Raw genomic sequence first — 135,129 nt, 5'->3', positions numbered from 1 at the left:
CATTTATCTAATACATTATCTGAAGTCCAATCTATAGGAACTGTTCTTCCAAAGTTAGGAACAAGCTGACAAGTCTGCCTAATGGATGATAGTGGAATAATTCTACCTGGCAATGAACTGTCTAAGGAAAGTGAGGGTTTCTTAACTGTATATAACTCATAATAGTCTTCTGCTACAGGTTTTAATAGAGCATACCACTCAACATATGCCAAAGGGTCTTTGGTCAAAGCAGGTTGAACTAAACCATATACTTGTTGTGGTAGGCAAAACATAACTTTCAGCCTTCCAATGCATGTACCTATAGTATTGAAATTTTCATACACTGGATGACCATATATATATGAAAGCTACTCACCTTTTAAACCAGTGCATTCACAGTCAGGATCATCCATCACTACAACTGTAGCAAAGCATCCAGCTTTATGAGAAATAGGTGGTTGTGCTTTGACAATATCTGTCTCCTCCATTTGATCAAAGTTGACATCATTGCCTAATGAGTCTAGGCAGAATTTGAAACTGTGATAAATATCAATATGGCTGAAGGGAAGATTCATATATCTGAGCTGTCCACATGAATGAGGTTGAGACATAGGCATACAAGACCATCTTCACCCACAACCTCTATTCCTCTTTCTCCTGCATCTTTGAGAGGCTTCAAAGAAAATGATTCAAAGGGAGTTGTGGAAGAGTTGTTGTACCCGGAAGATACTTCTCTAGCAAATAGTTCCTCCTTTATGATCTTATCTACCAATAAATACCTTATTAGAATACAGGCATGCTGACTGGATTTGTGATGGATGGTTCTGGGCATATTGCTAAGTGTAAGATAGACTGGATATGCTGATTTGGATGCAGAAAATCTTGTAAGTGGGGTTTTGTCCATAGCAAAAATCACAGGAGCTACAGATGCTCCCTGAGGAAGTCTGTCCTACAAAAACATAAGTTAGTTATTGTCATATCCCACAATCCAGACCCACATTCCATAATATTCACACACCTTCTGAGCCTACATCCAGACCCCATATCTGACTCATTCCCAGATTCCCTTCTGCTATGTGCTTCACACCTCAGCAGGATTGACTCCATTCTAGATCTTCACTACTAGCCTGATCTGTGCACCCCTATCCTGTCCACCATATGCACATTCCATCTAGCAAGACATCAGGACCTCATCTCATCTTGAATTCAGGACTATATCCACCTCATCATATCCCAGTCCTGTATCCACCTCATCTTCCAGATCCCCAGATCTCTGGACCTCTGGATATTGTCATATCTGCATATCTGGATCTCAGATCTGATCCACATCTTATCTCCAATCCTATCCACATCTTATCTCCCTCCAACATCTCATCATCCAATCTGTCCACTCATCCAGTCCGGTCCACAATTCATCTGAATCCACAACCAGCGCTCATCTCTTTTCGGTAATCCCCTAACTCCGGTATTTTGGCTATCTGTATATCCATCCTGCTCTCTGATCTGTTACCTATGTTTCATTTCTGTTTCATGATTTGTGATCTGTTTCTACTTACCAATAGACTACCCATATGCTTCATACATAGCCTCGGACTCTGCTGATTGATCATTCCATTAGATACCTATAGTATATAACCTCCTGTAACTTTCTGTAGTACCTCAGTTCGAATATCATCTGAGTTCTACTCATTCCTGTCCTCCGGACTTGAGTATCCCTACTCTTGTCACCCTCCAAGACTTAGGATTGATTCCTGTAGTCTATCCATATCTGCCTCTGTCTCCAACGGTCCATTACCGTTAGTTTCTAGTCTGGACTTGTCTGGATTAGCCCTATGCTACTTATCCCTCATCCAGAAGTCATCTGGATCCACTATGCTACTCGTCCAACCTTCCTGAAATAAGGGGCAATACTTGGGTAAGGGGCACAGTGCATGAGCTGAGGCCGAAGCCCTTCAGATCCAATTATCCCTTGAGTATGACCTTAACAGTATATTAAAACTCACACCTTACCGAGTATACTTACACTTCCTATGGCTCCAACCAAAACCACAAACACTCTCTGAGTGGCCAGATTAGTATCCACCCGCCGTGATTCCACTCCTATTGTCGAAACCTTCAATAGCTTCTTGCAGCATTGTGTTAGCCAGCACACCACTGCTGGAAGCATCTCAGAGCTTCTGAGTCATCAACATCCAGAGACCCCTACATGGACTCCAGCCCTAGCCCCTCTGGGCCAAAGAGATCCGGATGACAATGACGTTGATCATGATACCCCTGGCAGAAACCTGCCAGATGGTAACGGTAGAAATCCAGATGATGATCCAGATGATGAAGACAATGATGATGGAGACAATGGCCTGGGTCCACAGGATTGTGTTATGGTACTCCTATCCAGAGCTATCAACAACCTCACCCAAAACAATCATCACACCACCCTCCCTGAAGATCCTAAAGTCAAGGTCCAGGAGCTGGATGTCTTTGATGGCACTGAGCCCCAGAAACTTCGTGCATTCTTTGTCCAGTGTGAGCTCAACTTCCAGAGCAAACCCAACACTTTCCATACTGGAAGGTCTAAAGTCAACTTCACCCAATCCTATCTCAAAGGAATGGCCCTTGAATGGTTTGAACCCGACCTCCTTTCCAATGAACATACCGATCATCCAGACTGGATGGATGACTATTCCAAATTCATGCTTGAACTTCAGACCAATTTCGGACCTCATGACCCTTCCAGAGATGCAGAAATGCAGCTTGAGCAACTCAATATGCACGACGGACAGTGCATCAACAAGTACATTGTAGAATTCCAACAACTTGCCTCGCAGGTCCATGGATGGGGTGACAGAGCTCTACACCAACAATTCTATAATGGACTTCCTGCTCGTATCAAGGATGAAATCAGTCGCATGGGAAAACCTGGCACACTCTTGGAATACAAAACCCTTGCACAAACCATTGATGCCCACTATTGGGAATGCAAGGGAGAGATCTCCCGTGAAACCAAGTCCTCCGCACCCGACCCTCCTGCCAAGTCTTCCAAATGGGCCAATGCCAACATGTCCAGATCTGGAAGCACTTCCTCCAGAAACAACAAATCCGGAAAGACAACTTCGTCCACTACCTCCACTTCTAAAGCTCCAGACCTTAACAACAAGCTGGGTAAGAACAGAAAGCTTACATCTGAAGAGCATCAGAGAAGGCTGGACAGGAAGCTCTGTCTGTTCTGTGGTGGACCTGGGCATACTGCTTGGGACTGCACAAAGTTGACTTCACGTGCTACCAAAGGTTGCACAGCTACAGTTGATCTGGAAACCAAACCAGATGCCTCAGACGAGGCGAAAAAATAATCTGCGACCCTCCTGACTCCACACAGGATGAGGGTCGCGTTGACTCAACCTGTGCAACAGAGCTACAACTCAATGCTGTTTCCCTGTCCAATCTGAACTCTCTCTGTCCATATGTTTCCATCCCTATGTATTCCGATATTTCTGACTTTCCAGCTCTTGTAGATTGTGGTTCCTCCCATTGCTTCATAGAATCCGACTTCATCTGTAAATATAATCTACCTACCTATGCAATTCCTCTGATTCCGCTCTGTTTGTTTGATGGTACTTGTAATGCAACCATTTTTGAAGCTATAGATCTGCCCATCTGTTTCTCATCCAGTGTAGTCACCTCCGATACATTCTATATAACTCCTTTGGATTTATCCTGTCTTATCGTCCTTGGATATAGCTGGCTTACCTGACACAATCCATTGATTGACTGGGTTTCACACAGCATCGAGTTCCGGACTTCATCTCATGGAATGCCATTGACCCCTCCAATATCGCTGCTGATACCTCCAAGCCTAACATTTCTCTAATCAACACAGTTGCCTTTTGCCAGGCCTGCAAGTTAGAAGGCTCCAAGCAGTTCAGCATCTTCCTATGTCCTTCTGGTGCCAAGATCCATTCCATATCCACTTCATCTGATGCTCCAGATCTATCTGCGATCCCTCCAGAGTATCATGAATATGCAGATGTCTTTGACAAGGGAAAAGCCAGCCAACTTCCTCCTCATAGGCCTTACGACCTAAAGATCAACTTAGAGGAAGGTACTGCTCCACCCCTAGGCACCATATATTCCCTTTCCCCAGTTGAGCTTGAAGCTCTCCAGAAGTTCCTGGATGAAAATATCTTGTCTGGACTCCTCTGCTCCTCCTCCTCTCCACATGGAGCCCCTGTCCTGTTTGTCAAGAAGAAGGATGGCTCCCTGCATCTTTGTGTGGATTTCCATGGCCTGAACAAGATCACCAAGAAAGACTGCTATCCGTTGCCCCTCATTGCTGACCTCTTAGACTCTCTGAGCCATGCCAAAGTTTACACTAAGATCGACCTCCAGTCCGCTTACCATCTCGTCCAGATCTCTTCTGGAGACAAGTGGAAGACAGCTTTCTGGACATGCTATGGCTCCTATGAATGGTTAGTTATGCCCAAGGGTCTCACCAATGCTCCAGTGGCTTTCCAGCATCTTGTCAATAGCATCTTAGAATACCTTGGTTACTGTCATATCCCATATGCCAGACATAGATCCCATCATATTCCCACACTTTCCGGACCTGTTTCCGGACCCCATATCTGACTCATTCCTGGATCCCCTATCCTGTCCACCCTATGCACATTCCGTCCAGCAAGACATCCAGACTTTACCTCCTCTTGGATTCCGGACTACATCCACCACCTCACATATCTCAGTCCTGTTTCCGCCCTGCCTTCTGGATCCCCAGATCTCTGGACCTCCGGATATTAACTGTTACTATCTCCGGACCTATTCCTGCTCTCTATCCGAGATCCTGCACCTATCCCCATTTAGGCATCTCCGCCTTTCCAGTTCTCAGTTATCTCTGTTTCTGTCTTGCTGATTGATCCTTGTACTAGTTTCATCTCCGAGTTCATTTACTTATGTTCTGTCTTACTTACCAATGTGTTTCCACATGCTTGTACATAGCCTTACTCATTTGCTTACTGATCCTCTTGGATAGCCTCTAGTATATAACCCCTGTACAACTACAGTAGAGTCCTCAGTCTGAATATCATCTTAGATCCTGTTCTACTTGCCAATCATCTTCTGGACTTCAGTCCATCTGAGTCTCATCCTTTTCCATAAGGCCTAGGGAAGGATTCCCTAGGCTGGAATTCCGGACCTTCGGATTTGTCCCCTATGTCTCTGTCCCAAGTCTAGGGATTGCTTCCCTAGGCTGGAGTCTTGCCTTTCTGGCACTTACCCTCTTTCTGGACTTCGGTCCACTTCCTGTCCCTCTGACTCTACCTTATGGTAGTCTACCTCTGTTTGCTTCTACATCAGATGAAGTCCGATGTAGTCCCTATTCCTTCCGGACCTCCAGACGTCCTGTCCCTTGTACCTCCAGGCATCCTGTCCTTCAGATGTTCCGTCCTCCATACCTCTGGACCTCCTGTCCTCCATACTCCGGACCTCCAGACATCCTGTCCTCCAGACCTCCTATCCTTCCATCCTGTTTTCCTGTAGAAGTATTACCTTGCAGTGGGAACTCTCCCGAGCATTTCCTGCATTCCTCTGGAACTCTCCCACGCTCCTCTGGATGTTTCCCACACTCCTCCAGAAGTCCTCCCGCACTCTCCACCAGAGTAGCCAGCCTCCAGAAGTCCTCTGGACTTCCTTGGACCATCATCGGACTTCTTCTGAAATGAAGGGCACATACTTGGGTAAGGGGCACAGCGTATGAGCTGAGGCCAAGCCCCTCTGAGTCAGTCTCTCTCTCCTTTGAGCATGGTTCTTAACAGTTACCTCCTGTCTCCAGAAGGCCTTACTATGTCATCTGATAAAGTCAGGGCTATCATTGACTGGCCGGAGCCACGGAAGGTCAAGGATGTTCAATCCTTCCTCAGATTCACAAATTTCTATCATTGTTTCATCTTCAACTACTTGGACATTGTCACTCCACTCACCCGGCTTACATGCAAGAATGTTAACTGGGACTTTTCAGAGGATTGCCAGAAATCATTTGCTGCACTCTGTTAAGAACCATGCTCAAGGGAGAGAGAGACTGACTCAGAGGGGCTTGGCCTCAGCTCATACGCTGTGCCCCTTACCCGAGTATGTGCCCTTCATTTCAGAGGAAGTTCAATGATGGTCCAATGAAGTCTGGAGGACTTCCGGAGGAGCGCAGGAAACGTCTGGAGGAGTGCGGGAGAGTTCCGGAGGGATGCAGGAAATGCTCAGGAGAGTTCCTGCTGCAAGGTAATACTTCTACAGGAAAACAGGATGGAAGGATAGGAGGTCCGGAGGTATGGAGGATGGAATGTCTGAAGGTACAGAGGGCGGAACGTCTGAAGGACAGGATACCCGGAGGTATGAGGGACAGGAGGTCTGTGTCATATGCCATTCTGGACTCTCAACTCTAAATCCGCTTCTCCGGATATCTGGATCCGAGATCCAGATCTCAAATGATCTGATCTATCTTTATCTCCCTTCCAGAATCCAAACCCTATATCAGCGCCCAACTCCATTTAGACTGCCCCTGTCTCTGGACTCCGGTTAACTATGTTTCCCTTTTGATTATTGATCCATTACATACATTTCATTTCCGGTGTTCATTATTTGTGATCTGTCCTACTTACTAATAGACTTTGCATATGCTTCGTACATAGCCTTTATGTTTGCTGACTGTTTCCTATATGATACCTACAGTATATAAACCTCCTGTAACTCTCAGAAATACTCCAGTTTGAATATCATCTTAGTTCCTGCTCATTCCTGTGTCCTCCGGACTCGAGATAAGTCTCTTGTCATATTCCGAGTCTTAGGATTGCATCCTAGACTACATTTCTGACTCTACCTTAAAGGTAGTCTATCCTCTGTTAGTTTCTAGTCTGGACTCTGTCTGGATTAGTCTTATCCACTTGCCCAGGTAACATCTGGACATCCATCAGATTTATCTCACATTTCAGATCCGGACGTCTGTTGTCCGCCCTGGTCAAATCCCGGAAACTCCGGACGACTGTTCTAGCCCCTGGAAATTAAGGGCACATACTCGGGAAAGGGGCACAGCGTACGAGCTGAGGCAAAGCCCTTGTGATCCGACCCCCCTCGAGCACACGACCTTAACAGTCTGGAGGTACAGAGGACAGGAGGTCCAGAGGTCCAGAAGGAATAGGGGCTACATCAGACGAAGTCCAATGCAGAAGCAAGCAGAGGTAGGCTACCCTAAGGTAGAGTCGGAGGGACAGGAAGTGGCCCTAAGTCTGGAAAGAGGGTAAGTGCCGGAAAGGCAAGACTCTAGACTAGGGAAGCAATCCCTAGACTTGGGACAGAGACATAGGGGACAAATCCGAAGGTCCAGAATTCCGGCCTAGGGAATCCATCCCTAGGCCTTATGGAAAAGGACAAACTCAGATGGACTGAAGTCTAGAAGAAGATTGGGCAAGTAGAACAGGATCTAAGATGATATTCGGACTGAGGACTCTACAGGAGTTGTACAGGGGTTATATACTAGAGGCTATCCAAGAGGATCAGTAAGCAAAGGAGTAAGGCTATGTACAAGCATGTGGAAACACATTGGTAAGTAAGATGGAACATAACTAAATGAACTCGGAGATGAAACTAGTACAAGGATCAATCAGCAAGACGGAAACAGAGATAACCAAGAACCGGAAATGCGGAGATGCCTAAATGGGGATAGGCGCAGGATCCAGGATGGAGGGTGGAAATAGGTCTGGAGATCTGGGGATCTGGAAGGCAGGGCGGAAACAGGACTGAGATATGTGAGGTGGTGGTTGTAGTCCAGAATCCAAGAGGAGGTAAAGTCCAGATGTCTTGCTGGATGGAATGTGCATAGGGTGGGCAGGATAGGGGATCCAGGAATGAGTTGGATATGGGGTCCAGAAATAGGTCCAGAAACCATGGGAATATGATGGGATCTATATCTGGCATATGGGATATGACACACTCAAGAAAGCCTTCACATCCGCTCCGGTGCTTACGCACTGGATCCTGAATGTTCCTATTGTCATTGAGACCAATGCCTCTGATTATGCTATCACTGGAATACTGTCCATTGTATGTCCAGGCTCAGAGCTTCATCCAGTAGCGTTCTATTCTAGAACCCTGTCCACTCTGGAACTCAACTATGATACCCATGACAAGGAACTCCTAGCCATATATGAAGCTTTCCAGACCTGGTGACACCACCTAGAAGGCTCATCCAAGCCTATTGATGTTGTCACGGACCACAAGAACCTTGAGTACTTCGCAACCACCAAACTCCTCTCTCGCCATCAGGCATGTTGGTCGGAGTTCCTCCACCAATTCAATCTCATCATCTGTTTCCATCCCAGAAAACTTGGAGCAAAACTGGATTCCCTCACTAGACACTGGGATGTCTACCCCAAAGAGGGGGATAAGGACTATGCTCAAGTTAACCCTCATAACTTCTGTCCGGTGTTCACATCCAAACAGTTAGCTTTGTCCCTACAAGCTTCAACCTTAGCATATCTGGTGCTCCAAGCAGCTGTACTCATGGATGTTGACCAACTACAAAACGATATCCTATCCACTTTCCCTAATGACCTTATCATGTCTGCTTGAATGTCCAGTCCTCTGGATCCCAGATGGACCACAGACGATAGTGGTTTCCTCCATTGTGACAATCGTATATATGTCCCTGATTCCAATGACCTTTGACTTCGCATCCTCCGGAACACACATGACCATCCCCTGTCTGGATACTTTGGCCAGAACTGGACGTTAGAACTCATCCGATGTGAATATACCTGGCCTGGAATACACACCTATGTCAAAGACTATGTTAAATCATGCACCACCTGCGCCTGAGCCAAGGTTCTGAGACATAAGCCATATGGATTGCTCAAACAACTCCCTGTTCTGGACAAGCCTTGGAACTCCATCTCCATGGATTTCATTGAGCAATTTCCAGACTCCTCTGGCTTCACAGCCATCCTCATCATCATAGATTGTCTATCCAAGCAGGCAATATTCGTTCCAACCCATGATACTATCACCTCTCTGGACCTTGCTCACTTGTTCCTACTCCATGTGTTCTCCAAGCACAGTGTTCCATCCCATGTAACCTCAGACCAGGGAACAGAGTTCATATCCCACTTCTTCCAGTCCTTAGGAAAAGCATTAGATATGATCCTCCACTTCACGTCTGGATATCATCTGGAAGGGGACAGACAAACCGAGTGTGCCAATCAAACCCTAGAACAATACCTCCAGATCTACTGTAACTATCAGCAGGATAACTGGTCGGAACTACTCCCCTTGGCTGAATTTGCATACAACAACGCTCTGAGTGCTACCACTGGAGTCTCACCCTTCTTCGCCAACAAGGGATACCATCCGAACATATCCATCCACCTGGAATGTGACCTTTCCTCTGTCTGTGCACAGGAGTATGCCATAGACCTCAATGAGCTTCACCAATTCCTCTGAGAAGAAATGACCCATGCATAAGAACATTATCAAGGACCTGCAGACACAAGGCGGATACCAGCCCCAGACTTCAAGGTTGGAGACCAAGTCTTTGTCAAAGCAGAGTACTTCTGTTCCACTTGCCCTTCCAAGAAGCTCTCAGAAAAGAACTTAGGTCCTTTTGACATTATATCCTGTCCCAGATCGCATTCCTTCACCATCCAACTCCCAGAATCCATGTGCTCAGTACATCTGGTCTTCCATGTCTCCCAACTAGAACCTGCAGTTCCAAACACCATCCCTAATTGTATCCAACCACCCCCACCTCCAATAGAAGTCAACGGAGAACCAGAATATGAGATATCTGAAATCCTAGACTCTAAATTGGACCGCCAGAGACAACAATGTCAGCTTCTCTACCTTGTCTGGTGGTCCAGATATGAAGGGACAGATGAAGAGATGTCCTGGTTACTAGCCATGGAACTTGGAAATGCATCAGACCTAGTTTCAGTATTTCACTCTTCATATCCAGACAAACCCGGTCCAATTGCATTACAATAAGTACAAAATCAGATACAAGTACATTAGGGGCAGAAGTGGAAATCCGGGGCTCCTCATCCATCAGTCTCCATGTCCCCTCTGGATCCTCTAGCCTCCTCCTCAACATCCTTGTCAGCATCATCTGGAGTAGAGGCATCCACAATCCAGAATCCATTCCGGATCCCCTACAGGAGGATGGACTGGAAGTCCCTCTGCTGCTGGATGAAGTCCTCCATGTTGGTATTCATCCACTCCATCACCAACCTACTCCCTTCCACAGCTCCAATACTCTCCTGGAGAAGCCCATTGGTCTGGGCCAGTTCCACTACTATGCTGTTAGCAGCAGCAACCCAGGCCTGGTCATCATACTCCACACTCCCCTCATCCATCTCTATTCCGGTCTATGGATTGGAGGCTTCTTCCACTTCCGGTTCCTCAGGGGTAGGGCTCCTCTGATGTCTCTTACCCTTGGATTTCTGAGATGGAGTCACCACAGCACGCTGCCTCTTCTGCCTCGGTTCCCTGGGCTTGTCCACACTTCTGGGACAGGAGGCCCTATCTATCCTGCAGATGTCACAAGACTTGATCTATCTGGATATCAGTACACCCAGTTCTGGACGTCTGAGACAAGGAATATCTCACTAGTGCATTAGACTTAGCATCCTCCCAGGAGCACACCTTACTCTTATTGATACGACGAGTGCAGGGAGCATCCTGAGCTCTGGACATAGAAGCAGACTGGGACTAGCATACCCCTTAGTTCCGGATCTGATAGAGGTAGCATCACTCACCCTCCTGGCCACCTCAGCCCTCCGCCTCTTTTCTTCCTGTGCTACCCAGAGCTCAGACTGCTCTATCCACTTCCTCTCCTCCTTACGTTTCTGTTCCACTTCCTGATGTATCCACTCTGCTTCCTGATGCTTCCACTCCTCTTCCTCTTCCTCTCTCTGAGCTGCAGCCTCCGTGAGTGCCATCTGGTGCTGAAGCTCCACAAGAGTCTCCCTAGCGGATTTCTGACCACTGGATTTGTTGCCAGACATGATATTTCAAAAGCTAGTATATGTGGGTGAAGAAGGGAAAGGAAGGAAGACCTAGGATGCTTTGGCATCCATATATCTGTGGAAACCCAAACTCACAAACTCCATCCATCAGCTTCTCCATTGGTTCTTGCCCTCATATTGTCCAGTCCAGATCATCAGATCTTGTGCCTCTAGGGATCAGCCCTAAATGGGGGATACTGTCATATCCGCATATCTGGATCTCAGATCCAATCCTTATCTCATCTCAGATCCAATCCACATCTTATCTCCCTCCAACATCTCGTCATCCAATCTGTCCACTCATCCAGTCCAGTTGTTAAGAACCATGTTGCTCAAAGGAGAGAGAGACTGACTCAGAGGGGCTTGGCCTCAGCTCATACACTGTGCCCCTTATCCAAGTATGTGCCCTTCATTTCATATGAGGTCCGATGATGGTCTGACAAAGTCTGGAGGACTTCCGGATGCTGGCTACTCTGCTGGAGAGTGCTAGAGGACTTCCAGAGGAGCATGGGAAATGTCCGGAGGAGTGCAGGAGAGTTCCCACTGCAAGGTAATACTTCTACAGGAAACAGGATGGAAGGATAGGAGGTCCAAAGGTCCAGAGGACAGGAGGACAGGAGGACAGGAGGACAGGAGGACAGGAGGACAGGAGGACAGGATGATGGAGGACAGAAGGACAGGATGATGGAGGACAGAAGGACAGGATGTCTGGAGGTACAAAGGACAGGATGTCCAAAGGTACAGAGGGCAGGATGTCCAAAGGACAGGAGGATAGGATGTCCAAGGGTTAGGAGGACAGAACATCTGAAGGTATGGAGGGCGGAATGTCTGAAGGACAGGATGCCTGGAGGTATGAGGGACAGGAGGTCCAGAAGGAATAGGGGCTACATTGGACTCTGTCTGATGTAGAAACAAACAGAGGTAGACTACCCTAAGGTAGAGTTAGAGAGACAGGGATTGGACCTAAGTCTGGAAAGAGGGTAAGTGCCGGAAAGGTGGAGCTCCAGCCTAGGGAATCAATCCCTAGGCCTGATGGGTAGGGCAGACTTAGGTGGACCAAAGTCCAAGAGAGGATTGGGCAAGTCTAAGTTGATATTCAAACTAAGGAAACTACAGGAGTATCTACAGGGGTTATATACTGGAGACTATCTGAGGGGATCAGTAAGCAAATGAGCAAGGCTATGTATGAGCATGTGGAAACACATTAGTAAGTAAGATGGAACATAACTAAATGAACTCAGAGATGAAGACTCATACAAGGATCAATAAGCAAGATGGAAGAAAAGGTAACCAAAAGCCAGAAAGGCAGAGAATGCCTAAATGGGGATAGGCGCAGGATATTGGACAGAGGGTGGGAATAGGTCCAGAGTTAATATCCGGAGGTCCAGAGATCTGGGGATCCAGAAGACAAGATGGATACAGGACCAGGATATGAGAAGGTGGATAGAGTCCAGAATCCAAGATGAGGTGAAGTCCAGATGTCTTGCTGGATGGAGTGTACATAGGGTGGATGGGACAGGGGGTTATCAGGCTAGCAGTGGAGATCCGATGGTCTGGAGCTCAGGGGTAAATCTGGAGCATAGTCGATCCTGCTGAGGTGTGGAGCACACAGTGGAAAGGGGATCTGGGAATGAGTTGGATATGAAGTGTGGTCCGGATGTAGGCTTGGAAGGCGTGGGAATATGATGGAATGTGAGTCTGGATTGTGGGACATGACAGTAAGGGGCACAGCACATGAGCTGAGGCTGAAGCCCTTCAGATCCAGTTATCCCTTGAGTACGACCTTAACAGATATTAACCATAACTACCTCCAGGACATATTCCTGCCCTCTGTTCCATATCCTGTGCCTATCCCCATTTAGACATCTCCACCTTTCTGGCTTTCAGTTACCTCTTGTTCTGTCTTGCTTATTGATCCTTGTATAAGTCTTCATCTCTGAGTTCATTTAGTTATGTTCCATCTTACTTACTAATGTGTTTCCACATGCTTGTACATAGCCCTGCTCCTTTTCTTACTGATCCTTTCAGATATTCTCCAGTATATAATCCCTGTACATACTCCTGTAGTTCCTCAGTCTGAATATCAACTTAGACTTGCCCAATCCTCTCTTGAACTTTGATCCTCCTAAGTTCTATCCTATCCATCAGGCCTAGGGATTGATTTCCTAGGCCAGAACTTTGCCTTTCTGGCACTTACCCTCTTTCCAGACTTAGGTCCAATTCCTGTCTCTCTGACTCTACCTTAGGGTAGTCTATCTCTGTTTGTTTCTATATCAGACAGAGTCCAATGTAGCCCCTATTCCTTCTGGACCTCTGGATGTCCTGTCCTTTGGATGTCCTACCCTCTGTACCTCTTGTCCTTCATACTTCAGTCTTCCTGTCCTCCTGTCCTCCAGACCTTCAGACCTCCTATCCTTTCACCCTGTTTCCTGTAGAAGTATTACTTTGCAGTGGGAATTCTCCTGAGCACTTCCTGCATTCCTTTGGAACTCTCCCATGCTCCTTCAGACATTTCCCACACTCCTCCAGAAGTCCTCCAGACTTCATCAGACCATCATCGGACCTTATCTGAAATGAAGGGCACATACTTGGGTAAGGGGCACAGCATACAAGCTGAGGCCAAGCCCCTTGGAATCAGTCCCTCTATCCACTTTGAGCAAACTGGTTCTTAACAGTTATTATAGAAGCATAGTTGATATCCTGTGGCTCACCTGGACTGCATGCCACTAACAACCTATCCACATCTCATTACATATGTGATTTGAATGAGATGGGTTGGTAAATACTTTTGAAGGCTTGTATACAATATCTTCAGCATGAGCAGGGTTTCCCAGCAATGTTTGAATGGCTTCCAATGGATTACAGTAGTGTAGTTCATGCTTATAGTCCAGTGTATCATTGAAGGCCAAGTAAGTTAATTGTAATTTAGCATGTGAAGGGATGCTGTCTATGGTTTGATGGAGTCCTCTGATATTATGATATGCAAACCCTAAATGCTCTCTAACCTATTTGTAAAATATTAGCTAAGAGGTATTGCTTAGAAAAATATAAGTTGACCTATGCTTGGTATAGCTAACAACCTGTCAAATGCTTTGTATCCTGTACCCTCTTGCACAGCCCAACATGCTACCTGCCAGTCCAGGTGTGATGCAAATGGGTAGAATAAGGTATCATCTTCATTGTCAGAACTCTCTGATCCCACCTCTTCTCCTCCATCACCTAATCCAAATTGTGTCCACCATTTAGCATGCACTGTCTCCTCCATTCTTATGACCCTCCCAGCAGTAGGATGAGTCTCTGTGACCTGAGAATCTGTCAAAATGTTGCACCAAAAATACAAATTCATATTGTGTTACATATGGTATGAACCTTACACAAAGGCTAAACAACTCGTAAAATGTACAACTGTTAAGAACCATGCTCAAGGGAGGGAGAGACTAACTGAGAGGGGCTTGGCCTCAGCTCATACACTGTGCCCCTTACCCAAGTATGTGCCCTTCATTTCAGATGAAGTCCGAGGTCCAAAGGACTTCTGGAGGCTGGCTACTCTGGTGAAGTGCAGGAGGACTTCCAGAGAAGCATAGGAAACATACAGAGGAGTGTGGGAGAGTGCTGGAGGAGTATAGGAAATACTTGGAGGAGTTCTCACTGCACAGGAAGTGAAGAGACCCCAGGGTAATACCTCTAGAGGAAACAGGATGTGTTAAGGTCACATGCTCAAGGGAGTCAGATCACAAGGGCTTGGCCTCAGCTTGTATGCTGTGCCCCTTTCCTGAGTATGTGCCCTTAATTTCTGGGGGCTAGAATAGTCATCCAGAGTTTCTGGGATTTGACTGGGCAGATAATGGACATCTGGATCTGAGACATGAGATAAATCTGACAGATGTCCACATGTTACTTGAACACACAGATAAGGCTAATCTGGATGAATTCCAGACTAGAAACTAACAGGGGGTAGACTACCTTAAGGTAGAACCAGAGATGTAGTCTAGGATGTAGCCCCATCCATACCCCCCTGTCCCATCCACCCTATGCATACTCCATCCAGCAAGACATCCAGACTTCACCTTGTCTTAGATTCCAGACTATATCCACCTCCTCATATTCCAGTCCTGTAACCACCTTGTCTTCCAGATCCCCAGATCTCTGGACCTCCAGATATTAACTCTGGACCTATTCCCACCCTCTGTCTGACATCCTGCACCTATCCCCATTTAGGCATTCTCTGCCTTTCTGGCTTTTGGTTACCTCTTCTTCCATCTTGCTTATTGATCCTTGTATGAGTCTTCATTTCCAAGTTCATTAGTTATGTTTCATCTTACTTACTAATATGTTTCCACATGCTCGTACATAGCCTTGCTCCTTTGCTTACTGATCACCTCAGATATTGTCCAGTATATAACCCCTGTAGATACTCCTGTAGTTTCCTTAGTTTGAATATCAACTTAGACTTGCCCAATCCTCTCTTGGACTTTGGTCCACCTAAGTCTGTCCTTGTCATATCCCATATGCCAGACATAGATCCCATCATATTCCCACGCTTTCCGGACCTATTTCCAGACCCCATATCTGACTCATTCCTGGATCCCCAATCCTGTCCACCCTATGTACATTCTGTCTAGCAAGACATCTGGACTTTACCTCCTCTCAGATTCTGGACTACATCCACCACCTCACATATCTCAGTCCTGTTTCTGTCCTGCCTTCCAGATCCCCAGATCTCCGGACCTCTGGATATTAACTGTTACTATCCCCGGACCTATTCCTGCCCTCTATCCAAGATCCTGTGCCTATCCTCATTTAGGCATCTCCACATTTCCAGTTCTCGGTTATCTCTGTTTCTGTCTTGCTGATTGATCCTTGTACTAGTTTCATCTCCGAGTTCATTTAGTTATGTTCCATCTTACTTACCAATGTGTTTCTGCATGCTCGTACATAGCCTTACTCCTTTGCTTACTGATCCTCTTGGATAGCCTCTAGTATATAACCCCTGTACAACTACAGTAGAGTCCTCAGTCTGAATATCATCTTAGTTCCTGTTCTCTCATCTTAGATCCTGTTCTACTTGCCAATCATCTTCTGGACTTCAGTCCATCTGAGTTTGTCCTTTTCCATAAGGCCTAGGGATGGATTCCCTAGGCCAGAATTCCGGACCTTCGGATTTGTCCCCTATGTCTCTGTCCCAAGTCTAGGGATTGCTTCCCTAGTCTAGAGTCTTGCCTTTCCGGCACTTACCCTCTTTCCAGACTTAGGTCCAATCCCTGTCCCTCTGACTCTATCTTAGGGTAGACTACCTCTGTTTGTTTCTACATTGGACTTCATCCAATGTAGCCCCAATTCCTTCTGGACCTCCAGGTGTCCTGTCCTTTGGACGTCCCACCCTCCATACCTTTGGATATCCTGTCCTCCTAACCCTCAGATGTCCTGCCCTCTGTACCTTTGGACATCCTGTCCTTCTGTCCTCTGTCATCCTATCCTCCTGTCCTTTGGGGATCCTGCCCTCTGTACCTTCGGATGTCCCATCCTCCTGTCCTTCTATCCTTCTATCCTCTTGTCCTCCAGACCTCCTATCCTTCCATCTCATTTCCTGTAGAAGTATTACCTTGCAGTGGGAACTCTCCTGAGCACTTCCTACATTCCTCCAGAACTCTCCCACCCTCCTCTGGACTTTGTTGGACCATCATCGGACTTCCTCTGAAATGAAGGGCACATACTCAGGTAAGGGGCACAGCATACGAGCTGAGGCCAAGCACCTCTGAGTCAGTCTCTCTCTCCCTTGAGCATGGTTCTTAACAATGACAGTGAGTCATCAATTGTTCTCTTCACAAGGCTAGAGACATTGGCAGTGACAAGCTCCAATGAAAGTACTTGCTAAAGAGGAGAGCTTGCTTAGGGCTCAAAGAGCAGGCAGTATGAACCAAGTAGATTCAAGTTAGAGAATACAAGTACTACCCATAAGGTATATATACCATTGGAAGGGATAAGGGCAGGTCTGCCATATTAGTGGTAAGGGTAGAGGGTGAATGAGTCACGATGAGTCAAGATACCAAAGTAAGTAGAAAGTACCAGTTGAGTAGTAAGGGTAAAGGGGACATGAGTCATGGCAAGTCATGATGAGTCAGAATACTATAGTAAGTAAGAAGTACTGGTTGGGTGGTAAGGGCATAGGGTTGGTGAGTCATTGGATGAACCAAAGATACGGTACAACTGACAGAATGGTTGGTGAATGATCAAGAGAAAAGGGGCAATTGCCTGAAGAGGAAGGAGTCCAGTGAGGGTGTGAGGGAGGAAAATGAATAGGGGCTAAACAAGCAGATGTTATTGTAACACCTCTGCCTCCTCCTCCTCCTCCTCCTCCTCCTCCTTCCCATCTCCATCTCCATCTTCAAGGCACAGAGGATCATTACCAGTTGCAGCAGCATGCCACTGACATAACTGTAATCTTTGAGCACCATGGTTACATTTATCACCAGGGTGAGTAGTCTATGTGTGTTCTTTTCTGGTTTTTTCCTCCCAGCCCTAAAGGAGTCTTGATAATGATATTTTTTGGTGTGTCATCAGAAGTGGTATGTCGTTTGCTGCTGGCCTGACACATTATATCCACAGGATGAATGGTGGCCCTGGCTGCTCCTCCTTTGAAGGTTTGCTGCAAGAGAATGCAGTAAGCCTTGTTTTTGACAGTGAGACTCATTGAACAAAGTTTGAAGCTGCTCAGTGGGTCCTGGGATCAGGTCAAACCAACAGTGAATCAATAGAGCTAGACCAGCCTCTCCTTCATCCTTTCAGTGCAGCAACCTGTAGGCTTGGAACAGGATTTTCCCAAGGTGTCCCAAATACACAGAACGAGGATGATGTTGCTGCTTGACTCATCGGTTTCATGCAACAGATCCTTGAGCTCTTTTCAGAACAAGTCAAAGGCAAAATGCAACTGTATCTAAAGGGTGAAAATGCATATTGATTGTATTCAGTATGCTAGGACATATGTACCTTGTGAGCCAGAAGTTATTTTCTTTGAATATGACTTTTGAGAGACTGATGAAGATATCGCAAATGATATCTAGGAGAACCCCATTCAATTGGACCTCTCATTGCAAGGAATCTACTTAAACCAAATGGACTCATGTCACAAGGATGCTATACATGCACCCATTGACACCAAGTAGTCAGAATGCTCCAATATCAATGTCTTCCTCAATGGAGACAGCAGCTTGCCTCCTGCCTTCACTGTCACAACACTGAGTGTTATTGAGAAGAACTACTGGACTGTCACCAATGCACATGACACCCCCCTTGTCATATGCCATTCCAGACTCTCAACTCTAAATCCACTTCTCTGGATATCCGGATCCGAGATCTGGATCTCAAATGATCTGATCTATCTTTATCTCCCTTCTGGAATCCAAACCCTATATCAGCGCCCAACTCCATTTAGACTGCCCCTGTCTCTGGACTCCAGTTAACCATGTTTCCCTTTTGATTATTGATCTGTTACATACATTTCATTTCCGGTGTTCATTATTTGTGATCCGTCCCACTTACTAATAGACTCTGCATATGCTTCGTACATAGCCTTTATGTTTGCTGACTGTTTCCTATATGATACCTACAGTATATAAACCTCCTGTAACTCTCAGAAATACTCCAGTTCAAATATCATCTTAGTTCCTGCTCATTCCTGTGTCCTCTGGACTTGAGATAAGTCTCGTGTCATATTCCGAGTCTTAGGATTGCATCCTAGACTACATTTCCGACTCTACCTTAAAGGTAGTCCATCCTCTGTTAGTTTCTAGTCCGGACTTCATCCAGATTAGTCTTATCCACTTGCCCAGGTAATATCCAGACGTCTGTCAGATTTATCTCACATCTCAGATCCAGACGTCCATTATCTGCCCCAGTCAAATCCCGGAAACTCTGGACGACTGTTCTAGCCCCCGGAAATTAAGGGCACATACTTGGGAAAGGGGCACAGCGTACAAGCTGAGGCCAAGCCCTTGTGATCTGACCCCCTTGAGCATGCGACCTTAACACCCCTCCCCCTTGCGCATGCACACACCTTAGATAAATTGTGCTCTACGCATTTGTATCATTGCCATGGGGAGGAAGAATGGCAAAATCACCATCCCAAAATTACCTGCCCTATATGGTTGCAATAAACAAAGATATTTCATTAGCCCAATCCAGCTGATGCTACATACAGTACATACTTACTTTCTGCAAGTATCTCAATCATTTTTCAAGCCTCTTTTGTCCAAGCCATGCTGTCATGGTATTCAAAGCACCAAAGTTTAGTGGTTTTTTGTGATCAAGTCTGACTTTGGACTTGATTCGCCACTTCTACAGAGTCACTTAAAAGTCATGTGTGTTGAAAATGAGTGGTCAGTTTTTGCACTTTCAATGACTTGCTCTCTGAGTCATGCTAGCAGTCAGGCAGTAGCAAGTTCAACATCTGCTTGTCAGCACACTTGTGTGCAAACTGCTGCATTTCTACTTGGTAGAGTCTGTCCAAGCCTACCTGATGTCAACAACAAAGACTTAAACTGCACAAACACTGTTCAGCATTTTTATGAAGGACTTGGAATCACTGCACACCACATGGACCCACCCCATTGGCTTTTGACTGCACATGATATCAATAGCGCCTTCAAGGCCACAAGGGAGGAGCACAGCAGCTCTGGGAGGAGAAAGAAAAAAGTTGTGATTGAAATTCTCAATACTGTACGTGTCATTTTTGATACCTGCAAGTGGTTTGTGGGACATGACCATCATGACATTGCAGGCACCTGCACTGAAAGAAAAACTAACATAATGAAAGGCCACCACATTATCTTCTATAAGCGAGCAGAAGCAGTCATCACACTTACTGTATACAAAAGAGTTCAACAATGTCAAGAACAAGTTGCAGTGCTTGGAGCATCCAGGAGATAATATCTTCTGTTGGGTTGATGTCACACAGCTAAATGCTCCACACTATCCACTGTGTACACAGGACCTGCAAGAGTGGGCCAAATACTTGGTATGTGCATACTCTTTTGCCTGCTGCAAAGCATGTTAATGATGTTCATTGAATGATCATAGCACCAGACTCAAGATCCTGACAATGCATGTGTCACACTACCCAGCACTGTCTATTTTGATGAAATTTGGAAGTCACATAAGGAACGCTCTGCATCATCACTCCAGAGAGTGCCCACCGAGGTCATGTCTCCCATTCAAATCCACAATCATATTCATCTCTCATCCTCTGTCAATGACATGGCAATCTCTGATGGAACACTTTCAAGATGACAAGGACACCCTACTACTCTTCCTCCCCCACTCAAGTGGATGTATGCCCTTCACATGGAGAGTGACAATGAATTAAGTGATGATGAACCACTGCAAGATATTAAGGACATCCTCACCAGTGCCTACTCTCACTACCCTACCACGAACTTTCCCCAGTATATTGGTAAACTGAAGGATCATGGTGTGCTATATTTACTGACCACAGCTCATTTCACTACTGGATTCTATGAGAAACAAATTGGCATGTTGGAAGGAGCTGCATATACTTTTCAGAGTTGTGTTTCTAAAGCTTACATCAAGGCAGAATGTGCAAAGGGGAGAAGAAAGCATGAGCTGGTGCCCACCACATTGTTTATGACATAGCATTGGATGGAGATGTCTTGTATTGGAAGTAGCACTTGAGATATTTGACACTGGCAAGCATGGCAAAAGTGACCCCATAATTCAGGATGAGATGGATGGGTGTTAAGGTCGCATGCTCAGGGGGGGTCGGATCATAAGGGCTTGGCCTCAGCTTATATGCTGTACCCCTTTCCCAAGTATGTGCCCTTAATTTCCGGGGGCTAGAACAGTTGTCCAGAGTTTCTGGGATTTGACCAGGGCGGACAACAGACGTCCGGATCTGAAATGTGAGATAAATCTGATGGACATCCGGATGTTACCTGGGCAAGCAGATAAGACTAATCTGGATGAAGTCCGGACTAGAAACTAACAGAGGATGGACTACCTTTAAGGTAGAGTCGGAAATGTAGTCTAGGATGCAGTCCTAAGACTCGGAATATGACACGAGACTTATCTCAAGTCCAGAGGACACAGGAATGAGCAGGAACTAAGATGATATTCAAACTGGAGTATTTCTGAGAGTTACAGGAGGTTTATATACTGTAGGTATCATATAGGAAACAGTCAGCAAACATAAAGGCTATGTACGAAGCATATGCAGAGTCTATTAGTAAGTAGGACAGATCACAAATAATGAACACTGGAAATGAAATGTATGTAATGGATCAATAATCAAAAGGGAAACATGGTTAACTGGAGTCCAGAGACAGGGGCAGTCTAAATGGAGTTGGGCGCTGATATAGGGTTTGGATTCCAGAAGGGAGATAAAGATAGATCAGATCATTTGAGATCCAGATCTCGGATCCGGATATCCGGAGAAGCGGATTTAGAGTTGAGAGTGTGGAATGGCATATGACAATGGGTACAGATCAGGATCCCAATATGACCAGTCCCAATATCTGGCATTGTCCACTTCGTCTTCTATCTTGCATGCAGGAATGTGGAAAGCAATTGTCTCATATGGCTCAGCAGCCACCCTGTATCCAATAAGCAATGTGTAACTTGGAAAGTAATTGCACCTAACTCACATTAGATACTGGCATACCTTCAAGTTGTTCAGAGGCTCCCTCTTTTGCTCCCAAGTGCTCATAAACATCAGCTTTGATCTACTAGTAAGCCTGAGGAAGGTCATGGTGGACCTGGACCATCATACCTTCTTTGCCAGTATCTTTGTCTCGCACTTTTGTCACTTGGTAGCCTGAGCATCCTATTTTGAAGAATACTTTACATTGTACATTGCTTTGAGTCGGAGCAACCATCAGCTGTGTATCCTTAGTATTGTGAACTGCAAGATGAGTGAGATTGCTTCTTTCCCTGAGTGTGAGCCAGGTATGAACTGAGTTGTTGGTATGGAATGTCAAACAGGAGGTGACATTCAGGGCCACCTGGCAAGTGAATATAATGATCCTAAACAACCCATCAAATTGACATTGGCCTGGGCAAATAAGAGCATACTTTGACAAGATCAATCATCTCAAGCACAAGTTTCTGGCTGAATCTGACTCTCCCAATGTGCTTGAGTTGTGTCATATCCTGTATGTCAGATATAGATCCCATCATATTCCCACGCTTTCCGGACCTATTTCCAGATCCCATATCTGACTCATTCCTGGATCCCCTATCCTGTCCACCCTACGCACATTCTGTCCAGCAAGACATCTGGACTTTACCTCCTCTTAGATTCCAGACTACTGTTGTATCCCACAATCCAGACTCACATTCCATAGTATTCCCACGCCTTCCGAGCCTATGGCCTCAGATATTGTCCAGTATATAACCCCTGTAGATACTCCTGTAGTTTCCTTAGTTTGAATATCAACTTAGACTTGCCCAATCCTCTCTTGGACTTTGGTCCACCTAAGTCTGTCCTATTCATCAGGCCTAGGGATTGCTTCCCTAGGCTGGAGTCTTGCCTTTCCAGCACCTACCCTCTTTCCAGACTTAGGTCCAATCCCTGTCTCTCCAACTCTACCTTAGGGTAGTCTACCTCTGTTTGTTTCTACATCGGACTCCGTCTGATGTAGCCCCTATTCCTTCCAGACCTCCGGACCTCCTGTCCCTTGTACCTCTGGGCATCCTGTCCTTTGGACATTCCACCCTCCATACCTTTGGACGTTCCATCCTCCTAACCCTCGGACATCCTATCCTCCTGTCCTTCGTACCTCCGGACATCCTGCCCTCCTGTCCTCCTGTCCTCCTGTCCTCTGGACCTTTGGACCTCCTATCCTTCCATCCTGTTTCCTGTAGAAGTATTACCTTGCAGTGGGAACTCTCCTGAGCACTTCCTGTGTTCCTCCAGAACTCTCCCGCACTCCTCCAGACATTTCCCATGCTTCTCCGGAAGTCCTCTAGTGCTCTCCAGCAGAGTAGCCAGCCTCTGGAAGTCCTCCAGACATTGTCAGACTATCATTGGACCTCATACAAAATGAAGGGCACATACTTGGGTAAGGGGCACAGCATACAAGCTGAGGCCAAGCCCCTCTGAGTCAGTCTCTCTCTCCTTTGAGCATGGTTCTTAACAAGTTGCTGATCTCAATGGCCATGTCACATTTGCCTGAAGCTGTCATGATGCCAGAAATCAGTATAATTGGGCTGCTTGTCTTTACTGAGGAACTGGAGGTCAGTATTTCAACAAACAATGACACACATTTATTGATTTTGTTTGTCTGAGATTGTATCATACTATCATAATTCCAAATTTTGCCTCTGACAATCATTTCTGTCTGCTCCAAGTCTTCATTTGGTCTTCATCACATCTTACTTAGCCTGTCTTCACTCTCAGTTTCATATGGTACATTCCAAGAAAACAGCTCCAAATATGACTGGTGGGGTCACCCCCCATAGGACTCAAAAGTCAGGAATGGAACCTATGCTTCAAGTTGTGGTGGAAACCTTAGTTGTGGCAAAGGTGTTAGTACCACCACAGGCTGTCAAAGAATTGGACCACTTTCGCTTGCCTGTTCATTCAGCAAGCCTGAACCCTTCTAATGACATGAGTGACATTTACCCTGGCATGGGCCCAGTGATGATCTGATGATATTTTTCCATAGTTTTGCCTCCTCTGCCAGGACAGCAGCAAGGGCGGTTGCATGTATGAATGTGACAAGCCCAGCTGTCTGCATGTGAGCCAATGTATTAGTATTATTTTGTAAATGGGTGGGCCGATGGGGCGGTGAAATGCTTATTATATATACAGGTGGGCTGAGGTAGGAGTATATTAGATAGATGGGTGGGCCGATGGGGCAGTGAAATATGTATTATATAGATGGGTAGGCCAACATAGGGGTATATTACATAGACGGGTGGGCTGACATAGGGGGATGTCATATAGATGGGTGGGTCCAGATACATATCATTTAGACATATGGGCCAAGGTATTGGTATACTATATGGACATATGAGCAATGCTGTTGCACTAGTTTTGATCCAAGTCATGAATGACATTCAGACTCAGATCCTGTCAATGTTGATCAAAGTCAACACAGCCAAGCGCCCTGTCGACTTGGAATCCAGTGATACCTTGGAAGATGGTCCATAGATGTAAGGGCCAAGGTATTTGTATACTATATGGACGTATGGACATATAGGCTGAGGTAGTGATATATATTATATCGATGGGTGGGGCTAGGTAGTTGTTATCACACATAAACATACAGTGGCTCAAAAAACTGTCCGCATGTTTTGACATTTTTCACTATCTATGATATTGTGTTCAAACAAACAAATGCCTCAAGGACATGGTTATACCACATTGTAGTATGGCTTCAGGGCTTTCATTTGAGCCCTACGCCGTGGGAATCAGTGGAGATATGGTGGAGACATAAGGCTTATAAAATGATGACTCATGTGGACAGTTTTTTGAGTGTATATTAAAACTATATAAATTATGAAGTGGTGTCATTATGTTATTTTATGACTATATCTAACTATATAAACCAGAATATCTCATGTATCATAGTCATAATCACCATGAAAGCCATCTCCTCTGCTCAAAGAGATAATATCCTCTCTCTGTCTTATGCTGGCCTCTCTGCTGGCCAAATTTCCTCTAGAACTGGAGTATGCAAGTCCACTGTGGCCAAGTTTATCAAAGAAAGCCACCCAGACAAGGAAAACTCTTGTGGAGGATGTCCATCCAAGCTTACCTCTACTGACAAAAGGGCTATTATCCAACATATCACTACAGGAAAGGCTGATAATGCTGTCCAAGCCACCCATTATATCAATTCCACCATCACTACCCCTGTCTCTTCACAAACTGTGAGGAATGTTCTCAAGGCAGCTCATCTCAAGGCAGTAACAAAGAAGAAAAGCCTCTTCTCTCCATCAAACATAGGCAGAGAAGACTAGCCTTTGCCTTAGCTCATCAACACTGGACTGTAGAGGACTGGAAGCATGTTATATGGTCAGATGAGACCAAAATCAATAGGATTGGGTCAGATGGGAAGGTATATGTATGGAAAAAGAAGGGAGATGGCCTAACAGACAGAGAGGTTAATGGGACTGTCAAGTTTGGAGGAGGTTCTTTAATGGTATGGGGCTGTATGGGATGGAATGCTGTGGGAATGCTTGCTGAGGTTGAGGGGAAGATGAATGCTGAGCAGTATGTGGACATTTTAAATGACCACTTGCTGCCTAGCTTGGCAGAATCAGAATCAGGGATTGATGAAGAAGATATCATTTTCCAACAGGATAATGATCCCAAGCACACATCCAGAAGAGCTAAGGAATGGTTTGAAGAACATAACATCAATGTTCTTGACTGGCCAGCACAGTCTCCTGATGTCAATGTCATTGAACATCTCTGGGGAACACTCAAGAAAAAGCTTCAAGCCTATGAAAACCCCCCTAAAGGAGTATGAGAGCTTTGGGAGAGAGTAGCAGTGGAATGGGGGAAGATCACAGCTGAGGATTGCCAGAAATTAATTGAGAGTATGCCTAGAAGGATAAAGGCAGTAATTAAAGCCAAGGGAGGTCATACAAAATACTAGAATACCTGGTTATTATTGTAAAACACTTGAGTCAAAAAAACTGTCCGCATGAGTCACCATTTTGTGAGCCTTGTATCTCCACCATATCTCCACCGATTCCCACGGTGTATGGCTCAAATGAAAGCCCTGAAGCCATACTACAATGTGGTATAACCATGTCCTTGAGGCATTTGTTTGTTTGAACACAATATCATAGATAGTGAAAAATGTCAAAACATGTGGACAGTTTGTTGAGCCACTGTAAACCTGACACCCAAAACTCGAATCACCAAGTACTGAGTCCTGAAGCCCAAACATTGAACCCCAAACATTGAAACCCAAAACTTGAAAGTCATAAAAATGTATGAGTTTTGTAGGTAGTTGTATATCATCCAAATCAAAGGAGGTAATAATTCAAAGTCATCTAATGATGAAGGTCACAAGTGCCAGAAAATCGAGCACCCAGTAGAGACATGAACATGCAGCACCAACTACCGAGTAGCTAATGCACACAGCATGCATTGCCCTATGAGAAGCCAAGTTCCGACTACCAAACATCAAGTGAAGGGTACCAAGATCTGAGGCCCAGGTCTCGACAAACAAATATCTGATATCCAGCACACTTCCAATCATCTGGTATTTCATTGAGCAATGGACGATAACACATCTTTGGAAAATAACATCATGCGAGGCTCCCTTATCTGATCCTCACTATCTCCACCCCCTTTAACTCCAAAGTGTGGACGTGCAGGGTTCGGTGTCTGATTTCCCCAGATCAATTCCATCATGACTGTTTCTTCCACTTCCAATATTGAAATAACCCTCTGGTGCACTTGGGCCCTGACTGTCACTCACGAGGCATGTGAATATACCGAATGGAAATTCAATGCAGAGAAGACAGGAGGAGACCCAGTTATACCTTCTCCAAACCTAGACACTGATCTGTATATCCATCCTGCTCCCTGATCTGTTACCTATGTTTCATTTCCATTTCATGATTTGTGACATAGCCCTCAGACTCTGCTGATTGGTCATTCTGTTAGATACCTATAGTATATAACCTCCTGTAACTTTCTGTAGTACCTCAGTTCAAATATCATCTTAGTTCTACTCATTCCTGTCCTCCGGACTTGAGTATCCCTACTCTCATCACCCTCCAAGACTTGGGATTGATTCCTATAGTCTATCTGTATCCGCCTCTGTCTCCAACAGTCTATTACCGTTAGTTTCTAGTCTGGACTCATCTGGATTAGCCCTACAATACCTATCCCGCATCTGGAAGTCATCTGGACCTGTTATGATACTCGTCTGACCTTCCAGACGTGTTAGTCTTGCCTTCCTGAAATAAGGGGCACAGCGCATGAGCTGAGGCCGAAGCCCTTCAGATCCAGTTATCCCTTGAGTATGACCTTAACAGATCTCCCTGAAGGACACTGGGCATAATGAAGAGAGAGAGGAGAAGTTGCTTGAGAGGTGTCCTCCTGGCCATGAGGGCACAAAGTTGGTGGAGATACCCATGACAATTCTTGATGCATCCAGTGCCATCATTGCATGGTATGTCCCAGACACCCTGACCAATGCCACCCAGGTGTGTAATATATATTGTTACTCGATGGATATTGAATATCAAATGGTGCCCACAGAAGGAAATTTGGGCGGCCTCTGATTTGCTCACTTCAATCCTTGAAAAAGTGTCAAGCTTGATGACAATTGGCGAACTAATCAAGAATGGTTCAAACCAAGCTCAGAAAATGATGTCTTAACTCCTGGATGCATCAATTTGTCTCCAGCATGGTTTCAACAGGGGCATGAGGTAGGATCTGATGCGATGGCGATTTTGGTAGTCAAACTCACGAATCCCCTAGAATCAGTTGGATCCAGAGGTATCTGCATCATTGAAGGGGGCATCCTCCAAGAAGATCCTCAAAGTGATTGTGAGGCCAGCAGCCATTGCAACAGCAGCACTCAGGGTGATGCATCCCGAGCAGTACTGGGCAGGTTTGTGAGCCTTTTCAAGCCTCAGAGAAAAGGCAGAAAGCAAGGAACTGCTGAAGATGTCAGAGACTCTCCAGTACTGGGCATCCATGTTTAACAGCCTGTCTGTCATTTCCAATCAGGAAACCCCCAATCATTGAGACCATTTATCTATTCCTGAATGCTTCAACATTCTCACTACTGTGGGGAATTATTCTAATGCTCAGATGAGCATGCCAAGCCTTCAGCTGGAGTTCAGGTATGATCTGGGTTGCATGATTGTGTTTTCCAGAAGGATCATGAGACATGGGGTTCATGCAGTGGAAGGGGATCGGATTGCTTGGGCATGGTATATGAGGGATTCCATTCATGTTTATGCCAAGGTTCCATCGTGTGGATGGGCTAGGGTGGATTACAAACAGTGAAAGATGAAAGAAGTGGAAAGTGTAATTACCCATGTTAGCATGTACTGTCAAATACCAGATATTAGATATCAGGATCTGGAATATTCAGGCCTCGATATCCAGAACTCAAGACTCGATAGTCAATATTTGATACTCGATACTTGATAGTGGACATTCAGAACTCAATATTTGGAATTTGACATTCCATAGTCGGGTCTCAAATATCAACACCTGAATACTGAATACCAAATACCAAATACCAAATACTGAGTCTCACATATTGACCCCTGAATACCAAATACCAAATACCAAGTCCCTCATATCAACCCCTGAATACCAAATACCAAGTCCTGGCTAGTGAGTATTGACTATCAAAACCCAACTTGATATTTGGGTGTCGATATTAGGGACTCGGTATTCAGTATTCTGTGCCCCTTATTTCAGGAAGGCAAGACTAACACGTCTGGAAGGTCAGACGAGTATCATAACAGGTCCAGATGACTTCCAGATGCGGGATAGGTATTGTAGGGCTAATCCAGATGAGTCCAGACTAGAAACTAACGGTAATAGACTGTTGGAGACAGAGGCGGATACAGATAGACTATAGGAATCAATCCCAAGTCTTGGAGGGTGATGAGAGTAGGGATACTCAAGTCCGGAGGACAGGAATGAGTAGAACTAAGATGATATTTGAACTGAGGTACTACAGAAAGTTACAGGAGGTTATATACTATAGGTATCTAACAGAATGATCAATCAGCAGAGTCCGAGGCTGTGTATGAAGCATATGGATGGTCTATTGGTAAGTAGAAATGGATCACAAATCATGAAACGGAAATGAAACATAGGTAACGGATCAAGGAGCAGGATGGATATACAGATAACCGAAATACCGGAGTTAGGGGGTTACTGAAAGGAGACGAGTGCTGGTTGTGGATTCAGATGAGTTGTGGACCGGACCAGACGAGTGGACAGATTGAATGACGAGATGTTGGAGGGAGATAAGATGTGGATAGGATCAGAGATAAGATGTGGATCTGGGATGAGATAAGGGTTGGATCTGAGATCTGGATATGCGGATATGACAGGGACTTGGTATTTGGTATTTGGTATTTGGGGGTTGATATGTGAGACTTGGTATTCAGTATTTGGTATTTGGTATTCAGGTGTTGATATTTGAGACCTGACTATGGAATGTTGAATTCCAAATATCGAGTTCTGAATGTCCATTATCATGATATTAGGGACTCAGTATTTGGTAGTCAGTATTCAGTTTTCAGTTTTCAGTTTTCAGTTTTCGGTGTTCAGTATTCAGAACTTGATATTTGATGGTCAGGTCTTGAGATTTGGTAGTCCATGTTCGGGACTCGGTATTGTGAACTCTGTACTCGATATTCAGGACTTGGTATTGGGGACTTGATATTTGATAGCTGAGTCTCAATATCTGAATCTCAATACTCAATACTCAATATTCACCATTCAGGTCTTGATATTTGGGAGTCCACATTCACAACACGATATGCGATTGTCTATACTCAATACTTGATATTCAGTATTCAGGACTTGGCACATAATGTTAGGTTAGATATTTGGAAGACAGTATGTCATTTTCATGAAGTTTGGACATCAACATTCTGAACTCAAGGACTAGGACTACTCTCCTCTTCCTCTCTTCAATCTGGTTAGGATGCCAGTGTACACTTCAATCTCTGCCATCTTTTCACTGATGCCCTCTTGTTGCTCCTCAACCAATGTCCAGAGGCATTCTCTAAGCCACTTCAGTCCCATCAGTGATGGAACCAAGGTGTTATCCACCTGCTCAGGAAGAATCAGACCATTGTCCTCAATGCCACCCTAGAACAGATTAATCATCACTCGAGGAAATTGTTCATAGTTCTTACTAGCCAATGCTGGTAGTGAAAGATACAGTAACCCATTACCTGGTCCCATTGCCATAATTTGTCCGGGATTGCAGTGTGTCCGATCCACCATGCAGTATCATAGCTGGATATAATCCTGGAGGGATCTCCTGGATCTGTGACATCATGAAAGAGACATAAGTGGGATGAAAAGATGTGGTCCAGAACCATGTTCCAGGTGAGCTGGGGAAACAACTGAAGAATATGGGCGACCAGGTTTGGAATGACCGAGATGATGTGCCTTGCAGCCAAGTACTGCAGGATGGGTGTCACAAAAGTCTGTTGGAAATCTCAGCATTGACCACCACAGTCATCAGTCTCTTACAGCAATCTCCCATTGCAGCCTGGCTTTAAAGTGCATGATCCGAGCAGTGGAAGGCTCCTTGGTGTTGGCAGCCTCCATCTGATATTGGGAGATCGCTGCTCAGATATTCATTGCCGGAATCCATGGCATCAGAAGGGGATGCAGGAGGAGTGTGCAATACAGGCATGGCTAATGCAGGAGTATGAAGCTGGAAATCACAATCACAATGACAGTTGGTTCAGATGTGAAGATATGAGCCACCAGTTGATGGATAAATTTTTTCAAACTCCAACATTTGTTCATCCGGGCATTTCCCGAGACTCACATGTTTGGGTTGAAGTAGCTGTTTCATATCATTGGCAAAAAAGTTCATTCATCTTGACCATCTATGAACCCACTCTGCAGGTCTTGAACTGCTGCCTGGGCATCCTGTGCCAGTAATGAATACATTTGGGATTGCCTTCCCAAGTAGCATGAATGACCCGGAAGGCGTTTCACCAATGATTCCCGCATCCTGTTGCCCCATTGGGTTGCTTTCCACAAGAAAAAGTTGCATGTCCAATCCATCTCCAATTGGACCAATGTCATTTCTTCCTTCCATCGATCCCGTAGGGCCTTTGCCCGAAGCCAATGAACTCAGCAAACTTCAGATGGGTCCCATCAGCTGAGCACAGGATATGTCAAGCATGCCTGAACTCACATCCCTCATTCCACGAGTGATCTGGACCCCCCAGGTCCACATTGATGGACCAGAACCAAGTGAGGGACTTGTTCTGCTGACCTCAGGCATTTGGATCACCAACGGCAGTGCTGATTTTGAGCTGCTCCTGAAGCAGTGGTTTGTATGTCTGAAGCTGGTCTTGCCCCAGCTCGAGTTGCATCATTTGCTTCTGGGTCTTTGTATATATACATCATTGGCCTGCCCTTCACAAAGTGATATCTCCAGCGGAATCAGATCCTCCACCATACAGCATCTGCTTCAATCTACCCCGAGGTTTGATGGCAATGGGATGACAGTGAGCTTGGGGGAGTTTGCCCATGTATCAGATGTGTTGGTGAAATCTGCCAGGTCATCATCGAGATCATTGAGAATGTCTACGTTCAAGTCATCAGGATCATTGTCTGCATCAAATCCCTCTCCCAGATGCGTAAGAGCAGACTGAGTGAATCCATCTATCTGGCCTTGGAGATGATCACATTGCCGGGTGATGTCTAATCTCTGTGTCTCTGTAGTTCTTCTTCCAATTCTTCAGAGCTCGACAACCAATGCAATTTGAGCCTCTTCAATTGCCAACCCCATTGATATCCATGTTGCCACTGATCTGCGAGCAGGTGCTGCATTATGGGCATTACACCCTTCTTGATATTAATCTCATATACATCCATTGCTGCAGGATCATTTATTCTGCTGGACTGAGTGATCCTCTCGCTGGCTAACCATTCTTTCTTTGAAGCTGCAGGCACTGCTTCATCGAGTCTGTTGAAGCCTTTTCACTTTCAGTGATGCCATTCTTCACCTGCTTGTATTTATGGCAAAGAGTCCTTTTCATGTGGATCATCTTGCAGAAATTGGAATCATTCATCTGATAATCAAGACATTCCTTTCAATGCCGGGATGACATTCCCCGAGCAGCAGGGGAAATCAGGTTGAGATGCGACCATAGGGTCTCCATGATCTCACCATTGATCCAACCAATGCCTTCAATAAAATTCAATGCATATTGGACATAGCAGCTGTCCTGATGTCCGTGGACATGCCACAACCCGATTCCAGGAATGATGGTCAATTCTGGAACCATTTCGAGAAATTGGCTTTGATCCACCCAAACCTGAAAGTGCTTGTTGTATTGACAGTTTGATGTCATAGAAGGTGACAGCCCTGGTTATGCCTTCCATGTTGTGCTGGGCAGCCTCGCACAGGGCATAATCCATGTTCATTTGTCTGCAAATGATGCACCATTAACTCGTTAATGTAGAATGGCATGGTTGGCTTGCCTTTCGCCTTTCTGAAAATCTACCATTGAGTGAGGGACAAAGCAACCGTGTCAGGCACAGGCAACTCCCCCGATTCCTGTGGACTCCAGCTTGTGCTGAGTCGCATTTGCTTGATTCACTGCCTGGTGATTGTTGCAGCTCAATTTTTCCAATGTGTCAGCAGCCTCTGAAAGATGGGTTTTATACCTGTCCTTTCCCACTATGAATCCCAACCCATCAGAAAGCCACACTTCATCAAATGGCTTGATGGGATGCAGGTGTTCTGCTTTGAAATTTCTGTCCATAACAAATGACCGGGTGTATTTCCAGCTTGGAATCATTATTATAGCTGAGGTGACTTCAGTATCGAACTAGACTCACTCATCAAGTGATTCCACATGTTGTGTCAATATATTGTCCTTTAGATGTCGGAGATTTGGCATTACCGGAACAAGATGTGGAAACATGCTTGAGGTCATTTGCTGGAGCTTGCTGTAATAGTTCATTGCTGAGGTGCCGCATGCAAGGTTGTCCAATAGAAAATCATTGAGCACCCTGAAGGTGAACAAAGTCTTCAGCTTGTTAAATGATGTGGGGAAAAATCCATGTTGAAACATTTGAATGTCCTGACACAGATGGTCGATCGTCAGGCTCAAGCTGGTCTTCATGCTCATCTTCTTTGAACAAATCATTAGCTCAGGAAGGTCAAATGAATCATTGTTGCAATATGATGTTATGCAGTCTTGATGCATCATTACAAATTCATTTCCACTAATGGCATTGCGTCCAATATGGGTTGATTAACCAACTGTTAGACTTTGCTCAAAGTTCAACTTGTCACCATTATTACTTACACCTTGCTTATCCTCAGCCCATTCTGCAATCTGATTCACCATGGCAAGATCAGGTCACTCCACTCAGTTGACTTCTGGAAGACATAGGGCATGTCGACCACAGACACAGAAGCTCATGGAAAATGAAATTTCGGAGTTGAAGACCTACCTTCCTGAGTGGACTTCGGCAAAACAGAAAGAGAGGTGAGCAGTTTTCACTGCCATAGCTAGGGCTGCGAGGTTATTTGCTCCTAAGGTCGACCAAGCACAATGGAAGAAGAGGAAGCAGGTGATTCATCCTTGCTGTGTTGAAAAACTAAAATTTTAATATCTTATTCTTCCATCAATGCTCAGATATACAAGACTTGGTTGTTCAACAACAGGAAAAAGAAGGAAAGGAAGGACATGATAAAATATGGGAGGAATGGACCCCTAGGATGGTGATCTACCAGTGGAACCAGGAAGAGGTGCTAAAGAGGATTGAGGACGAGTCCGGGGCAAAGCCAGGAGGTCCTGGTATGTTCAAGCATTATCAGGCGGCTGTGAAGAGAGTCATGGCTGAATTGTCCAACAATGAGCTGGAGAAGGCAAAGGAAACAGCCGAAGAATGGTCCAACAACTTTCCTCCTCCTGAGATACAGGCACAAGTCACTTGTAAGAAGGGACCTGCATGCTCCTATTCATTTTCCCTTCATTACTGTGTATTACATCACGAGCTGCATATGCTGCCACTAGACCTCTATCTCTGACTCATACCTTGTATTACATCGCAATCACTGTTGCTGTTGCTAGATGGTCTATTCTTGCTATCACTTACGCATCCTTTATCTCTGACTCCTTCTGTTCTCATACTTGCCCTAAAGCACAGTAGTCCACTATAAATAGGTCTCCTGTATGCTTTAGTTCTTTACTTTAATCTTACTAGGTTTTACCTGAATATCCTTCACTTGAGACCTCCAATCTCTTGTCATCTGAACCATACTTTAAGTTAGAGGCACTCCCTCTATCTTAGCTTACACTGAATGCTTGACTTATTGTCTTGCATAGAAACTCAACAGAGGTCACTAACTCTTATTGAGTTGTCTGTTGTTAGAACTATCCTAGTTCGTAACAAGTGGTGCCCAACCCTCTAGTCTGCATTCTCTGTTGTGCTCCCTGAATCAGGCTGAGGAGGAGATGGTAGCCAAGCCATTGGCTGTATGAGGCGCTGGTAATTGCACCTCATATGCTCCTGGTGCTCTTGACCAGCAATTGAAATTGTCAATTCTCACTTCTGGTGGAGCAATTGTTTGGACCATCTGTATGTACTTTCACATTACTCACCTAGGGACAAACATATTCAATATGAAGCAGAAGAGAAAGCTAAAATAGTGGGTTTCCCTACAGTGAAGGAGTTGCGAGAGGCTCAAGAGACTGCAGAGGTGCGGCTGAAATGGGAGGAGGAAGCAGCAGAGAGTGTGGGCTTGGTGAGTTGCTGTGCACCTACCAGTCCCAATGTCGGTGAGCAAATGCAGAATCATAGAAGCCAAAGCTGAAAGATCTGATCAGCCATTGGTCATCCAAGGTGAGCAAACTCCAGTGATTATTGTTTTAGGTAGGTACTAAATGACTCATAGAAAAAGGCAACAGAAGAGGACATGGTTGATGTGAGTTCAACAACCAGTGTACTAGTCAGCCGTTTTAATTCAAATTTCCAGGATGATGTCTACTTTTGGGTGAATTTTGACAAATTCAATACCCATATCTGTAAGTCAGTATCTGCTTCCTGTTCTTGGCTTCATACTGATGTTATTTGCCAGCTCATCAAGATGGCTGTAGGAGAGCATTTTAATCAATGTGCTGCTCAATGGAGAGAGAGACTGACTCAGAGGGGCTTGGCCTCAGCTTGTATGCTGTGCCCCTTACCCGAGTATGTGCCCTTCATTTCAGAGGAAGTCCAATGATGGTCCAATGAAGTCTGGAGGACTTCCGGAGGCTGGCTACTCTGGTGGAGAGTGCAGGAGGACTTCTGGAGGAGTGCGGGAAATGTCTGGAGGAGTGTGGGAGAGTTCCGGAGGGATGCAGGAAATGCTCAGGAGAGTTCCCGCTGCAAGGTAATACTTCTACAGGAAAACAGGATGGAAGGATAGGAGGTCCGGAGGACAGGAGGTCTGGAGGTATGGAGGACGGAACGTCCGAAGGTACGGAGGGCAGAACATCCAAAGGACAGGATGCCTGGAGGTATGAGGGACAGGACATCCAGAGGTACAGAAGACAGGAGGCCCAGAGGTCTGGAAGAAATAGGGGCTACATCGGCCTTTGTCCGATGTAGAAGCAAATGGAGGTAGACTACCCTAAGGTAGAGTTGGAGGGACAGGAAGTGGACCTAAGTCCAGAAAGAGGGTAAGTGCTGGAAAGGCAAGACTCTAGCCTAGGGAAGCAATCCCTAGACTTGGGACAGAGACATAGGGGACAAATCCAAAGGTCCAGAATTCTGGCCTAGGGAATCCTTCCCTAGGCCTCACAGAAAAGGACAAGACTCAGACAGACTGAAGTCCAGAAGATAATTGGGCAGATCTAAGGTGATGAACAGGAACTAAGATGATATTCAGACTGAGGACTCTACTGTAGTTGTACGGGGGTTATATACTAGAGGCTATCTGAGAGGATCAGTAAGCAAAGAAGTAAGGCTATGTACAAGCATGTGGAAACACATTGGTAAGTAAGATGGAACATAAATAAATGAACTTGGAGATGAAACTAGTACAAGGATCAATCAGCAAGACAGAAACAGAGATAACCAAGAACCGGAAAGGCGGAAATGCCTAAATGGGGATAGGCACAGGATCTCGGACAGAGGGTGGGAATAGGTCCAGAGATAGTAACAGTTAATATTCAGAGGTCCGGAGATCTGGGGATCCAGAAGGCAGGATGGAAACAGGACTGAGATATGTGAGGTGGTGGATGTAGTCCAGAATCCGAGAGGAGGCAAAGTCCAGATGTCTTGCTGGACGGAATGTGCATAGGGTGGACAGGATAGGGGATCCAAGAATGACTTAGATATGGAGTCCGGAAATAGGTCCGGAAAGCGTGGGAATATGATAGGATCTATGTCTGGCATATGGGATATGACACATTGAGATTTTCAAGGGCTACAAGGTGAGACAAAGATGTGCTAATAAAATGTGGAAGGAATGGGACGAAACAAATGGAACTCAGCAAAGTGGCTTTATGGACCATTGAGCCATTGGTAGGCATGTGCTCTGAGAGAAATGCAGACTGTGGAGAATGAATAAATGCAATGGACACTCCCCTCAGCCAGTACAGCCAAGAATTCTTCCCTTGTAAAAGGGATAGGAAGCACCGTCCCACCTAACATGACTCTCAAGTATTCAAGATTCACCTGCCAGTATAGAAAGGCATGCATCAGTTGGATGAAGGAAGGAAAGAGGCAAGAGACAATAATAAATGGAAGGCCAAACAAATACAAACAAAACATGTTCAACTGAATGTCAAAGTCATAAACATGACATGAGCTTGTTGGAAATCAACCTGCCAACATCATGATAGTGCATAGTATCTTTTTCATTTGACTTGGGGACTCATTCTACAGCAGTGGAGTTGCCATATTAGGCGAATCCATGCATGGTACTTTTACCACTCACTCCTTGTTTTCCAAATCCCCCCAGTCTCTTACATTCAACTGGGGATAAATCATATCTTAGTATACCTATCACATTCCTTACTGATATACCACAAAAATCAGTAGAGCTCGCTCTATCAAGCCCACTGTCTTTTAGCTCCCCTTCCCCTCCCTCCCCCCTTGTCATATGCCATTCCAGACTCTCAACTCTAAATCCGCTTGTCCAGATATCTGGATCCAAGATCCAGATCTCCAATGATCTGATCTATCTTTATCTCCCTTCCAGAATCCAAACCTTATATCAGTGCCCAACCCCATTTAGACTTCCCTGATCTGTTACATACATTTCATTTTCAGTATTCATTATTGGTGATCCATCCTACTTACTAATAGACTTTGCATATGCTTCATACATAGCCTTTGTGTTTGCTGACTGATTCCTATATGATACCTACAGTATATAAACCTCCTGTAACTCTCAGAAATACTTCAGTTTGAATATCATCTTAGTTCCTGCTCATTCCTGTGTCCTCCAGACTTGAGTTAGTTCTCTTGTCATCATCCAAGTCTTAGGATTGTATCCTAGACTATATCTCCAGCTCAACCTTAGGATAGTCTATCCTCTGTCAGTTTCTAGTCCAGACTTTGTCTGGATTAGCCTTACCTCCTTGTCCAATCAATATCCAGATGTCCATTGTCCACCCTAGTCAAAACCTGGAAACTCCAGACAACTGTTCAGCCCCCAGAGATTAAGGGCACATACTCTGGAAAGGGGCACAGCATATGAGCTGAGGCCAAGCCCTTGTGATCCAAACCCCCTTGAGCACATGACCTTAATACCCCTCTCCCCTATGACATGGACTTCAGGTTCTTCTGGCAACAGCTCTATCTCCTCTGATAATGTTGCTTTGCCTTATGACCACCTTCACCACACTATTAATGCTCTTCATGATGAGGTTAAGAGGGCTCGTGTATTGCACAAGCCTGATAGCCTCCTCCATGAGCACCTCAGCTTCACATGTTGGTTCATCATGAAGAATATTATCCTTACTTGTTTTGGCAGAGACTCTGTGTTAACCCTGAGATCTTTGATAATATCCTCAATTATATATCTGATCATCCCATCTTCCAAAACCAATCCAACAATCCTCAGCTCCCTGTTTCCATCCAACTGGCTATTTTTTTGAATTGGGCTGGCCACTATGGCAATGCAATTACCCTTGAGGATGTTGCTCAATGGGCAGGTGTCAGTGTCAGGTCTGTAGTTAATTACACTAATCATGTGATGATTGCAGTACTTGATGCCCATGATCAGTTTGTCTACTTTCCAGCAGCTAACTCTGAGAACACTGACCTGGCTTGCAAATTTGCTGAGTCACATACCTGCCCAGAGTGGAAAGGTGGCTTTCTAGCCATTAATGGCTCAACTGTGGATCTTTTTACCAAACATGGCTACTATGGTGAGACATTTTATGATAGGAAATCCAAGTACTCCCTTGGCTGTCAGGTAATTATTTTATTTTATTTTAAAAAATTAATTTAATTCTAGGTAGTCATTTTACCCCATAACCTTCTCATTGTGGATTATTCTCTGGGTCATCCTGGGAGTGTCCATGATGCATTTGCCTTTCAATCTACTTGTCTCTATGAAGAGCATGCTAACCTTCTACCTGATGGTCATTTGGCATGGGCTGACAGTGCATATTCATTGGAGCCATGGTACATTGCTCCTTTTAAGAAGCCTTGCAATGGGCAGTTGACAAAGAACTAGAAGTCATTTAATTATCACCTCTCTAAGGTATGTTTTTTTTGAAGGGCCATATTTTAATAAATTGATTTTATTTATTTAGATCCATGTTCATGTTGAGCAAACATTTGCTGGTCTAAAGGGATGATTCCAGTCCCTTCAAGAGCTCCAGTTCAGGATCCAGGCTGAGAAAGACCTTGAGTCTGCTGTACAGTGGATTAAGTGTTGCATCATCCTGCACAACATGATCATTCACTTTGAAATTGAGCATTGCAAGAAGGATGGAACATACAAGAGTTCTCTAAAGTGGGCCATATGAAGGCACTCCAGGTCAAGCTGCTTGTACAAGGCTGATGGATGCATTCTTTGATAGTCCTCACTTAGGTGCACAACATAGGGAAGGATGATAACCAACCACAATGCTTATTTGAACATGTACTACTACCAATACACCTGTACAACAAATGTATATACCTATGTAACATGAATGAAAGTACCACAAGACATAAAACATGCACATATTCAATGAAACAAATGAGTAACAATAAATGATGACAACAACAGTCATGATGGACAACAGTGATGACATGACAGAACAACTCATCCAGTTGCTCCATCTGATGCAGCCTTGGAGGCCTGCATCATTTGGTGGAACTAGATCTTGAGGCAGAGAGTTTCTGCTTCCTTGTCAAGCACCAGGGAATGTGCTTGGTGGACCCAAATATCCATCTCACAAAGCCAAATCTCAGTATCTTTGGCCTCTTGCAGGTACTGATGGCTGACCATGGCTTGGGAGACTTCATGCTCCCAGGTAGTGTGAAGCCAGTTGTATTTCTTCACATCATGATTGTGCTTGCTTTTGGCTTCGAGCTTGGCAATATAGTGTTGATGTCTGCCCATGTGGCATGACATCACACTAGAATGCAAGCTCTCAATTTCATCACTCACCTGCTCCACCTGCTGTGACACATCCAAGACTTAGCCTTTTTCTTCTTTGAGCCACTGGCGCTATTCAGAAGTAACATCTGAAGTGTTGGGGACATATGGTACTCCAACAACAAAGTGGTGTTGCATGTCATCGATGAGGGCATTGATGTGCTATGCAATATCACTGATGGCACTTTGCATCACCCCCCACAGTTTGATGGCTTTTGGATGCCAAACACCAAGTGGTTATTGGATGTGGATGCTGGAGTTCTCAATGGCATGATGAATGATTTTGGAAGGGAGGGAGGAGGAGAGGGTGATGAAGGGAGTTCACACTTCTTCCCTGTGACTGGGGAAGGGCTAGCAAGCATCATGTCATTGTCATTATCAATGTGGTCCAATGCATCCCCCAAGAGGGAATGCAATGGACCATAGTGGTCAGCAATGTTGTCATTATTATCTGACAGAAGGCCAGGAAGGTAAATGTTGGCCATGTAAGGGGGCGAATGTGATGGTAAGGGAGGAGTGCATGAATGTGATGGTAAGGGGGGAGTGAGAGCAGAGCATTGTGACATTAAATAAGCATGTGTTGCTGGTGGGTACATACTACCAGCAAACACATTTTCATTTTGAAGGCAGGTGGGGCCCATGTTGGTAGGCAGATGGAGGTCTGAGACGTCAGGAGTGTGTGATGAGTGCTGACTGGGGCCATACAACCTCCTGTAACTCTCAGAAATACTTAAGTTCAAATATCATCTTAGTTTCTGCTCATTCCTGTGTCCTCCGGACTTGAGCCAAGTCTCTTGTCATATTCTGAGTCTTAGGATTGCATCCTAGACTACATCTCCAACTCTACCTTAGGGTAGTCTATCCCCTGTTAGTTTCTAGTCCAGAATCCGTCTGGATTAGTCTTATCCGCTTATCCAAGTAACATCTGGACGTCCATTGTCCACCCTAGTCAAACCCAGAAACTCCAGATGACTATTCTAGCCCCTGGAAATTAAGGGCATATACTTGGGAAAGGGGCACAGTGTACGAGCTGAGGCCAAGCCCTTGTGATCTGACCCCCTTGAGCATGCAACCTTAACACTGCCACACTACTATCACCCTGCTTGATGATCCATAATATGTCCAGGTGCTTCTACCTATGTAGTGTACCTCATATTGCCATATTTGTGAATAAAGTTGCCAGTCTTGAAGCTCAAAGTAACTGTCTCTTAAGGTAACCAGGGACTACAATTGTCTGGGGGAGGATCAGGCCAGTACTAGGGTGCTATGCACACTCAAGTCTGATGATTAGCACATTTTAATGCATCAACAATGCATTGCAAAGATTGTAATGTACATAGTTGATGCATTTCCTACCACTGGTACCCAGCAGACTTAATGCATCAACCCTACAGGACTTGTGTGGATTGACCAAGATACAACACACAATATTTTACATATCCCCAGACCATTTCAATTGGATTGAGCTTGCAATGAAATTTAGGAAGGAAGAGACAGATGGGACAGACTCAGAAAAGGCATGGCTGCCAGTCCTTCATTTCTGCCTTGCAATCCTAGCCTTTTTGTTTTGGGGAGGCATGACAAAAGATGCTTTAACTTTTCTGATAGTATCTCCCTAGCTCTACACAGCACAGTGAAACTCTGCCACCAAAAATTAAAGTAGCACCCTAAAATTTATGAAAATGTTAAATATTGATGGTTTTGCCACCTGAAAATTCATCTTGGTGCAAATGGACCAAATTTAAGCCCTTTAGAGTCTGTTTGGAAATGCAAATTTTGCCAACTTAACTTGACTTAACTTGATCCAAGTTTGCTTTGTCATGATTTGTACAGTGCGACATCAGTGTGATGATTGATAATTGAGAAATTATATGATATCCAACATGCCAGCAACACAAACCCAAACTCAAACTTCCAAGTCCAGCCATAGTACTCGTTCACAACCCAGTGGTATCATCTCATTATTATTATATACCTCTATGGCAAAGAAGAAGGCAATAGATGAGAAGAAAAGTGCTGGATCAGCAGGCCAGGAAGCTGAAAAATGCCACTGATCAAGCACTGATGAGTCACACCTCCTCAACTATATCACTACCCATCAAGCAAAAGGGGGTGATAGACTCAATTTCAACAAATCTTTTTGGACACAGGCTACCGCTGATGTAGTGCAGTCAAAACAGCTGATGCCTGTCAACAAAAATGGACTAGTGTATGTTTTTTTGTGCTCCCTTTACCCTCTAGTGCTAATAATATTCTAGATGTGTGCCACCTTTTATGTTATTGATTGTGTGGTGAACTTTTCAGGTATCTCATGAAGCAATGAGTTTGGCACTAATATCACACCTGAGTCTGAGTCCATATGGACTGATCTATTGTTCCTTACTACAGCCACTAACTTTTTCATGATCCAGGAGATACCCCTTGCAAAGGGCTTCAGAAACAGGGGATGGCAACTTTATGAAAAAATGAACACTATCATACCCTTGAAAGCACATGGTAGTCATGCCTATCACCCTCTGTTGCAATCTGCCCCCAATTTGCTGCAATCTACCAGTGTGACTGGCCAAGCTGCCTCCAGCTTTCAAGAAGCTGATGTACTGGAGCAGTTCCAGGTGCTGGACAACATTGAGAATGGTACCAGTGGTGACACTGACCAGAATAACAACATCTTGATGATGCCACCCCCCTCCTTCTTTGATCCTGCAAAGCAGCCTCCCTTTGCTCCCTCGACACCAGGTGCATCTTCTATGCATACTTCAGTTGCCAGCACCTCAGCTGTGAATAAGGGCAAGCACAAGGAGGTCAACAATGGTGATGACACTTTGTGAATGCTCATTCACCCTCCTAATTCCTCCAAGTCAGCAAGTCAATCAGTGTCAGGAAGGTCCATCAAGTCTGTGCACCTCAGCATGCCTGAAGCCATTCAGCAAATAAATCATGAGATTCAGGGTCTCACAAAGGATCTGACTTCATCGTTTGATCGTACTACAAATGTCTTGGAAGAACACACCTGCAACACCCCACAGTTCATGGATCTGGTCCCTCTGTGCAAGCAGAAAGCTATCCTTCAGGTACAAGATAAGGGTCTAGAGGACTGTGAGGTGGTCACTATCATTGAGCATTTTCAATCCAATGTTTCTATAGCTGATTCATACCTTGCAATCAAGAAGGACAGTATCTGCAAGCTTTTTTTGGCAAAGTACAGTAAATAGTTTATGTAATCATATCACAATTTTCATTTTTGTAGTGCTTCTCTTACTAGGCTTGTGTAGACCAAAATTGAATAGCAATTCTGTGTGCACTGTGTGATCAGTGACAAAATTCAACATATTTATTTATTCAAGATCATCCTCTACAATAGACTCTCCCCTTTCCTGTCTCAATCTATTATAATCCACCCACATTTGGTGGGCAATGGCATCACAATGTTCATATGCATGAGTATGAGCCTCATCAGAGGGAGGACCCTCAGCAAGTGTGCCAATGTCGTGCTCAGGCCCAACAACATCATTGTCAACTTGGCAATAGTCCATCATGTCATCCAGGTTGTGGACCCAGATGACATTGTGCACTAGGCACAATGCAGGGGGGACACAAGCTTGGACACTCATGGGGTAGAAAGGTGGGAGGGAAAGAATTTGGAAGCAATTCTTGAGCACACTGAAAATGCACTCAATAACATTCTGGAGCATGGCATGCCATAGATTGAATAATTCCCTGTGATTATAAGGCCTGAAAAGGGTCAGTATATAAATGAAGCAATTGCAAGGGCTCTTACTTGAGATGGCTCCTGCCCCATTCAGCTAAGTGATAGCACACATTGTGATATGGTATGAGTAACTCATCACAGGCTCCAAATCCTGCATCCACAAGATAGTATTTTCCAGGGGGATGTTGAAATCCTTGATCTGAGTGTTATAATACACACAAGCATCAGCCACTGACCCCTCCCAACCACTGAAGACATAGAGAAATGACATGTTGAACATGCAAGCAATGAGGCAGTTCTAAGTTGTCCTTGCGATTGTGAGCAGCATTGTGCCCTTTGTTGTCAGGGTGACAAGGAATGTAAGTACCATTGATAGCACCAATAGTGTTGGTGAAGTAGGGATAGTATTTGGTATTTTGCAGGATCTCCAGGGGAGTTGGGTCATCTCCAGGTAGTCGGATATACAATTGATAGATAGGGGGGATGTGAATGCATTAAGTATATGTTTGAAATACCTTTAAAAATTCAGTGAGTTTGTCAACAAGGAGCCAGGATTAACACACTTTGAAATTCTTTCATTAGATGTTGGAACTGTTCACCAAGGTGACAAGTAGAGAGCCCTGTTACTATAGCATAGAAAAAAAATTGAAAGCTGCTCCTCAAGTGATATGAATTTTGAATCACAGCACCCTGAATCACAAAGTAGAGAGTGCTAGAGGACTTCTGGAGGAGCACAGGAAACGTCCAGAGGAGCACGGGAGAGTTCCGGAGGAATGCAGGAAGTGCTCAGGAGAGTTCCCACTGCAAGGTAATACTTCTACAGGAAAACAGGATGGAAGGATAGGAGGTCTGGAAGACAGGAGGACAGGATGTCTGGAGGTCTGGAGTATGGAGGACAGGAGGTCCGGAGGTACAGAGGACAGGACATGGAGGTATGGAGGATGGAACGTCCAAAGGACAGGATGCCCAGAGGTACACAGGACAGGAGGTCCAGAGGTCCGGAAGGAATAGGGGCTACATTGGACTTTGTCCAATGTAGAAGCAAACAGAGGTAGACTACCCTAAGGTAGAGTTGGAGGGACAGGAAGTGGACCTAAGTCCAGAAAGAGGGTAAGTGCTGGAAAGGCAAGACTCTAGCCTAGGGAAGCAATCCCTAGACTTGGGACAGAGACATAGGGGACAAATCCAAAGGTCCAGAATTCTGGCCTAGGGAATCCTTCCCTAGGCCTCACAGAAAAGGACAAGACTCAGACAGACTGAAGTCCAGAAGATAATTGGGCAGATCTAAGGTGATGAACAGGAACTAAGATGATATTCAGACTGAGGACTCTACTGTAGTTGTACGGGGGTTATATACTAGAGGCTATCTGAGAGGATCAGTAAGCAAAGAAGTAAGGCTATGTACAAGCATGTGGAAACACATTGGTAAGTAAGATGGAACATAAATAAATGAACTTGGAGATGAAACTAGTACAAGGATCAATCAGCAAGATGGAAACAGAGATAACTGAGAACCGGAAAGGCGGAAATGCCTAAATGGGGATAGGCACAGGATCTCGGACAGAGGGTGGGAATGGTCCAGAGATAGTACAGTTAATATCTGGAGATCTGGGGATCCAGAAGGCAGGGTGGAAACAGGACTGAGATATGTGAGGTGATAGATGTACATAGTCTGGAATCCAAGAGGAGGTAAAGTCTGGATGTCTTGCTGGACAGAATGTGCATAGGGTGGACAGGATAGGGGATCCAGGAATGAGTTGGATATGGGGTCTGGAAATAGGTCCGGAAAGCGTGGGAATATGATGGGATCTATGTCTGGCATATGGGATATGACACTGCCTTAGAGTCTGTTTGGCCATGAAATTTAGGCCAACTTGACCTGAGAAATTTGCTTCTAGATTTGCTTTGTCATCTAAGCTCTGTGTGACATCAGTGTGACAATCAATAATCAAGAGATAATGAACAGTCAACATGCTAGCAACTTGAACTCAGACTAGATCTTCAAGGTCCAGGGTTAATGTCATATCCACATATCCAGATCTCAGATCCAATCCATATCTCATCTCAGATCCAATCCATATCTTATCTCTGATCCTATCCACATCTTATCCCCCTCCAACATCTCATCATCCAATCTGCCCACTTGTCTGGTCCAGTCCACAATTCATCTAAATCCACAACCAGCACTTGTCTCCTTTCAGTAATCCTGTTAAGGTCATACTCAAGGGATAACTGGATCCGAAGGGCTTCGGCCTCAGCTCATGCGCTGTGCCCCTTACTCGAGTATTGCCCCTTATTTCAGGAAGGCAAGACTAACACGTCTGGAGGGTCAGACAGGTAGTGTAGTGGATCCAGATGACTTCCAGATGTGGGGTAAGTATCGTAAGGCTAATCCAGATGAGTCCAGACTAGAAACTAGCAGTAGTGGCTGTTGTAGACAGAGGTAGATGTGGATAAACTATAGGAATCAATCTCAAGTCTCAGAGGGTGATGAGAGTAGAGATACTCAGGTCTGGAGAACAGGAATGAGCAGAACTAAGTTGATATTCAAACTGAGGAAACTACAGGAGTATCTACAGGGGTTATATACTGGAGACTATCTGAGAGGATTAGTAAGCAAAGGAGCAAGGCTATGTACAAGCATGTGGAAACACATTAGTAAGTAAGATGGAACATAAGTAAATGAACTCAGAGGTGAAGATTCATACAAGGATCAATCAGCAAGATGGAACAGGAGGTAACTGAAAGCTGGAAAGGCAGAGACGCCTAAATGGTGATAGGTGCAGGGTATCAGACAGAGGGTGGGAATAGGTCCGGAGTTAATATCTGGAGGCCCAGAGATCTGGGGATCCAGAAGACAAGGTGGATACAGGACTGGGATATGAGAAGGTGGATATAGTCCAGAATCTGAGATGAGGTGAAGTCCGGATGTCTTGCTGGATGGAGTGCACATAGGGTGGACAGGATAGGGTGGTATGGATCAGGCTAGCAATGAGGATCCAGAGGTCCGGAGCTCAGAGGTGAATCCAGAGCAGAGTCAATCCTACTGAGGTGTGGAGCACACAGCAGAAGGGGATCTGGCAATGAGTTGGATATGGGGTCCATACATAGGCTTGGAAGGCGTGGGAATATGATGGAATGTGGGTCCGGATTGTGGGATATGACAAATCCCTTGACTCTGGTATTTCAGTTATCTGTATATCCATCCTGCTCACTGATCTGTTATCTATGCTTCATTTCCATTTCATTATTTGTGATCCATTTCTACTTACCAATAGACTATCCATATGCTTCATACATAGCCTTGGACCCTGCTGATTGATCATTCCATTAGATACCTATAGTATATAACCTCCTGTAAATCTCTGTCACACCCCAGTTCAAATATCAACTTAGTTCTGCTCATTCCTGTCCTCCGGACCTGAGTATCTCTACTCTTGTCACCCTCTGAGACTTAGGATTGATTCCTATAGTCTATCTGTATCCACCTCTGTCTACAACAGTCCACTATTGTTAGTTTCTAGTCTGGACTCATCTGGATTAGCCTTATGATACTTATCCTGCATCCAGAAGTCATCTGGATCTGCTATGTCACTCATCCAACCCTCTGGACATGTTAAGTCTTGTCTTCCTGAAATAAGGGGCAATACTTGAGTAAGGGGCACAGCACATGAGCTGAGGCTGAAGTCCTTAGGATCTGTTTAGCCTTGAGTATGACCTTAACAGTTAATACCTGCTCAAAATTCAGTGGTATCCTTTCCCTGCCTTCATATACATCCATGGTGAAAAAAAGCAACAGATGAGAAGAAGTGGGGTGAATCAGTGGGCCAGGAAGGTGAAAGATGTAACTGGTCAAGTGCTGATGAGTTATGTCTCCTCAACTATGTCGCCACCCATAAAGCAAAAGGGGGTGATGGACTCAATTTTGACAAGACATTTTGGACACAGGCTGCCACCGATGTAGCACACACCACCACAATTGGTGCAGTGAAAATAGCTGAGGCATGTCAACAGAAATGGTCTAGGGTATTTTTTTTGGCACTCCCTCTGTCCTCCTATCTTACTAAAACAATTCAAGATGTGTACCACCTATTCAGTTGTCAACTGGGTTGTGAACTTTTCTGGAATTTCATGGAGCTATGAGCTTGGTGCCAACATCATGCCTGAGTCTAAGTCTGTTTGGGCAGATCTTGTTAGAGTAAGTTCTATCTACTGTTTTTACTAGTCCTGCCAACTTTTTCATCATCCAGAAAATCCCCCTTGTGAAGAGCTTCAAAAACAAGGGGTGGTTACCATATGAGAAAATGAATGCCATCCTGCTGTCAAAGGCACATGGCAGTCACACATATCACCCCCTGCTTCAACATGGCCCTAACTCAGAGGCAGGTGTGAGTGCAACTAGCCACACATTCAGCTTCCAAGAAGTTGACACACAGGAGCAGTCCCAAGCACTGGAGAGTCTCAAGAGTGGCACCAGTGAAACCTCTGATAAGGACAGTGACACCTTGATGATGCTGGCCCCCTCCTTCTTCAATCCTGCCAGCCAACCTACCTTTGTTCCCTCAACACTGAGGGCGTCTTCCACCATGCTAATTTCAGTGGGCAAGTGGAAGGGGAAGCGCAAAGATGACCACAACAACAACAACTTGTGAGCACTCATTCACCCCCCCAATTCCTCCAAGTCCATCATCAGTCCATTGGCATCAGGTTGGTCCATCAAATCTGCGCACATCAGCATGCCTGAGGCTGTCCAGCAAGTGGGCTCTGAGATACAGGGTCTCTCCAAGGGTCTCACCACATCCTTTGATCATGCCTTAACCGCCTTGGAAGAGTGCACAGCACACAGTATCTTGCACTCCGTGGATCCCATCCCTCTGCACAAGCAGAAAGCTATCCTTCAGGTGCAGGAGGAGGAGGGTCTAGAGGACCATGAGATGGTCACAATCATTGAGCACTTGAGCACTGATGTTTCTATTGCTGATTCCTATCTCACAATCAAGAGGGACAATGTCTGCAAACCCTGTTGTAGTCTGCCCACATTTGGCACATGATAGCATTGCAACAGTCATGGGCATGAGTATGAGCCTCATTGGAGGGAGGACCCTCAGTGAGCATGCCAGTGTGATGCTCAGGCCCTGCATATCTATTACCATTGTCATTTTCAACTCAGCAATAATTCATCATGTCATCCAGGTCATGGACCTGGATGACATTGTGTACTAGGCACACTGCAGGGGGGATATGAGCTTGGATGCTCATGGGATAGAAAGGGTGGAGGGAAAGAATTTGGAAGTGGTTCTTGAGCATGGCGTGACATAGATTGAATAGTTCCCTATGATTACAAGGCCTACAATTTGATGTCAGTATGAAAATGAGGCAATTGAAATGAAACTTACTCGAGATGGCCCCTGCCCCATTCAGCTAGGTGATAGTGCACATTGTGATATGGTACAAGTAACTCATCACAGGCTCCAAATCCCATGTCAGCAAGATAGTATTTTCCGGTGGGAATGTTGAAGTCCTTGATCCGAGCATGGTAGTACACATGAGCATCAGCCGCTGATCCCTCCCAACCACTCAAGATGTAAAGAAATGACATGTTGAATGTACAAGCAGCAAGGCAGTTCTGAGTTAACATGCCCTTGCGATTGCATGCAGCATCATGCTTTTTGCTGTTGGGGTGACAAGGGATGTGAGTACTGTCAATGGCACCAATGGCATCAGTGAAGTAGGGATAGTATTTGGAGTTTTGGAGTATCTCAAGAGGGACTGGATTATCTGTGTGAGGTAGCCAAACATATGATTGATAGATGGGTGGGGACATGAATGCATTGAGTATGCATTTGAAATACCTTGAAAAATTCAGCATTTCAAAGACTCAAGACTGTCATATCCCACAATCTGGACCCACATTCCATCATATTCCCACACCTTCTGAGCCTATGTCCAGACCCCATTTCATATCTAACTCATTCCCAGATCCCTTTCCACTGTGTGCTCCACACCTCAGCAGGATTGACTCTGCTCCAGATTTACCCCTGAGCTCTGGACCATCGGATCTCCACTGCTAGCCTGATGCATACCCCCCTGTCCCATCCACCCTATGCACACACCATCCAGCAAGACATTCAAACTTCACCTTGTCTCAGATTCCAGACTATATCTACCTTCTCATATCCCAGTCCTGTATCCTGTTAAGAACCATGCTCAAAGGAGAGAGAGACTGACTCAGAGGGGCTTGGCCTCAGCTCTTACGCTGTGCCCCTTACCCAAGTATGTGCCCTTCATTTCAGAGGAAGTCTGATGATGGTCCGACAAAGTCTGGAGGACTTCCAGAGGCTGGCTACTCTGGTGGAGAGTGCAGGAGGACTTCCGGAGGAGTGCGGGAAACGTCTGGAGGAGCACAGGAGAGTTCCGGAGGAATGCAGGAAATGCTCAGGAGAGTTCCCGCTGCAAGGTAATACTTCTACAGGAAAACAGGATGGAAGGATAGGAGGTCCAGAGGACAGGAGGACAGGATGTCTGGAGGTCCAGAGTATGGAGGACAGAACATCTGAAGGTATGGAGGGCGGAACGTCCAAAGGACAGGATACCCAGAGGTATGAGGGACAGGACATCCAGAGGTACAGAAGACAGGAGGTCCGGAGGTCTGGAAGGAATAGGGGCTACATTGGATGAAGTCTGATGTAGAAGCAAACAGAGGTAGACTACCCTAAGGTAGAGTCAGAGGGACAGGAAGTGGACCTAAGTCTGGAAAGAGGGTAAGTGCCGGAAAGGCAAGACTCCAGCCTAGGGAAGCAATCCCTAAACTTGGGACAGAGACATAGGGGACAAATCCAAAGGTCCAGAATTCTGGCCTAGGGAATCCATCCCTAGGCCTTATGAAAAAGGACAAACTCAGATGGACTGAAGTCCAGAAGAAGATTGGGCAAGTCTAAGGTGATGAACAGGATCTAAGATGATATTCAGACTGAGGACTCTACAGGAATTGTACAGGGGTTATATACTAGAGGATATCCAAGAGGATCAGTAAGCAAAGGAGTAAGACTATGTACAAGCATGTGGAAACACATTGGTAAGTAAGACAGAACATAAGTAAATGAACTCAGAGATGAAACTAGTACAAGGATCAATCAGCAAGACAGAAACAGAGATAACCGAGAACCAGAAAGGCGGAGATGCCTAAATGGGGATAGGCACAGGATCTTGGATGGAGGGTGGGAATAGGTCCAGAGATAGTACAGTTAATATCTGGAGATCTGGGGATCCGGAAAGCAGGGTGGAAACAGGACTGAGATATGTGAGGTGGTAGATGTAGTCCAGAATCTGAGAGGAGGTAAAGTCCGGATGTCTTGCTAGACAGAATGTGCATAGGGTGGACAGGATAGGGGATCCAGGAATGAGTCAGATATGGGGTCCGGAAATAGGTCTGGAAAGCGTGGGAATATGATGGGATCTATGTCTGGCATATGGGATATGACAATCCACCTTGTCTTCCAGAGCTCTGCCTTTCCAGCACTTACCCTCTTTCTGGACTTAGGTCCAATCCCTGTCCCTCCAACTCTACCTTAGGGTAGTCTACCTCCATTTGTTTCTGTTACAATACCCCTATTCTTTTTCTCATCATCACTGCAGACACCTAATGGCTGTACTATTAATGCTTCCTTTTCACTGTGCTGTTTCCTCATGACTTTTCTTATCTTTGACTCATACTCTGTTTTCCCATGAACCTTCCATTCCTAGTACTAGTTACCCTTTGCCCAGCTTGGTCTGCATGATTCCTTTATGTATATAAACTCTAGTTACCACTTGTATTTTCTCTAACTTAAATCTATTCAGTTCTCTTTGATACTTGAACTCTAGCTCCTTGGGAAGGAGGCTAGCCATTGTCCCATTTGAACTCTAGATCCTGCAGGAGTCTAGACAATCGCTCCTGAGGGAGGCATTGACTCAATAAGGCTCAGCCCTTGATCAACCTTGATCCTTGATTCCTTTATTGGAATGATGCTCCATCCAAGTTCATAACAAAAGATTCAAGTTACCTTTGAACCCCTCCATCTGTAGGGCTTTACTCTCTGAACCCACGAAACTGATTGATTGCCAGAGTGGCACCTTCCAAGAAAAGCAAGAAGGCTTTCTCTGAATGATCCAGGATCCCATACAGTTCCTATCCACCCAACTCTCCTAGATGAACCTCTTCATTGTGAGGATCCTTTGACACTCCCCACACTCCTGTTCTCCCTACTCATGCTATCCCAGGCCCTTCATCTATTACACATTATACTATTGTTTCTCATTTCAAAACAAGTGCACCAGCACCTGTAGAAGACAGAGATGAAGAAATCCCTGATGCCCCACCTGTTGAACCAGTAGCACCACCTAGATTTCCAACCCCTGAACCAGATACCAACACTGACTCTGACACTGATGACAACATGCCTAAACCAATTGAAAGAAAGATCTGCACACCACCCGACTTCAATGGAAATCGAGATGGAACCTCTAGGTTCCTTCACCTTGTCACACTTTATCTAGATACAAATGACAAAATCTATGACACCAACATTAGAAAGATCACCTTTGCCCTTTCATTCATGAAAGAAGGCACAGCTGCAGTATGGATGGAAGACTTCATTGAACATGCCCAGCAACTGGACCCCATGTCCACTCATGGAGAAAAGAATGGATATGGAACTTGGGACAAATTCATCTCCCAGTTTGAAGAAACCTTTAACCTGATTGACTCAGCTGGTACTGCACTTCACAAGCTCCATGCCCTTAAACAAGGCAATGACTTAAGCGAATACATAGCCACATTCAGACAGCTCTGTAACTGAGCTGAGATCTATAGCTTCAATGCTCAGAAAGATTACTTCCTCTGAGGCCTTAAACAGCCACTTATCACAAAACTCTGCAACTCTGGAGAAATCCCTGACACCCTTGATGGAATAGTCAAGAAGGTGATATCCATCAAGAATTCCTATCAGCTTCTCCTTTCCCACAGACCCCAGAACAACAATAGAAACACCTGATTCAACAATCGACAATCCACTCCACGTTTCACCCCTAGAAATAATGACCCCAACACCATGGACGTCAATCGCCTCTCTGAGGCTGAGAAGAAGGAATACATGAAGCAAGGGAAATGCTTCTCCTGTGGAAAGGTTGGTCACAGATCTAATGACCAAGAATTCCATCCCCAAAGTGGAGATGCCAAAAAGAATAACTACAAAGGAAAGCAGATGGTAAGGCATACAGCACCTAAAGAAAAAGACACCAGCAAGATCAAAGATCTCAATGACGAAGAAGATCTTAGTGCCAGAAGAATGGATTTTTAAACCAGGAGTCTACCACAATGTTAGCCACTCCTTGTATCAATGTACATATCACACACAATGTAGGAAAAACTAAAGAATTAAGGGTCCAGGCGACCATCTTTTCCTCCATACACCCTGATAAATCATTGCAAACCACTGCTGTTGTCAACTGCAGCACAGCTGCCACATTCATCCATTGGATGTTTGTAAGAAAACATAGAATCAAGACACATCACTTTGAAACTCCTTTCCCTATCCAAACTGCCAATGGAAAGATTTCCAAGGACCCCATCACCCATTATTGTCACCTCACAATCAAGATTGATGATTGACTCATGATCAGAAAATTCAACGTCATGAACATGAGTGACAGTGATATGATCCTTCTTGGGAAACCTTGGCTTTCTGCCATGAACCCTGATATTGACTGGGCTAAAGACACCCTTTGACTTCCTTCTACCCCCAGATCACTCCAATTAGAAGAAGTATTCAAGAAGAAATGGGGCTTCATTCCATCACCTCGCAAAAAGGTCACAATTGAAGAAGAAGACCCTGAGCAATTCAAACCTGTCTATGCTCCACTTCCTGTGAATGGGAAAAGAACTCTTGAGCAACGAAAAGAAAAGAAGAAAGAAGAAGAATCACTTCCACCCCTTTGGCCAGACCCTGATGAAGATCCACCTCCCCAATATGACACCAAAGACAATGTCTGGGACAACATCTCCACTGAACCAACATCTCTCTGAAAAGTCAACAACCCTGTCACTTACCCCATCAATGACAATGAAGTATTAATTGAATATGCCAAAGACGGTTCTTCTATTACCCTTTTTGAAAACCTCTCCTTCGACACACCCCTCACATGTGATGGCACATCTGCCTCTGAGATCCAACAAGCTGCAGCTCTATCCCCATTAAGAAACTCTTGGATCTATGCATGAAAAACCAAAGGAGACGAAGAATACTTGAAAACTAGTAATAAAGCTCAAGAATTCGCTCTCAAAAATGCCCAAGAAAAGAAGAAGAAAACTTTTGAAGAACTTGTCCCAATTATCTCCACAACTTCACTGATGTTTTCACCAAAGATGGCTTAAACAAACTTCCCCCATCTTGACCAGGTGTTGATCATAGAATCAAAACCAAACCTGGATATATTCCAAAATCCGCAAAAACCTACCCTTTATCCCTGAAAGAAACTGATGCTGTGAAAGCTTTTCTTGATGAACATATTGCTAAAGATTTCATCCAACCTTCAAAATCCCCACAAGCCAGTGGATTCTTCTTTGTAGGAAAGAAAGATGGATCTCTATGACCCTGTCAAGACTATCATTACATCAATGAACAGATGATAAAGAATGCCTATCCCCTTCCTCTGATCCCTCCTCTCATTGCCAAGCTTAGGGACACCAAGTACTTCACCAAGATGGACGTCCAATCTGGATATAATAATATCTTGATCCACCCTGACGATCACTGGAAAGCAGCGTTCACTACCTCCTTTGGACTCTTTGAACTGAAAGTCATGTTCTTTAGCTTATGCAACTCTCCTGCAACATTCCAAGCCTATATGAATCAGACCTTCCAGAAAGAGATTGCTGAAGGCTGGATGATCCTTTATATGGACAACATCCTCATTTTCTCAAAAACCCTAGAAGAACACCAGAAATGAACACACCACATCCTTGATATTATCCATAAAGAAACCCTTTTTCTGAAACCTGAAAAATGCACCTTTGATGCTCAAGAGGTCAACTACCTTGGCATGATAATTCACCCTGGACAAGTCACAATGGATCCAGCCAAATTATCTGGTATCAGCCAACGGACAACTCCAACTTCAGTAAAAGAAGTCCACTCATTCCTTGGATTTTGCAACTTCTATCATCACTTCATCTCCCACTACTCTGACCTCATACAACCCCTGATAGATTTAATGAAGAAAGATGCTGTCTTCACTTGGTCACAATCATGCACTGACTCCTTTGAGAAACTAAAGCAATGTTTCTTATCAGAACCTGTCCTCTGTAACCCTGATCCCTCTCAACAATTTGCCCTTGCAACTGACGCTTCACTTGTTGCCACTGGAGCAGTTCTCCTTCAGACCAATGAGAATGGCGCATATCACCCATGCAGCTATCTCTCTCAATCCTTTAACCCCGCTGAACAAAACTATCAGATCTATGGTCATGAACTCCTCACTATCATCTGTGCTTTGAAAGCATGGCGACACTACCTTGAAGGAAATCCTCATCCTGTCATCATTTTCACTGATCACAAGAACCTCCTCTATTTCCACTCTGCACAGAACCTCACTCACCAACAAGCATGCTGGCAGTTAACCCTAAATGAATTTGATCCTGAACTCCACCATGTCCCAGGAAGCAAACTTGCTGCTCCTGATGCTCTCTCACATTGCCCTGATCACTCCTCTGATCCCTTGGATAATGTTAAGGTTGCATGCTCAAGGAGGTTGGATCACAAGGACTTGGCCTCAGCTTGTATGCTGTGCCCCTTTCCTGAGTATGTGCCCTTAACTTCTGGGGGCTAGAACAGTCATCTGGAGTTTCCAGGTTTTGACTAGGGTGGACAATGGATGTCCAGATATTACTTGGGCAAGCAGATAAGACTAATCTGGATGAAGTCCAGACTAGAAACTAACAGAGGGTAGACTACCTTTAAGGTAGAGTCGGAAATGTAGTCTAGGATGCAATCCTAAGACTTGGAATATGACAAGAGACTTGTCTTGAGTCTGGAGGACACAGGAATGAGCAGGAACTAAGATGATATTCGAACTGGAGTATTTCCAAGAGTTACAGGAGGTTTATATACTGTAGGTATCATATAGGAATCAATCAGCAAACATAAAGGCTATGTATGAAGCATATGCAAAGTCTATTTAGTAAGTAGGACAGATCACAAATAATGAACACTGGAAATGAAATGTATGTAATGGATCAGTAATCAGAAGGGAAATATGGTTAACCAGAGTCCAGAGACAGGGGCAGTCTAAATGGGGTTGGGCGCTGATATAGGGTTTGGATTCCAGAAGGAAGATAAAGATAGATCAGATCATTTGAGATCCAGATATCCGGAGAAGTGGATTTAGAGTTGAGAGTCCAGAATGGCATATGACAGATAATTCTGATGTCACACTCCTCCCTGATACCATGTTTTCCTGCCTTATTGACAATGACCTCGCCAACACCCTGAAAACCACAGATCCCCTCTCTGATCCTGTCATTCTGGCTGTGCAATAAGCCCTTGATGGGTTAAATGCACCCCCTATGAAATCTGCCCTTTCTGATTGGAAGTTCAATGATGGCACATTATTTTATAAAAACTGTGCTTATGTCCCCATTCATCTCTGACATCACATTCTACACCTTCACCATGATCACCCCACTGCTGGTCACCCAGGATGCTTTAAGACTGAAGAATTAGTCAAACGCAACTATTGGTGGCCCAGAATGGGCACATTTATCTGAAAATACATTGAGGGTTGCACCCTATGTCAGCAAATGAAATCTGACACTCATCCTTCTTCACCACCCTTGAACCCTATCCCCTCCTCTGCACTTCACCCCTTCTCACAGATCTCTGTCGATCTGATCACTGACTTGCCTGAATCAGGCGGTTTTGATTCAGTTATGGTTGTGGTAGACCATGGCCTTACAAAGGGGGTAATTCTCTCACCATGCAAGAAAACCATCACATCAGAAGGAGTTGCCCAACTCTTTTTCAAGAAAGTCTTTCTTAGATTTGGACTCTATGATAAGATCATTTCCGATAGAGGACCCCAGTTCACCTCTAAATTCACCAAAGAACTCAGAAGACTCCTCAACTACAAAGTTGCACTTTCCACCGCCTACCACCTGCAAACTGATAGACAGACTGAATGTCTGAATCAGGAACTCAAAATCTACCTCTACATCTATTGCCACTCCACTCCTCTTGATTGGGTAAAGCATCTACCCATGGCTGAATTCGTCCACAATCACCAAAAGCATGATGCCCACAGTGTCTCCCCTTTCCACCTCATGATGGGTTATGAACCCCAAGGAATCCCCTATATTCTCCCAAACTCCACCATCCCTGCAGCAGAAGATTGAGTCAAATACCTTCAGAAGATCCAAGAAGAAGCCATTTCTTGTCACAATCTCACCATGCAATGCATGTCTGATTGGACCTTTGGAAAGAAGTTTGAACCCTGGAAGATCAGTGAGAAAGTTTGGTTATCGGCAAAGAACCTTATTACCAGACTACCTTCAAAGAAGCTTGCCCCTAAATGCTATGGTCCTTTCACAGTAGAAGCCACTCTTTCCCCTATCACATTCAAGATCCGACTCCTTGCCTCCTGGAAATCACATCCTGTCTTCCATGCTTCTGAGTTATCCTCCTATCAGGAAACAGAAGTCCATGGTCTGAACCACACCAAACCACCCCCTGACATCATCAATGGACAAGAGGAATATGAAATAGAGGCCATTCTCACCCATAAGGGAAATGTAAAAGGAAAACGACACTTCCTCATGTCATGGAAGGGTTACCCTTCTTCAGATAACTCCTGGCTCCCTGAAAAGGAACTAGACAACACCCAGGAAATCCTGAAAACCTATAAAGACCACCTTCAACTCTCCTGACTCTTTACCTAGAAACCTGATCCAAGACATGCCTTCTCCATAATCCTCGAACTCTTCTCTTGAACTGCATCGCTCTCAGCTCGAACTTCACCACAAACGAGCTCTTGTTGAATCGACCCTTTCTTCTCTTCCTTGTGTTTTACCTTTAGACCATTTCTTTTCTGAAGACATTGTTTCTCTTTCTTTGATGACCATCCATCACAGTGCAGACCTGGCGTCTAGCTATGCCCATACCATCACAGCCCCTGCTGAAGAAACCACCAAGCATTCTATCATTTATCATATGACCAAGATCAAGTCCCTCACCACTGAATGACTCCTAGATCAAGGGTTTGAGCAAGCACTCACCCCAGAAATGATCTCTGAAATCATGAAACTAGAATGCTCTGTCTCTGTTGAACCCCTTCACTTCTCTACCCAAGAAGTCCCTAGATCTCCATCAGAATCTTCTGATGATGACACTCCTGTCCCTGCTCCCTCTCAGCTTGCAGTTCACTCTGCAGGAAACCCACACTGCGCTCATGGTAAGAAAAGAAACTCTGTAGCCTTTGGAATAGGCCTCTCTCATCCTATCACACTATCCTCTGCTCTGCCTATCATCATTGATGAGGATAAACCAGTATCTTCCTCCAACTCCCATGCCCCATCTGAAGAAACATTTCAATGTGATAGGAATGGTGTAGACTATTATGACATCATTTGTTGATATTACCAGCAGGAAGGACATCATCAGATCCATTGCCCTTGCTATTTCTGCAGAGAATGCCATCACCATGTCCTGAAACACCTCACTGCCTATTGTCCCACCCTTCGAGGATGCCACATCATTAACGCCAAACCTGGCTCTTGGGCTTTCCATCACCAATTGAAAATCTACGAAGACAGAAAAGACCTTGAACAAGAAGAGCATGAGAAGCAGTTTGCAAAGGATGCTGACTTTGACCCTAACAACTATCAGAATCTTAGTGACTGAAAGTCGGTGACTTCAGACATTGACTGGGGGGTAATGTTACAATACCCCTATTCTTTTTCTCATCATCACTGCAGATGCCTAATGGCTGTACTATTAATGCTTCCTTTTCACTGTGCCATTTCCTCATGACTTCTCTTATCTTTGACTCATACTCTGTTTTCCCATGAACCTTCCATTCCTAGTACTAGTTACCCTTTGCCCAGCTTGGTCTGCATGATTCCTTTACATATATAAACTCTAGTTACCACTTGTATTTTCTCTAACTTGAATCTATTCAGTTCTCTTCAATACTTGAACTCTAGATCCTGTGGGAGTCTAGACAATCACTCCTGAGGGAGGCATTGACTCAATAAGGCTCAGCCCTTGATCAACCTTGATCCTTGATTCCTTTATTGGAACAATGCTCCATCTGAGTTCATAACAGTTTCTACATCAGATGGAGTCCAATGTAGCTGTTAAGAACCATGCTCAAAGGAGAGAGACTGACTCAGGAGGCTTGGCCTCAGCTCATACACTGTGCCCCTTACCTGAGTATGTGCCCTTCATTTCAGAGGAAGTCTGATGATGGTCCGACAAAGTCCAGAGGACTTCTGGAGGAGCGTGGGAAATGTCCAGAGGAGCGTGGGAGAGTTCCGGAGGAATGCAGGAAGTGCTCAGGAGAGTTCCCACTGCAAGGTAGTACTTCTACAGGAAACAGGATGGAAGGGTAGGATGTCTGGAGGTCTGGAGGACAGGAGGACAGGAGGTCCGAGTATGAGAGGAGGTCCAGGAGGTACAGAGGTACAGAGGACATGGAGGTATGGAGGATGGAACATCCAAAGGACAGGATGCCTGGAGGTGCACAGGACAGGAGGTCCAGAGGTCTGGAAGGAATAGGGGCTACATCGGACTTTGGTCCGATGTAGAAGCAAACAGAGGTAGACTACCCTTAGGTAGAGTCAGAGAGACAGGAAGTGGACCAAAGTCTGGAGAGAGGGTAAGTGCCGGAAAGGCAAGACTCTAGCCTAGGGAAGCAATCCCTAGACTTGGGACAGAGACATAGGGGACAATCCAAAGGTCCAGAATTCTGGCCTAGGGAATCCATCCCTAGGCCTTATGAAAAAGGACAAACTCAGATGGACTGAAGTCCAGAAGAAGATTGGGCAAGTCTAAGGTGATGAACAGGATCTAAGATGATATTCAGACTGAGGACTCTACAGGAATTGTACAGGGGTTATATACTAGAGGATATCCAAGAGGATCAGTAAGCAACAGAGTAAGGCTATGTACAAGCATGTGGAAACACATTGGTAAGTAAGACAGAACATAAGTAAATGAACTCAGAGATGAAACTAGTACAAGGATCAATCAGCAAGACAGAAACAGAGATAACCAAGAACCAGAAAGGTGGAGATGCCTAAATGGGGATAGGCGCAGGATCTCAGACGGAGGGTGGGAATAGTCCAGAGATAGTACAGTTAATATCCAGAGGTCCAGAGATCTGGGGATCTGGAAGGCAGGGCAGAAATAGGACTGAGATATGTGAGGTGGTGGATGTAGTCCGGAATCTGAGAGGAGGTAAAGTCTAGATGTCTTGCTGGATGGAATGTGCATAGGGTGGACAGGATAGGGGATCCAGGAATGAATTGGATATGGGGTCCGGAAATAGGTCCGGAAAGCGTGGGAATATGATGGGATCTATATCTGGCATATGGGATATGACAGTAGCCCCTATTCCTTCTGGACCTCCAGGTGTCCTGTCCTTCAGACATCCTGCCCTCCTAACCCTTAGATGCCCTATCCTCCTGTCCTTCAGACATCCTGCCCTCTGTACCTTTGGACATCCTGTCCTTCATACCTCTGGACATCCTGTCCTCCTGTCCTCCTGTCCTCCTGTCCTCCTGTCCTCCTGGACCTTCAGACCTCCTATCCTCCCATCCTGTTTCCTGTAGAAGTATTACCTTGCAGTGGGAACTCTCCTGTGCTCCTCTGGATGTTTCCCATGCTCCTCTAGAAGTCCTCTAGCACTCCACCAGAGTAGCCAGCCTCCAGAAGTCCTCCAGACTTTGTTGGACCATCATTGGACCTCATCTGAAATGAAGGGCCCATACTCGGGTAAGGGGCACAGCATACAAGCTGAGACCAAGCCCCTCTGAGTCAGTCTCTCTCTCCCTTGAGCAACATGGTTCTTAACAAAGACTGGAATTAGCATACTTCAATATTGTTTCATTGGAGCGCTGAAACTCTTCACCAAGGTGACAAGTAGATAGCCCTGTTACAATAGCATACAGAAAAATAGCAAGCTGCTCCTCAAGTGTCACAAACTCTGGATCATAGCACCTGGAATCACAAAGTAGAGATAAAAGTACATAAAATACATGACAACATACACTGAGTTCACAGCATATACAATATGGGTGTCCTGTAAGTAGCTCATTGACCCATCCTAAGCCTGTGAGAATAGATGTATGGTAAGTTTCCTTGTCATAGTATGACTGCATATAAAGTGAAATGGCCTTTGAGGCACCTGATGAAACTACCACAGCTGCTTGAGAGATGCCAAGTAACACCTTGAAGATCCACTTCTCCATCTCATCTATACTGCTGCCAACTGTGGTACTTCCATCAAAATCTTTGATGATAGTCATCTCTTCATTGGCTGGTTCACCAGCTGGGTCAGGTGGGTTGATGGGGTTGATTTCGTGGGCAGGGTTGTTGGGATTCATGTTGTTGACAGCTATGAGTACAATATCCTTATCGATGAGAAGCACAGTGCTGAGCATGACATCTACCCGTCCTTACAAATCATGACAAAGCAAATCTAGAAGCAAATTTCTCAAGTTAGGTTGGCCTAAATTTCATGGCCAAACAGGCTCTTAGTGCTTCCAGTACTATATTAACATTGTCCCTGCCATTACTAGTAGGTATAAATATATCAACTATCGAGCTTATTCTGTTCATGTCGTAGTGCTAGCCTTGTAGAAACATATGTAGTCTGTCACCAGACTTTGCAAACGGCAAATATCATCTTCCCCGAATCTTCCTTGCAGGCAGCAGGCGGCAGGACCATGTTGAAGCTTGTCATGGTCGTTGTCGGCCCCGATTAATTGTGGGTGAATTCGCGTCCGAGCCACTCCGAACCGCTCGGCATCTCGCGGTGTTTCCGCATAAATTTACCGCTCAGTCAACGCTTAGTGCTCTCCCATCTTCCCTCAACGTTCTGCTCGACGACGACCACAACGTCCATCATGCTCGCCCGCTCTGCAGTCCGTGCTTTATCCGCCAATTCCCGTACTTTCTCTTCGTCTGCTGTAAGGCAAACGAAAGTTGCCGTCCTTGGTGCTGGTGGAGGCATTGGACAACCATTGTCGCTCCTTCTCAAGACTGATCCCCTCGTCAGCTCTCTCAGTCTCTACGATATCCGTGGCGCACCCGGTGTTGCAGCTGATGTAAGCCATGTCGACGCTCACAGTGAGGTACGTCGCAGCTAGCTACATACGCCACGGTTTAGTTCAATCAACTTCAAAGGTCAATGGTTACCCTGCAGACAAGCTCGACGAGGCCCTTGACGGTGTCCAAGTCGTTGTTATCCCTGCTGGTGTTCCAAGGAAGGTGCGTTTCCTCTCACTATCATCGTGCCTTCTTACACAGTCCTGACCCTGCCTTTCAGCCCGGTGTAAGTCATATAACTGCATCTGTTACTCCGCTCTAATACCCTTTATAGATGACCCGTGATGATCTATTTAATGTCAGTTATACATACCCTCCATTGCATTTACCCTGCTAATTCTATCTCGAAAGACCAATGCTTCCATTGTCCGCGACCTCGCAGCAGCAATTGGCCGCGTCGCCCCTACTGCCCATATTCTCGTCATCTCAAATCCTGTCAACTCTACTGTTCCCATTGTTGCGTCTACCCTTCAGAAAGCTGGCGTTTACAACCCTGCTCGCTTATTTGGTGTTACGACCCTTGATGTCGTCCGTGCTGCTCGCTTCACCGCCGGTATTGCAGGGGTCAAACCCGCGGACACTCCCATAACTGTTGTCGGTGGTCACAGTGGCGCGACGATCGTACCTTTACTGTCACAAAATGCACACGGAAAGGCCATCACAGGCGATGTTTATAAGGCTCTTGTCCACCGCATCCAGTTTGGTGGTGACGAGGTCGTGAAGGCTAAAGATGGTGCTGGTAGCGCCACCCTTTCGATGGCATATGCTGGTGCCAAATTCACCAACTCTCTGTTACGAGGTTTGAATGGCGAGAAAGGTGTCATCACGCCCACCTTCGTCGAGAGCCCTCTTTACAAGGACCAGGGTATCGACTTCTTCTCGTCCAATGTGGAACTTGGTGTAAGTAACGGAAGCAAGCCATCTACATCATTTGTACTCACGTACTCTACAGGTTAATGGTGTTGAGAAAATTTACCCTCTCGGGCCTCTTTCCGCTGAAGAAGAGAAGCTATTGGAGGCCTGCTTGCCTGAACTCAAGAAGAACGTTGAGAAAGGCAAGGCGTTTGTTGAGAGTTCGTAGATTGATTCGTTTTAGATTTGTTGTCCCTTAAAATATCTTTGCCGTATGCATGACTTGTTCGAAACTCGCGCATAAATGAACTTATCTTAGCAGGTCTAAACCCTCCTTGCTAGGTGCCGAGGCCGTCACGTTAATGTGCACAAGGTGCAGTGAGCTGCCACAGATAGTTCAATTTGACAAATAGTTACGCAAGGTACTGACGGCCCTCAGTATAAGGTTCATGGCACGTGTGATACTCTACGTTCATCGTGCTCGCAAAACTCACAAGTGAGGTACCTTGAAGCAGTCAAAAATCTTTGACCCTTGCTTGGCTTGAGTGGCATGTTACTTATCATGGTGCCGTTGCGACCTGGTGAGTCACGTGTGATGTTATGCGCCTAATTGTTGGTTGCTATATATTCAGCCTACCATGCTCAGTGATACTGGTGCCTCTCTCCTTCCGGCTCTCAAGCATGGATTTACAAACCTCCATTGAAATCTCAACCAGCCTCCGGTCCCAGAATGTAAGTGATTGGTATTTGTTGACATTTGCGCTTCACTCATTTATAATCTTGGTATTGGCAGTATTTTTTTGGTGCTATCATTTCGACCATAATAACATCTCTCATAGCTAACAGAGTTCTTGCTAGTATCACTAGCGTTTTTTTGGGTGCGCATTCTTGTCATTTGTCCAACCGTCATTCAGAAACATCTACTCACAGGTCTACGACTGTTTCCTGACCTTGGACCAGGATGTGATTTCTTCTTTCCGAGATGCAGCCTGTTGATCGACAGGCTAACTGTTGTGTACAGGTATCTTTGATTCATGGACCAACATGGAAGAAAGCAAGTATTCTTTATGTCATGGCGAGATATTTACCAGCTTTCGTGTTCTGTGTACACTTGTACAGTGAGTCCAAATAGCATGCTCTATCGTCAACTCGCAGCTAACCAGGATACGGAAGTGAACTATCTCCCGAGTGAAAAATATGTGGTAAGCATTTATTGGAAATAATGTCACCTGCCGTCCTGAGGATTCGCCGATGTAGACTTGTAAATTCCTACATTCAATGTGGTATTGTAAGTATATTGTAATCATGGAATTGCCAGTTCCACTCTAAGTTTGTCCTTTAGGTGCTTCTGCATTTTGCGTATCTGGTGCAGAAGGTATTACGAGTTTTATAGTGTATTCACGCAGAGTACTCACAGGATCTCCAGGTATCTTCATCCTTCGCACCTATGCATTATGGGGAAACAAGAAATCCATTCTGGGCCTTATGTTCTCGACGATACTTGTGGGCATACAGTTGCGTTCCCGCGCTCCGTACTCTGACACACCCTCACTCCAGTGCCTGGTGATCGCGGACGTGATAATGACAATAACCATTTCGAGCCGGTTGGAACGTGAGTGTCTTCAAGAAGAGCCACATGTAAATCGCTCAGTGTGGGTCGACAACAGTCCAACTATCAGATATGGGTGGCGGTTGTTACTCACTAGCCTACAACAAGATGGCTGCATTTCCTTGGACACTTCTGGTAATATTCGAGCTTGGTGAGATCACGAAGCTATAAATCTGGTCGAGTACTCACTTTCGCGCCAGAGATCATAGTACTCACCATGATTCGTGTATATTGGGCATACCGCGAAAGAGAGTGTCTGCTGCTTGATATCCTTCTACAGCACAACATTTTTTACTTCGGAACTGGGCTAGGCAAGTATTACATTTATGGCTGTCAAAACGGAATTGATACTTCAATCCTAGCACTATCAGTGATGAATATTATAACCATTGAATGGCTACCGGTGCGCACAAATCCGAATCCAACTCGATATCGGCTAAGTGTCTGATAATTTTTTCACCCAGTTCACCGCCTCAGATATGTTCGGGACATTCCAAATCGTCATGCACACGATCGTTGTTACTCGGATGCACCTACAGTTTTGCAGCACCAGTCCGGTTTCCGACTCATCGGAGTCCGGAGCCACATCATTCTCTCAATTGACACATGTTGAACTTCAGACGTGTTCGCACTCAGATGCATGATGATTCAATGGAACTTTTCATTCAGACATTCTTTTTTCCTGTTGTGTTGCAACGAGTCCACGTCTGTTAGTCTATAAGGAAAAGGTGAGGGCTACAGGGTAGCACGATGGTGCTTACTAGTTACTTGCTAGGCTAACGAGTGAGAGGTGCACAAAATTCCTGGAGTTTGAGAACCAGTCGAAAATGTCTGGGGTCAGAGTGTGTGACGGCAGGTAGAAGTTTGTTAGACTTTAGATGGCGACCCAAGGCGAGAGTACGGATATTGTGTGTTGTATGATGAGTGCAAAAAACTCAAGGATGCAAAGGTAGATACAGATAAGTTGGAAGAGCTGGGGGACGTGCAGGCACTGAAGGCGGTTCTGAAGATAAGCTCGTCGGAGTTAGTGATGGTGCGGTGGCGATGGTTGCTGCTGGCGTTGTTCTCTGTTCCCAAGGTTTGGGTAGCGATGTCATTAGTAGTGCGCACCGTTGCCGACAACAACAACAAGAAACAAGTTCCTGTACCCTAGAAAAGGGTACAGGTATGGGGGGAAATGTCCCTGTCATGATGATGATCATAAGGATCATGTCCGTGATTTGCTTCATGTACATGTGTGTGATGTGTTTTGTATATCCCAAGCTATTGGGTTTAAGCTTCTGAAGACTCGTCATCTTCATTCTAATACAGCTTTGCCCGAGCCTTTTACTGTGTCACATCCGGAACGCAATAGAGCGTCTCAGCACTATGCTTGTTCTATCACTACTGAATCCAAATCTATCGCTGTGTCTGGAGATATTGATGCTGCTCGACACCGTGATGCCTATGATCCAAACTCTGGATATACTATGGATTTTCCCGATGTCCTATCTTTTGACAATAAATTGGACATTATTGGTGACTAGATGAGTTTTGAATCATTAAAACATGGTTGCTGTGCTGTATGTGCACATAATATACACATCTTTCTGCGCTTTCTCTTTTTCTTACGGCTGTATTAGTGCACTTCAGGCTCACTAAGTTGTCATGTATTGCTGGTCCAAATCTTGATAAAACTTCCCGTCGCGCATTTTATGTAAGCAGAACAAGTTGAATGTAACAAAGGTACATGCAGGTTACCATGCCCAAAGGGCCTTTGCGAATATTCATGAATCTGACACCGGCTAACGCCGGCCTTCAGCAAAATCACATTCACAATTGTACGGCGCACGGTACAGTGCGGTTCAACTGTCTTCCAGACTGCAACCTGCTATTAACCCTAGTCAATAACAGTTTATTTCGCCAGTGTGGTCTATCTTGAGTTTCCTGCCCTGTCGGCTCTTGTGAAATAGTCTTCCTTAGTTAGATCATAACAGAATGAAGACAATCGTTCCTTCTCATCGTGATATGATGCCACAATTACCAACTATCGTCATTGACAGGAAGGATCTTCAAACCCACCGCAGTTGGAAGCAAGAAAGTGTCGACGACTATCTCATAGTCCATCATCTCGTAGCGCCTCTAGCGCTCTTAGTATCCCACGCGCTACATCTTCGTTCTTCTTCTCCAGCGCTTTACCTCTCCGTCTTTCCTCATCTTGCCCTCCCCCGCTGCGCTCTCGATCCACATCTGGACTCATATCTATATCTACAATATCGCCTTCGTCACTGAGTTTTCCCTCAAGATCGTCATACAGCGCCAAAAAGTCTCGCACGTCTCTAATGAGCGTCTCGATGAAGACGTCGCCAAATATCAGTGATCGGTTGGTACGTAGCACTCGAATCTCACGCGGAGCTGTGGGCGTGCAGAGGAGGCCGAGAAGGACAGCGGTATACCCTGCCAGGAAAGTGAGTTCGGGAGAATGAGCCATGCTGGATGTGTTCAATGCGGGTTGGGAGGAAGCAGTTTTACGTCTGAGAGAGGTGAAGGGGGAGCTAGGGCTTGCAGAGGGAGAATTTTGCTTCCGACGTGTAGATGGCGGCTTTTGCCTGGTACCCAAGGTCGGTTTACGTTCATGGCCAGGCACAGTTTTTGGTTTCCGCGATGAAGAATCAGTCGATACAGGTACGGAACTGCCAAATGCCTGATACACAGACACCAAACACGAGAGCAGCGGTACTTGTGAAGATTGAGGGCATGAACAGATATGCGAGCAGCTGCGAGTGGCAGAGCAGGCGCGATTGAGAACTATGTGGGGAGTGTAAGTGACGGGGAAAAGCGTCATCGACGAAAATTCGGCAGTGGGAGAGAAAGAAATACTCACGAATGCGTCCTATCCCCTCGCTCACTCCTCCACCCTCGATGCCCCCAGACGCCCAGTTCAGAAGCAACCCAAGCGCCAGACAAAGCAAGTCGAAAGACTCAACACGTGTGAGGGTATACGGCGGAACTGATGTGGCCTTGCTTTTCCCTTTACTCGTGTCATTTCCTTCGTTTGGTATATTGGTACCTTTATTCGGTGCGCCGTTTCCATGCAACGTGCCATGCCTGCCAAGTTTACTTGGCGCATTGGTTTTGCTCGAAGGTTTATGTGCAAGTTTGGACGGTGAAGGAACAGGAAATGATGTCCGTTTTCGAGGGGAACGTGTAGATTCACGTCGGGAGCCAGGTAAAGATGGGGAAGAAGTACCTATATCCTCCAGCTCCTCCGGTTTCACCGCATGTCGTTCGCTCCCCTGTGTTGCTTCGTCGTCCTGTTCTCCTTGAACCCCATCACTGCCGAGACTCCCAAGCCATCCAGCTTGTGCACGTAATACCACGCGAGTAATCAGGGATAGGGCTGTGTCGCTTGGCATCCAGGAACCATGAAGGGTATCAGAATATGTCGGGGACGAGCGAGAGTATGAAGATGAAGGACTAGGCTGAGAGGATGTGGAGGATGGGAGAAGCGTAAGGATACGGAGGGTCGAGAATAGCGTTTTGCGTGCTGTTGAAGGGAGCGTGAGTTTCTCATTCATCCCTGTTGACATTCATGATGGGAGGAAAGGCGAGTATCTGGGTAATATTTGGGATAATGGTTTGGAGAAGAGTTCGGGAAGGAGGCAGGGAATTGAAGTGAAGAGAGGAAGAGGACCAAAAACGCACCAAGCTCATTCTGGCCTTCCTCTGCATCCTCTTCCTTGTTCATTGTATCCAAATACCGTACAGAGTCTCGTACGAGAATCTCAGTAGCCACGCACAACTCCACGAGTTTGTCTGTAAGTACTGGGTCCGCCAGCGCACGGTGTATTTCTGATTGTTCTTTAGACCCATGTGAACCATTACTTGCGACACCAGAACGCGATGGAACAGGGCCCATACACTCTTCCAAGAGGTAGGTGTCCATGAGGCGGAGACAGGCATGAATGTGAGCAAGGGAGGGAGTAGCGATGTCTATTGGGGGGTCTGAGGGTTTTTGTGTTTCCTTTCCTTTCCCATTTCTTATTACATTCCCATTTTTCCCTAATCCTATATCCGAGCCTATATAGTTAGGGAATAGCTCCAGACCCCTCTCCCAAGCACTGACGCGCGGAGGTACGAGCAGAAGCTCTGCACGGAGGGAGTTGAGGATTGATGGGAGGGTCTGAAATGCAGGCGGAAGGAGAGAAGCCGGCAAGGACGAGAGTGCAGTGCTTATCAGGGTACGGGTGGAGAGCTATGATGTTCATAACGAACAATCAAACGTTCGTAGCAACAGAAGTACAACACGGGTCGGGTGCAAACGAAATGAAGAGCAATGAACAAGGGAATCAAAATGAAAGGAACGACAGTATAACGTACCCCACGTGCATCCTTCATCACTCCTGATTTCACAATCACGTCTGCAAGGGCTTGGAGCTACCGCCGATGGTCAACATGACGCGAATGCCGATTCAATGTCACGAAAATTACTCACCGGCGCCACGTCTGTCCTGATTATGCCTGATGCTCTCAGCCCTATGGCATCTAACCCTGACAGGGCGAGTGCAAGGATGTCTTTCTTTAGACCTGGATGGTTTGTCAGCGAGTGGTTACATTGATCGATATCAAGAACAAATTCTGTCGGAGAAGTTCATGGAGTTATTTAACATACCCTGATTGAGCCCATCACCCTTCAGGTCGGAGGTGGGAGTGAGGGAGCGTAGGATATCGAGGAGGGTGGGAACGAGTTCCGGTTTATGAGCAAGTTCGGAAAGGGTTTGGGGGTCGCGGGTAGAAAGGAGCGCAAAAAAGGAGAGGGTGGCATCAAGAATCTACGGAAGGTTGAGTTCATGTTTCGTAGCAAATGACATCGAAAGAGTCGACAGGCTTGAAATAAAGGATATGAACAAACTTTATCTGGACCGTCTCCGCGGGCTTTGAGGAATACATCCCAAGTGCGAGCATAAAAATCAGATGTTTTCGCACGGCGGTTGAATTCGGGGTCGCATAGTTTAGTAACAATTTCCAAGACACTGATCACGGTGAAAATGAGCTTTAGTGAGTTCGTTACCGGAGAACGCCAGTACGCACCTGGCTCTACGGAGTGCAATAGCACAACCACTTTCTATGCCTTCAAATAGATACCCTACCTCGTCAAGAAATCGTCTGCTCTCGCCCTTGCTTCGCAACTCCGTGATACTCTTGAGATCATTCATCATCCCATTCGCTAGCATCCGCGAACCCACGCTAGGGGTCTTCTTCAATGTCCGAGTATCATTGTCGAAAGGTCGTGGATCGTCCTCAGAGTTGTCGACACCCCACCGAGACCGCAAGTCAGCATAAGATTCACGCGTGTCGTCTGGCTCTGCGAGATCAGCTGCCGGAAGCGCAATACGGTACGAACGTGATGCGCCAGCATATGTCCGTGTGTGCTTTGTCAGTAGGGGTTTACTCTGTGTTGGGGAAGGTGAACGCGAGGAAGCTATCTTCGGTGGAAAAGAATGGACAGGAAGTGTATTAGACGATGCTAGAGGACGTAGTGATATTAGCGTCACTAAACTCAGTAGGGTGATTAAGACACACGGGTTAATGAGCGAAAATCATGACCGGCATTATGATCAACAGACGGCTCCGTGCGTGAGCGTGACAGCATACGCTTCACCACTCCGAGCGACCTTCCAGGTGAATTCGGCGTCTGATGCGGAGACGCGGGGAACAACGTGCTCAGATCCCGAGCTGGCTTAGTCGGCGTACGAATGTTCGGCGGCGTGCTCGAAATTGAGACCACATCAGGCATCGTCGTACTTCTTCGAATAGGACTGGTTACTTTAGGTGGTGATAAATGCGCACTGGACGTCGGCTGCACGATCTCAACCTCGATTCTGGGTCGTTTCCGCGGTGGCGAAAGCACAACCTCCGCATCTGGTGAGTCTGGTCGCGCACGGCGTGAGTTCTTACGTCCGTATGTCCTTTTCATTGTCGCTGTGGTCGTCGTAGAATATAGTTGTGGATCGTGGTAGACAGCGAGCTCTTGTCGGAATCCGGCCGGGTGCATCGGCGCGCGCGATGCACACGCACGTGACCTTCTCAAACCTCGATCTCTCTCCAAGACCACCTCGACCGCGATGGAAAGCCTTCAAGCACGCATCGACTCCTTTCTTAAATCCAAGCGCGTAAAGAAGAGTTCAAAATCCAACTCTACCTCCGCAACCGTGAAATGGCCTCATCCTTCCTCCTTCAACGCTAACCCGCACACCCTTGCCGAAGCAGGTTTCTACTGGGTACCAAGCTGGGAAGACAGGGATAGCGTGGCTTGCTTTCTGTGTCACAAAGAGCTGAGCGACTGGGATGAGGAGGATAATCCTTTCCTGATTCATTGGCAGAAGTGTGGCAGTACCTGTGCATGGGCAATAGTCCGGTGCGGACTCAGTGAGGATATTACAGAGGATGGGAGGTGGGTTCACGCGTCTTCTGTACATAAGAGATACTTATGAAAAAACTAGCTTTGTTTTCTTGAACAAGAAACGCTTACCAACGAGCAAGGCGATGGAGAAGGCACGTCTTCAGACATTCGGCGAAAACTTGTGGCCTCATGACGAGCAAGATAACCACGGCGCTAGCTCAAAGAAGGTGTGTCCCCACGCTCATTTGTGCTGTACTTTAAATCTCATTCGTCATCTTTAGATGGCTCAGGGAGGGTTCGTGTATACCCCTCAAACAAAGGGTGATGATACTGTGACCTGCTTGTATTGCAACCTCTCACTGGGTGGCTGGGACACTGACGATGATCCAATGTGGGTACATGAAGTTCTCCCCTTGAGACGTAAGGTGACCCATCCATGACAGAGGGGAACATAAGACACGTGACACCAAATCCGGTACTCGATGCCCGTTTTTCAGCACATCAGGTAGCAAACCCCGCACTGTTTCACGAGCACGGACGAAGAAAGGGGCAATTGATGTTTCACCCGATCCCAAACCTGAACAGTCCGACTCGGGTGACGAACTCGCGAAGGCAGAGATTGTCGAGGAGGTGCAAGTACCCAAGACAAAGCGAAAGGGACGCGCTGTCTCCACATCCAAACCACCAGCGAAGACTAAAGCAACGGGCAAGAAGGCTCCGGTGAGATCGTCCAAGTCAGCACTGGCAAACGTATCCGAGGCTCAGGTGGTGGCCTCAGAATCTGAGATGGACCCTATCATATCGGAAACAGAAAGTATCCCATTGGAAGCAAAGGTCGACGTGCCTGCTAGAACGGACGATGCTCCTGTACAACGAGTACCCATTCAGGACGATCTTCACAGCGAACAATACCCGAGCGATTCAGTGGACAATCTTAGAAACACGGCTCGTCCTCCCCCGCGACCTGAGACCCCTCATGACAATGATGCACCTATGATTGTCGATGAGACGCCACAATCATACGACCCATCCCTTCCCAGTCCACCCCACCCTCCGACATCACTCCCACCTTCTCAATCTCTAGAACTCGCAGCCATTCCTTCTCTCCAACCAGAAACGCTCACTCCTGAAGAGCGATGTCTTACTGTCGAGCAATGGATAAGACGGGAAATCGAAACTAGCTATGAGCAACTCATGCAGGATGGGAAGAAGCAGATATCACTATTCGCAGGGAGGGCAAGAGAAGTCCGGCAGATTATTGAAGCACTATGATTGAGTTATGTTATCACGTCCGTAGGATAGCTTTCTGGGTTGCCCATTATTTATTGAAGTATATTTATTTCGAGTCCGCAGTGAAAACCTAAATGCCGCGTTAGAGCATGCAATGATGCCTCGTATGACAGTCCTGACGACGTTGAAAAGCGTAGTGGCATGTCCTAGAGTCATGAATCCTGGAGTAAACCGACCTGATACAAGCTCTAGAGACTAAAACCTCTGTTTCGTACGTGTTCCCTAAAGGGCGATCTTGAACTCTTGCCTAATTTAGAATTTTTAGATTTGCCATTGAAGACCCTAGGGGAGAGGCTCGAGTTCGAGCAAAGGCTAAGTTGACAGGCAGGCGTCACTAGAGGCAGCTGGATTATATTGACTTTTATTTTAGACACTCAGACGGATCAACTGGAAACAAAGAGCGTGCATTGACATTTTGCTAATAAAGGAACTCTGGAGCCCGAGTAAAACTATAACAAACTGATAGCGACCGCGTCCAAAGCTAGCGCTCATCCCTCCATCGCAAGCGGGCTTCCCCAGCTTCAAAGCTCAGAGGAAGATATTGATGGGCGTGCAGCCGATGTTGACGAGGCCGTCCTGCAGATCGTTAAGCAGAATATAGACAACGAAGGTTGAATACGTACGTATGACTCGTTGCTGCAGCAGACGGGCTGCTGGAGACAGTTGGCACCGTCACCAGTGCCAACGACGCTGATTGGGCTGCAGCCGAGACCGACGTCACCGAGGACGTCAGCGAAGATGGGGATTTCCCCATACATCGTCGCGTTCTTGTTGTACTCATCGACCTAGTATCGATATAAATACGAGGTGTAGAAACGGTGCGCTGTATATATCAAACTCACCGGCTGAGTCGACTGACAACATTGGATGCTGCCGGTGTTGCACTGGCCGCTGGAGTCGCGCAGAGCGAGGGGCGTGGCGATAGCCAGAACAGCAAGGGACGTGATAGACAGGATACGAACAAACATATTTATGAGAGTAAAGGTTGGTTTTTGGATTCTTTCGAAAGAGCGTTGAAGTTGGGTGATCAAGGAGCTGAGGGCGACTTGAACTGAAGAATAATTGAGCCAACCCGCCAGACTTTATACCTGCGGAGAGCCCCTGTGACTTCGGGATCTCATCACAGTCACCGAGCCCCGCCGTGTCGGCATCATGGTTGCACTCAATGCCAACGGTGTATATCCATAAGCGCATCTTCTATGTTGCGACTGGAATCCTGGTGAATCACTCCTCATTGGTCGGTCATCACGTGATACCGACGGCCACACTTCTCCCATCAGACAGCTTTGCAAATTGCCGAGCTCTCCGCTCCATGGTTATGAAAGAAACCCGAGAGGGGGTAGCCTCGATACACCACGTTGCTCCCGCCAGTACCATTCCAGTACCGCGCTTGTGAATAACTAGCACCGTATGTTTTTTACGATAGGTTCGTCCAAGGGAGACCACTCCGAATCGGTCATATCTACTGTTTGACGCTGTGACTTGACTTCAAAGCTAAACGTACTGCTCTGGAGCATTTTCTACTTATTGCGATGCATGCCATTGGTATCCCTTCTTTGATGGTTCTCAACAGGCATCTAGGTCCGGGACAGTTTTGGCATTCCCCTCTCCGCTCCACGGCATTGAAAGAAACCCGAGGAGCGGTCTCCGCGACGCAAGACTCAAATACCGCGCTTACATACTTACTGCGAAGGAACGAAGCAACGACCGTCTTCCTTCGATCAGTCCGAACCTATGGAAGACAACTCGGTCAGTCTACATCATGAGGGTGACCTCGCCGAAGCAGCGGTCAAGTTTCAACGTATTGAATAACAAGTACTGGCTCAAGCCGATATGCTGAGCTCCGCATCGGACCCCCAAGGTGAAATTTAAATATATTTGTCAGGCAGGATTCTCACAGCCGCTATTATAGGAGGAACGAGGAAGGCTGGTCCGCGTACATCTCGAAATCAGGTAATCCAAGGCATACGCTAACAGTTATGTGTGGTAACTGCGGGTTGAAATTTCTAACTTGTTGCTTCGACTTGGGCCTGTTGACCCTTCTTGCCCAAGTCTGTACTCTGAACGCGTTATTATATGATTATTATATATGCGTACACCATCTTACTGTCTCTCCTCTGTCCTCCTGACTCATTGCATGCGTCTGGTGGAGACTGGCAACGACCAGTCTAAACAAGAACCTTGACCTGGGATGTCCCAATATCTGTCTTTTGCGCATTTTCATATGCGGAACCATGCAAAGTCTTCTGCACGAAACGTATAGTTGGTGCCTGGTCTGTTACCGATGATGTTCCTTTCGAAAACCTTGCGCCACTAGGTTGGTTTGAACATTATTATTCCCGCATATATTGTGGCGCCAACTCCAAACGTTCGTTTCCTGATTTCTACTCAATATTCCAGTGCCTGTTGGTACAGCGGCACGAGACTCTGCGAATTGACAGATTGATCGTTTGTGCACGGCAGATTTATCGATTACTATAATAGTCACTCTGGTTAATCTTGACTTCGTACGTGTCTCATATATATGCAAGAAGGTACACTTCCAACGCGCTGATGAGTCGACTGCCAGTGCCACAGTCGAAGACGACGAACTTAATTCCTCATTCGAAGATAATATATATAAGAGATGAATTCATCCATTCTCTGAGAGGTTCTGACACCTCGATGCGTTATAAAAATTGGCTTGCAGTCAACCTAGCGAGCCGTCCTCACCAATAAAGAGATGGTTTACGGACGAGACGCATTACGAACGACTCCCCCGACGAAGCCTGCAGCCCAGGAGCGCCTCACCATGTCATGTCAGAAGAGATCAGGCTAATACTAATGAAACGACGACATGCAGGTATTGCAGAGAGTGAGGAAACACTTTTTCAAGTACGTTAACTGATGCTGAGAAATGATGCTATGAGTCGTTTCCATCCCGTACTTCGCTGTGGGTATGGCTGATAATAAATCAATACTAGGTGCTTTTTCTATCCTGTGAAATTGTTACCGTAGCTGAGCAAATTGATGTCTATGTAGGTAAGTTACTCGAGACACACATCGAACTTACCGGTTACCGGTTACGTGCATATGCCCGGTCAACTTGGATTGGTAATGGTACTTTGTACGTACTGTAGTAACTGTACCTAGCGATGTCAGTTGTATAACGAACAACTTGAACTCTCAAATAACGGGCGTTAACTGCTTAGACTTGGCACTATTATTTTCACATATCTGAAGGTTAAAGTCATAGTATACTAAATATCTGGAGAGCGACCCGGACTCCGTCAGCGCACGATCGAACCAGTGGAACCAGACGCCATGTCTCTCATCAGTGATCCAGGGTACGCCTGGTAAGGTCTGGATGATCCCAATGGTTCACTCATGCCCTTGATACACAGATATTTAGTTCACAGTCTAAGACTGTCTTATCTGCGTAACGTCGATGACCCTTACGGCGCGCGTATAATCTCCCTAAGCCCATCCTATACGTCAAACTCTTATATTGTCGCAGCATCACTCGCCGATGTTCATCGTTGGCCAGAACTCGAATACCCCTCAAGTCCGCCTATATCAGACGATGAATCGGAGGCTCCTGATAAGTCCTCGCCGGGTTTCCCTGGGGCCACTGGTCTTAAGCATCACCAAACAATCATGGGCAACAGATCGGGAGCGTTTGGCTTGAGAGTATCAGGTCGACGTGCTTCTACATCAAAGCGAGCCTCTCTCATCGCAAAGAGAGCCGGCATACATAACGAGGGAGCAGATGCTCCCGCTGCCCTGCCGCGCGTCAACTTCATAAATGCTAGTGACGTTGATTCATGTCCAATCACTTCAGAACAAACTGATGTTTCACAACCTCTACCTCAACCCGCACTAAAGAAAGACGACCCCCCTCCTGAGCTACCCCCGAAGGATATTCCATTTGTGCCGAAGTTCAAAGGTGCGGCCGAAATGGAGGCCAGGCGCAGGGTACGAATGATGGCGCGCCGCGGCGTCCCAGCTTCTATGCCAAAGATTCCCTCCGTAACGATACGTGGCCTCAATCCCGATCTCTCTTCATCCGATGATGAGGATGGCATGTTGGAAGATGATAACGATGACGATTATGATTTGGTTGCCCCAGGAGACGATAATATGGATGAAGTTGACGAATTTGATCCGTACGGTGTTGTATAATTTACTTAGTTGCAAAGCTCACCGCCTTGTATATAGAGATTTTGCTGCCACCCGAGGCATGCACTCGGACAGCGCATCTGATGGGGTCTCCCTTCTCTCAGGGACCGCCTCAGTAATGTCTGGATCTAATTTATCCACCCTTGGAACATCACCGTTCGTTGCTCCCTACTCCCGAGCACGCTCGCGACTCAGCCCTGTATCTGAACATCGTGCTACAGACAACAATGACGAAGGGTGTCTTCCAACCCTTCATTCTAAGCCCATCGAAACTCACTTCGAGATGATCAGTCCGGTGTCGAAGCCTGATCAGCGATCTGAACCACCACCCCCCAAACACGAAACTCGCAGAAGAGGCGTCTCAATATCACTACCTGTTATCGACGCTCCATCCGATATGACATTCACACGCAAGCCTGTCGCGCCAGCGCTCCCGCACGCATCCGCTCTCACCGCTATCCTTGCTTCATCAGGCGGTCCCGCCAACCCATTCAGTGAACTGTATGGTGTCATATCTGGACGGGGAGAGACGGCCTCAGTAGATGTCAAGGTTTTCTTTCCGCATGCCGAAGAACCTCGTGGTGAACATGTGACTCTGAACGTGCGGAAAGACGCAACTATCGAGGAAGTCATCGGTTTCGCTTTATGGACTTACTGGGACGAGCGATGGCTACCTGAACTTAATGCAGGTGTTAAGGAGGACGACCCAAAGCTCTCTGCAATAGGTTGGATCATGCGCATTGCAGAGGACGACGGCGAGGTCGATGAGGATTTCCCGCGTATGTCCAGTTGGTCGCTTGCCGTAGCAGAAGATTTATCCTTTTCTTTCACAGCACCCGACCGCACAGGCAAGATCTCGAAATTTGGTTTTGAGGCATTCGCTATTCTACCTGCAACCCCGCTGCAAAGTACGACACCCTTTTTCTTCGTTTGTCAATGCTAATTATGCCCCTCAGTACAACAAAATGAACAGCTGGAGACCAAGATACAGCGACGGCCCTCGAGAGTTATGTCAGCGCCAAAGAAACAGGATTCAGGACCTCCAGGCGGCTTGGTGTTGCCGTCCGTTTCCGGTCCTGCAAGTGCGATGTTCGGTACAACTCCAATCTTATCATCTTCTTTGGGTCCTTCGTCGAGCCATGGCCCCCAGTTATTTTTGCGTATTCGCGTTGCAGACACCGCTGATGCAGTTCATATATCTACCACCATCCCTGTGTAAGTTACATTTGGCTATGTTGCTCTCTACCCCACTCACCACTGAGCACAGATCGGCGGGTATGTACATGCAGGAGGTACTCGAAGTGGTTTGCCGGAAGCGCAAACTGGCAAACCTCAAGGACTATGCTCTGATCGTCAACGAACTAAACATGCTGGCGTACCTCGACCGCACGGTCGCTAGTCTCGGAGGTAGACGAGAGCTGACGCTAGTCAAGAGATCCATACTCCCTCAATTGGGCATCGAGCCCGAAAGCAGATCAGGACGCACCACTGACCCGAATGGTACTGGTAACCATCTTGCGCTCAGAATAGCTGCTAAGTGTTTTTCTTTCTCCAGCTTCTATTTCCAAACGGATATCGGAAGTCCCAGAGATGCAACTAAGCACTGCGGCGGACTACGCGACAGCATACAAGGTTCGTTATCCTTCCTGATGGGTGTTCCTCACGGTGTTAATTTTCGACAAAAGAAATACACCATTTACCGCAAAATGCCTATGCTAGCTCGTCAGGAACGCACTTTGGCTATTGATGGTGTTTATATCCATGTAAGATCCTCCATCATCACCAAAGCTCGGAAATAACAGTCTTCCTCCAGATCATGCCATCCACAAACAAGGCCAAAGCGGTCTTTGATAGTGGAAAGACGGTGTCATTCCATATCAAGAGCATCATCCAATGTCAGCAGTCCGCAAAACCGTTGACGCTGTTCAAGATCGTTGTACAACGGGACAGCGGGAGCAAACGCTACGACTTTGAGGCGGATACGCCGAAGCTTGCGAGTGAGTTGAGGTATTCGTTATTGTTGTTCTGCCGAACTGATGGTGGTAACAGATGAGATTGTGCAGACCTTACGGATGCTGAAATCCCATTTGGATCGTTCCAGTACTGTCAACCGCTTGCGGCGCAGTAGACAGGTAGTATAAACAAAACATGGGTCCTTGTTTTGTGTCACTGCACCACTATAATTGTATTCAATTCCCTGAGCTTCTTCCCTGCCGAAGAACTCACGAAGCCGGAGACATCATTGACTGGCAAGTGAGCGCTGGGCGACAACTCCGGAAGGTGCGCAATTACTGGGACAACGGATTCTACGAGCATGATCATTACACGAGACAATATAATGCACACACGTAACTGGTAAGTGTGTTGTGTTTCATCCAGGACGATGTGACTTGTGTGATTTCTCGCTCTCTGATGAATATACGGAGTGCTGGCATCGACAATGAGTTCCGCACACCGGGTCAACCATTCCTTTTATCTTATCGAGTGCAGAACAGATCACTTGTCCTAAAAGCCCCTAGGGGTCTGGCTCGCTCGTTGAGCATGCAAATTAAACCCTGTCTCGAGACGTTTAAATGATGGTCTCAGTCAACAGTACTAGCAATGGGTCATTTTCATTATGAAGAGCTATTCGTAATAATCAAGAGGCGGAGGGAGGGATACAGGCGGTTACATTTGGAGGATATAGGTCCCTGACAATAACAGGTTTTTGATTGCTGAGCTTGCTGGTTATTTGGCCAGTCATACCTGACACCTCGGAAGAATTGGAATTTGCCTGGCCTTCTGAGCGCGACACGTGCGTTGACGAGGATTGCATCCAACTGTAATAGGCGCCATATAGTACGTACGTAGTACAATATGCATTACACCACACATGGAGATATCGTTAAAGACGACGCAAAGAATCCCATCATAAGTCAACAATGATAGGCAATTCGCATGCTTATTCTCCAGCCTAAGAGCCCACAATAATGGACAGATGTCAGGCGAGATTAACGGACATAATTTTCGTGGAGATGAAGCAACGATCTCCTGAATGCGCACTTAAGCTCCACTCGAAGAAGATTCTATAAGGCGCTTGAGGAAGTTTGCGGGCTGTGTTTATGCATGGACAGGCACTATGCATCAAAACGGCGAATCATACGATGCGGTGGTTAAAAAGTGAGTAACGCTTATGAGTCCAGGAATGAGGGTGCCATCGCAGTTGCCGCCTTAGGTCTATGTCGGCGCTAGGTCGGATGCACAGACGCTAGTCCATAGTAGCTGATCTGAACGTTGGACTTCGCGAAGAAATAACGGACTTCTTCGACCTACAGACACAACATCAAACAACGGGAATACATAAATGGGCAGACTGCAGGGAGGTCAATTAGCTTCAAATCCACCCCGTTGTATACATACACACCAACACTACCAGTCAACTCGATACAAGATGCTGAAACGTATCGTAGCTCTGTTATCCTTGACGATCCTGGTTGTGGCAAACGACTCGCAGTGCGACACAGGAACTATTATGTGCTGTGACACGAAATCCACGGTAGATCACCAAAATATTGCTCAGCAAGTGATTACTGACCTCCATTCCATAACAGTCCTCCGAGGCGGTAGAATATTTCGCGCAGGGGGGGATTGTCAAGCGTCGAGCAAAGAACGAATGCTCGGGGGTTAGCGCTGTGGGCACCTCCCAAGGCTGCAGTGCGAACCAGGAACCCCTATGCTGCGAAAAGGTCGATACCGTGAGTGCATCAGTCTTGTCAAAGTATACCCGACTTGACCGTTCTTTCAGAATGGTCTGGTCAATTTCAGTTGTTCGCCTATTAACGTCAATGCGTGATGACCGAGGAACTTGTATGTTGGAGTGCGGGCGAAGGATGGACTCCCGCAGTTGTATCGACGAGGACTACTGTAGTATCGAGTCTGCAGCATAGACAGATCCAGGCCTGGCCATAGAATTATTAGATGCTATACAGACCCTGAGCTCAGTGCTCACCAAGCAACGCGTGAAGATTCAAGAAGCTAGAGTCTAGACAGACACCTCGACGAGGCAACCAGAATCTGTCATGACACTGAAGTTGAACGCAAAAAGTGGTCCTTTGAGAAAATATTCAGGATGAAAGATTTAACATGTAGCAGTGCCCATGTGGCATGGGCGCCGCCACAGTACCCCGAGGATAAATCTCCTAGGATCTCGGGCATGAGTTCGGGTGGCGAATACAACGATCGCGGTCACATCGTCACGAGACGGTCGCATACGTACGTAGCATCGAGTCTAGACTTTGGAATTAGAGTCATCAGTAGCGTAGTCAACGAATTAAAATCATTCATCGTTTATGAGGTCGTCGGGACCCCGGGTAGTGGATGCAATCGCGGTCACATGACGGCCGCGTCTTCATAACGTAGGCATCGGATTTAGACTCAAATAAGTTGTCGCCGGGTGCTTCTAAAGAGTATTCATAACAACAAGGTGCACAAGGGTGCGTCTGGACTCTGGTGCCGCATACCCTGGAGAATACAACGTAGCAGGCTCATCGCTCTCAACCCATCAACACGATCGCCACCATCTTCGCACTCTCCCTATCATCGCTCTAGCAGTCGCGTAGCCGTGCAACACTGCCAGTTCAAATTTCTATATTGCGCTCCAAACCGGGATGATTAACCGCTTAAGCTCGTCAATCATTTATAACATACTAGTAGTCTTAATAAGATAGCAATTGACACGCTGTTAACGTGGATCACAATCAGAAATCGCCGTGTCCACGGCGAGGAAGTGATTGTGCTCAGGATATCATCTATGTCATCACATCGCGCAGCCGCAAGGCTGAGCGGAAGTGTGAAGAATTTTGATTATGGGCACACTGGCAGGGCTGCAAACGCCGACATAAACAACCAAGATAAATCTTTCATAATCAAATCAACCCACAGATACAGCGCAAGCGTCGGACATTCGTCGCACGCCATGTTCACTAGCGCAAATCGACCGATCAAATTTCAAAGGCGAAAATGGAGATTCTCACCTCTGAATTTCTGATAGTATTCTGTAAACAGTGATGGAGAAAACATAAAAGCAAGGCAAAAAAGTGAAAGGGCTCCCCATCTCCCATCTCTGCCCACTCACTCATTCAGCTTCTCTCACCAAAAATAATCTTCAGCATCTTCGCCCTGCTCAAAGTCAATGCGACACTGGTGCGATCGAGTGTTGTAACAAAGACACCATAGTGAGCTTAGTCCAATGAAAAGCATGCAATGATCTCCTAATTGAAATTTTTGTAGTATCCACAAACAGAGCCTACCTTGACTGAGCTCGGCCTGGTTGACATCGCTGCGGTAGTGGACGCATTTGTGGCTCTCTCGTGCTCTGGCATCAGCGTTGTCGGTACTTCCAATGGCTGTACGGCAAACCAGGAGCCCCTGTGCTGCGAGAATGAGAAATACGTGAGTACCAAAGCTATGGATCTAGGATTTAACCAATGTACTCTCTCCAGAATGGTGCCGTCAATATTGGCTGCACTCCCATCAACGTCGGCCTGTAAACAACGGATGACCGCGTAGGGTGGAACTAGCAGGTCGTGGCTGTGTGGAACACTACCTTATTTCGAATATTATTCTTGTGTCATTTTGCTCCTTGTTTCAAGTTGTTTGTGAGCCCATCCACTACCATGATACCTTTTTGTCCACCAATGGAACTGTTGCTGCCTGTCTTTTCCTTATGGTCAAATGAGTTCATTAGCACAGGCTCTCCAAGACTTATGACATTGTGACTACAGTTGCGCCTAAGCAAATTTGCAGCGCACCTTATATCGACGATGTAATCACCAAGGCTATTAGCTCAGGACACCAATTTCCGAAAATTGCGAAGGTACTGACCATGAAAAATATGCACACGCCTCAGATGTTTGTCAAGTGATGGACGAATCTATATGACATGTAGGACAGAACTAGGGTAAATTTAGCTTCTACGACGGAACAAACCATGACTCCTGTTGCGCACCAACGAAAGGCCCTCGATAGGATCAACGAGCTCGACAAATCACTTCCCCATCCAGATTTAACTGCAAAGCCTCTCGTGCCTCCAACCATTCATGTTCCTTGCTTTTTGTCCGCACCACCGCAATTTCACCCATGCCCAGTGGTTTAATCGTCTGTGCCCGGCGTCCAGAGCAAATCCGTCGCAACTCCCCGATGTCCATGAAAATGCGTCTACTGGGTCTACTAATGAGCTCCATATCCGAAAGGATAGGCCGGTCGTCACGGTATTTAAGCTCAGCCCATATACGGCGCTGGGCTTCGCCAACACGGAGGAAGTCAGTAGGAGAGGGTGATTCGATGGTCCCGCGCGTGACGTTGGAGATGAAGCCGGTCCGTAGGAGGATGCTTAAAATACCGAGGTTTTGCGTTGTGTGGTCCACCGCTATTTTGTGGTGTCGTGCTCGAAAGGCGTTTTGCACGCGAGCGCATAGGTCATGTGGTAGAGGCATTGCAACTACATCAAGTATGTCAGTATAAAACATGTGAGATGCAATTAAACGCACGAGACACTAAAGTATGGTTTTGGCTGAGTGCGGATGCAAAGGTGAAGCACAGATTCAAAAACAATTTGAAAGATTAGGTAACATTCATGGGGTCAACCCAGAGGGGTCGCACGGTGGGGTTTGTTCTAATTTCGAAATTGCGAGTGATCTAGCTAGTAGCTACCAAACATTTAAATCTGACATGGACTCCCAAACACGAAGAATTTACAGAAACTCCATGCCAATACCAACTTGGAAGCCCCTTCGCACACCATCGCTCTTGCTTGTAACAAGCGGCACCCCAAAGTTTACCTCTACCCTCACAGGATCGAAGCGGTATATAAGGCCAACTCCCACAGATATCGAGGGTTTCCTTAGACACCCTATTAGATTCTCGCTCAGTCCTTTCGCTGTCATAGGCAAAAGTGCAATCAGTATCTTTCTAGAGGGGCAAGGATCGGGTATTTACGCACTTCCGTCTATTGCATCCAACCTCCCAGCGTTCACAAAGATATGTGACTTGATGGGCCAATGAGGTTTCCGCGGGATATCGGACACCAAAGAAACGCCTGTTGACCAGTAAATGTCACCGCCAAGTGAATCAACTAGCGTGGTCAGATTAGAAAAAGGCCCTTCCCACGTGAAAATCGAGAAATACCTCCATCTCGAGGGCCCATGCTGTTTGCCCTGAACGACCTTAAACTGAGAGGGCCACCGAGCTGGAACCTATCAGAAAAATGGCTAGGGCCGGCAAGAGCCTTCAAGATGCCAGACCGTGCAGCTAATGAGAGGCTCTGCATGTTTAACGTGAAGTTATGCCATATTGACCCAACAGTAGTACGAGTCTCACCATTCCTGGAACGAGGCGCCGGGAAATTTGACTTTCAACTTCGGCCTTGTAAAATGATACGTCCCCTGACAGTCCAGCCAGTTCTTGAAAAAGTTTGCCATAGAAGCCACGCGACGCTGCGAGCTTGTCGTCTCTGGTATCTTTTGTCCACGAATGAGAGATCGATGACTTGATAGTTTGACCAGCATGTTCGCGAATACTGTATGATCCGTAAATACAGACTCGATGATTTAACGTGTTCAGCCTGACCTAACCGATGCATCTGGTGCTAAATTATTGATGTGCCTCAAAACGGCCTGATATGCAACTTCGTGGACACCATGAACTCCCCAGTTGCTCTTCAGAAGCACCGATTCAGTATTTTTGACATTTCACAGGAGAAGTAATAAAACCTACATTTATTGCAGCCTTTAAGCCGTGTGAAATCTCCGAGCAATTTGCAAAAGACGAGAGATCTCGCTCCTGGCTGAACAACGAAAGTTGGCCCGTTGTGCGCAAAGATGGAGAAAGTGGAAGGGAAAGAAGCCCGTGGAAAGAACGACGCGTTTTTGTTCCTGCTGAGTAGTGTCCTTCCAGGAACTCAGCTCCACCAAATATGTTGCGCACTCTGCCCGTGACACTCTGTGATGGCAATGAAACATGAAGGTGTCATATCGCTAATAGTAAAAAGACGATGCTCACAACGCTACCCTCATTATTACCGAATTCCGTGGCAGTTTTCAAGTAGAACCGGCCTTTTTCACGTGCGGTGACAACAATATCGACGTCACCCTCCCTGGCAAGGTGATCTCGACTCTTCTGAATTTTTGCGTCAACAGAGTGAAACAGGTCCGTCTCTTGTAGAATGTGGCTTATGCCCCTTGCAGTATACAGCGCTCCTTGCAAGTTGTTCGATTTGTGCGCCCGGTCGTCTGTATGCCGCGCAAGCCATGGCTGGATCAACCAACCTAAGAAAGACTTCCTGGTATTTGTGGCACCATCTACACGGACTGAAGTGACTGATAGTGATGTCTCGAGATTTTGGTTGACCTGTTGTTGATCCGTTCGGAGGTGATGCGGATGCGGACGAACGTGTCACTCACAAGCTCTGCAAGGTGAAAAACAGCAGACTCGTACTCCCCACGGAGTTTTCGTTCAAGGCGAGCTTCCTGCCACTTTTTCAGTTTTTCAAGATTGTCTTCCTTGGGCTCATGAGGATGCGCAGTGCGCTGCAGCGGAGGATGCAAGCCCTCCGTCATTCGAGGAAGACAATTATTTCTCTTGATTATTTTTACAACTTGTTTCCATTTCCAGCTCCGACATATTGGGAAATTGACGCGCGATCGAGATCACGTGACTTCTCACAGAGCCGAGGCGTAAATTCCTCGACATAAGTGGTGAACATCACAACATGTACAAGTTAGCAAGGCTGCCAAGGCAGCGCTCTCCGGCGAGTGCGAAAGCAAATTGAGGGTCAAGTTTTTGACATATTCACAGCCGACTGATATTGAAGGTGGGTGAAAATTTTGACACCCCTAGATTTCTGACATTTTCACGGCTGGCAGATGGTCGATGACGGAGAAGATAGCGGAAAATTTTGACCCCCCAATATTCTAGCCACTTTTACGCCGGTGAAATTTTTGGATAACACGCAGTGTCAGGCCTAGGCACCCAGGTTCTCTGCCCTGTGACCACGCGTTTCTTACTTAGCTTGCGGCCTCCATTCCATGGGGCATAACTTCGAGGAACAAACGCAGAAAAAGTTCCTGAACGGGACCGGGAATGCTCCGACACAAATTACGAACGGGGTAGCTCCACAGCCCAGCATCTCCTTCGTATCCCCAGCATCAGTAATAATGGCCAATCTGCCGACGGAGAACACTCCTCTACTATCAACTCCGATTTCTCACATAGAAGAGGGTGTGCACTATTCAAATGAAAGGGACTGTCCCAGTATCTGGGTGATATTCAAGGAGGAACTCGGCGTCCTCACGAAATACACCCTTCCCATTTTTACGTTTGTACAGATTGCAGCTTCTCATGTAGCTTTCACTAATCTTCGATCATCGCAGAACTCACCTGTTTGAGTTTAGTTTCAATATCGCTTCCATAGTAGCTATTGGGCACATCTCCACGACAGCACTTGCTGCTGCAACATTAGCCTTCATGACCGCGAGCGTATCGGGCTACGCAATCGTCCAAGGGCTAGTGTCTGCTCTTGACACACTTCTCCCTGCGGCATGGACATCTAGTCATCCGCAATTAGTCGGCTTATGGAGCCAACGCATGCGCAAGTATTATTCTTGTGCATGCCCCTACATCTAATCATTTCCGCAGTTGTTGTGACGGCCGCAACCCTTATCGTATGTGTGTCACTTTTCCACACTAATCTCCCATTGATTCGATTTCAGCCTGTTTTTTTTATTTGGTTCAACGCCGAATCCATTTTACTCCTGCTCAGACAGGATCCTGAAGTTGCGCATCTAGCTGCTGTCTACTTAAGATGGTCGACTTTTGGGCTTCCAGCATATTCTTTCAACTGCATTTCACGGTGCGATAGTATACACACTATTAGCACATTTAATGCTGACTTTCTGAGGATTACAGCCGTTACTTTCAATCTCAAGGTAATGAACGTCATATCACTAGAAGGGTTACATATTGATTGTCGATTGCTTTTGAGGACTCTTCGCTGTGCCGACTAAGATCAACTTGGTCGTGGCGCCGATCAACGCCCTCTTGAATTACTTTTTTGGTAACAGTCTTGGTTTTTTTTACGTTTCAATTGGAAGCTCATACAGCCTTCTAGTGTGGGGTCCTGAGCCGGTCAGGATTGGTTTTATTGGAGCTCCAATCGCAACTTCCATATCTTTCAATCTGATTTCAATTTCATCGGTAATATATGGCATTTTTTATGTCGAGAAGACCGCCTGGCATCCTATCTCAATGCGGAGCTTTACTGGCTTGGGCTGTCTTGTCAAGCTGGGACTCGCTGGCGTTGGTCAGACTGCGTCTGAATGGTGGTCATGGGAGCTTAATAACTGTGCGTATACTGGTATGCAACTTAAGAATCTAGATACTGATCTGCGTTTCGACAGTGGCCGCCAGTTTGTATGGGACCAAATGCATAAGTGGGCAACCTCGCTAATGTTCATTCATAGGCTCGGGCCCGCTGCCTTAGCTACCCAATCCGTTCTGCTCATCTCAAGCTCCTGTACATTTCAAGCTCCCTTCGCCCTCTCCTTGGCTACGTCTGTGCGGTATGTTGTGGCACATCCAACTGATGTTCCAGCTGATGTCCTGTAGAATTGGGAATCTTCTGGGCGAGAAGCAGGCGAGGCGCGCCGGTGTCTCCGCGTATGCCGCGATTGTTCTTGCAATTGCAATTTCAGCAATATGGAGGTACACATGCGCCAGTTTCAGGTTAAGCAGTGTTGACATACAGATAAACTTTTTAGTACCATGTTTATATCGTTCAGGAAATCGTGGGCGTATATCGTCAATGATGACCCCGGTAGGATTTCAGTGTGGTGTGCGCTCCGGTACTCATTCGGTCTCAGAGGTGGTGACGCTGGTGGCCTCGATTCTTCCGGTTGTTGCCATGTATCAAGTCTTCGATGGGATCGCTGCTGTTACTAGTGGTGTTTTGCGAGCACAGGGCAGACAAGTAAGTGCTATGTTATTTCATCTCACTCTTTGATTTAGTTCTCTTGCAGCTCGTAGGCGCACTTCTCAATCTCAGGTAAGGTCTACACACACCAGCCATGATTCTCCCGATAACCTATTTTTGCAGCGGTTACTACGTCATTGGCATTCCTTTTGGTGTTTGGTTAACTTTTAAAATGGGCATGGGACTAGTGGGACTATGGGTGGGACTCACAGTTTCCCTCATTTATTGCTCTGTCTGGGGCACTTATCTGTGTATTACAACCGACTGGCAGAAAGAGGTGAAGAAAGTTTCGGATAGGCTTGCTGTTGAGAACAAGAACGCAAACGAGGCGGAGGAAGATGGATCATCACGTTTCTAATATTCATTTATTTCATAGTTATGACTTAGAAGAAAACCGTTCGTCTGTGAACGGAAAAGTATTGTTCATATTCATTTCTTATCTACAGCAGTAGCGAAGAGTAGACGACATTTGCTGTACTAGGCTTGCTTGCATGAATGAGTGATAGTCTATTTTGTGTTCCCAAGTCATGATAGATGGGTGATGAATGATGTGTGAGACAATTCGTGATAAAACATGTATTTATATGTCCATAGAATCTTGTAAACCGGGAACTACATGAAGGCCCCTCAAAGTGCGCCGCTGGACCAGACTGATATACTGTCAGTATTCAAAAACATTACGGAGGAACACATCACACACCGTTGGAATACATCGAGTGGGCTGCCGGGACTTTCAGAACTATTAGAAAGTTCCGGGCGCTCTGTGATCGCCTTGTTGGGTATCCAACAACTCAAGGGACTGGTTCCCTCCTCATAGCTTGCGTGAGATACATACAGTAGTAATCCATCGGAGTCCACGCGCGCAATAATCGACGTAGTAGATCGTGAGGCCACTGAATCATGAGTGCCATCGATGGCCATATCATGCGAAGTGAACTCTGGTGGTGAGACATGCACGGGGATATCAACACTAATTTCTCGTGTTGATCGTGCCATAGGGATGACAAACGAAGAGAGGGAAGTCAATGTCGTATCAGTATGATATGGTATTGGGACAAAAGACGTTGGATATGGAAAGCGGTAGCGCTCGCGCTCAGAAGCAGGCATATTTAAAGATGATCCGGCATTTTGAGATGGGGTGTCCGCTGTCGTGCAAGGGGCTGTAAATGAAAATTTTCCAGATGGTAAAGGGGGCTTTGGAAGTTCTGCTAAGCGGGTATCTCTCCACCAAAACCTTCGTATAGAATGTCAGGAAGCAGACCGTTTGCATGTAATGCATGCCCACCTGAAAGGGGTCTCGCAGTCGCCGACATCTTGACCCTTCCACTTGAGCACGTCCAGGACATGAATGATGCCATTGTCTCTCCAGTTGACATCGAGAATACAATCGAGCACTGTAAGAGGTGGGAGGGAGGATGGAAATCTAGAAAGGAGCATCTTGCCCAATACACGAGATCGAAGAGTCGTATTTGGCGCTATCAGGATATGATGAGTTTGAAAGGTTCGTCCAAGAAGCTATTGCATACATATGCCAATTATTCCTGCAGACTGATGAGTAACAGCCAAGCATCGTTTCCCAGTAGGAACAGGTGCCACCGCTACCCAGGCTGCCTCTAAATCGCGTGGAAGGCCATCAATCACATCACTGGACTGATTGTCCCACAAGTGGGCTTCTTCATTCATCTCCAGGAGCTCAGCGTACATGCATTTGTCAGCCCATTTGGACGGTTTGGCTTTGATACGTTTACGTCGAATTTTCCCTCGTCGCTTCCCGGACTGCACTGTCTCGTGATTGTGTGTATCAGAGGACAAAGACGGGGTCTCCACAGGTTGTGACACCATCTGCACGAAACCGGAGACACCTTCACGTATTATCTCTGGCTCATCCTCGAGGTCACCGTCATCATCAGAGTTTCCAAGATTGAGATCGGCGAAAGCATCGAGTTGCCTGGAGGATTCAAACTTTTGTGCTCGTCTCTGTAAGACGATATTAAATATTCGAAGGAAACGCGCAAATATCCATCACACACACGCGTTTCTGTTCCTCCAAGGCCTAGCAATTGCATTCTTAGACAAGGATGATCAGAGATGAGAGTATGTCCTTTGCTCACCTTAGATCGACGCGCCTCTTGGGAGATAAGCTTGTCTGTGAATACAGTTGGTGGAGATTTGAACAGAACTTTTCTGTCGGTTTTGGCGAACATGGCCCCAAGTTCAAGTTCAGTGAGTAGTTCCAAGTGGCAAACGAAACTCCGAGAGCTGCAGCATGCATAGATGCTAGCCAGCAAATGGCCAGAAATAGTATGTATCGTCCATAAATGACTAAGCGGATTTTAGATGCTACTTGCCTTTATAATTAGAGCCAAGTCTCGGTAGTCATGCCATGCACAGGTCGGCGCCTTCAATCACGCCTCCTCTCATCAATATGTAGTTTCAAACGTTCACTGGACCTGGGCGATGAGTCCGTCACTATCAGATGTGCCACAGGACGCCACCCGCCATTGCGACTAGTGCCACTACACGGTGAAGGCTAGTGTCCATTCCTCGTTAAACTCCCGACACCTAGTACCTATATGGTACTGCCTCAGGCGATTTCGGTGCTGCTGCGCTCAGTCTGTCAAAGGCATGTACTAGAACACTTCACTTAGCTATCGGTTGCAAGTGAACCACATTCTCGAGGGCGACAAAAATTTGTCCAATATATGAGATGTAGCGCTAGCCTTCAGGGTAAAGCCAGCTATATATTGCCTGGTCACGGAAAGTGATGTCATATGTAGAAACCTGTCTGCATTTCCTTACGGTTCAGCGTACAGGTCTCTGCACGAATTCATCCTACAAAACCCGAATGCACTCCCACTAACCGGATTCTTGTCGTAACAGTCCTTCAGACACTCCAGCCTGTACAACTAGCAACGGTCACTATATGGTATACTCTGTTAAATTAGAACTGCAAAAGTTGTACCTAAACAGGACAGGATGCTCATGCGCAGCTCAGCACACAGCTAAGGTAACAAGTGGGGGACGCCGCGAGTGACATTGCCGGCCTATTCATAAGTAGTACCGAATACCAATGACCAGAAAGGAAATGTATCATGAGGTGAGTGACGAATCCCCTATGTTCGATCTCGCTGATGCGTCGGGCCAATTGCAACTTGTTCAGCACTATTCACCACAGCCTATTTTATTTTCCCATTCATTTCAATTCACGCGAAAGCTACAGTTCAGTCACTACAATGAAACGACATAGTCGTCCTTCCGTCCCTGCATTCATCGGCGCGCTAATCGTGTTCAGCATGCTGGCGGGCTTAGCACTGAAGATGCTGAGAATCACTTCATATCCAGTTCTATTTGCGCACACAACCTTGGATGACTCGCAGTCTCCCTCTAACATCACCTCAGAACAGGGCGGGTCTCCAGAGGTCGATCCCGAGCTCGACGCTCTCCGCCACATAGTTTCTCAAACAAAAGGGTTTTATGCACGCGACTACAGCCTCTGGTTAGGCTGGAATAATGTGCGTCTCAGATTCTTTTCTGAACTATGCAAGTCATGACTAACCCCCGATAGATGCGATACATCATCGAGGCAGCTGTCCTCCACGGACGTATTCTAAACCGTACTACAATCATACCCTCTTACGTCTATGCTCGTGCCTGCGAATTCGACAAGTACGTGCTATTCTTGTATCGACCTCCATATTTTAAGATTTTCCCAGCTCTGTATGCGCTGCCTATGCTACTATGGTCAATAGGGGGATGCAACCGGCAAAGACGAATGGCGCCAACTCCCCATGGAAAAACAAATGGCCTGGAGAATACCCGTGTCTCTCATGTTCAACTTAACCCATCTACGTGAGACACATGCAGTCATCACAGTATCTGATTATCTCCGCTTGCACAACATTTCGGTCGATGTGGAAACCACCAGCGGACATTGGGATACCGATTTATACCACCGCGGCGTCAACATCTTCTCTGATAGCAAGGTGGAACCCAGCCTCTACGTTATCAAGAATGAGTGGTATGACGCCGGCGTTATTCGGGTTGATCAGCTGCCACGAACTATGCGAGAGAGGGGGAGATGGAACATCACTCATGGACAAGTCGGGTCTTGGGCTACCACAGAGGAAACCCCTCTTTCAAAGGCGTTGCATGATGCAATGACATCCGGCACATCGGTTCTCGATTGGGACACTGTCCTCATAGTTGTAGGAGATAATTATGACCCGATTGAGACCGAGTCATCATCTGCTGGTGGTATCGCAAGTACATTGGAAGAGAATGGCTGGGAAGTGCTTTATACTTACGGCGGCGTGTAAGTCCATTCTCTTGTTTGGCTGGCTCTGAGAATAAGCCCATCTGCCTAGCTGTGGCTCAGACGCAACGAAAGATGTCGTGGTTCCAATCCGACAAGCAGCCCCGCGAAGCCTACTGCGTGGACTGTACGAAGACTTTGGGTTCATAGAGCAAGATGTACTTCTCCTCCGAGGTGAGGTCCATTTGGGACGGAAGCCGGTAATTTCTTTTGTCCTCATCTACAAGATGCATTAATCACATTCAGTGAATAGGGTGCCCTCAAGTTCACCACCCTTGAAAGTCGAGAGAGATACACGCAAGCAGTCCTATATGACTTTCGTCTCACAGACAATGTGATTGAGCTGGCGGATCAGCTGTCTAACCGCATGGTCGAGAAGGTTGGCGGACGGATGTGGATGGGAGCTCATATGCGACGGGGAGATTGTCAGTCCACATGTTTCTCGAATACATCGACGCTAACAACAGGTTTTCTAGTTGCGACGTTGCAATGGACTATGGAACCGAGTTTCGAAGCTCATCTCGCCCGGATCAAGCGCCATCTACGCGACGGACGTGATATCCTACATTTTGTGCATCGCGGGCCTCTCTATACCTACAAGATTCCTCTTGGTCAAGCCGATCGCACGCCTCTACTTCTAGATCCTCCTGCAGATCATGACCAGTGAGATATTTAGCTTGCTTTTGATATGGATATATATATATAATTCTCCAGATTCTACATCGCCACTGACGAACGCGATCCCACGAACCTCACATACCTGCGCGATCAAGGTGCCGTTTTAATCTCGGACCTGTTAACGATAGACGATCGCCGAACCTTTGGATGGTCCCTGATGCTCACCGACGTCCTCAGTGTGGTTGAGCAAGCAACTCTTGCCCACGCAGCATACTTCTATGCTCATGCGCACAGTTCGGTAGCCGGCGGTGTCGTAAATCTTCGTGCTTCTCATGGAGCAGATCCACGAACTGCGTTGCTGGAGACCTGACAAGTTTGACGAATTTCAGTATACTAGATTAGATATAATATGTTTGCTTGTAATGACCCGAGTAATTTGTTGGAATTAATGACGAACCAATTGGGCAGCGGATCAAAGGACTGCATCAACTGCTAGACATTTGACAGTCGTGTCGGTTACAGCGTCAATGTCGATTGACCTTCTGTCAGCTCACAAGATCACATGGATAATCGATAACATTGTTGAACATGGTCACGGTATTAGTCCTAGGACGTTAAGTTGTCGCCGAGAAACGACCGATTGGCTGCACTTTTGATAAGAGCTACGCGGACAACAACCTAGTGAAAGTCTCATTGGCGGAAGTGTTTGTGTAGCTTGTGTTCACTTTGATGGAGGTGATAAAATATCGATCTGATTGAAGTTTATAGAGTACGACGGATGACCGACTACATAGCACATGATACTAAGTTTTCAATCAGTAGAAGCAGGCACTCGATGGCATCGAAAAGACAGGGCTTGACCTCCGTCGTTAGTGCGGTGAGATCGTATTTGCGGAGATTAGGAAGCTGATTGATACCACTCACGGAATGACATATGTCAACCTGAGAGAAAGAACGAGGAAGCGACGCTCGACATATCCTTCTTACCCCTAGACCATCTTGTCAGTTCAAGGTTGAACAACTCATATCACCGCTGTCAAACTCAGTCTGCAGTTTGTCTCGACTTTTGAAAGCCTTCTGAGTGAAATTACTTGGCATAGTGTTCGATCCGAAACACGAGAGTTCAAGACCAGAAGGTTCGACGGAAAAGTAAGTGTCTTCACCACAGCCTGAGCGGAAATGAGGGGAAGTAGGTACGACGATCGAAAGAGGGATAGACAAGTACCGGCATACTCTTCTCATTTCACATTGTTCCGTCGGTGTGAAGGATCTGTAAGACGTCATTGTGAAATGTACCAGAACGAAAAAAAGAAGTTATACAAGGTTGTCCCGGCGCGCAAATAAGGAGGTGATTTCTTGAGAGGACGTTACCATTTGGAGTTGATTGATGTTGTCCAAGCCGTAAGCCAAGAGAGGTACCAGCGTCACGCCAAATACCAGACCAAGCCACCCCGTCGAAGCGCTGTAAGATCGTAACGATATAAGGTTCACTTGATCAGCGGGCCGATATAGGTCCTGCAAGGGGAATTCCAACTTGTAGATTTGAAGTTGTATAGCGAGCCTTGTCCTCGGGCAGCTGATAAGCATAATGACAAAATGATTTTTTTTACGGGCCTACATGATTGAGGTACCGTGTGGCTCAGCGCCAATATATGATAGCCTAGCCCATTGAGTGTGGACCTTCCTTCATTGGCTCAATCTGAGCCAGCCAGGATTGGCAGTAGTATGTGATGTGCGGGCATCGGCACAAGAAACTAGAGGCGGATATAAGCCCGTGCGTATGATTAAATCGTCGAAGGTGTTGCTCAGCGGAGGGCAATAAGGAAAGGGCTCCCGAACCATGGTCTAGGTCAAGTTGGACAAGAATTCCTTGGGCAGAATCTCCGGAAGTGAGTCTGGAAATTTTGACCTCAAGAATCAGTGCTGCGTTGCTCTGTGGTCAGCAACTCCAACGCTGCAGTCCACGATCATTGCAAGTGCCATAACCAAGCGCATACCAAGGGGTTCCAGCGCCCTCGAGCGCTTAGCCGAGTACGGACTGTACAAGAAATCATCGAAGCTGATTGAGAAAATGATATGCCCATTCCGAACAGTATCAATAAGTCAATACCGCAGTATCAGGTCCGACTCTGCCGCTGTAAGCAAGTCCCAACAGGATGGTTTGATGTTGATTTCAAGATCAGGAGTGTTCAATGGAATTGATCGTGAGCGTTTGAGCTGCGGCCGTGTGAAATGAATGGGCCAACAGTTATGTAATGTCGTGCCTCTTCCAGAATCCAGGCTAGAACAAGTTCGCGTGCCTGATAGCCACGTTCCACCAATCACAAGATATCTCTTGAAAACCACGGACGAAGATATTGGTATGTGAGATTCCTGGCATCAAGCCTCGCAGTCTGGATCAATCTATGGGATGGTATCGCATCTCCGCCGACACACAGCGAGTACTGGTTCCCGGGACGGTGAGCCAAGATCAATTTGAAAACATACTTATGGTTCAGCATGATAGTGGAGCAGTGAATCTTAATGAAATGAATCATGGACTTCAAATTTTGGTCATGACGAAATACCTTATTGTCCGGAGTTGCAGCGGTCTTCCCCCTGGCGCGCGTGGAGGGCCGCAGGAGCAGCACCTTGAAGCGATAGATTTTCCCCGCCCATCAACCTGGATTGTGACTGCGCATCCTAATTAATATATACGTATCACAAATGAAGTCAAACTTTGGTTATATTTCATCTTCTCCCTTCCATTTCCCGTTCTACAGATGCAGCGATGAGTAAGTGATATGCAAGTAAATGTAAATGTACGTGTATGAAAGATGCGACGGTATGACCTGAGGTACAATTGCTATCTATGCGCGAAAAGATTGTGACGTTGGGGTTGAGCGGGATCCAACTATAAACAAGAATAAGAATCACGAGAATAGTGACGTATAAACAAGATGCAGGTAGAGCACGGTATTAGGGCGGACCAACGAGACAAGACCCGAAGACATAGGTTGAATGTGACAGGAAAGGCAAGGTGTGAGTACATGTATAATTCCACAACAGATAGTGCAGATGGATGACATGGAGGATGAGGTCCACCACCAACAAGCGGAGAACCGGAGTAGGGAAAGCAGCGAGCGAGATAGTTGAGTAATGACTGAGGTGTACAATTCAATAACGAGTGTGGTAGAATGAGAATAACCAATAGATAGTAGTATGAGATTGACAAAAATGCGCGCCGGCGAGTTGGACGGAAAGAAGCGACCCATTCCGCTTCCTGATTTCCATGGCTCCCATGTGTAACTGTGAAAACCATATTAGGATCCAGGAAGATGACTGAACTAAGCTCACATACCCAAATGGCACCTATTGTGCTCTGCGCCAAAAGCCCCTCACGGTACTAGTACGGGATGTCTTCATTGCCGAAGGCAACGGAAGCCTCGAAACCAGTGCAGTTGGTTCGTCAATTGACATAGGTGACTTCGGTTCCATAGTGGAAGGGCTCGCTTGTGGGAGGTATGATGCCCGAGGAGTCGGCACAATAATTTTTGGCGGTAGAGCTATCTTCGACGGCGGAGGTGGAAGCATGGATATTGGTGGCGGGTTAAAAGATGTCGGATGAGGAAGCCGCGATGAAGACTGCGAAGCGAGTATTGATGCCAATTTTGATGGGGGCGTGAATTTTGTTGGCGGTGGTGGGATCTTCGACGTCGTTGGACTTGCCCCATTGGGGATACTGGAAGAGACAGCTACTGTCCGGGGAAGAGGAAGTTTTGAAGGAGTTGCCACGGCCCGAACCTTGGGTGTTTTTGGTCGCGAAGATAGCTTGAAGATCGACTTGGCCCTACTGGGTGCCGAACTTGGCATGGGATGAATAGAGATGGGCGCGTCCAAGGTGGCAGATGACACAACCGAATTCCTGGAAGATCCAGATGCCAATAGTAGGGACAACCTTGATGTACTATGACTTGTGATGGGCGATGGAAGCAAGGATAGCTGTGATGCCGAAGCCGGAGGGCTATAAGCCTGCAGAGAAACCAGGGACGTACTCCGGAATGACGTAATAGTTGAAGCAGATTGGGGAATAGGCGGCAACGTGTCGTCGAGCGCGGTGGCGCGGGAAGGAATTCTCGATAACGAGATGGTCGGTACCGGTGGTATCGCCTCCCCATTGCTCATCGCACCGTCGGCTGCGAGAGACATACGTGATGCGCCGAATGACGTACGAGTAGGCGACACCGGGAGCGGGGGCACCTCCGCCAAGGAGGACACTGGTGGACGCTGAGATGCAAAAGAGGCACGAGATAAAGAGAATGATGCGCGCAGACTGGCTAGGGATGATTTCTTTCCAATTGTCTTTGCGGGTTTGACGGCTCTCTCATCTGTATCCGACTCATAGTCATAGTCAGTCGAGGCTGTGATATTGCTATCTGAACGGCCTGGGGAGAGTTTCGAGATGAAACTGATAAGACGGGTACGTTTCCGCGGGGTTTTCACCTCTTTGTCCTTCTTGCCCCTCGAGGGAGTTCTGGACCTCAGGAACGTCCCTGAGGGTGTCGGCGTCGGCGTCGGATCGGAAGGTGAAGGAGTTAGTGATGCTGTCGTTGCAACTGACCATCTGCTTTGAAGATCTCCCGAGCTATTAGTGGACGAGCGTAACCGCTGAGATTGAGCGGTACTATCGTTTACGCAATCCTTAGGGTCTAAAGGGGAGGCGGGATACACCGTCAAAGAAGGTGATGTAGAGAACGCAAGTTCAGGCGTAGAAGCGGGAAATATAGTGGTACTGGGTGATACGGGGAATGCAGTTGATGAAGGAGACGGTGAAAACGCAGTTGTCGATGGTGATACGGGAAGTGCCGTGTCGGATGGAGACGTCGGAAATGAACTATCACCGTGATCCTCGGAATGAGGCGCCTCCGGGAAGCGTTCAGCATCAGGGGATGCTGGCAGTGCAATATTTTCCGGTGAGCAAGGAGCGAAGGTCGCACTAGCCGGCGACGCAGGAAAACTGGTGTAGGGACTCGTAAGCGCGGTTTCGCGAGACGGGGTATACGAAAAATTGGAGAGCGTAGGGGACGGGTACCCTGAATCACGATCATCGTGGATCGGTGACAGTAGAGAAAGCTCTTGTTCATCCTGAACCTTCATGTTCAATGATTCCATGCGTCGGAGGAAAATCGGATCGGGACGCTTAAGGTCTGAAATAAGTTCGTGTTGAGTGTCTCCGTGCACAATTACGGAGACAGGCAATGGTGGTGTAAATATATCTTGCGGTTGGCTCTGATCAGATGACAACGTGCTTGTGAAGGAAGGTAACCGCGAAATGCGCATTGATGAAGAACGTGAGCGCATGACACGTGACGAAGTGGACTGTGTTGTGGACGTTGCTGGCGAGGGTGGCGGAGGACACGGTAAAGGCTAAGTAACCGAATTTTAACTCGATAAATAGCGGATCATAAAAGGAAATACCTTGTCCATGTTCTTGTACGGAGTAGTGGGACTGGACTGCATTTTCCAGTGTGACATTTCCTGCACGAGGAAACGAAGTGCGCGCTCCCGTTCGCGCTCTTCCCTCACCTCATCCTCAGCAAAAGTCTGAGAAGGAGAGACAGGGAAAAATAGAGCATCATAAGATGGACAAGACTCTGGTATTGAAGAACATTCTACCGATGACCGCGGTAGGAGCGGAGAGTCGGGTCTGTCAGAACAGAATGTACGGTGTGCTCCCAATGAGGAGGAAGGTGAAGGTGAAGGAGCCCGGGAACAGCCGAGGTCATCTTCGTTGACTCGGGTGTCTGACTCTGAGAGAGCGAAATCATATTGGTGCTCTATCCAAGAGTGCACACGAGCGTTGCGTGTGGTTGAGTTGTCAGATAGTAGCTGGCGGAGGAGGGCAGTGTAAGCAATATCATCTTCAGACATGCTGGCAGCCATCATGACTGGGGACGAAAATGAAAAAAGGAGAACCAGGTCGGTCCATTTTATTACAAGTGCGGCAACTTGCAGGGCAAACTTTTCGTTAGGAAAATCACATAAAAGTTTCGTTCCAAAAAAACGCGAGTTAGCTAAGATCGGCCTTCCGATCTTTTCAGATCTGTAACGGTGCCCAATATTAATATTATTTTGGCTTCTAGACTTTCCATTTTCGGATTCCCACCTTCCGACTGGTCTTCGTTACCGTTCGTGGGTTCCGTCGCTAACATAAGCGGAACCCCAAATCTATTCAATTTCTCTCTCTGGCCGGGCGCAGTGGGATCATCCATAGCGCCCCTGCACCAGCCCTGGAAGAGAAGGTCCCTAGCCCATACGACGCAAGGCAACGTGTCGCATTCCTCTGACCTTCTTTCCTCGTCGAGGGCATGTCAGTCACAGTCGACAGAACCTGCCATGAAAAACAAGCTAAGGCCGAATTTCGTTTACCGAGGACATCACTATACCAGATTCAATATCATAGCAGGTCGCGGAGCTCTAACAAGCGCCTGTCAAGCGCTGTCGGGTGCGATAAGCAACAATTTTAATTGATGCAGACAACGCCAAATGGCAACAGTCTACACCACAATTTATTCAACGTCACACGGCTTTATGCGGCTCGCCAACATCAGAGTGGCTCAACGCAGTTTTCAGGTCGTCGTGTGCCTTTTTCAAGTCTGTTTCTTTGGTCCTCGACCTTCTTAGCCTTCTAATAGACACGCGGTGCAAAATGCTGCACTGGGCAAATCAACACCCGCCCTGACTAGCTATAGTTTCGGCCTCACAAACAGCGGTGACTTCTGTGTTACGGCCCGTCTCCATCATAACTTATTTGCACCTCGAAAGTTTTTAAGCTCACGGCTCCTCAAGTTGCATTGTAATCTGTCCCCACAGCGATTGTGGGGTCCTACACCTATAAGACTTGATGTAACGTCGCCTCCACCAATGACAGCTTCAAGCCTTCAGGAATAAATTCACGTAAAGCAGTCGCTTCCACTGTTAGATGCCGTTCGGTCGGGTCCGCGCGAGCGTGTGCCCATTTAAGCGGAAAACATACGTTAACATTGATGGTCCACAATCATATATCTGCCTAGTCCCCCGGTTCGCCTACTACCAGTGAAATGTATCTCGTGATCGCCGTTTCGTGCTTCAAGTTGAATGGGTTTTGGAATGATGCGTTCGTTACAGTCCGTTGAACTTTGTCTCACCTCTCCTTGGTGGTCGGGTGTTCATTATATATGGCAGCCACTTAGTGCGTTTCATAGGCAGTTATTATGAACAAGAGGTTGTTGCATTTTGATCTAGAAATTCAGAATACAGCAACTTTTAGTTAGGCAGCAGAACAAAGTTGGGCGACCTTCTACAAGCGAGGCTCCGCCCATTCCAGATCCCAAAGTGACATTTTTGAGGCGTCGGTTGGAACTCATAAAAGGTCCGCTCAAGTTGACATGTAAGTTATGCCGTCAGGCTATCACCATAAATCTCAACCGTAACTTGTTGCTGATCAGTTCGTCATTCTCCATTCTCGCCTGCCACGAACGGCCAAAGTAAGGATATCCACAATGCAATCAACTAACCTGACAAGTGTTTTATTATCAGGACCATGTGATGCTCTACGGTGCTTTTAACAACGCTTGGCCAGGACATGAAGTATCATTATGCAAAGAGCACAGCTATTGCGACTAAGCATGCTCCGCAACTCGGTAGGGGTGCGATTTTTTTTTTCAAGTCCAGTAAAATTGCAACTTGGGCATGAATTCGGCGAAGATACGCAGTTCTTCACAATAATGGCTGGTACTATGTTTGGTATCAAAGCCGTCACACTGTGGTCGTCCAACCATTCTTCCTGGGCTAGTGCAGAATTAGGTATGACTACATGTTGCTCGACGTTACTCGAGTTTCATTTCGGCCCCAGAATCGGGGTGATTGACATTTCAAGGTCTTCTGCTCTGCTCTTTCACTATCTGTATCTTGACTGGATGGATAGCACATTAGCACTACGTGATTACAATGTATCGATTCAGTCTTTCCCCATCGTACATGATCAGCATCATGACAAGCTCCGACACGCTAAATGCGGCTGCGATGCACGTTGTGTCTGCCGGAACATTATGACGTGGTCGGCGATCTGCTAGAACCCTTTGAGACTAGTATTCGGGTATGCTAGAGACATGGTAGAGCAGCGGCACTCTTCGATTTCGGGCGGTGTCACCCCCCGCCCGGGATTAATCGCGTGGACCATGAAACGTCCGAACATACCGCGGACCTAATGTTCGTGGTAACATGTAAGCCGTTTATCCAGGAAATTAACAAGGCCTGGCCGCCAGTGCGCTCGCCACGCTAGAGCTCTCGCTTATTGGCATTGCGATAGTCGCGGGTGAAGTGCAAGTGCTGTAATCACGAATATTACCCACGGCAACTAAGCGTGAAATGTTCTACCAATGCAGATTCAGAGCTCCCTCTAACATACACTATTTTGGATTCAGGAGTAGGATGTGATCCGCTGCAGGACTACTAGATGTAAGTACTAATCACATCATAAACACAGAAAATTAGCTGAGGCACCGATACCAGGTATTACCAGCCGTAGTATACCTTGTTGATTACTCTGCTCGGGGATAAGGACACCGAAGTAACGCAGTCCTTGACGGAATTTTCTTTTTGTGTGGCTTCTACCCGAGAAGCAAACAGATTGCTGAAATCCGCTCGAGATTTAAGAAAGAGTTGGGACTGATGGGCCTGGTTGCAGATGGGGCAGAACCTAGATTGCCAAACAGTGCCTCGCGGAGAACTCGAATTTTACGCTACAACTGAGGGTTCCGACGTTGCGACAGCCACCATCTCTGACGAGTCCATTACACTTCCCTCGGAGTCGGCCTCCACATGAAGTATCAGTCCGAAAGTAGTGATCTGCAGGCCACATAGAGAAGGAGCGCATCGAAGCCAACGCCGACCTTGCCGCGAATTGGATAGTGCCTCGGTACGTCATCATACGAGGTTCTCACTCAAGCTAAATCAGATGATGAGACCAGTAACTCGAAGGAGCGCTGAGCAAAATTTTCTGAAAGATGCTAGATTTGCACTTCCAACCCCATTTCTGTCCATCAGGGCTTCGCGACGGGCAGAATTCGCTATCTCATCAGTTTGTCCATCGGGGCTTCGCGACGGGCACAGTTCACTATCTCATCAGGGAAATGTACAGTATGCTCACAAACCTTGAATGTCTCGGAGGGAACCTAGTCTCCTAGCTAGGTTGTCCACACGAAGAAGACTGACGTTCCTTCTTTATTACCTATCCACAGTTTCTCCTGATTCTCGCCTTAGTTCCACTCAACCAAAACCAATTTGACAGTACGGTTGACATCAAATGACAAGGTTCAAGAAGTCACTGCTTGATCTGTGTGCACATGGCGTGAACCCCGACGCGTGAATTCATCTATCATCGCACTCCTCCGGACTGATACACTGGATCTTCAATGAAAATGAAATCACGAACATTGCCAATAGTTAGGACTTATCTGATGCGGCGCTCCGAAGTGGAATTGTATACATAGCACAACTATTGTGTCCTGATTCAGATTCGGAATATGGCCTGTTTGGCGCTGTCAAATTAGATGTTGGTCATGGCGGTGTTTTGTTCGTGTGGCATCGTATTGGTTCTGTGAGCTGATACGGACAGGCTAGAAGGTCTACATATCAAGAGCTTTATCGTGCTTGGGCACAACGTTGCGGTCATGGCGGGGACCGCGGGATGAGTTCATACTGATGGATGTCATGTATTTGGCCATCTGTAATAGTATCAATACTACGTAATAAATAGATCAGCTTATCAGGCGCGGGTTGATTACTAATAGCAGTAGTCTTCCGCCATCGACTCGGTATGTCAGACACTGCTATGCAGTCACAATTAACATAAAATCAAGCTTGGGCAGGCATGTGGTTTAGGACTAGGTGCGCTATTAACGTGAGTTTATTTTTCTAGCGCTCTCTAGAGTTCTAAAGTCAATGATATTTGCAGCTTCGCAGGTTATCATGATCTTAGTCGGGACGGCGTTTGCCATCACACGATCTTTTGTCCCTTGAGAGGCCCAGCTGCGGAATGAAAATGCGTGTTCGATCAATGCTAGATTGAACTTTCACTGACGGCGCTCGCAACACTCGAACGTGTTTTGCAGGCTCCAGCGCTGTCGACATAGCAGTGCCTACTCTATCGACTCCGTCATGGTCACACGACTCAGGAACTGGCTACTCGAACAACACATCTGGCTGCGCCTCATTCTTCCAACCCCATAGAAAGATAACGCTCCAGGGCCTAAACCTTTGCTGATCAAAGTGAGCTTACCCCTTGAAGGCTTTCATCTCCACATCGTCTCACTGTGTGTCGTTATTAATTGCAGTATGTAAACGTTTCGGTTCTTCCCAGTATCGCGATGCCACGAGAGGTCATCCCTTTACATAGTGTCGAAGCGAACCTTGCACGTACTGAAAGCTAATCCGATGGCAATTCCTCGTAACGTGTAAATGAACGGCGATGTCCATGATTGCTTCTCAACTTCATAATCCGCAATTCCTTGTAACGTGTAATGCGAACGGTGACGTCCATGATTGCTTCGTAACTTCAGCTCTGTCGACTAATTGGAGTGACGTCTAGAGCGAGGAAACGCACCTTTCCTCATAAGCAACTGCCAAACTATAATTTGCTCCTCGGTGGTGTACCTTGAACCGAGGAATGCATCATGGAATGCTAGTCCCCCACTCAGTATATCGACAACCGGCAAGGCTTATTGAACTCCCAATTCCTGGAGTGTCAGCATGCTACCCCCACCGAATCGGTACAACATGCAAGATCCGTCAACACTCACACATCACCATTTCGTGACAATGTTCAGCGTAGACATTTAGTGACATAATCCATGATCTCACTTGTTTAGTGACGACACTTCCCCACGAAGGATCTACTTCGTGTGATTCAGCGAATGATTGAACGTTCAACTGTTACTGATACAACTTCCTTGCGCTTGCTCGCGTAATGATTTTGCATGATCCAACGAGCTCTGTTACTTCACTACATCGGGCGGGCCGCCGCGTTTGCAGGGACAAACAGACGAGACGGGGTATTTTTTCCCTCCCGCTCCACAGGTCGGCCGTCACCCTCACGTATCCTTCAGCTTCTTCAGATCTGGGACGCCGACAAGGTCACAATTAATTATGTTCGGCACGGATGCACTCGCACAACTAATTGTGATTGATAGGGAATCTTATTGCTCTTCGCTTCCCTGCGACTTTGCGATACTTTCTCAGATGCCTTACGATTATGCGTTCAGCATTGCCGGCACCGATCTTTGACATGGCTTCACGCCACGAAAGCTTTTCGTGACACTTATCTCACTGCAAGGGGCAGCCCTACGTATATCGAACCTAAGAATCAAAACCTTGATCTTGCCATCGTCAGATAATATTGCCAGATCGAGTTCTACAACGGTATTCAGCTCAACTGGTGTAGTGACCTTATCATGATTGGTAGTAAGGTCGGCAGTACCTCTAGGGGTCCTTGTTCTCTTATCCTGCAGTTGTTAGGGAAAAGCTACCAACTCACCGTTGTCGTGATTCATCCATCTATAGCGTCCGGGCTGAAGATGCCATTGTTAACCAACCTGGCCTGCTCTGCATGATAAGCGCACCGTGAAGGCGGCATTCCTCGAATGATACCCTCTCTAAAAAAGAATTAGACCTATCATTCTTTTGATCAGTGACATAGGCAGTATTTGCGAAGCAAGTTCTTCTGCAGCCCCCGGGCTCCCATAGGTCCATCATTCGCATAGCCTCGATATCAATCAATAATCTTGACAGGATATTAATTGGGACTGGACAAGGGCCCGACCAAGAAGCGGCGTTGCGAGCAGAATACCGACGAGTCTGGGTTCGATTGAAAATCAGCATACGATAGCCGCGCCTAGGGAGGCCGAGTAAACAAAAAAAAACAAGATTTCAAATCATATACCCGGGAGAACGGTCACATACCCAGTTGCTGCAATCTCCTCAAGGATCTTTTCATCATCAGGAAGGTTCAAGACAAAACCAATCCATAAGTTTGAATATAAGACCCTTCATATCTCAGAGCGTCTGCATGTGAACCGAAGCTCTCCGGGAGTGTGGACCGGGTCCCTTCTCTCAAGATGTCGAAATGGAGGAAGTTCGGGAAATATATGAGGCGCATGGACTCCTGTGGGCTCTGTGGACTCTGGCGCTTCGAAGCCACCGTGGCGGCTCGTGGCAGCAATGCAAATCGAGATGCGATATGCAGGAATCAGAGGAATCGGATGTGATCCCAGCAAGTGAGCTGCCACGTTGCAATCGTGGGTTCCCCACGGGGCACGCGGGACGACAACCTATTCATGTCACAAACATATTGTCTCGGATCTATGTGATAACTGAGATAGTCGGAATATCGGATTCCATTCGAGATACCAGGACTTACCATAGTCAACTCTAGACTCGGTGCGATACACCACTGCAGTGAAAGGTGAGTCCAGGACTGACCTGGACCAGCAATTGTTAGAAACTCCCGCCAGCCAGCGCTCACCTAGTAATGCTTCCGCTACGCAGCGATTGGTCACCGGCGTTGCACCGGCGTACAATTTTTCATCTTGACCAATGACATCCTCGGAATTTTGACTTGAGTTGAAAAATATGGGCATAGGTCAACCGTATAGGTTTACAGAAACACTCATGATCGCTCGCGATCGCATCATATGACCCTTATCTCTTTTGAAATAATCTGAACACGCCAAGTGGCGCCGTGTGGCGCCTCTGCGATTGAGTCACTAGTTTTGCAATCGCGACTCGATATTGATACACTTGCTTGTCATGACTTGACGATCTCCATCCACCAGCTCATGCATGCGCCATGATCAAGATGCGAGTGCAAGTTCCCGATTTTTGCGCATTTTCAACAACATATCATGCATCGTGCACCCAAAGATCGACACCAACAAAACCCATCGATAAAAAAACAACATGAATATTCAAATTCTCATACACAATGTCATAAACCATGTAAATCCGTGTGCAGCATACAAATGATTGAGCGGGTATCATACACGTGAAAGAGCTGATCGAAACATCAAATCAGCACTCCTGCAAGTCATGCAAACATAAAGGTGCGTGCTTACTCCGTCTGTATCAAGAAAGTTCTTGCGTGCTGGAACGCAAAAGATCGTTGAGCACCCTGACTACTGTACCGGCAGCTTCTCGCACAATGTCTCTATCGCTCTCCTTGACTTTCGGCAATAGCTGCGTCTCGAACCGATCAGGATGCCATCGTCTGATGTTCTCCTTGATACGGTCCTTCGGAGACTTGTCGGTAGGATGCAGAGACGATAACATGTAGGCCGTGATGCAAGGTGCCGTCACGTCATCGGGGCCGCTTAGCCGTTTGAACACAGGCCACGGGAAATCGTCCCATATCAAAACGCCCAATACACCACCAGATATCTGCAATTTATCCCATTGACCACGATGGTATTCGAAGAGCTTGATGGTATCCTGCTTTCCCAAGGCCTTTCCAGCCTTCAAGAGTCTTTCCTGCTCTAATTTGGCTTGCTCACGACGGAATTGTTCCTCGCGCTGCTGAGCTTGTTCAGCCTGACGACGGTGGAACTCTGCTTCTGAAAGGGGGGTAGGTGGGGGACCGGGTGCTGCTTTGGCGTTCTGCTGAGCTGATGGCGTTGGTGGCTTAGGTGTGCTCGGTGGGTGCGAACTAGCTGTCGAGCTCGGCCGAGTCGAGGAAGTCCAGCCAGCACTGCTACGACTAGTGCTAGTCGATCCGAAGCTGCTCCTATCTGTGGGGGGACTTGGTCCAGGCATGCTACGGTCGCTACGATTAGGGATTGGCCAAGGTCCTGTAGAAGACGAAGAAGATTGAGATTGAGAAGTAGCCATCTGGGGAGGTGGCGTGGGTCGACCAGTCTCCGGTGCATAATAACCCCAGGACTCCCAATCGAACTTTTCTTGTTTCTTCTTTTCTTCTGCGCGCTGGCGGCGTATCTCTTCTTCGCGCTTCCGAAATTCATCCTGCTGTACCTTCTGCTTGTCGTCTGATCTGCGAATCGCCTCTGCCTCCCGGCGAAGCAACTCTTCCTCCCGCCGCAAGAGTTCTTCTTCTTTCCTCTGGATCTCTTCCTCTTTGGCGCGTGCTGCCTCTTCTTTGAGCCTAGCATCCTCCTCCTTGCGTTTAACTTCATCTTCCTTGCGTTTCGCCTCCATAGACTTGCGCGAAATTTCTAGAGCGACACGTTTCTCTTCTTCTTCTAACCGCCTAGCCACTTCCTCTTCCTGTCTTCGGAGGTCTTCCGCCCGTTTCCTGGCCTGGGCTTCCTGTCTCCTGACTTCCTCCTCTTTCTTCCTCGCAAGCATCTCCTTCCGCTGGATTTCGTCTTCCTTTCGTTTGGTTTCCTCTTCCTTCTTCTTCGCCTCCTCCTCCATTCTCAGGATCTCGAGCTCTTTGCGATCGGCCTCTTCCTGTCTCCGCCTAGCTTCCACCTCTTTGCGTCTGATTTCATTCTCCTTCCGCCTAGTTTCCTCTTCCTTGCGTTTAGTTTCCTCTTCCTTGCGCTTAAGTTCCTCCTCCTTCAGCTTAGCCTCCTCCTCCCGTCTCGCATCCTCCTCCCTCCTCCTCAACTCCTGCTCACGCCGAGCAACCTCTTCCTCCCTCCTCCTCAAACTCATACTATCCTCTCTCTGACGGATCTGGCGCTCATCATACTCCCGCCAATCAACACCATCCAGATCCACATCTTGCTCATACTCCACCTCACGATGCGTATGAACAGGTCTCGCAGGGATAATACCCACTCTCGCCCGCATTATACCCATAGCGCATATCCTGCGACGACACCCTCGCGCGCAAGGCCAAGTTGGAAGATTGCCAACTCCGTGGGATTTCTTCTGGGGTTTGTGGGGAGCGCGAGGTTTCGTAGCGGGTGTCGTAGGGCGAGCGGGAGGGGCCGTTCCAGCCTTTGGGACTTGGGCTGGACTGGAATCCGCCGTCATCGAACGTGAAGGATTTCTTTGTTGCGATGGGTCTGCTGGCTGAGGGTGGGGGGCGGGAATTGTCTGAGCGGGTGTACACGGTGGAACTTGGGCTCTCTGCAGGGCGAGTGTATGCGATGGGGATTGTGGAGCTTGGGCTCTCTACGGGACGAGTGTAAGGGATTGCGGAGCTTATGATGGGTGCGACTGAGGATAAGGGCGGTGGATAACGGTCATCCAGCCGCTGAGGGGTAGTTGCGATGGTAGCTCGAGCTTCAGCAAAAGTGTACGACGTCGTTCTCTCTCTATCTCTCGCTCTATCCATAGGGCTCCATTCCTGATCTATGGCCGATATACGTTCTCTCTCTCTTTCCATCATACGCTCTCTTTCTTTCTCAATCGCGCTGGGCATCATATCGTACGGTTCGGAAGAAAACGGGATGTTGAGCACGGATGGTGCCCGATAGGAAGAGTTGTTGCTCGCCGTGCTCCCACGACGCGCGAGACTGAACGTACGAGACATCTGAGCATCCTGTTCAGGCGTGATAGAAGGATGCCAGAATTCTGGGAGTTGCCTAGTAGAAATGCTAGCTTTACGATGAAGGCTTCCGCGTCTGATATCCTGAGCATCGGTAGGTGAACGAGCAGATCTAGGCATGTCGTCTATTTCGTCGATGGTAGGAGAAGGCTTTGGGCGCTCAAAACCTCTGTCTGTTGTATCCAACGTGGAGGGGGGCTTGTATGATCCGACAACGCTACTAACAGACCCGGCACGAGCCTTGCCGGTATCGCGAGGTGGTGGTACGTGGTCTTCCTCAAACTCCCGACTGTGGAAGTAATCTGCCTCGTGCTCGGTTCCGCGTGCTCGTGCGGGGTCCAAACACGTTCTGGAGAATGACTACGGCTAGAACGGGATATTGAAGGATCTGCGATAGGCTGAGAAGAGGAAGAAGAATGAGCAGCTGCTTTATCTTTGCGTTCTCTTTCAATCTTGTCCAAGATAGCTTGTTGTTCCTTTGCCATTGTGTCTGACCATCCTTGATCTAAGACTTGACCAGCGGCCCAACGGCGTTCTTGGCGTTCACGTTCGAGGGCGATACGAAATTGTTCCTCGGCAAGATTACGGATGTTCTTCATGGTAGCGAGGTGTTCGTCGGTCAAGCGTTCGCGTTCGAGAGCGCTGACTGGGGCTCTCTTTAGAGTGTCGTGTAGACTCTGTTTAGCTTCGTCGACCATGGAACGTAAGTTGTTCTCGATATCGACTTTGAGGCGACTCTTCCATTGTTCGTCAGGCTCGAAATCGGCGGCTGATGGATTAGTAGAGGATTCAGTTGTAGATTGAAACAAGGTCGTCATGACAGAGCTATAAAGAGAGAGAGAGATCAGCAAAGTATGATAGGGATAGTTTTAGCTACGCACTCAAGGAAAGTGAACTTTGACCGTTTGGGGAGAATAGTGAAATGGACTTGGAAATGAGGTGGGGTAGGGATGACCTCGAACACTCTGTTAGAAGACGGCTAAGTCTGATTGCGACGAGCCTGTGATGTGATTTATGCCTCGTGTTAGGACACGCGTTGGGGAAGTCTGAATATAATATAGGCGGACGGACTTACGCAGCCGGTAGAGGACCAGGAGCATTCACGATGAAGGTGGTAGATAGAAAAGAAGGGTAGTACAGTGTTGAGATGTACTTTGAGAGTGGAGATGATGATCAGTGATTACCAGACATGAAGGTTGAACTGATTGCGATTATAAGAGTATGTAGGTTTAGATCAATTGATCTGATTGCTTACCCCGTGAGTATGTAGAACGTAGAAACTGGCGTTAGGAAGGGTTAAGCCGATGATGTCGAAAGTGCAGAGTGTAGGACTGCTAGCAGTAGAAGGCCGACTTGAGCTCGATGAAGTGACCACAATTAGTATTAGTAGCAGTATCCAAGGCACCCCACACGCTTATTATCATTGCATCTTTTTTTTTCTCTCGGCACTTCTTACTTCGAAGTCTAATAAAGTCCCGCGAAGCTTAGACTCACGAAAGCGAACATTGTGTTGTTGATAGCGCACAGTTGACAATAATTTTGAGATGGCTTGAAGGTTGAACGAGATGATGATGTAAAGGTGGTGTTCTTGCGTGAAACGAGGCTCACGGGAAGGGCAGGGAAGGTCGACTAAGCCGAAACTCTCACCGAAGTGAGTTGAGTGGATAGCGGGAATACGTTGCAAAAGTGAATAACAAGCAAAGGATATAGTCTCCTATTCACTTGTACAATGTATGCCCAGGTGCGAGTGATGGTTGAAGTAGGATGTAAAAAAAGATGAGTTTACCTGTGACTTGTAAGGTTGCTCCGAGGACGAGCTTTAAGATTTTTGGTGCCAACGAGTCAACGAGTCACTGAGTGATTGACGCTCGTAAGGGCAAGCGAATTACTAAATATCCCCGTGACAGCGGATTGCAAGCTAACACGAGACGCGGTTAGTAACTAAATTCCGAAATGGTGGGATTGGTCTCAATGATGGGAGAGTTTCCTCCTTTGAATAGCTTCCTGCGTGAAGCCCATAAGGAATGAAATGAAAATGGATACCTTGAGATATCGGAGGCCGATATGTGATCAGACTAGATAGCAGTACTGTGTTTCAAACTAGTAGGGTGACTAGCTTCGTAGTGCTCGGTGTTAGAGGTTACTTGATTACGAGATAGTTGATCTCGCCTCGAGGTAAACACGAGGCAGATGTTCAGATCGACCCTTCTTCACTCTCCTTTGTCTTCTCAAAAATTATATACCAAGCACCGCCAATCGTAAGTCGATCAACAATCCAGTGAATTACAGAAACTAACAGTCCTAGACACCACATGCATATCTACCGCAACTAATCTTACTCAATCCCATAAATTTCCGAACAGCCGTATCTTCCCTGATCTTCTGCTTTCTACATTCCTATCATGGACCAATCCTAAACGCGATATCGTCTTTTTCAGGAAATTTGGGAATTGCCATCCCTCAGCGCTCCATGCCGCACGAGTCACTAATCGAATCATATACTTCCCCTACAAAAATTCAGCAATCATCTCTCATCTACTCAATCAATGCCTCCAAAACGACGAACAGCAGCAAAGAGCGCTCCGGCGCCTGCAAAGCCAGCAGCCCCCCAACCTAAACCAACAGCGACTCCAGCTGTCAAACAAGCTGTGCCCCCTCCCCCACCCCCTCCGCCGCCTCCACCAGTCGAAACCCCTTCAGCCAAAGTCCGCAAGGAATGGCAAAATTTTATCTCAACGTGGTACGAACCAGAGAAGAAAAAACTCTCAGACCAACTCACCAAAGAGCTCGACGCGAAATACAAGAAAAAAATTCAACAAAACACTCGTCACGCAGAGATGGAGAAAAGACTCTCCGAGATCACAACTCAACTTGCTGAACCCGCTCATGATGAGTGGAACAGTCGTCTCGCTGCTGTGCAGCTCCGCGTAGACGATTGGACAGATATCACACAAGAGGAACAACAGTCTGTCATCAACGTCTTCAACGCTTTTTATGAAGACAATGAAGAAGAGGATTCCACTCCCTTCGACTCCAATGAATTAGACGAGTTAGTGGCGTCGGCGGTTGAAGAACCTCAACTCGGGGATTCTTCTCCTTTCTTCACATCCCGTCAATCGCCACCAACACCCATTACAGCCAATTTCCAGCTCGTAAATCCCTCTTCCTTCTTCACAGACACAATCTCCCCCGCGAAGCAAGCCAGAAAATTGCCGGAGCTTGCCATGGTACGTCTTGCATTTGTTATCATGACGTGTCACCCTGACATGGTCCTGCCCAGGACAACTTGGCAACGCTTAACAACCTAAACACAGGTCGCACACCGGCTGACCACGGCCAAAGCAGCGCAGTATTCGGCTTCCAAGGCTGGGCCTCCGAAGCTGGCTTAGCAATCCCCCAAAGCACCTCCCAATCCCAGTCCACCAACAGAAATCGCGCAACAGATAACATCTCCCGGCAAACATCCGCGTCCGCAGCTTCATCCGCATCTCCTCCCCTCTTCTCATCTCACTCCCCCCCTCAACCCACAACTAAAATATCCCCCCTATCTGCCACACACACACTTCTCCCAGGCAAACGCTACATCGGGCCTGTTATCGCCGAAGAGGAAGCCGAGCCGATCGATGAAGAACTTCTCAAAGCGAAAATGGCCGCCGATTTCCTCGAGTTCAAGATGGAAGTGCGGATTCAGATGATCCAGCAATTCCACGCAAAGGCATCTGCTATCGAGATCGAACTCGCGAGGCAGCTCGAGAGCAACAATAGCACTTGCTCTAGAGAGAGCAGACTCCTCACATTGCATGAACATGAGGAGAACATGCTGTCGCTTCGCGAGTCCAAGGAGCTCGAGAGGAAGAAGTTGTGTGATAAGGAACGCGATCGGAGGTTGCAGGAACATAGGTTTTTGCAGCAAGTTGCTGCTCAGAAGGCGATTAATCAGACCCGCTCAAACGCGAGCGCTTCGTCTTCGAAAATTCCTCCCGCCTCGCAGGCAGGGTGGACGTCTCACCCCGCTCCTAAACTCGCTAGTCAGAAAGAGAACCTCTCTACAGGCAGCTTGCCTACAAAGCCTGATCCCCCCAGTATACTCAAGAAGTCTGCCAGCGCACGCTCTCACGATATCATCCCCGGCTTTGACGAAGCTGCATTCTTGAAGGATCAAGCTGAAGCTGCGAGCTTCGCGAAAGGCAAACAGCCTGCTTCTACCACCCCGTCAAGTCGACCTAGCGCGCTCAAAAAGACAGAAAGCACAAGCTCGCAGGACGAGCCTGTTGAACTACCCGCACCTCCCACCGCAAAGGGCAAAAAGGGCAAGAAGACGCCGGGCGTCACTCAACAGCCCAAAACAGTCACTTTCACCCAAGAGCTCGATGCCGACGCGGAGCCTCCTCCAGTTTGGGGTGCGAAGAGTGCAAAGGCTTCGGTGTCTTCCAAGTCTGTCATGATCGAGGAGGAGCCGGATGAAGATGCTGATCCCTTGTTTTCTGCGTGGAACACCAAGACTGCACGTGCTACTACGCCTGCGCCGGCTGCTAAAAAGGGCAAGGCTGCGGTCGTCGAAGAGGTGGTTGTCGAGCCTGCTCCTCCTGTGATCTCTACTCCTAGTTGGGGTTCCGCTAGCGGTTGGGGTTCGGTAGCAGCGGGGAAGAAAGGCAAGGGCCCGATTGTATCCACAGAACCTACGGAAGATCCTTTCCAAACGAGGACCGCGTCGGGGAAGAAGGGCAAAGCCCAAGCCCCGATTATATCAGCAGAGCCCATGGAAGATCCCTACCAGACGTGGACCGCGCCGAGTGGTGCATGGGCGACCAAGAAAACAAAGGTCACCGTTACTGAAGAGCTTGATGAAGAAGAGATGGCTTGGGGTGTTGGGCTCAAGGGTGCGTTGTCGTCGAGCAAGCAGGCGAAGAAGGTGGTGTCGCAGCTGGAGACGCAGCCAGAGACTCGTCGCGGTGTCCAATCCTCTTCGAAATCTGCGATGGTCCAAGATGTCGGCGAGGAAGAGGAGGAGGAGGAAGAAGAAGAGGAAGAAGAGGGGGAGGAGGAATGGGACCAGATCCAACCCGCGTCTGCCATACCAGATACCACCGGTGAAGCAGAAAGCGATGGGTGGGGATCTTCCTACTGGAGCAACCTCGCCAAGGGTCAGCCCATCGCACAAGCCACAGACGAATCCTCCCCACATATGCTATGGACGCCATCGATGGAAGCCGAAGAGAGCGGCGACGAAGATTTAGGCGAAAGCATAGAGAGCGCTCTCTGGATGCAATACGCCATCAGTGGAGGCGAGATCGCTGGCTTCGAGGCTCCTGACCCGCAAGAGAACGTCCATGCCCATGCACACGCTCATGTTCCTGTGAAAAGCACCCCCGCCGCTTCTCACAAAAAGACCACCAACGACCCAACCACGAGCATCTGGGAGCAAGGGAAAGGAAAGAAAAAATCAACGCCCGCGATCGAGACCAAGATAGAAACGACCCGTGCGTCCAACGCTCGAACGGCCCAATGGCCAAAGGCCAAGATGGAAATGGAGAATTGGGCTTCGCGCCTAGGCCAAAGCTCAGGTTCAGCTAGACATTTGTAATTTCATCATCAGGAAGAAGGCGAAGACGGACTTATTTTACCCTAATGCTGTGGTCACTTGTTTGATAGTTTTTTTTTTTGCTATATTGTTTTTTTTGTTTTGTTTTCGCGGCTTACTGGTTAAGCCTTGCTTTTTATCGTAGTAGTTTGTTCTGTTTGAATAATGGTCGTCAAGTTTTATGTTGTATATGTCGTCTATCACTTTGCATCGTCGTTTGGTCCTGTGAGCGAGTCGAGGGGGGAGGGAAACGAGCGGACGCGGGGTTTAGTAACAGACATGCATGCATTACATAGCTATGGAGCTACACTAGTACGTTAACAATGTGTTCTAACACACGTTGAGGGCATACGTGAAAGGGCCTCGTGCTATGATGCGTTTCAATCGCGGTATGGAAGTACTACAGTGGTGATCCTATCTCGGATGGAAGTCTGGTTATCAAAGTTGAATTTGAAGCACGTGTAACATCAGCCACTTTGCGTGACCCAACATTTTTCACTTATCGTAGCACCGAGCGATCCCCGGTCCCGAGCTAGCTAGTATGGCGCTGGGTGTGGCTCGGCCTATGGGGCAATCTCTAGAACACCAAAAAATGAGCTCAGTAGGCTGTCGTCCGTCCTTGAAGTCAGATACGCGACTTACCCCGCATTGTCGACGCATGTGAACCTCGTGGCAAGCGGGGCTCCGTTACAATGTTGCGCCTGATCGGGTTATTCCTCCCTATTCACATTGTCCTCCTTCGAAGAGCTGGTCCCAATGATACCTGACACGTCTGTACGGTCACTCGGAAGCTGGGACGACGATAATCAATTTCTACGGGTAACACCGCGGTTCTTGATGCTGACGGGTTTGGAGGGTACGGGTCCAAGGGTTCGCTGGTCCCCTTAGGGTTTCACTGGCTGCCCCATATATTTCATGATGCACCAGTACCGAGCATGCATACCATCCCCCACCTGCTTCATCTCTGTCGTCCATGTCTATACCTCCTCCCAGGAATGAAATTGCAGCGCAAGCTTCCAAAAGCACTTTGCAACGCGTCAAAAGCACTGGTGATTCCAGTCATGCCGACCACTTGGACTCGTCAGATTTTCCCGAGGGTGGCGTAACAGCTTGGAGCACAGCGATAGGAGCGTAAGTGTTTTTGAATGCCTGTATCGCTGCATACTCATCATGAAATATCGTCAAGTTTTTTGATACAATTCTGTGGTGCTGGGTAAATTGATTCAGCATTTATGGTCCATTTTCACTCATCATGTTCCAGATATACCTGCTCATACGGCGTCTTCCAGGGTAGGGACCGGTAGATTATTTTACAGAACGAGCTGATCATCATGATACGCAGACTTTTATACTCGAACTTATCTGAGAATTCTACACCATCTGCGATTGCGTCAGTGAGCTTTAGACTTGGCCCGTTTCTTCACTGCCAGTGTTTCTGACTTGCAATGCTATAGCTGGATAGGAGGTATTAATGTATTGTTGACATTCTCAGTTGGCCTCGTGTCAGGAAGGTTGCTTGACCGGGGCGTATTGTATGTAGTCAGGCAGTTCACATAAAAGTGTCCCTCATCATGCATCCAGCTATCATGTGATGAAAATCGGTTGTCTCCTCCAGTGTCTCTGCCTCTTTATGCTGTCACTAGCGAAACCGAATGCGTATTATCAAGCAAGTCTGGTTTCTGTCACTGCATCACTCAATTGACAATAATGTTAGATCTTCCTTTCCCAAGGTATCGGTTCTGGGGTTGGAATAGGCCTTACGAATGTTCCCTCAATCACCGTGGTATCTCATCACTTCCAGCGACGCAGAGCTCTCGTGATGGCACTCGTCATGACAGGGCTGTCGACGGGTGCAATATTGCAACCAATTATACTCAACAACCTTATCAATGGAAGACTTGGCTTTGCAAATGGTGTCCGTGTTAGCGCGGGCATGATTAGCGGTCTGCTTCTCATAGCATATCTTCTGATGCACACAAGACTCCCGCCGCAACCCCAGGCCATTAGCTACACTCGTGTTTTACGAAACTCGTGGAGAGATCGTCCTTATTCTTGTGCGTGTTTAGGGTGAGTGGGTCAACACTTGATGGCATGGACCTTCAGACAGTTTTCACTCCCTAGGATGGCTGCTTTCGAAGTCGGGCTATTTTTCGTGTTATTTTATCTCCAATTAGACTCCCGTCTGCACGGTCTAAGCAAAGGATTTTCGTTCTATTCGGTGCGTGTCCCCGAGGCCAGTTAACAAGGAATTACTCAGTACTAGCTTGACAGCTTACAATCTTTAATACTGGTTCTTTGTCCGGAAGACTTACCGCTGGTGTTGTCTCCGCCTACATGGGCATCCCGAATACGGTCATCGGCTGCTCATTCATATCATCCGCTGTAATATTTTCAATGATTGGCTTGCGCTCGGAGGCCAGCGCGGCGCTGATAGGTGTTAGCTATGGTTATTTTTCTGGAGGTTGTGCGTGGGTTCTTGATACACCTCCAACACTCACTGAGTGTCGACTCAGTCATAGCATTAATTTCCCCGTTGATATCATATCTGACTCCCGAAGACTCAGATATTGGGTAATTACTTGACGCATGGCTTTGGTTCACGCTGACAAGTCGTTCAAGTGCTCGAATTGGAATATCGTTCGCGATGTCTGGTAAGTCCGTAGATTTAAATCTGATGAGTCACGTCCTGACCTGCGTCCGCAGGTATTGGATCACTCATTGGCATGTGTGCCGCTGGCTTTCTCGACCAGCACTTACCTTCTGCTTAGGTGCTCCGATCTGCAGAGCTGTCCTGACCTCGCATTACATCTGGTGGAGGCCTGCTGTCTTAGCTGGGGTGAGTGGATCGTGTGAAGTGGCGTTTTGCTTTTCTGGCTGACAAGCTATCTAGAGCATCGCGGCTAGCGGAAGCATTTTGTTCGTATCCATGCAGTTCCTATTGAAGATGCATCAAAAGACTGCAAGCAAGGAATCTGTTTGATACGATACTTCGATCATCTAGTCAACGGCGGCATCTATGGGATGGATGATTGGACTGTTGTGTTTGGCTACTATGGCGACTTCTTCTGTCTTTTCTCCGGATCCGAAGTTCTCAGTACTCCTGTTCCTTCAAGTACTGTGGTCACGAAACTGCGTATCTTTCAAGTAGTATACTATGAGTACATTTCAGGTTTGTATATGTGGAACACAGTCAATCAAAAAGCGTTGATCGAAATCAAAAAAAAGTAAGATAGCGAAGACAGGACAAAAAGCGAATCCGACTCAAACGACTTTCTTGTCCTCTTCTGCGGGCTTCCTCCGCTCGAGAACCTCAACCCATTTTTTCGGGAACCAGCCTTCGCGACCCTCGCGCGTCCGACCTTTCCACCACTCGCTCTCCACTTCTAACCGTGGATCTACCTCCACACCGGTGCTAGGATCCAACTTTCCCATGATGGCGACGATTTCATCCTCCTTGAGCGCAAGCTCAGATGGAGATGAAGGTGTGAATGGATATAGCGCGCGTGCAAAAGTAAGCGTCGACGGGTCAAGGGGGCCTAGTGGACCACTAGGACCAAGTGCTTGCTGCTGTTGCATCGCACGCTCATTGAGAATTTTTACAAGCTTCGTCATGGCGTACGGAACACCGAAAATAGCGAGCAAGAATACGATAATGGGTTTTCGGCTAGGCTTGATAGGAGGAGGGCCCATTGGGCCCTGGACGGGCTTGCCGCTGACGAACTCTCTAAATTCACTCTGTATACTTATGGAACTAGGGCGGCCCGTGATGAGCTCCTTCATCCACCGTAAAAGACCGAAGAGGCCTAATACACTACCCAAGGCATTGCGAAGATGGCTGAACTGCTCGACAACGCCGACCATTGCGAAAAATGAGCTGTGCGTCGCCATGAATGTGGACTCGAGCATTTGTGCTACGCCCGAGAAGGTCTGGACGATGGAGTGGAGAAGGGAAAAGGTGTGTTGGGTCGTGGCTTCGAGACTCTGCGAAAAGGAAGGATTATTGGGATCCATACCAGGATACATGCCCATTCCACCCATTCCACCCATTCCGGGCATTCCTGGCATGGTGCCGTACATGCCATATCCACCGTACCCGGTACCATAACCACCGCCCATTCCGCCATAACTATAAGGCGAGTACGTGGACCCAAGGCGAGAGTACGGCGAATATTGGGTGTTATATGATGGCTGCAAAGAACTGAAGGGTGTGAGGGTAGATGTAGATGGGTTGGAGAGAGCTGGGGGACGTGCAGGCACTGAAGGTAGTTCTGAAGAAGATAAGCTGGTCGGAGTTGACGACGATGCGGTGACGGTAGGTGCTGCTGTCGCTGTTCCCCGCTCCCAAGGCTTGGGCGGTGATGCCATTGACCGTGCTCACTGTTGCCGACGACGACGACAAGAGACGAAGTGAAACTGCGTTGCGTCCTCGGCACAACTGCCGGTTTACGTAAGCCACAGTGCATTTGAAATTTGAACTCACCTTCAAGCTTCAACCATTGGCAATATCGTCACGGTTAACGTTCATCGACGCATCGAGCCAACGTGTTAGCGGACGTCAAAGTAGCGACTGAGATATATGGGACACGTGGCAAGTACTATGTACTACCTTTGTTTCGGCATAGCTGGCTGTGTCTACCATTAACATTCTCATTTCCTCTCGATTGATTGCAGGACTTATACTTTGAAGGTCTGGTGACTGACTTGGACTTTCTTGGACTGAAGACGCTTCAAAGTCCTTCCCTCGGAACATCTTACAAGAGTTAGAAGACTGGAGCATAATCACTTGATACATAATGGGATAGTCATATCTTCTTATTATTAGATCGACTTCACCTTCCACTCACCGGGCATCCGAAATTCCGTGGTGAGACAGAAGCTCTGGATGATTTCAATCCAAAATGTAAATCTTGATCACTTAACCAGGTTGTTTGGCTTCGGGGGGCCTTCCTCGGTCAGCGGTCGTCTGAAATGAAGACAACGTTGAGCTTCTATAGTCATGCCACCCCATCAGCCACATTTTCTGACACACTATAGTTAGTGGAGTCCTTCCATCCAGCATGTTCTTATTATGGGCACTGGTAAAACAATGTTCGCCCCCCGGCGCTCGCGTTATCCATGAACCATCTATAAAATCATACAATGTCACATAATCTTCAACTCGTGCATCGGATATTTTACGCCCATGGCAGAAAGCCAGAGTACGAATTTGTCACCTATAGGGGTCCGGGATGTGGAATTCCATACTGATACCCAGACGCACTCCCCCAGTTCAATATTGTCAAATGAACCCATTAAGCTTGACATAGAGCATGCAATGGTTAAGGATGATCCCCGAATATGGTCAAACACGAAGAAGGCGAGTCCTTCTATCTTAGTATGTAATGAGAGTCGACTGAATACAACTACAGACCACTATATTGTTCATTATATCTGGAGCCACGATGTTCGCGGGTTTGGCTGCGAACATACAAAACCGTAGGTTGCATCCGTGATCCTATTATATCCAATATCGGTTGAACAGTCAGGAAACAGCTGCCAATGCTCAAATCGAGCAACAGCTACTCGCCAGCAGTGGGGATATCAGCCTGAGTTTGGCACTGTTCATTCTCGCTCAAGGCACTTTTCCTATCATTTGGAGTGCGATTAGCGAGATAAAGGGCCGCAAGGTCTGTATTTATAGCTGTTTTCAGAGCATCGTTTGTTAATTTGGCCGAGCACAGCTCGCGTACCTTCTATCCATTGCACTTTTTATGATTGGATCTTCAATCGTGGCCGTGTCAAGGACTATTGGTTTGGTAATTGGCATGCGAATTGTGCAAGGCGCAGGGTAGGACAATTCCTCGATCTCTCGTATTCGTGCTCACTTGGAGTAGGTCAAGCGCAGTTTTCGCTATCGGAACTGCCACTCTGGCCGATATATACGAGCCGCATCAACGAGGTACAATGATGGGTGTCTACTATTCTGCACCTCTCCTCGGTCCCTCGTTAGGACCAATCTTTGGTGGTGCACTCACACAGGGCCTCAGCTGGCGGGCGATTTTCTGGTTCTTGGCCATCTGGGGAGGCATTATCTTTTTGGCATTCCTTTTCTTGTTCAAGGACACCTTCAGGAAGGAGAGGAGTGTGACTTACCAGAACGTATTGAAGTCGAGGCTCCAAGAGCTGCAATCGTCAGAAGTGAAGGACAAGTCGCCAATTATTTCGGAGTCAGAAGTGGGCGGAGAAAACCAGACGATTTCGAAAGATATCGAAGCACAGAAAATGGTTGTACCAGCGTCGGCCATTAAAGATGTAAACCTATCCATGGCTGATATCAACCCTTTCCCTGCGTGCCTCTCGATTTTCAGCCGCAAGAACAACCTTGTTATCATGATAACATCGGGTGCGTGCCTTCATTTCTTGCTGAAATATATTTTTACGCCCTCTTGCGCCAGGCTTAATACTTGGGTTTAGCTTCAGTATTGCGTATACATGCGCAAGAACATTGTCGATGTATTATGATTATGATGCATTGAAAACTGGCCTTGTTTTGCTTGCCTATGGTGTCGGTGAGTGAGTTATAAGCAAATTGGGAACACTTGCCTGATGCATCTACTTATCCCAGGCAGCGTAACCGGTAGCATATTGGGTGGTCGTTGGTCCGATCGGACACTTGCTCGGCTAAAGACCGCAAATGGAGGGGTCAGCTTTCCAGAGGTGAACATTAAACTAACCCTATCTCAGCATATGGCTGATGCAAATCCATGCAGATGCGCCTCGAGAGCACGAAAATCATGTTATGGTCACCTCTTTCTGTGATTGGATACGCCTGGGTGTGCCAAGAACGAGTCAGTATCGCTGCTGTGTGTGTGATGCTGTTCCTCGCTGGATTTCTATCCGTGTACGTTCATCCCGTATTATATTGTATTTTGCTCTCATCCACGATAGATGGACCTACACAAATATACTGGCATACCTTGTCGACGCAAACACTGGTCGCTCATCAATGGCAGTAGCAACGAATAGTTTTGTTCGTGGTCTGTTTGCTTTTGTCGCTGCCGAGATTGCTGTTCCTTTACAAGTGAGTCAAGGTTATAGCAGTTCGCAGAAGGCCAGAACTGAGGTTGGTTTAGGACACAATTGGCGATGGTGGCCTGTATACTCTCTGGGCAGGTCTGATGGTCGTCGTTCAGTGCATGATTCTGCTGGTGTTGTACAAAGGCAGGCGCTGGAGAGAAGCCAGTGTTGAGCGGGAGGAGCGGAAACTGCCAAGTAAGGAGTAAATGATCACGGGTCCGATACTATCATAAGGTCCGATCGACGATGATTGAATATTGATGGGCAGCTACCTGCAGTTACTCTAGTACTTAGTAGGGGGACTCAGTAAACGTCAAAACTTCGCTAAGTACTGAACGCACATGATAGGAAAAAGGAGGGTCGCCCAGCAGCAGAGAATTTCAGCAAATGGCCTCATGACTGATGCGAGATGGGCCGATGTGACAATCAACGAAAAATCCGCAGCAGCCCCGGGACTCGAAATTTCGTATGAAACATCTTCCGTCCCAGCAGTCGAGGGTTGAGCGTTCCCCACTGCCTCCTGTAACTCCCCGAACCTCTCGCTGCCTCTCGCAGCTCTCTCATGGCCTGGAGCGCGAATTTTGAAGTGATACATTTGTTTATTCAAGTATTTAAAGGCTGTAAGGACAGGACTACAAATATATGTTATATTTACACTAGCGACGCATAAATGTACAGACATAGCGGCCCAAAAGTGCCATGAAAACCGTGCAAATTGATAGTATGCATAAGCTCACGCTAACGCCTCGAGCTCGTCGACGAACGCAACATTTTCTAATTGCCGAAATGAGTAATAGCAAAACGACACAATGACCGATCGACCGATCACATCCTGATCTGAGGGCTTCAAATCACACTGTTGGCCAGAAATGTGGAACGTGACAGTGCTCTGATGCCGATCTTCGGACGGCTGCATCGCACTACATGGACGTTAACGAGAGTATTGATGTGTCCGATTTTTTCGTGGTGTCACAAGGACTCAGGCTGATACATCAATTAATTACAGCTACTGGTGAGTGGAATGCACCTGTGTTCGGCGCGTTCCGTTGCAGCGCCACCTTACATCGCGTGCCGTTGGTGGCAGTGTTGCCGTCACTGAAACAACCAACCTTGTACTGTCACGGTACATGGTATGGCATGTAGCAATCCATTCTGCAGCTAATCCCGACTGCGTGATCACTGATCATGGGTCAGAACATCTCGAGAACAGCATTGGGACGTTTTCCGATCGCGATCGTGATGTGTCCCTGACTTAGTTTCATGCGAAACTACTCGGTCCAATGGAGGCTCATCCATCAAGATTCATTTACAGAACTGCCAGTGATACTCAGCATGTCCCTTATAAGAGTGCTGTATAGTGATATATATGTACGAGCGACATTTTTTTTCGTTCACCAAGTTCACTGATCCCAATATGATCTCACTCTCAAATACCATTACTAGTAGTCAGCGGCTAGAGGTCCTTCACAATCGAATTTTCAGCTATTTTGCAGGTTCGTAGGGAGTCGGATGACGTTGGGGACATCTCATTATCTTTAACTTTGGTTCTGCAGTTGCATCCTCTACTGGGGTGGTATATGACTGGGGTGAGCCAGACACTTCTTACCACGGGAACCATTAATGTCTATTGTATTCCAGCACTCACATTCGGAGAGGAGGTAAGTTGATCCCATTACCAGCACAGCTATTTCACGAAGACTCGTGCTTTTATAGTTTGAACTTGTCTGGGTGAGCAGTGTTCCATCTCAGAAGCACAACAGGACAATGCGATTAATTCGGGCAGAGGCAAGGCTGGTCCTTGATGAATATTCTATATATTTGTGTGAGTAGCTTACATCATAAATGTGGTTGACAAGTACTTTGTGCTTACGTTAAGATATCCTAGGTGTGCTACATTGGAATATTATTTTCTGTGTACGTTTACAAGGCTCATAATGTGACACTGCACTGTACCAATGAGACATCTCCCACAACTAGCATCAATACACTGAGTATGCATCCTCGCATGTACTGTTTGTTTTGTTCCTTCTGACCAGCGGCATACAGCAAATCTTCCGTCAATCCCGTTAACAGATGTAGTGAGTGTTCTACCCCCTTGTCGTTCTGTTCAACCAACTCAACTACACTCTTACGTAGGGGTGAGTGAGATTCTCTGCTATATTCAAGTTTTCGAATGAACATGACAACTGCAACAGATGTCAGTTTGTTTAATGCACCCAGTCCTCAAAGCCCATCAATAAACTGACTTCTCAGGCACTAATATTTACCTCATGAAGATATGGACACCAGTCATCGTAAATATCATGCTTGGCGGTGAGCCTTCAGCTGCAGTATCTCTTTTATGTTGATTTTACTGAAATATCATGCAAGTTATCATGACGGTTCGGATACATGCCATGTATCAGCGATCCAAAAAGATGCTCATCTTTCTCCTTGTAGTCTTCCTGAGTTCCATGATCGCCACCGGAGAGTGTGGTCGCGATAGGAAGCAGACATGTTTCAGGGGGTAAGCTTTAATTTGTATGACAATCATAAGCACGTGAACTCATGAATACCAGGGGAGCTCATTCCTTTCAGGCAACTACCTGTGTGTTTTGTCTACAAAGCACGCGGCCTTCGTCTGAATCTCAAAACTTGGATACCCACCTTCGTATAGGAGATCCTCGCCTTTTGTCTTACAGTTTGGAGTGTTATATAACGCCTCTCGGAACTGCGACGGTCACCACAGGATCGACAATAGGAGGCCTGTCTAGCGGTGTGTTGATAAAAAGTCATGTACTATACTTTGTAGCGTGAGCTGTATATTTTCGTTATCATCGTGTTTCTTGCTGTGTGTCGACACCTCTTCGCCAACCTATCCCAATGGGTCGGTCAAGATTTGCTGGTGCCTGTACCAGATTGTCATATGTTGTCAGTCTAGCGTCCTCGTGCATGATACAGACCTCGTCCTAGCCTTTGGGGTCATGCCTGATCAATTCGAATCCCTAATTCTCGCAGATCCCGGCAATGAAGCATAGTCAGGGTTCGCATGCTTTACTTGTGAGCTGCTCACAATAATCTCCACCATACCAACCACCTACATGATCATGCAGACTCAGTTCCATCCCTCTTCACGATCGTGAACTTTGGTTGCACAACCCAATTTCCTCATGTTATGAGCTTAGCCTGATTCCCAGCTGCCAACGCTACTTCGAATTCCTGAAAACGACAATGCTACTTCCTGACAACGCCAGTGCATCGATTAGATAATTCCCTATTCTAGTTTTGCCTCGACTTTAAATGGAGCTCCTCAAAGGCCTCAAAACTCATTCTAACACCTTGCAATACAGAAACATGTCAGCATCTGTCATCTATCAAAGCATTTACATATCTTAGTAAACGTCCAGTACTGTATAATTATTGAAATGGTCCTCAGATATCCAACAGTCCAGCTAGAATCTCCATCCTCCCGTGAGTCCCATCACATTACCTGGATCCACGGCACTCCTAATAGAATGCAGAGTGGATGCAGCATCCCCATACATATCCGTCAAAGCCGTGCCAGGAGGCGCACAATTAGGGTATAACAGTGCATTCGCAACGTCCTGACCAGCGTCCACGGCAAACTGCTTCATGTAGGCAGCACTCTCTGCGCCAACCTGGAGCATTACCTCATCATCGTTCGGATCCGTCCACCCATAATACACCTCAATAAACGAGTACCCCTGTCCTGAATCCCGTAAAGAAGGGAAAGCAGCCGGTGTATCGGAGTGACTGTAGATTGAGGGAAGGAGAGGGACGAGATCGTATGAGATCAAAACTCCGCTTGATTGCGACAACTGCTCGCCATAAAACTAGACGCTCTGGTGAGTGGTGCTTTGATCAGATGAAAAGTGAGACTCACCAGCGTCTGATTCTTGACCATCTGTAGCATAGACGACGTGAATTGCTCAATAGGCACCCAGTGGAACATAGCCCTGTCTCCAACTGAGCCAAACCAATTGCTGAACATCGTATGACGTACCTTAGGCCCGATGAGGCATTCGCGGGTAAAGTCTGAATAAGGTCCAAATAAGCCCTCGTCGAGATGTCCTCAACAGAGTGTGGGATTGCCAATAATTCATCGAAGATGCCATCAGGGTAAGTTGGCGCATCATAAAATAGAATGGTCAATATCACTGTCTATCGGGAATCAGTTACTCAAATATGGTCCTTACGTGAATCAATCGTAACGCACCACCCCAGACGCGTAGTCGGTTGTACTGTACAGACAGGCTTTGGGATCGGTGACCGTCGACACATAATTAGCTATGGCCGTATTGACTGCATCCCATTGATCCGCCGTGTACGTTATAAGCCCACCCTGTACTCAATTACCATTAGGGTCGTACCAATGCAGAGGTATGGTACGTACCCAGACTTGAGACTGGGCGTATGTTTTCATAGTCACTGTGGTAACAATTCCCTGCAGCAAATCAGCGTGTGCACTGGAATCCGTGAAGCAACACCATCACGCACAAAATTGTTGAATCCTCCCTGAAAAAAATAACCAAAAATGAGATGCTGGCTATCTGCACGTCAAGACACTTACCCGAAGGCCATAGAATAGATCTGGATTCGAAGAATTTGTAATATTCGCGACCGTGCCATTAGGCATTACAAGCTCAAACGCTACGACATTGTCAACCGACAAACCGTACTGATTGCTGAGATATGAATATCCTAGTCAAAACACAAAACATTCAATCACCGGTATTTTTCCACGAGCAGGTGGACCTACCTCCTCCAAGGACGATGCCGCCGATCCCAACGCCAGTAGTCTTCGCTCCTACGACAGTCACGCCGTATTGTTCGAGCTTGGAATAGACATCATCCCAAATTAACCCTATGCCAATAGTCGCTGTCTGGGCATTCGAGTCGTATACGACTTCTGAAAATGAAAACAAAGCAATTTGGACTCCAGGGGTCGACGAAAACCCTGGATTCGCTGAATGACCACCGCTTTTGACCTTTAACACAGCCGCGTGTGAAGATCAAAATACAAGCTAATTAGTTTATGGACTCACTGCAAATGGGGTCTGGTCCTTGGCCAATAATTGGAGCTAGTGTTCGTTAGCAAGCAGAATCAAACTTTATATTCTACTAAACTTACAGCGATTCCGACGTCCTGAGCGTTCGCGGGCTCAAAGGAGCATGCAGAAGTTTGAGAACTGGAAGAAGCCCAATGCTCGTTATCCTCGGTATATTGGGGCGACCCTATGCATTGCTTAGTCCCTCTTGCGGTAATTAGTATTGGATATACTCACCGTTGTAATACACTTTGGACGCAGAGGAGACAGCGGTAGCGATCTCCTGGCAAGTCGCAGTATAGTCAGCTCTCCGCAGCTCTGTGGACGCGGAGAGGCCAATGAGGCCTGAGATTACTGCGAAAAACAGGCCAGGAAGGAGTGTCATTGACTTTGACGAGAGAATAAAACATCAAGTGACTTTCAGCAGGACTCTTTATGTAAATCAGAAATTCGGAAGGCATGAGAAGGTCGTCGCTGAATATGAAATAATGGCAAGTACGATGCCGTATGTCGTTCCGCAGCCTGAGGGGATAAGCAAAGCTTTGATTTAAATAGACTCCGACTCATCAATGATCGATATCCTCGATTCAAGCTAAAAGCTGCCAAGAGGTATCAAGTCAGTGCCATTACATCAATTGAATATTTATTAATTGGAGGCTGATTTCTCCTGATGCATTCATAGTGTCATTAGCAGAACTCGGGAATTTAGGCCTAGGACCCGAAGGAGATGAGAACGTTGGTGAGGATGACGGATGAGATGAGGCAATATCAATGATGTCGTCATTAGGAACATAGAATGACTAAATGAAATGCCTTCGTTGCTTACATAAGGCTAAAAAAACTCAAGTCTGACATAAACATCGAATGCGGATAAACTATTACTCCTCTGTGCAGGCTCCGTCGTTCGGCGCCGCTCGCTACTACCGCTCCTGCACTAGTTTTTTTTTGATGGGTTACATAACTCTTTACTCACCCGTCATGATCAATTTGGTGGAATAGGACCTGAAGGTGAATTGCTACTGGACAGTCTGGACCCCTCTGGAACACACTATCTCCTTTCTTCACCTGGATCGGATAGCAAACCGACGCGCTGCGTGCCACATTGTGCCTTGAGTCTTCATACGTCTCGCACTTTGATCCGTTCAATGCTAACGTCGGTTTTGCTTTTGATGCACTGACGCACGTCATGACAGTGACCTATGAAAAGGCACGTACAGATTCAATATTCAATTTTTGGCCAACTCAGAGGTATTATACAACTAATTACATTTCCCTACTCAGGCCGCAGCTCAGGCCAGGGCGGCTTTTAGGCCGAGCCGAGCCAGAATATCACCGTGACTACCTAAAACTTTTGACTTGGGCGGTGACACTATACCAAATGAGAAGCTGGAATTCAACAAGAGGATCTGAATTTTCCGCGCTTCTGAATTAGCTGCCTCGCGGCCAGTCGCAGTCAGCTCGGGGAGAGACTCGGCGATTGAGGCAATGCACATGCCCCATCACGCATTGTGCATTAGTGCTGTCGAGCGATTGGCTCGTGCAGTACAGCAGTTACTGCGCAAGTTCTAATTTGGCTTCATAGTTACAAAGCAACATGTCACTTGATATGATAATCCTGCCAGCGATCCATAGAGCCTTCCTGCAACCGCACGAGTGTAATTAATGTATGGGCGCCGGGCTAGGCTGAGATGTTGGGTAAATTGTAAAACAAAGCCAAGGCACTACGACTCATGCTCCGGAATGTAGAACGTAAGATCGGGCTGCCTGGCCCTGTTTCTCTTTGGTTTGTCAAGTTAATATCCGAAGGAGTCGTAGCTCACAAAATATTTTACTTGTTTGTCAACTTAGATTTTGATTGGCATCGATGCACTTGAGGAGTGGTGAATACACACTCGAGAGCAACAGCGTCCAAGCTGGTTCCGATAATCTTCAAAAGATGCGATTTCAGGCCATTCAAAAATACATCATATTGTGAGGGATATTAATAATCATAGAGGTACCTGCCAGTGCTGTACAATCCATATGTGATGAGCGCGCAAGTAGTGCCTGTATAAGTATTACATTGAGCATAACAACTATAATATTACTGATGCGAGTTCATGATGAGGCGTGTCCTCCCGGGCTACCGATTTCGAACAGACGACACTCCCCTTAGATAACGTCAATCAAAATGGTAGGGTGCCTCGTTAGAGGCGGTGACCCCACGCTCTTCCGAGGCTTACGCGTCCTGGGTTGCACAGGAGACGACATGATAATTCGGGGTTGTCCGTCCTTCCTAGGCCTCAAGGTTTTGTAGACCTGCCATTCCTTCCCCTCGACGGTGATGCTGCCAAGGTGCTTGGTGTTCTCTTGGTCCGCAGGGTCGGTTTGTATCTGCACTGCCTTCGGGGTAGGCAGCGTCGGTCGAACTTGAGGCTTGAACGTGGGGTCGATCATGACAGTCCCGTGTGCTCCGAGTATCGGAAGACCTTGCGAATTCAATCTCTCACCCGTAGGTCCAACTCCAAACTCTGATACCTCCTCTTCCTCTTCGATAAAGATAGACCGCTCGGGCGAGACAAAGTGAACATGTCTTGCAGTGCCTGCACCAGCAGACGTATCCACTGCCGGTAAAGTCGAATTCATCTCTCTCGCCACCCGTTCTTTCTCTTCGCTGCCTAGTAAATTTCCCACTTGAGTCAAAAAGGTCTCGTGGTTCCTCTGGAACTCGTGCTCGAGAATTTGCTCCTTTGTCAAGTTCGTGGCGGAGCCGACGGGCCTCTGCAATACATATCTCACGCGAATACCAGAGCTAGTACCCAGTGAATTGTTGTGCCAAAAGTTAATCCCTTTAAAGCCGATGCGCTCGGGGCTGCGCTGAAGTGGCTGGGGCCTCTTTACGGGCGTGCGAAGGACAGAGCCCGCGTCGAACGCATGCTGAGTCATAGGAGTCTGAGGGAAGCACGTCGTGTTGCTCGGCGGTGGTGTGGCGTTCCCCTCCTCGTCTATATCCATGCCAGTCTCTTCTTCATTATTGTTCGTGTCTTGCTCGGGGTAGATCCAGCGCGTATGAGCGCCAAGACCAGTAGCAGTTTGAGTGATCAGGACAGATGTGCCATCTACATCGCGGCATCTGAGATAATAGCCGTTGGCGTTGCTAACCTTGGTCTGGCGTGTAACATTTGGAATACGAGATGGCATTGTGAAGTATCGCAACGCGTGATAGGGGTATAGGTAAAGTAAACTGTTCAGTAGAAGTTGAGGGTGTTGGTACACCTGGAAAGCTCGTTCAGCCACTCAAATACGTTTCCTCGCAAGTGCTTTGGCGGGAGTGCGGATAAAAGAATTCCTTTGGGCTTTGTCCACGGCTGGCCGCTTTGTCCACTCTTTATCTTCGCTGCGCACGAGCTACCATTTCAGGACAGTTGTCCGGACCAGGGGCGGCCACATGCTGGTCCATGCGGGTTCTGTGACTCAATGAGTCGGGCGGACCTGGCGTGATCACAGCTTGAGCGCTGATAGGCGCGTTTGCCAGCGACGTGACTCAGTGGTTTGTGGCAGAATAGTGTGGGAACCCGGAACGTGAACTGTAGCGTTGTATTCACGTGCACGGTGGGCAAGTCTGTTACATAATAATGATTGATCAACTTGCTTTGATCAAGGAAGTTTCATCAGCTCGAGCTACTTCGTTATTATGATTGTGTGGACTAATGTTCTGCTATTTCAGAGACTCAACCAGAGTCCGCAAGCAGATTCTGCAACAAAGTGGCAAACCCATCATATATAAGTGCCTTTGAACCATTAACACGTCGTGAATAACTTTCGTATGTCGGTACGTTGCTGACCGCGAGACTGACTGCTGACGCTGGTGGCCAACTATGGCATACCCACCGTTACCAAGGAAGGGGAAATGCCAACGAGCTCCCAAGGGATGCGAACCTTATAATATGGCCACAAGCTACTTGTCATTTTTTTCCTCTGGCTACCATCGATAATCGGTCGTCCACATTATCGGAAAAGTATAATACGTTATCTATGTATTGGCATGTCCACAACTTACCTTGTCGCGGAGTCCGAAACTCCTCAGGAAATCCATTGATCCACACAAGGAGTATGACTTGTGGACATTCCCACTCTCAGAACGTCCACAACTGGAGCCGTTAAAGGTCGCACTCTCATACGAGCGCGATGTTCCAAGACCACAACACAACACCTCAAAATACTTTGTCCGCGCCCAACTACCTTCAAGAAATATGTTCCCTAAGTCGCCATACCGTCATATCCCCTTCTTCCCGCAAACACCTGCTGGATTCAGGATGTTGAACCCCTCGAAGAAGCCTTACTTTCGTCCCTCCATTTTTTCGCGTCATCCTTCACCATGCGTCGACTCCCCTTCGAGCAGCCCCACCCGCGAGCCAAATGCACCTGCATTCTTTGATTGCAATGCACCGCCTACACAGGGCCTTCCGCACATTTTCCAGCCCGCCTCAGCCAACACCGCCCGTGTAGGTCGTCCACACACGAAGGCTGCTGTTCCAAAGGTCTTTAAGAAGAGCGTGCCCACCAAGGCTTTCCCCAGTCAAATCATCCACCCGCGCCGCAAACTCTGGCACAAGCGCTTCACTTACCATCTCACGGTCACTCGTCCAGGCCTCCGTCGCAAAGGCCCCCGGTTCTGCAACCCAGCAAAGCTCAGGCGCGAAAAAGCAGCAGCTGCTCTCAATAACCTCGAAAATGTCGTCCTCAAGACTATGCAAACCGGTGGTATGACCGCCGAAGATCGTATTTTCCTCAAGCAGCTTGAAGAGCTCCGCCTCGATCAGCTACGTAGGCACACGCTTGGAGATGCTAGAGAGGTCGTCGCACGCGCTGAAGCGTTGGGTCCGCAACGTGAGTTGGAGCACGCGGAGCGTGACCGCCAAGCTGCCCTACGATTGGAAGAGAACGCACAGAGGAAGAAGGAAGAGGAGGAATTTCGCCGTTTGGAGGAGGAACGTCGGCGGCTGGAGGAAGAGAAGCGTAGACAAGAGGAGGGCAGGCGCAGACAAGAAGAAGCTAGGCGTTACGCAGAGGAACGGGCGCGCCTTCGTGAGCAGCGCGAGCGCGAGCTTCAGGCCAAACGAGAGGCATTCCGTAAAGCTCAGGAGGAAGCTGAACATCGGGCCCGTGTGCAAGCAGAGCAGCGCCTTCGTGAAGAAGCTCAACGGCAAGAGAGGCAGCGCCAAGAAGAACTTCGTCGCAACAAAGCTCAAGCGGATCTCGTCGCTTTTTTCCAGCTCTACGACGCAAAGTGGAAAGAGCTCAAACTGAGCCAGAAGTTGACTTCAGTTATGCTCTGCGAGATGCCGTGGCCAACCTTCCAGCAAGGCTGCGCATCCCCCGATGACATCTCTCGCCGTAGCATGGAGGAATTCATCTTCCACCCCCTCCGCCCAGGGATGGAGACCAAGTCGCGCAAGGACCGACTGAAGGTAGAGATACTTAGATTCCACCCCGACAAGTTTAACTCGAACATCGTGCGCAAGTTACGGGAGTGCGATAGGGAAAGGGCGAGCGAGATTGCGGGAGCACTGGCCAGAATACTGACAAACATGATGGCTGAAGAGATTCAGAAAGAGACGGATCAATAGGCCAATATATACTAGAATTCTGCTGCAGTCGTTAGTAATTTTATGGTAATTAGGATATGTCCAATATGCAATCATATGACTCTATCAAACCGTGTTTAACTTTACAAGCAACACGCCCATATCAACAAGAGCGACTCTGCGTGTTCACATTACTGATAGAACTACACACATACAAGTAAAAATATTTGAGCTTGTAAAATAACCTTTCCAATGGCACTCACCTTTCCGCATCCTTCTTGGCCACATACGCAAGTAAATCGCAGACGCGTTTCAAGTATGCCCAGTCATTGGCATAGTATGCAACCAACTTGAAGGAACGGTCAAGGACCGTGAACTGAAGCTCAGGATAGTAGACGGCCGACTCGGTACGCTCAAGCAAGTTTGTAGACGCGAGAACATTATCAGAGACAGACAAGACGCCCTTGAGCGGACCCTCTTCGGCTTCCTTCATGGCAGCCGTAATAGCATGGTAAGTTGTAGTGCGTTTGAGCTTCACGACAAGGTCAATGACGGACGCATTTACAACTGGAATACGAAATTCAAGATCACTACAAAAAACATTTAGGGCCAAACCAGCAGATCGAAAGGAAACGATGACACACGTGAACTTGTCATCCAACGAGAGGACTATCATTCTGACAACCTCCGCCGCTTCAGTGTAGGTTGGGATGATATTGTTAGCGACGGATTTATTATCAGTGACGTCGGCCGCACGAATACTGGACATGAAGACTTCTTCGATGCCAAATTTATCGTGAACGACCTTTACGATAGGGGCAATGCAATTGATAGTGCTCGAGGCGCTAGAAATGACGGTGTACTCGGGTTTGTACGCATCGATGTTGACGCTACAGACAAACATGGGCACATTAGATATTGCAGTAATGATGACTTTTTTGGCACCACCCATTAAATGGGCGGCTGCCCTAGTAAGTCATTAGCATCACTATCAACTCAAGTTTTCGACAGAGCTTACTTGGCTCTCGTGGTGAAAGACCCCTGTTCAACTTTGCTCAAGAGACTAGCTGAAATTTGTATGTGCAACACTTACACTCGACTCGATGGCATGGTCAGCACCAACCGATCCCCAGTTGATGTCCTCTGACTTTACTTTACTGAATACATGGATGGGCTTGTTGTTGATGTAGAGCTTGCCATCTTTACCCGCACGAACATCTCTCTTGAAGTTACCGTGAACGGGGATAGACCTGAACTTGGTTACCTGTGGTTGTAATGAAATAGGGGCTACCCCTTATGCGCTTGGAAACGAAACCAACCATATCATCCACCTTTAACATGGAGCTGTGAGCGCGAATAAAGATTAGACGGACAGAAGTGACTGATAACAGAGATGTACTAACTCGTTGATGGCAACGACTTCGATGTCCTGGTACAGGACCGCATGACGCATACAGATACGACCCATACGACTTGTAAACGCGATTGTTCGTCAGAAACACGCTATTTAACACCATACAGAGCGAAGATACTGACCAAATCTGAAAACAGACGGGAAATATGCGTTGTTCGCTGTTACTCCTCTCTAACAACCTACCCGTTGATGCCTATTTTGACCTGCAATTACAACCAACGTAATCAACTTGTCGCTCGACCCGAAGGAGAACAGGCTCTACTCACCATTTTGCTGGTTGAGTGTGGTACTAATGGAATGACGAATGCGAGAGGAGGGGGAAGACATAACAGGTTGTCTATGAGACACCTCCTATATCATATTTTCCGGGTATGGTCCACCAACGTCATCGCCTGATCACCTCCATTCATACTACGCAGCGGCATCATGAAGAGCGAAACATTTAGGTGTGCTCATGCCATCTACCTTAGACGAAGCGGGGCAGTGTTCCTCGAGCTGGCGGCATGTCAACTACGTTACTTACATCCCTCATCATGCGCATCAGGCATGAGACTAATATTTGACCTACGATCCATCACTGAGGCTTCGACGACAAAATCATATTCGGTGAGTATATTTAAAGCGCCAAGTCGAAAAAAATTCTCAACCACAAGGCACAACACTGAATGGCACCGTAACAATGACACGGGGATACAGTGCAGCCTGAATAGAGAACATCAGCAACATGATTGCCGTTTACTGGCCTTGAACAATGGATATCGGCGGAGACGACGGCAGTGACGTTAGGATGCTCGACCCAAGAATGAGTCTACGCTGTCGACGTCCACAACAAGTATGGCATTGTGTTCTGAATGCTGACAATAATTTATCATCGCTATGCCAGGCGACGATATCCCTGCTAGCATCTCGGATTGACAGCAGTGCTAGGCAGCTATCGATGACTCGGACAAAGTGAGTCGAGGACAACTGGTGCAGTATTGTTTCGTACCTCAGCGAGCCTCTTTGTTTTATGTTGCACTAGTCCCCCCTAGTCGGACAGTCATTTTTTCTTGTGTATGACGTCTGACAGACTTGAAGCGCTCAAACAGTCAAACAGCCAGTGGCCTCCATCGGATGGTTCAGACCAACAGAGTATGACGCTCTTAAAAGGGCTCAAGCGCTCAACGTTGCCAACTGCCAATCGTTTACCTAATAAGGGACTCAAGAACCACCTTCCTTTCAAGTCCGACGGTTTGCATATACTACACGGCGCAGAATATAAAGCTGTAAGCAAACCCATTGACATCGAGACTCTCACAAGTCAGTAAATAGGTACCTGCATGTGGAGAATTCAGACATTTCATCATCTCCTATACATATTACAGATTCGGATGAGGCATTCATGAGAAAACCCGACTTAAGATCCCTGCAAATCTTCTGGTCTGTTTAGTAATCTCCCCTCCATTCCACCTTCAACCATCACTACTTGACCAGTGACATGACCGGAGAGAGTGGATGATGCAAGGACCACAATCTGCGTCGCGACGTCGATTGGCATCGCCACCTTCTTAAGCGGACACCTGCAGTGGCACGAAATTCAATACAGATCATGAATCATGAAGATGTGACTGACGTAGACAATATGCGATACACTATTTGAGGATCCTTCAAGGCTTCTTCAGCCATGGGTGTCTTGACCCAGCCAGGCGCAATACAGTTGACTCTGCCTTTAAGAGCTATCTTCACGATCTCATTCTTGAGAGTGAGGTTTAAACCGTACATCATTGCTACAACATGATGAGCCTGTGTCAAACTGGGGACAGAATCGTTACTGACCGCTCTTCGTCGCAGAGTAGTCGCCGTGATTGGCTTCGCCATACTTCCCAGCAGTACTTCCGATAAGCACAATCGCCGCCTTTTCCTTGATAGTAGAGGATGCACGTTCAAGGTGCTTCAAATACTCTCTACACACCAGGAATGATGACGTCAAGTTCGTGGTTATGGTGGTGTTCCATTGGAACAGCGTCATCCTTGCGATTGGAACATCCGAAGTTGGATATATAGCATGATTAACGATCACCACTTGTACGGGTCCATGAGGCATAGCAGCCAGCGACTCGAACATGGTCACCACGGCCTCCTCTTGAGACAGATTGGCCTGGACGTGTTGAAGACTGGGGTTCGATGCCAGAAGCTCCTGGATCGGACCAAATTTGGAGTTATAATGTGCGGTCACATTCGCGCCCAATGCTGAATGTCTGATTCAACTCAATAGTCATTACTCGAGAGTAAATTACTTACCACAAAATAATTTCACAGTCTCTAGCCCGATGCCGCCACTTGCCCCTGCTCGAGTACACGGTCAGGTCAGTAGTGGCATAGGATAGCATAGAGTACGACCTGTAACGATGACATGCACTCCTTGCAATCCAAGATCCATGACGTGCTGCAATGCTAGCGCTGAACGTTGACTTGGATAACGGATGATAACAGCTTCAGTAGCCAATTGAAATGTTGACGTGTGAACAATTCAATGGTACTCATGTAGCTGGTACCATTGATTGGACAGGTGACCATCGATTATGAAGCGTGTGTTATATGGGCGCTTCAATTGCGCTCGCTTCAAAAAAGTCTGGCAGGCTTCACTGACGCACGTGATATGAGCAGTACTTGCAGTGGCAGTGCCAAGGTTGCCGGTCACTTGCCCGGTGCAGTCGCTGGTCACACTAGGACTCTGACTCTGCACCGAACACCAACCCTCGATTCGAGGCTGTTTGAGTGGAGTGTACGACGAACGTAGACAATCACTGCTGACGATATACTCTATTCCTTTTGAAGACAGGCCCATAAAAGCTCTAGCCTCTGACACTGGTTTTAGTCTTAGTTTCAGGCAGACCGCCGATGCCGACCGTTACGATGACGATGACAACTGTCTTGACGCCGGACATGCTGCCTCATAAGCCGTCTAGCAAAGGTTCGCCGTCGACGGAGGCAACGCTACAATCACTGTACAACCGTGCAGCGAGAGCATTCCTTCACCGGGACATTACAATCACGTTCACCTTGTTAAGCGCTGCATTCGCGCTCCTCTCACCTCCCCTTGCGCCCTCACCTGATCCCCTAGATGTCCACCGGAGAAAGTGGGATATCCTTCGCATCACCCTCGAAACCACCGTCTTCTCTTCTACTCAAGACATAGCTCATTTACCACAACCACTCCAAGAGATCCTACTCTTGTCTCCCCAATCGTTTATTTCCACTTTGTATGCTCGATCTCTCACTTTATTTACTCCTTCATCTCTGTATCGAAAACCTAGCTCCGCATTCCTTCCGCACCAAGTC

At 47.0% G+C, this 135,129-nt stretch overlaps 32 protein-coding genes across 32 annotated transcripts in view; 14 read left to right on the top strand and 18 right to left on the bottom strand.

Annotated features, from left to right (window-relative positions):
- Positions 1-550: 550 nt before the first annotated feature.
- BJ212DRAFT_1285026 (uncharacterized protein) lies at positions 551-922 on the bottom strand (the record flags this gene model as incomplete). The annotated part of the gene is made up of 1 exon (XM_041331862.1): positions 551-922. A coding segment is annotated over one exon (372 nt), but the record flags the coding sequence as incomplete, so codon positions are not given.
- A 12,822-nt stretch (positions 923-13,744) lies between these two features.
- BJ212DRAFT_1216931 (uncharacterized protein) lies at positions 13,745-14,304 on the bottom strand (the record flags this gene model as incomplete). The annotated part of the gene is made up of 2 exons (XM_041329316.1): positions 13,745-14,010; positions 14,070-14,304. Coding segments are annotated over 2 exons (501 nt in total), but the record flags the coding sequence as incomplete, so codon positions are not given.
- A 5,300-nt stretch (positions 14,305-19,604) lies between these two features.
- Positions 19,605-20,297, top strand: BJ212DRAFT_1304539 (uncharacterized protein; the record flags this gene model as incomplete). Its single annotated transcript, XM_041333627.1, has 3 exons — positions 19,605-19,727; positions 19,825-20,025; positions 20,088-20,297. 3 exons carry the CDS (start codon positions 19,605-19,607, stop codon positions 20,295-20,297), a joined length of 534 nt encoding a protein of 177 aa, XP_041186645.1.
- A 6,828-nt stretch (positions 20,298-27,125) lies between these two features.
- Positions 27,126-28,008, top strand: BJ212DRAFT_1304538 (uncharacterized protein; the record flags this gene model as incomplete). Its single annotated transcript, XM_041333626.1, has 5 exons — positions 27,126-27,197; positions 27,309-27,422; positions 27,475-27,607; positions 27,746-27,842; positions 27,876-28,008. The coding sequence occupies 5 exons, from the start codon at positions 27,126-27,128 to the stop codon at positions 28,006-28,008; spliced, it is 549 nt and encodes a 182-aa protein (XP_041186644.1).
- Positions 28,009-32,630: 4,622 nt separating this feature from the next.
- On the bottom strand, positions 32,631-32,816 carry BJ212DRAFT_1216160 (uncharacterized protein; the record flags this gene model as incomplete). The annotated part of the gene is made up of 1 exon (XM_041329305.1): positions 32,631-32,816. A coding segment is annotated over one exon (186 nt), but the record flags the coding sequence as incomplete, so codon positions are not given.
- Positions 32,817-39,040: 6,224 nt separating this feature from the next.
- On the bottom strand, positions 39,041-39,807 carry BJ212DRAFT_1304536 (uncharacterized protein; the record flags this gene model as incomplete). Its single annotated transcript, XM_041333625.1, has 3 exons — positions 39,041-39,278; positions 39,335-39,394; positions 39,518-39,807. 3 exons carry the CDS (start codon positions 39,805-39,807, stop codon positions 39,041-39,043), a joined length of 588 nt encoding a protein of 195 aa, XP_041186642.1.
- A 21,262-nt stretch (positions 39,808-61,069) lies between these two features.
- Positions 61,070-62,823, top strand: BJ212DRAFT_1395783 (lactate/malate dehydrogenase). The gene is made up of 7 exons (XM_041337190.1): positions 61,070-61,416; positions 61,469-61,552; positions 61,611-61,616; positions 61,665-61,688; positions 61,742-62,290; positions 62,343-62,463; positions 62,565-62,823. The coding sequence occupies exons 1-7, from the start codon at positions 61,189-61,191 to the stop codon at positions 62,582-62,584; spliced, it is 1,032 nt and encodes a 343-aa protein (XP_041186641.1). The 5' UTR covers positions 61,070-61,188; the 3' UTR covers positions 62,585-62,823.
- On the top strand, positions 62,698-64,607 carry BJ212DRAFT_956211 (uncharacterized protein). The gene is made up of 15 exons (XM_041344445.1): positions 62,698-62,823; positions 62,875-62,974; positions 63,036-63,045; positions 63,101-63,120; positions 63,173-63,205; positions 63,264-63,360; positions 63,416-63,444; positions 63,500-63,530; positions 63,585-63,617; positions 63,669-63,745; positions 63,800-63,854; positions 63,910-64,002; positions 64,052-64,162; positions 64,214-64,254; positions 64,316-64,607. Exons 2-15 carry the CDS (start codon positions 62,924-62,926, stop codon positions 64,493-64,495), a joined length of 861 nt encoding a protein of 286 aa, XP_041186640.1. The 5' UTR covers positions 62,698-62,823; positions 62,875-62,923; the 3' UTR covers positions 64,496-64,607.
- A 1,002-nt stretch (positions 64,608-65,609) lies between these two features.
- Positions 65,610-69,145, bottom strand: BJ212DRAFT_1395763 (uncharacterized protein). Its single transcript, XM_041337189.1, has 8 exons — positions 68,922-69,145; positions 68,743-68,863; positions 68,503-68,662; positions 68,326-68,417; positions 68,211-68,267; positions 67,536-68,085; positions 66,715-67,377; positions 65,610-66,638 (listed from the first exon to the last, which is right to left on the bottom strand). Exons 1-8 carry the CDS (start codon positions 69,062-69,064, stop codon positions 65,947-65,949), a joined length of 2,478 nt encoding a protein of 825 aa, XP_041186639.1. The 5' UTR covers positions 69,065-69,145; the 3' UTR covers positions 65,610-65,946.
- Positions 69,146-69,885: 740 nt separating this feature from the next.
- On the top strand, positions 69,886-70,846 carry BJ212DRAFT_956044 (uncharacterized protein). The gene is made up of 3 exons (XM_041344444.1): positions 69,886-70,284; positions 70,334-70,460; positions 70,515-70,846. Exons 1-3 carry the CDS (start codon positions 69,956-69,958, stop codon positions 70,671-70,673), a joined length of 615 nt encoding a protein of 204 aa, XP_041186638.1. The 5' UTR covers positions 69,886-69,955; the 3' UTR covers positions 70,674-70,846.
- Positions 70,847-72,051: 1,205 nt separating this feature from the next.
- BJ212DRAFT_1304531 (hydrophobin-3 precursor) lies at positions 72,052-72,491 on the bottom strand (the record flags this gene model as incomplete). Its single annotated transcript, XM_041333624.1, has 3 exons — positions 72,052-72,099; positions 72,147-72,308; positions 72,366-72,491. 3 exons carry the CDS (start codon positions 72,489-72,491, stop codon positions 72,052-72,054), a joined length of 336 nt encoding a protein of 111 aa, XP_041186637.1.
- A 2,398-nt stretch (positions 72,492-74,889) lies between these two features.
- BJ212DRAFT_1285030 (stress-activated map kinase interacting protein 1-domain-containing protein) lies at positions 74,890-77,822 on the top strand (the record flags this gene model as incomplete). The annotated part of the gene is made up of 9 exons (XM_041331863.1): positions 74,890-75,668; positions 75,721-76,460; positions 76,515-76,589; positions 76,638-76,896; positions 76,949-77,181; positions 77,237-77,313; positions 77,367-77,444; positions 77,495-77,678; positions 77,731-77,822. 9 exons carry the CDS (start codon positions 74,890-74,892, stop codon positions 77,820-77,822), a joined length of 2,517 nt encoding a protein of 838 aa, XP_041186636.1.
- Positions 77,823-79,111: 1,289 nt separating this feature from the next.
- Positions 79,112-81,209, top strand: BJ212DRAFT_1284977 (uncharacterized protein; the record flags this gene model as incomplete). Its single annotated transcript, XM_041331860.1, has 3 exons — positions 79,112-79,216; positions 80,950-81,111; positions 81,162-81,209. The coding sequence occupies 3 exons, from the start codon at positions 79,112-79,114 to the stop codon at positions 81,207-81,209; spliced, it is 315 nt and encodes a 104-aa protein (XP_041186635.1).
- A 350-nt stretch (positions 81,210-81,559) lies between these two features.
- BJ212DRAFT_1395739 (ribosomal protein S8) lies at positions 81,560-82,260 on the bottom strand. Its single transcript, XM_041337187.1, has 2 exons — positions 82,209-82,260; positions 81,560-82,159 (listed from the first exon to the last, which is right to left on the bottom strand). The coding sequence occupies exon 2, from the start codon at positions 82,152-82,154 to the stop codon at positions 81,690-81,692; it is 465 nt and encodes a 154-aa protein (XP_041186634.1). The 5' UTR covers positions 82,155-82,159; positions 82,209-82,260; the 3' UTR covers positions 81,560-81,689.
- Positions 82,261-82,281: 21 nt separating this feature from the next.
- BJ212DRAFT_1395737 (surface antigen-domain-containing protein) lies at positions 82,282-84,298 on the bottom strand. The gene is made up of 8 exons (XM_041337186.1): positions 84,120-84,298; positions 83,719-84,066; positions 83,434-83,658; positions 83,287-83,375; positions 83,038-83,236; positions 82,846-82,981; positions 82,661-82,792; positions 82,282-82,597 (listed from the first exon to the last, which is right to left on the bottom strand). Exons 1-8 carry the CDS (start codon positions 84,273-84,275, stop codon positions 82,413-82,415), a joined length of 1,470 nt encoding a protein of 489 aa, XP_041186633.1. The 5' UTR covers positions 84,276-84,298; the 3' UTR covers positions 82,282-82,412.
- Positions 84,299-84,419: 121 nt separating this feature from the next.
- On the top strand, positions 84,420-87,156 carry BJ212DRAFT_1395731 (mate-domain-containing protein). Its single transcript, XM_041337185.1, has 14 exons — positions 84,420-85,033; positions 85,089-85,306; positions 85,354-85,379; positions 85,428-85,567; positions 85,624-85,643; positions 85,700-85,771; positions 85,826-86,059; positions 86,115-86,127; positions 86,178-86,276; positions 86,323-86,418; positions 86,475-86,530; positions 86,577-86,683; positions 86,733-86,758; positions 86,810-87,156. The coding sequence occupies exons 1-14, from the start codon at positions 84,744-84,746 to the stop codon at positions 87,042-87,044; spliced, it is 1,632 nt and encodes a 543-aa protein (XP_041186632.1). The 5' UTR covers positions 84,420-84,743; the 3' UTR covers positions 87,045-87,156.
- A 110-nt stretch (positions 87,157-87,266) lies between these two features.
- Positions 87,267-88,890, bottom strand: BJ212DRAFT_1486965 (uncharacterized protein; the record flags this gene model as incomplete). Its single annotated transcript, XM_041341200.1, has 6 exons — positions 87,267-87,336; positions 87,387-87,920; positions 87,972-88,161; positions 88,213-88,663; positions 88,719-88,739; positions 88,798-88,890. 6 exons carry the CDS (start codon positions 88,888-88,890, stop codon positions 87,267-87,269), a joined length of 1,359 nt encoding a protein of 452 aa, XP_041186631.1.
- Positions 88,891-89,919: 1,029 nt separating this feature from the next.
- Positions 89,920-91,986, top strand: BJ212DRAFT_1486964 (uncharacterized protein; the record flags this gene model as incomplete). The annotated part of the gene is made up of 7 exons (XM_041341199.1): positions 89,920-90,198; positions 90,252-90,356; positions 90,436-90,998; positions 91,051-91,198; positions 91,252-91,423; positions 91,475-91,661; positions 91,713-91,986. 7 exons carry the CDS (start codon positions 89,920-89,922, stop codon positions 91,984-91,986), a joined length of 1,728 nt encoding a protein of 575 aa, XP_041186630.1.
- Positions 91,987-94,417: 2,431 nt separating this feature from the next.
- Positions 94,418-95,041, bottom strand: BJ212DRAFT_955651 (uncharacterized protein). Its single transcript, XM_041344442.1, has 2 exons — positions 94,957-95,041; positions 94,418-94,904 (listed from the first exon to the last, which is right to left on the bottom strand). Exon 2 carries the CDS (start codon positions 94,868-94,870, stop codon positions 94,529-94,531), a length of 342 nt encoding a protein of 113 aa, XP_041186629.1. The 5' UTR covers positions 94,871-94,904; positions 94,957-95,041; the 3' UTR covers positions 94,418-94,528.
- BJ212DRAFT_955654 (uncharacterized protein) lies at positions 94,611-97,674 on the bottom strand. The gene is made up of 3 exons (XM_041344443.1): positions 97,074-97,674; positions 94,957-97,022; positions 94,611-94,904 (listed from the first exon to the last, which is right to left on the bottom strand). The coding sequence occupies exons 1-2, from the start codon at positions 97,539-97,541 to the stop codon at positions 94,968-94,970; spliced, it is 2,523 nt and encodes an 840-aa protein (XP_041186628.1). The 5' UTR covers positions 97,542-97,674; the 3' UTR covers positions 94,611-94,904; positions 94,957-94,967.
- Positions 97,675-104,783: 7,109 nt separating this feature from the next.
- On the bottom strand, positions 104,784-105,131 carry BJ212DRAFT_1255496 (uncharacterized protein; the record flags this gene model as incomplete). The annotated part of the gene is made up of 1 exon (XM_041329761.1): positions 104,784-105,131. A coding segment is annotated over one exon (348 nt), but the record flags the coding sequence as incomplete, so codon positions are not given.
- A 2,481-nt stretch (positions 105,132-107,612) lies between these two features.
- Positions 107,613-107,906, bottom strand: BJ212DRAFT_1217451 (uncharacterized protein; the record flags this gene model as incomplete). Its single annotated transcript, XM_041329324.1, has 1 exon — positions 107,613-107,906. A coding segment is annotated over one exon (294 nt), but the record flags the coding sequence as incomplete, so codon positions are not given.
- Positions 107,907-109,298: 1,392 nt separating this feature from the next.
- On the top strand, positions 109,299-113,086 carry BJ212DRAFT_1395682 (uncharacterized protein). Its single transcript, XM_041337184.1, has 3 exons — positions 109,299-109,400; positions 109,448-110,369; positions 110,423-113,086. Exons 2-3 carry the CDS (start codon positions 109,689-109,691, stop codon positions 112,724-112,726), a joined length of 2,985 nt encoding a protein of 994 aa, XP_041186625.1. The 5' UTR covers positions 109,299-109,400; positions 109,448-109,688; the 3' UTR covers positions 112,727-113,086.
- Positions 113,087-113,696: 610 nt separating this feature from the next.
- Positions 113,697-115,601, top strand: BJ212DRAFT_1285010 (major facilitator superfamily domain-containing protein; the record flags this gene model as incomplete). The annotated part of the gene is made up of 12 exons (XM_041331861.1): positions 113,697-113,854; positions 113,910-113,936; positions 113,985-114,013; positions 114,066-114,117; positions 114,154-114,255; positions 114,305-114,398; positions 114,438-114,790; positions 114,845-114,941; positions 114,995-115,187; positions 115,237-115,294; positions 115,343-115,374; positions 115,474-115,601. The coding sequence occupies 12 exons, from the start codon at positions 113,697-113,699 to the stop codon at positions 115,599-115,601; spliced, it is 1,323 nt and encodes a 440-aa protein (XP_041186624.1).
- Positions 115,602-115,984: 383 nt separating this feature from the next.
- Positions 115,985-116,839, bottom strand: BJ212DRAFT_1284942 (Peroxin 13, N-terminal region-domain-containing protein; the record flags this gene model as incomplete). Its single annotated transcript, XM_041331858.1, has 1 exon — positions 115,985-116,839. One exon carries the CDS (start codon positions 116,837-116,839, stop codon positions 115,985-115,987), a length of 855 nt encoding a protein of 284 aa, XP_041186623.1.
- A 1,066-nt stretch (positions 116,840-117,905) lies between these two features.
- On the top strand, positions 117,906-119,985 carry BJ212DRAFT_1449881 (MFS general substrate transporter; the record flags this gene model as incomplete). The annotated part of the gene is made up of 10 exons (XM_041338768.1): positions 117,906-118,079; positions 118,132-118,198; positions 118,256-118,389; positions 118,444-118,550; positions 118,597-119,105; positions 119,158-119,275; positions 119,332-119,419; positions 119,473-119,603; positions 119,651-119,783; positions 119,836-119,985. The coding sequence occupies 10 exons, from the start codon at positions 117,906-117,908 to the stop codon at positions 119,983-119,985; spliced, it is 1,611 nt and encodes a 536-aa protein (XP_041186622.1).
- A 3,116-nt stretch (positions 119,986-123,101) lies between these two features.
- Positions 123,102-125,642, bottom strand: BJ212DRAFT_1395643 (FAD-binding domain-containing protein). Its single transcript, XM_041337183.1, has 11 exons — positions 125,065-125,642; positions 124,911-125,014; positions 124,825-124,860; positions 124,539-124,767; positions 124,350-124,480; positions 124,277-124,294; positions 124,173-124,223; positions 123,996-124,121; positions 123,783-123,940; positions 123,663-123,735; positions 123,102-123,612 (listed from the first exon to the last, which is right to left on the bottom strand). The coding sequence occupies exons 1-11, from the start codon at positions 125,210-125,212 to the stop codon at positions 123,211-123,213; spliced, it is 1,476 nt and encodes a 491-aa protein (XP_041186621.1). The 5' UTR covers positions 125,213-125,642; the 3' UTR covers positions 123,102-123,210.
- A 1,132-nt stretch (positions 125,643-126,774) lies between these two features.
- Positions 126,775-128,385, bottom strand: BJ212DRAFT_1395638 (uncharacterized protein). The gene has a single exon (XM_041337182.1). The coding sequence runs from the start codon at positions 128,005-128,007 to the stop codon at positions 126,979-126,981; it is 1,029 nt and encodes a 342-aa protein (XP_041186620.1). The 5' UTR covers positions 128,008-128,385; the 3' UTR covers positions 126,775-126,978.
- A 1,172-nt stretch (positions 128,386-129,557) lies between these two features.
- BJ212DRAFT_1449879 (uncharacterized protein) lies at positions 129,558-130,436 on the top strand (the record flags this gene model as incomplete). Its single annotated transcript, XM_041338767.1, has 1 exon — positions 129,558-130,436. One exon carries the CDS (start codon positions 129,558-129,560, stop codon positions 130,434-130,436), a length of 879 nt encoding a protein of 292 aa, XP_041186619.1.
- Positions 130,437-130,544: 108 nt separating this feature from the next.
- Positions 130,545-132,079, bottom strand: BJ212DRAFT_954823 (glycerol-3-phosphate dehydrogenase). The gene is made up of 7 exons (XM_041344440.1): positions 132,075-132,079; positions 131,798-132,011; positions 131,714-131,738; positions 131,488-131,658; positions 131,413-131,435; positions 131,039-131,362; positions 130,545-130,984 (listed from the first exon to the last, which is right to left on the bottom strand). Exons 2-7 carry the CDS (start codon positions 131,860-131,862, stop codon positions 130,654-130,656), a joined length of 939 nt encoding a protein of 312 aa, XP_041186618.1. The 5' UTR covers positions 131,863-132,011; positions 132,075-132,079; the 3' UTR covers positions 130,545-130,653.
- Positions 132,080-132,989: 910 nt separating this feature from the next.
- On the bottom strand, positions 132,990-134,482 carry BJ212DRAFT_954927 (NAD dependent epimerase/dehydratase). The gene is made up of 7 exons (XM_041344441.1): positions 134,442-134,482; positions 134,188-134,392; positions 134,089-134,133; positions 133,624-134,037; positions 133,421-133,574; positions 133,124-133,367; positions 132,990-133,071 (listed from the first exon to the last, which is right to left on the bottom strand). The coding sequence occupies exons 2-6, from the start codon at positions 134,225-134,227 to the stop codon at positions 133,205-133,207; spliced, it is 816 nt and encodes a 271-aa protein (XP_041186617.1). The 5' UTR covers positions 134,228-134,392; positions 134,442-134,482; the 3' UTR covers positions 132,990-133,071; positions 133,124-133,204.
- Positions 134,483-134,733: 251 nt separating this feature from the next.
- Positions 134,734-135,129, top strand: part of BJ212DRAFT_1449875 (uncharacterized protein) — a gene marked incomplete at both ends in the record, with an annotated part of 1,301 nt that continues 905 nt past the window's right edge. The window contains one exon of the mRNA XM_041338766.1: positions 134,734-135,129. This exon is cut by the window's right edge and continues 234 nt beyond it. Within this exon, the coding sequence (XP_041186616.1) occupies positions 134,734-135,129 (396 nt within the window).

This window comes from Suillus subaureus (genome assembly GCF_016647635.1).
Source record: "Suillus subaureus strain MN1 chromosome Unknown BJ212scaffold_65, whole genome shotgun sequence".
In the NCBI taxonomy this organism is placed as follows: Eukaryota; Fungi; Basidiomycota; class Agaricomycetes; order Boletales; family Suillaceae; genus Suillus; species Suillus subaureus.
The sequence above is the reverse complement of the archived record's forward strand: the minus strand, read 5'-3'. Positions and strand labels throughout refer to the sequence as shown.

Bases quoted from the DNA above. Each gene is read 5' to 3' on its own strand.
- BJ212DRAFT_1395763 (XM_041337189.1), bottom strand. From the start codon at position 69,064: ATGCTAGCGAATGGGATGATGAATGATCTCAAGAGTATCACGGAGTTG. The intron at 68,864-68,921 runs GTGCGTACTGGC...CACCGTGATCAG, and splicing joins ATTGCACTCCGTAGAGCCAG to TGTCTTGGAAATTGTTACTA. The intron at 67,378-67,535 runs GTGCGTTTTTGG...TCCCTTCAACAG, and splicing joins GGAAGGCCAGAATGAGCTTG to CACGCAAAACGCTATTCTCG.
- BJ212DRAFT_955654 (XM_041344443.1), bottom strand. From the start codon at position 97,541: ATGATGGCTGCCAGCATGTCTGAAGATGATATTGCTTACACTGCCCTC. The intron at 97,023-97,073 runs GTATTTCCTTTT...TCGGTTACTTAG, and splicing joins CGTACAAGAACATGGACAAG to CCTTTACCGTGTCCTCCGCC.
- BJ212DRAFT_1395739 (XM_041337187.1), bottom strand. From the start codon at position 82,154: ATGCCTCTACCACATGACCTATGCGCTCGCGTGCAAAACGCCTTTCGA.
- BJ212DRAFT_1395783 (XM_041337190.1), top strand. From the start codon at position 61,189: ATGCTCGCCCGCTCTGCAGTCCGTGCTTTATCCGCCAATTCCCGTACT. The intron at 61,417-61,468 runs GTACGTCGCAGC...TCAACTTCAAAG, and splicing joins ATGTCGACGCTCACAGTGAG to GTCAATGGTTACCCTGCAGA. The intron at 62,464-62,564 runs GTTCGTAGATTG...TTATCTTAGCAG, and splicing joins AGGCAAGGCGTTTGTTGAGA to GTCTAAACCCTCCTTGCTAG.
- BJ212DRAFT_956044 (XM_041344444.1), top strand. From the start codon at position 69,956: ATGGAAAGCCTTCAAGCACGCATCGACTCCTTTCTTAAATCCAAGCGC. The intron at 70,285-70,333 runs GTGGGTTCACGC...TGAAAAAACTAG, and splicing joins GATATTACAGAGGATGGGAG to CTTTGTTTTCTTGAACAAGA. The intron at 70,461-70,514 runs GTGTGTCCCCAC...CGTCATCTTTAG, and splicing joins ACGGCGCTAGCTCAAAGAAG to ATGGCTCAGGGAGGGTTCGT.
- BJ212DRAFT_954927 (XM_041344441.1), bottom strand. From the start codon at position 134,227: ATGGATCTTGGATTGCAAGGAGTGCATGTCATCGTTACAG. The intron at 134,134-134,187 runs GTCGTACTCTAT...GTACTCGAGCAG, and splicing joins AGTGCATGTCATCGTTACAG to GGGCAAGTGGCGGCATCGGG. The intron at 133,368-133,420 runs GTCAGTCACATC...GTGCCACTGCAG, and splicing joins GTGTATCGCATATTGTCTAC to GTGTCCGCTTAAGAAGGTGG.
- BJ212DRAFT_1395737 (XM_041337186.1), bottom strand. From the start codon at position 84,275: ATGACGGAGGGCTTGCATCCTCCGCTGCAGCGCACTGCGCATCCTCAT. The intron at 83,237-83,286 runs GTCAGGCTGAAC...CGGATCATACAG, and splicing joins GCACCAGATGCATCGGTTAG to TATTCGCGAACATGCTGGTC. The intron at 82,598-82,660 runs GTGCGTAAATAC...TGCCTATGACAG, and splicing joins GTTGGATGCAATAGACGGAA to CGAAAGGACTGAGCGAGAAT.
- BJ212DRAFT_955651 (XM_041344442.1), bottom strand. From the start codon at position 94,870: ATGGGTCGCTTCTTTCCGTCCAACTCGCCGGCGCGCATTTTTGTCAAT.
- BJ212DRAFT_1395682 (XM_041337184.1), top strand. From the start codon at position 109,689: ATGCCTCCAAAACGACGAACAGCAGCAAAGAGCGCTCCGGCGCCTGCA. The intron at 110,370-110,422 runs GTACGTCTTGCA...GGTCCTGCCCAG, and splicing joins AATTGCCGGAGCTTGCCATG to GACAACTTGGCAACGCTTAA.
- BJ212DRAFT_1395731 (XM_041337185.1), top strand. From the start codon at position 84,744: ATGGGGCATAACTTCGAGGAACAAACGCAGAAAAAGTTCCTGAACGGG. The intron at 85,772-85,825 runs GTAACAGTCTTG...ACAGCCTTCTAG, and splicing joins CCTCTTGAATTACTTTTTTG to TGTGGGGTCCTGAGCCGGTC. The intron at 86,531-86,576 runs GTAGGATTTCAG...ATTCGGTCTCAG, and splicing joins TATCGTCAATGATGACCCCG to AGGTGGTGACGCTGGTGGCC.
- BJ212DRAFT_1395638 (XM_041337182.1), bottom strand. From the start codon at position 128,007: ATGCCATCTCGTATTCCAAATGTTACACGCCAGACCAAGGTTAGCAAC.
- BJ212DRAFT_1395643 (XM_041337183.1), bottom strand. From the start codon at position 125,212: ATGACACTCCTTCCTGGCCTGTTTTTCGCAGTAATCTCAGGCCTCATT. The intron at 124,861-124,910 runs GTAAGTTTAGTA...AACGAACACTAG, and splicing joins CTCAGGACGTCGGAATCGCT to CTCCAATTATTGGCCAAGGA. The intron at 123,941-123,995 runs GTGCGTTACGAT...GATTCCCGATAG, and splicing joins CCGACTACGCGTCTGGGGTG to ACAGTGATATTGACCATTCT.
- BJ212DRAFT_954823 (XM_041344440.1), bottom strand. From the start codon at position 131,862: ATGGGTCGTATCTGTATGCGTCATGCGGTCCTGTACCAGGACATCGAA. The intron at 131,739-131,797 runs GTTAGTACATCT...TCGCGCTCACAG, and splicing joins GAAGTCGTTGCCATCAACGA to CTCCATGTTAAAGGTGGATG. The intron at 131,659-131,713 runs GTTGGTTTCGTT...TTACAACCACAG, and splicing joins TGTTAAAGGTGGATGATATG to GTAACCAAGTTCAGGTCTAT.
- BJ212DRAFT_956211 (XM_041344445.1), top strand. From the start codon at position 62,924: ATGGATTTACAAACCTCCATTGAAATCTCAACCAGCCTCCGGTCCCAG. The intron at 63,206-63,263 runs GTGATTTCTTCT...TGTTGTGTACAG, and splicing joins TCCTGACCTTGGACCAGGAT to GTATCTTTGATTCATGGACC. The intron at 63,531-63,584 runs GTAAGTATATTG...TTTGTCCTTTAG, and splicing joins CCTACATTCAATGTGGTATT to GTGCTTCTGCATTTTGCGTA.